Source organism: Siniperca chuatsi, linkage group LG9, assembly GCF_020085105.1.
Source record: "Siniperca chuatsi isolate FFG_IHB_CAS linkage group LG9, ASM2008510v1, whole genome shotgun sequence".
Taxonomy (NCBI): domain Eukaryota; kingdom Metazoa; phylum Chordata; class Actinopteri; order Centrarchiformes; family Sinipercidae; genus Siniperca; species Siniperca chuatsi.
This window is the reverse complement of record NC_058050.1, coordinates 22,850,593-22,994,771: the sequence shown is the minus strand read 5'-3', so window position 1 is coordinate 22,994,771 and position 144,179 is coordinate 22,850,593. Positions and strand designations below refer to the sequence as shown.

Genomic DNA, 144,179 nt, shown 5'->3' with positions numbered 1-144,179 from the left:
CAACAATACCCCATAAAAATATCAATATCAGCAGCAACATGTACTGTATCAGAAGTATACTCATTAGGCAGCAGATTGTTATTATTGGATTATTATTAATGATTACTGTGTACGCAGCATTTTATTGTTGGAGCTGGCTGAGGTGAAGCTAATTTTAACTAATTTATATACTGCTGTGTAGCTTAATCTATAATGATGCATCATATTTTATAAGCTGATAATATGTTTTGTACAGTATGTAATATCATGATTTTCAAAGTAACTAGTGAATATAGCTGTCACATAAAAATAGTGGAGTAAAAAGTACAATATTTCTCTCTGAAATGGAGTGGAGCAGAAAAGTAAAAGTATAAAGTCGCTTAAAATCGAAATACTCATGCAAAGAACAAGCACCTCAAAATTGGACTTACAGTAGGTACAATTAAATGGCTATTATATCAGCCTGGTGCATTTAGGCTAAGCTAATTTTGATAAAATCCAAGCTTATTGTCTTGATAAATGATGTCAAGTTCTTGAAAAACAATTGTACAAAGCTAAATTTGTAGTAGTTTATTGTTTTCCTCTTTAATTGCATTAAAAAAACAAGATTAAAACATGTATCACACAGTCCCTGTGGGGGAAGAAGTACTGAGATTTTTTAATTTACTTGTAAAAGTAAGAACCATCTTTGCTTGGGACCCCTTACCTAATACACAGCAACTTCTAACTGTGACCCCTTGTCACAGGCTGCATGTGTTGTTGGCATGGGTTGTGAGCAGTTTAATCAAATTGTAAAGTTTTAGAGGCCTGAAGAAGTAAAAAGTCCACTGCCTTATTTTAATAATACTCCATTACAAGTAAAAGTTCTGCATTCATAATTTTACTTAAATAGAAATACAATGGTATTATCAGGCAGCGTGTTATCTTCTTTCAGAGTTACATTATTTGATTATTATTATTGATCCATTAATGTGTAACCAGCATTTTAGTGTTGTTGCAACTTTACACAGTGTTGAGTAGTTTGATCTATGACAATAAATCATATGTTATACAATGATTGTGTGTTTTGTGTCTAAAATATCAATCTGAATAGTAACTAGTAACAATAGTTATCAAATAAATGTGCTGGAGTTGCACTGGCATTCTACTTTGAATCAAACATGCCTTTACTGTATATTCAATTTTCACTTGACAATGATACAATATGTCAATATGTCAGTTTCAGGAAAAAAAGGCCTGTAAAATTATTTCAAGCCTGGGGAGAAAAACAATTCACATGCTCTCCCTCTACAATAAAATAGCATTTGGGGGGTTTAATAATTCAACATACTAAGTTGCAAACTCACAAAAATCCATGCTCCCACAGCCTCTCATGTTGCCACGGGGCCAGAGAGTGCATTGTGCAGGGAATTGTCAACATTCCCATGATGAGCCTGCAGGCCCTGTGGTCCAACGAGGTGTCGAGATGAGGACCAAAATTGATTGTAAATGCTGAATTATTCAACCGAGCCCTCCGCCATTTGAGTGAGTTTCTTCGGTTACGTTGAGAAGAGCTTTCATAGCAAAACAGGAGAAGATTATCTTCCACAGGCCCCCGTGGAGGCCCTCATTAACGAGACAAAGCATCTACAGCCTAGACACACAGATACAGGCACAGTGACATAAATTTACATACACACACACACACATGCAGACATGCATGCCAAAAGTGCTGCTGACATTGATATCTTATAGCTGTACACATACACTGGCCAACTTCCAAAGCATACAGACCCACTGCACAGGATTTTAAATAAAGGGGAAAAAAATAAATGAGCGTGAAACTGCTAAATTATCCAATTTTTGAGTTGTTTTTGAGCATTACAAGTCTCTCAACACTAATCCCTTGAAATACACAAAAAGCTCATCAAAGTGTTGCTACTCTGATATGCTCCATTCATTCAAGTGTAACTGAGAAGCTCTTCGCTCACTTGAACAGCAGATAATTTTTCAAAGAACAATAAAGACAAAAAAAAAGCGAGCAAGAGATGCCAGCTAATCCTTGGCCTTAAGCTGTGAAAATATCCTCGAAAAATTTCCTTGTAATGTCTGTATTTACATTTACATTTACAAGATTCCCAGAGCGCTCTCTGCATCTTTATTAATAAATACATAAAAAGAGACATCATGAACACAACCAGTCAGTTCAAGGGCAACACTTGTTCTTCTTATTTAAATATCATTTCAATCTGGCCTCAATCACAGCATGTGCTTCATTACAACTAAAATGAGCAGGAGCTCAATAAAAGTAATTAAATATAAATGCTTCTGCTTTACAGTGTTGTGGACCTGTTAATACAATTCAGCCTGACTCCAATTACAGAAAATCCCAATGACCTCATGGCCCATAATAAATGAATCTGATCACATTAAACAGGGACAGGGAACGAGTGAGGCAATCAGGAGGGCTGTAATGTACTCAGCATGAACAAAATGAGAGGGATGCCAGAGATATGACTGCAGGAAACTCTAGCTTGGCGTTGCAGGCCCTTTGGCCTGTGCTATCATTAAATGACTCGCTGAAATTTTAATTCTCTGATCACATTAAGTGCTTCGGGAACACAACAAACTCTGCGGCGCAGATCTTGGCGGTGTCATCTCTTCGTGAAGAGGGATATAAAGGGCCTTAGGTATAAGGATGCTCGTTCTTTTTTCAGTGCTGGTGTCTTATAAAGGCTTATATTACACCTTTGCATAAGATGACGGGTGTGTGTGACAGCTCGTTTCACCACCCAGCATCCTCACTGTCCCGCACATCTCTTAGCAGCATGAAATCAAACAGGTGATAGCTCACCACAGCGAAATGCACACGCGAGTGTATCACTGTACTTCTCAGGACCATCATTACATTTGTCCTCTAACCTGAGCCCTGAATCAAACCCTCAAAACTACATGCGTTAAAGCTCATCCTAAATCTTAATAAAACTCTTAAATTAATACCAACCCCAAGCCTTGGGTAAGTCTTTAACCCTGTTCTGACCTAAAGGCTGTTCCTACAGCATGGACAATGATCAAGGTGCCTTTTTTGTTGTTGAATTTGAGGTCTATTTTAGCAGTTCTTTAGACAGGCCTGGCAGGTTTAGACACTTGTCACTAAAATGAATCAACCACCCAACCTTAGACCTGCACCATGCACACCAGAGACAGAGATGATTTTCTCACTTTTCTTTTCACATATTAGGTAAGGTGATCAATAGACAGACTTCCCAAATATATAAAAATCCTTTAAAGCTGCACTAATAACCATTTTTTAACAAGGGATTAATTGAAAGAGTTCACTCTTTGTGAGGAATTTACAGACTATTATCACCCCACTCTGCAGTTCCCCTAAGCTCCATGAAGGGTTTTAACATCTTTCAGCTTATTGTTTTGGTCTCTTTGTACTGTTTTGGTTAACTCTCACTGCTCTCATAGCATTGTTTTTGCCCACAGCAGGCAGATACGCTACCTGCCCTGCATTAAATGGCAGACAGATAAAGTTAGTGACTAGCTGGTGAAAATAGCGGGGTATTTAGCAGCTAAAGAGACAGATATTTCGTGAGGTGGTGGAGACAAATACAGAGCTAGAAGGAGAGTGACACCGGGTGGCCAGAAAAACAACTCTAAATGAATTCTAATATTGTGCAATGTCTGCTGGATGTGAAATAGGTAACTTTTTGCTAACACATCAATCAGGTCTGACTGCTTTAATTCGTCAAATAAATTTAATAATATTAATCCTTAGTGTAGATTTAAAACGACTTGTAAGTCCAAAGGTAAAATAGCTCCCTGAAAGAATTAGAAACATTGAAATATCACACACACACACACACACACACACACACACACACACACACACACATGGCTCAAAAGAAGTGAAGATATAATTATATAATTAAGCAACAATAACTTGCAAAATAACATGAATCACATTTAGAGGCAGCCATAGAGACATTTTAGGAGCATATCCAGTATCTTTCCTTAACATGTTTGTGACAAAGTGATTATTGCGCTTCTTAAACTGATCAAACAGCATATTTCGAACAAGAAATCAAACACCTCTTCTTATTCACACTCTAATTTGCAATACATGGGATTACTAGTCCAGGTCATGCAGATACTCAGCCCTTTTAACATCCACTCTGACCTCATCAGTAATTACATATCATTCATTATGGAAATTGGTTTTCTGTATGTTTGACAGGGTCAATTTTCTGTCAATATTTTTGACGTTTTATCAGTCAAGGTCTTGCTGTAGTTCTCTGTGTGCATATCATGAAAGGAAGCTGAATTCACTGCAACAAACTAGTTTAATAAAAAGGGAAGGTAAACTCCTCATTTTCCCCATATTCTGCTGACAACAAATATACTTGGCAACGACTGCCAAATCAAACATAAACAAAGGAGAGACCTCTTTACCCTCTGGCAACCCGATGAAAGCGAGACCCACTGAGGTCTGAAGTTTTGGATACATCTTATGTAGGAAGAGTTTTTTCCCGGCCTAATTGATACTAGTTTTATCCTGTTTCAACCCTCTGGGAAGCCAAAGGTGATGTTTTCATAAGAGGATCATGTAAATAAAGGCTACACAAGGAGAGGACCCCTACTAGCAGAGCATCATGGGAAGGGGCTACAGACAGAGCCCACACAAGACGTTGATCATGACACCAAAAGGTTAGACATGCTTGTGCTAGATTTCCCTTTGACTACATTTTGATTAGAAAAAATATGCTTTGGAAATGGGCACTGCTGGTTCTTTAAAATAATAACAGTGTTGTGGCTTTTGAGGGAAATGAAATGAGTGAAATGATCTGGAACACAGATTATGTGTTACGGACATCATGAATTATGTAAAATAATTCTATAAAAGAGATGATGTGATGGGTATGTTGTGGGAGGCATTATTATTGCAAGATGTTGTAATTGCTGAACATAATATTGAATACAGTACAGTGCACTAACCAGGCTGATGCTTTGGTGCACAAGGTCTACATGTGCACATTTTGTTTCCTTTTTCAAGATTTATGTCATTATTATGTATATTAATCTTATAGTAGACATTAAGGACTTAAGCAGAAATAGACAGGGATATCATATGATATATTTTATATATAATATTTGGTTATGTTGATTACATTTATTACATACATTGAAATAAACTGATTTGATGCATCAAAAAGAACATTACACGCTGCTGTTTAACAAGCCCTGATCAGACAGGCCGCATTTTTTGCAGTGAGAGGTGTCTCTTTCCAGTTGTTTTCTATGGGCAGTAAGCGTTTTGCATGCTGCGCCCTGGGCACCTCGCGTTTCAGACGCTCTGAACGCCTCGAGTTGAAAAAACTTGCGCCTGCGTTTTTCCCCATTGTCCAATCGGATGACAATAGTGGAAGACAAACTAGTGGTGGTTGTTGCTGGATACCCGCAGCTACATGATTTTACCAACCGTAGTTACCATGATTTGAACAGAAAACAGCAGCCTGGAGGCAAATTAGTGCAGTACTTGAGATTCCGGGTTAGGTGTTTTCATTAATTTAAACTGTAGGCTACTAATAGTTAACTGCTAGCATACAGTTCATGGTTTGTGTTAAGCTAACATTAGCTCACTTTCACCATCATTATCATTGTAACATTTAGCTAGTTACAAAGTAAAAAGTATCACATCTACACAAATTATTAGATAAACAGTAGGCTACGCTTTCCCCTATGTCCATACTCACACCTGGGTGTGGAGGTGTGGACTTTGACTTGAAATTCTTTTTATATAAAATATAGCGCTGACGTTAAAACAAACATAACCTAATGCAAACAACTGCTCAGCCGCTCGGCAGGACCAACAGACTCCCTGTAGTTAGTGGTCATTTTTGTGATGCTGATCAGATTGTCAAACTGAACCAGGCTCATCCTAAAATGAGCCTTGAACCGACCATCATCCAGGCGAAGCTCCTGGACCAGTTCGTGGTATTGTAACTCGCCTTGATTTCTCCTCTTTCTGAAGGTCTCATGTACCTGGATCTCTGTGTTCCTGTGTCCTTCAGCATGCTAACATGGTCACAAAGACAATGCTAACATCCTTATGTTTAGCAGATAATCTTTACAGTCACCATCTTAGTTTAGCATGTTAGCATGTTAAAATTAGCTAATTAGCAATAAACACAAACAATTTGGGTGAATGGATAACCACAGTTATTATAATTCATCCTGAGGATGACATGAATGTGTGTATTAATGTATCATGACAAACAGTTGTCAAGACATTTCACTAAAAATAACACACGTCAATCACATGGTGGGACTAGAGGAAAAGTCAGGGGATCCCTAAAGTCAGTAGGCTTCATCCTCTGGGGACAAGGTCCCAAATCAACACCCGCCAAGTGTCAAATGTGGGTAGATTTTCCGTTTGGTGAGTAAATCTCTGAAGGCTAGCCGCCACACTGGCGGGTAAATGTTTGTACCAAAATAGTCATGTAATAAAAAAACTACGCTGAGAGTCTCAACCGCATTTTGATGTCATTTACCGGCACATTGCTTCTGTCCTCGGCTGTCTGTCGAAGTTTGACACACGCACATATATGTTTTACACACGTCTAAACAGTGCCGTGAAACTGACCGTCTCGAGCACTCCTAGTTTTGTGGAAATGTTTAGCATACGGGACATCAGATACTCTGCTAAACTATCACTTGCCACCGGTCTGCTGTTGCAACCCGGTATCACGCCAAAACATGTAATACACAGTGTCAAGTTTTCAACACATTCTCATTCTGTGGTCAAGTTAGCAATAATAAATATGCAAAGTCCAGTTAGACTTTCAAAATAATACTTGCTGAGATACATTTCAGGTGACGTTCGCATTTTTGTTGGGTTTAGGCACCAAAACTACTTAGGTTTAGGAAAAGATCATGGTTTCGGTTAGAATAAATACTTCCTTAAAACAATCAAGGTTGACTATTGGTTTCACACGGAAAGGAACCCGGTCTCCTGTGTGAAAGTTCTATGTTTGACCCATTACTTTTATGTTTGATCCTTAAGTACATTCAACAACAAATACTTACTTCTTGAGTTGTTTTCAGGCTTGAAATGATTAACTGTTGATCATTATATTAAAATAATTTCGCTTCATATTTTGCTCTGGCCTCTTCTTTAAGTTCGTATTCAACATAATACCTTATCATCTCAATGAAAAGTACTGAAACAAATGCATAAGTGTCACAAAAAGGCAATTTATTATTTTGACCAGTAAAAAATATGCTTGGCCGGTGAGTCAAAAAGTTACTTTCGGACCATGGGGGACCATGAATGTCTATACAAAAATCATGTTAATCCTTGCAAAAGTTAAGTGTGGACCAAAGTGGTGGACCGACTGAGAGACCGTCATTGCCATCGATAGAATTACGCTCTTGTGAGTAATAAATGCATTTTCCAAGATTTGGCTAATAAATCTTACAGTAACTGTGTGGCTAAATCTTACAGTAACTGTGTGGCTAAAAATATTTTCAAAGTTACAAAACATCTTTCAAAGTTTTTTGTTATTTGTACCCATAGCTGGGGACAGATACTTTTTGACACAGGTCTTTTGGTTGTTTTTGTAAAAGGTGACAGAAATCTGAAGCTAAAGCTTGCAGTGCTTTTGACCTCTCAGTGGTATTATCTGATTACACTGCTGGCAGCCAAACAATACTACACCACAGAGGAGCCAGAACAGAAGCTAGACATACTGTACACACATTCACTGAGCTCAGCTGGTGAATCGTGAAATGCAGCATGTGCAGTGGAACACACCAACTGAAAAAGCATCCAGTGTGGAAATAGGTATGAAATACAGACTCAAGAAAAAGACAAACTACTGTATACATGTACAAGGCTGCAAATGGAAATAATACATTAATTATTATTTAATTAAGTATTATTATTTATTATTTTTTTATGATGCAGAATTGGTGAACTAGAAATAATGAACTATGTAACAAGGAAAATCCACCAGAGAAGCTAATTTGAATAAAGCAAATAAATTCATCATTTAAATCAGGATATCATTAGGGACGATACAAAATTATTAGTGGAGGAGGGGTGGAAGAGGGAGGGTTTTCTAATCAGCATTTTTGCTGACGGAAGGATAATCGAACTTTTTTGGGAAAGCAGGGGAGCGTCTTTTCTTTTCTTTCCCCCATATTCATACATTAATGAGATTTATTATATAAAACTATATCAAAATAGTTACATCAAAAGTTGGCTTTCATGTGTGCCATGATATAGCTGCATACAGTTTGGAACGTTGCTAAAATGATCGGTTCTGCTTGTGCATTTTCAGTCTATGGGCAATTTGAACAGACTTTATTGTCCGTTCTTCCACAGTTTACAAAACTGCAACCAAGATACGCCAAGCTTTCTTCATTTAGTTCACTTTATACTTAAAACCAAATTCTCTAATGCGTAAAACAAGAGCTTACTGGTAGTGTAGCAGCTCTTGCTTCAAACATAGAGTGTAACTGGAATATTTGGTAAATGTCATGTTTGTTTGCCATAAATTTGGCAACTGGTAATTCCATTTCTAATGTGTATATTGGTTGTGCACATTGTGAAAATTCTATTAAGTTCTATTAGGATATTAAATGTTTAAATCGGGGTACATTATCTTAAATTCTTTACACTTTTCTTCCTTTAGTTATTTTTTGTAAAGGTTCGACACCCCTCCTCACCCCAATAATTTTCATACAGTCCCTTATTTTGCTTGTTCGCTATTAAACTAATGGCCTTAGAATCCATTCATTAACTTAATGGTGCGCTACACAGATGTAAGATATATGAGAATATTTTAAGCAAACAGAACTGAAATCTTAAAATATAATTATTTGTGTCTTATGGTTGTTTTTTGCATTATGTAGATCATTTACTGAAGGTTTAACCACAGTGTAATTTGTCACTACATCACCTGTCATAACTGTAATAAAGAAATGGCTTGCCACAATTTAAAAAAAAAAAGCGTTTTCTGCCTCTTGTGTTTCGAGAATGAGCTAATTGTCACAAAGCTGGCAGCTGAATAGAGCCAGTGAGTTTAATCTGACCACAATGACATGTTTGATTGGTCAGAGCTGGGGAGGGTGGGTCTGGGCGGTTGGTGTAAGGGGAGGGTAGCCCTCTCCTGTGGCAGTGGAGAACAAACATAAATCTTCTTCAACAATCTATTTTCCATCATACTTATTCACAGGGGACATCTCAAAGTGGTCTTTACCCTTTCTGTCAATGGCTGCCCTCATCCATCAATTTCATAGAGAATTATACCCCAGATCGATGTAGTTCACGACCGCTGAGCATTTGTCGGGGGGGGGGATGCGTGCGTCGCTGCTTCTCAGAGGTCTGATAGCTACTTTTGGTTGGCCACCCGCTCATGCCCTGATAATTCACACCATGTAGTTGAAAACAAAACAGTTTTTTTCCTCACCGTTAAGCTTCTTTTTTTTTCTTGCAGTTGAAAATGAGAAGCACTTAAAAGAAGTCAAGCAAACACAGAAAGACTCACAAATAAATGGAAATGATTGAATGAATGAATGAATGGAGTCAATCTCACTTTTAAAAAAAAATTAGATTAAACACTTTGGTTAGCATTATTCCACTTTGAGCAAATTAAAACACTATGGGATCACTGAAATTATGCATGCTCACTACAGCCCATACACCAGCAGGCAGAGGCCGCATCAAACAAGGCTTTTAGTTTGGCAAATGACATATTTGTTCTTAACATGAAACAAAAGATCAGAAAAAAACATACACGTCCAAGTCCTTGAGTGCATAGCGTAACTCTACACAGCCTCTTAAACTTGAGTCATGTCCTTGTTATCTGCTGTTGTCAAAAGCAATTATTCTAAGAAAGAAGTTCAATTTAAGGAGAAGGACACACTAATAATGGGTGTGAGGGACAAGGCCCCATCTAGCCATTATGGAATATGTAGCAATACCATTACACACCCTCTGACAAAGATATTCAGGCTGGATAATGGAGCTATGAAGAGCTGCAGCACAATGCATAATTGCTCCTTCTGAAACATTGATGAATTAAATTAAGGGGTGGTGGGATCAAATTCATAAATCAAATTACAGTACCTTTGCTTCTGCATGCTTAAACAGTCGAGAACTCTTTGGAAGTCGCTTTTAAATTGCAGGGGGGCTAAAGTAAATTAAGTAAGCATAATTATGTGTATCTTCTCACTCCAGCATCGTCTTCAATTAATTTTTTACAAAGGCGACCATTAGCTACAAACTAATACCAGTTAAGCCTCAACAAAACTGAATTATTAAATCTGTCAGCCAATATCCCATTACAGCCTACTTATGAATAGTTGATTTTATTTTGTATAATTGACAAGGCTTATCGTACAGTGAGGTTTTCCATGGCAGCTTGGGTTTTGAGATGCAGCGATATGTATAGACCTGAAGTACAAAAGGCCGGCCATCGTCAGGTTCATTTAATGCGGTTGGATGGTTTCCTTACAGGTGGGATCTTGTGACCTGTCATAACCGTCTTAAGGAGTGGTGGAATATCAGGCAGCATGAGGGTATAGCATGTTTATATGCCTGCTGACAAAAGGTTTAATGCATCATTATCTACATACAGGAAATGGAAAAGTTAAGACACTGCATGTGTGAAGCAGAGCTTGAATGTTAAACATATTTCAGTCTTTTCGGCAGACAACATCTATAAAGTAAACTATAAAAAATGAAACAAATAAGTACGCACAAATATGTAGTCCTATTTTTCTTCCTTACATCCCTCTCTAATATGCAAATCCCTCTCCTACACACACTCACTCACACATACACATGCTTAAGACATTAAGTCCTCACCCACTCTGCTTGTGAGGGATATTGGCATGTACACGAGATTGATGAAAATTACTTCCAGAGCATTTATTTCTTCTAATACCACTGAAAGAAGAGTGTGCACTCAGGAGATATTTGATCTGAATTAGGGAAACTGATGAAGCAATTGATTAATTGGAATTTAAGCCATCAGTCACCGGAGCCATCAGCAGCATCATTTACATTCCAAACAATCAGCTGATGGCCCAATAGGACACTGAGTATTAATACGCAGGAGTCAATGCGATACTGCCACGTCGCCACCAACCCTTATTGACAAGCACAATGACACTTTTAATCCCCACTTGATCAAATTGCATATATTTTGGGATTTCCACACCAATTCAATATATCTTATGAATTTTTAATCTGGTAGGAGAAGCAGGGGGTTTTAAGCGATTTATCTTTTTCTTTCTTAATGTGAAACACAATGAGGACAGGAGGGGAAGACAGGAGCCAGTATTAATTATTATCCTCTATCTCTTGTTTTGTTGTTGCCAGATATATTGTGACATGAATTGTTTTTATACGTATGTTCTATACCACACATACCACACCTTGCAGTTCTAAATGCCCCACAGACCTGCCAGATGAACTCCATCATCGACATCACCCATCATGTTCCAAATGTGTTCATGTTATTTGACATTATTATTTATATAAAGCAATAATGTTTTCATACAACTAATGTTTAGGTGTGTTGGTCAGTGCATTTGTACTACAACTACCACTCAGAGTGGCAGAAGCTGGACATTTCAACCATGTATCCATTACTTTAAGCTAACTATTGCAACTGCTTAATACTTTTATCTAACTATTTAAACCATTTATCGGCTACATTTAGCTATTTCAAAAATGTATTAATTTTAACTGACTGTTTCAACTTCTGCGCTTGCTAACTTTCACGCACTCTCAGTCGCAACACGTAGTGTTCAGGTTATATCATTTTTGTCAAATAAATTGAACTACTCTACAATCTTTCCACATTCCGTCAACTGCTGAAGTAGTTACCCCATGGGGTATGAGTACCCCTGGTAGGGGGTATGAATGCATACAGCACACCTTACACAAAAGAAAAATAAGGAATTGTAGCTTACTTTGGAAGATGTAAAATCTACTTTGGCTCACAATTCTGGTGATCACAGTTTTGTGTTGGCACTGCCCTATGATGTCATGAGCAAGATACCTTTCCCAGCAAGCATTTGATGCATTGGCAGTGACATACAGGTGGTGGTTAATTTTAACATCCACCCTAACAAGCTCAACATGTTCCCAATATAACATTATGATACTGTAAATACACATAAACAGCTTAGGAAACTGATACTTCCCAGGGTGGGCTTGCAAAAAAAATATCTGACAATAAAACAACAAACTCATATACCAGGAAATTCTTTGCATAAAAATAGAGACTCTATAAAGGAAACAAGCAAAAAAAGAAAAAGAAAAAAAAAACGGCACCAAAAAACGTCAAGATCTACTATGAGTCAGACTATGAGCCACGATGCTGCGACTCATAAAAAGTCATGCATAACCTTTAGCTTAGTTTCTACAGACTACAAATAGTTTTTGTTCGCATGCTCTGGCACAAATTCACAGACGCAAACATGAATTACATGCCGGGCTATATGATTCACAGAAGGCACTGATTGTTCTTTCAAAGTGCCCATTACAGAGGCCTATCATTGCAACATCAAGCCCTCCTTCCCATTGACAGTGCTGACGTTTTCCCACTTGGCTTGAGCCCCCTACTGACAGCAACGCCGGCAATGCTCCCTCCCTCTCTCTCTCGTTGCTGCAGCTCTCACAATGTTAGATTTTGCTGAAGAAGTTAGTCATTAGTTGAAACAGCAGAGTGTTGTAATGAAATCTGCCGGCCACATCAATAGTGTTTACTGTTGCCAGTTTGCTTTGCTCCATGCTTTTTTAAATTTATTTGTTTGGTGTGCAGCAGTACGGCATCACTGTAATGATGTTTGCCCCGGCTTGACGTGTGAGCCTGCACGTGAATCACATATGTGTAACATTTAATAAGCTGCTTATCATCTACCCTGTAGGTTAATCATTTATCAACACCTCTTCAGATCACACTGATGGATTATTCTCAATAAAAGCACCTTCCTCTACTTGGTTAGCCACATGGCTGGCTGACTGGGAGAAGTGCTCTGCTCTGACTGGGTTCTTTTACCTAAACATAAAGCTCTAATTAAGAAGCCAAGGCGCTAAGTTACAGAGAAACAGCCAGCGGGAACCACAGGAGACAGGCTGCACTGCTACAGCAGCGGCAGCAGCAGGCCCACTCACTGCGATCGTTTCTTCAGATGAGTGTCAAAACACCCCCGGTCTGCCTCCCATCAAGTCCTCAGCGCAGAAATAGGAAGTAAGCCTCTGAAAGGAAAGATTAAAGTTTTCTGGAAGTACTGTTGGCAGTTGCACATGCCCTTAAGATAAACTTTATCCGGCCGCATGTGCAAAACTTTGCTGGAGCCATTTGTCATCTTCAAAAGTAATACATTTCCAAGTGGCTTGGATTTTAGACAAGAACATGAGACTGGCCACCGCAGTGTGGTCTCTTAGTGGTCCACTGTTTTGATATAGAGGGAGAAATCTAATTCATACCAACCTTGTGAAAAAAAAATTGCCAGCATGCATTTGCTATGTGTTCCTTTATTTAACAAAGAATTCCCTCTTGTCAATTGCACTATTAGCTATTTTACCTATAGCTCAAAAGCTCTCAGTCGGCCCTATGCAGGAACTCCTACTTTTTTCTACGAGGCTTGTTAAATTGTTAAATTCACCAAACTCTCTTAACAGCAAAATCTTTACTTATTTCAACCTGTACTTGAGTAGGTGTGTGAAATTTGATCACTAGCATAACTGATACCTCCAAATTGCAATATAATGCTATCTGTTCCGTTCCACTTGTGGGCAAGTTTCATTAGTTCTGCTGTTGGAAATCAGCAGATGAAAATATAACAAACTTAGCAGTGCCAGTAGTCGTTTTAGGGGACTTGAAACAATTAGAAAATATTTATAAATATAAGCTGCCAATGGCATGTCATCAGAGCAGTGCTGTATTGTGAGAGAAATTAAAAGGTTTGACATCAGAGATGGATACAGATATTATACAGTGGCTGACGTTATACTGTCGTGTATATGCGTAGTTTCAATATATGTTTCTAAATGAGAAGTCACAATAAATTGCTATTCATACCCACTTAACCCTCCCCAGCACACACACACACACACAGACAGACGCACAACATACACATTCAAATACACACCCCACCAATTCAGGCCCTTGTGCCAGCTAGCCATCTGGTCAGAACATGATCATCATATGCAATCTGCCCACCCAGGCTGGCACTGATTCATCAGACCAACACTCCAATTACCCTCATCATGCCAACAGTACGGCAGAAAACCAAACAGCACACATACACCACAATGGGTCCCACCTGTGCTGGGATGGAGTGATTGCCAGATAGACTTCTAAAGAGAGGTCAGTGTGTCATAGAAATTGAAATACTCAGCTCTACAATTAGATGCATTTACAAACACAGGACAAGACTCGATTAGCCTTTATATTGTGAAGAGGAAAACTCAGATTATATGTTGCAAGGTTGGACTCATCTCACTCCAAATCATCTGTCTACATCATCACAATGGATTAGGGCTATATGGTTGTGACCTTTGAATGATCAATAAGCAAACATGGTCAATGCCCACCCATGATGCATATGTGGTTGCTGATGCAAACATAAATGAAATGAAAGAACATTCATTTAAATCCATCCACGTTTCTGATGAAGATTTTGGGGAAGTTTGGTGTGAAATTAAGAACAGAAGTTTCTAAATGATGGATTTTAACTCACCAATGAAGCCTGACTGCTACTTCTGTGGCCCCTATCAGCTGATAAGCCCACTGGCTCAACATTGATCTATCTCTCAGCCCATCTCCCTTTTCTTAATTTTTATTTTTCCATTCCTAACCCATGCTAATTCATCCCCTCTGCTGTATGATCCATGGACCAGAGGCCTCTGCAGCGCAGAGTGCCAGAAAGGGTCACTGTTAATTATATCCATTTAATACCCACTCATGTCTGCAGCGACGTCTTCCTCCTGGGGTCACGCAGACTTCGCCCTGCACTTTATCCAATAATCTCACAGAATATAGGCTTGGATATTCCAAAAGATCAATGTCATTAACAAGGAGGCACAGAATGCATTTGATTATGGATGTAATTAGTACAGGCTTGAGGGGACTTGCTTCTACACAAAGAGGCAAAATCCATTTAGTATCAAAATTGCCTTAAAAATGGACACCACTTTGAGATCATTTTTGCAACTGATGACCACCATAATGCAATTAGTATCACTAACGACAGGGAATTAGGGCTCATATACATAATACGTATGTCTAACTTTGACAGATAGAAAAGAGCATTAAGTGTGGCTGAAAGCAAGTTATGTTCGAAGTTGTGGTGAGAGGGTTCACTATACTGTCACCAATGTTGGATTGGGTGCTCGTCTTTTCTATGCCAATTCACCTGTGGAAAAAAATCAGTCCTATTGGGCAAGTGTCTCTGAGGACCTGTGGAAGGTGACACTGTGGATGTTGCATTAAGAGAATAATTCTGTCACAGGGCCAGGGAATATCAGGCTGGGATCACTTTACAGGCCAGCTGAACTGAACATCTAGCCATCTCTCCAATGAGAGGCCAGGCTCATTAAAACTCTGTCCCCTGCTGACTTTATCTCTGCGTCATCAGATCGCTCTTCCCTCCTCAATTTCTTTCTTTCTTTTTTTTTTTTTTGTCTCCAGCATGGACTCAGTCAACGTTTTGACATCACAGACACACCTAGAGGCGTTGCTGTCTATCAGCAATGCACTAGTGTCAAGCAACTAGGTCAGCCATCTCCAGTGAACAATAACTTAGTGGTAATATACGATTTAGAAACCTCCAACTTCAGGTTGAATTGCCCATCATGCACCAGCGAGCCTTTAAAATACCTGCTGTAGACATCAAGTCAAAGATTTAAGTTACTTTCAGTCACAATAAGCTCTGCCGTTTTCTGCTAATGTAGGTAGAGCAGCAACACATACCTCTTTACTGAGAACAATCTTGGCCTCCAGTGGAAACCTGTTGCGAGGGATGTGAAAGGGAACAGACAAAATGACAGGACTGAGGAGAGTTTCTGTGGCTTGTATTGGATTGCATTGCCCTGAAACTCAAGCCTGTGTGGTAACAGGGTACAGCCACTTAAGATGGCAAGATAGCCACGATGATGGACAGTTTAATTTTTTATATAATATCAACGGGTTATACTTTGCAGCAGGGAGAGAGTGAAGACAGAGTTTAAGTTTCCAAGTGTAAAACATTCTGTAAAATTGTTTAATGGAAAATAATAGGTTGATATTAGATTTTTTCCTACTTTAATTAAATGCCAGGGGCCAAGGTAACTAACAATCACTGGCACACATAGTTCAAATGTCTGATCTCAAATACATTTATAGGCACCAACAACTGATAACATGTAGCCTGTACACTGGCTGTGTACTTTGCATGTTAACAAAACCTCCCATACTTCATCAAACATCTCATGATACTCAATTATAGGTCTGTATACGTCTTGTAGATTAGAGGACCTTAGAAAAAGATGGGAAAAAGGAGGGGGAAGCCTGCTGCATAACGTCTAGCTGATTTTACTTTATAGTAGACTACTAAACCGCCATAAATGCACACATGCTAAAATCCTTCTCTGTTTTCCATCAAGCTGCTGTGTAGTGGCTATGTTAAATGTAGGTGGTAAGCTCATATATCTAATTATACAATAGCCAAACATTTTTTGTTAATGAAATGGAAGGAGTGTAATTGAAAACTTCAGCATAATTATTGCTTGGTGAGTGGCTGGCTTCGGAAAATTGCACATGTAGGAAGAGGTCTCAGCAGGGGTACCCATGACTTATGAATCAAGCCATTTCAAAAATCCTTACAGAGCGGCACGTGTGCACTCACATGCACACGCCCTCACACATTATTATCATTATTATCACTGTAAAACAGGCAGCCAAAAACAGCAACATTACTTACGAGCAAGGAGATTATACAAAATTCATGCTTTCCCTCCTGGATAAACTGTTAGTGTGCCTCACTTACTTAAAAAAGGCAAAACACATTCTTGTGATTGCATTTAAACTCTTGCTTGAAGCTCAACCTAGTACTTTTTTTTTCTATATGCAGAGTATGTAATGGGTTTAAAAAGGTAAGGATATGGATAACTTGGGACATCACCTCATAGGTCCTTGCGTAGAGAAACCAGAGTAGCCAAGACATAAAGTCAGGTCAGAATGGCTTGGCAGCCACGCTAACAATGTTTGTCACAACTGCCCTCTTTCCATCCCAAGCTCAAATGAGAGAAGTCAGAGAAATATGGGATTACCATGAGTTATTTATGACGCTGAAACCCAAGAGCCCTCTTTATGAAATCATCTCTGTTGATTGGGTGTTCTTTGTCGTGCAGGATCTGATATGATTTCAAATGGTTTAACATCAAAGTCGCTTGTGTAAAGTATGAGTAGTTTTGCACACATTCAATCAAAATACTGATCTTTATCAGCATCATGCTGATTGACATGAGCGGACTGTTGTGAAACAGATACTGCGGCTGTCATAGTCATTATGGATTTTTCTTTTTAAAGATACAGTTGGGGGGGGCATGTGGCCTTTACACTGAAATGTTCTGCAGCCAGCAGAAGTGCAGTGGATTCAGAAACCTGGCTCAAATTGACTTGGGGGGAAAGAACAACCTTTTGAACTGTTACATCTAATTCTTCTTTGAAAATAATCTGAAATCAAAGTGTAAGTGATAAAACCAGATTTACTGATAAAAAGTGTATTTACAGTATATTTGCCTATATTTACACCAGGTGACAGGAGTAAAACATATGCTAACCTTCATAGCTTTGTAGCAATACAGTGGCAGTCTTGTTGTAGCAGTACTCAATAACCAGGTTTGAAAACCTACAGTAGGCAGAGAACTATACAAGGATACAATCAATGGCAGTCCATAGTTAATGAACTTTCTGACCTTTAAGAAAATGTACACTGCTTAACCAGATTCTGTGTATTTAATAATTTAGTTAGAGAGTAAGAGAGCTTAATAGAGGAGCATCTCTCACCCAGTATAGTCAGGAATATCATTTTGTCCACAGACAACAGTTGACATAATATTGCTGTGGCCAACAGAAGAAAAAACTCATTATGGAGACATCCATTTCTGTGGGTTTTAATAAAAAAAGACAGAATGAATCTTAGCCACTGGACTAATGGTAAAATCTATGTGGAAAACTAAACTCCCAAATGAGGATCCTGGACTTTTGAAGTCATTAGTGTGGAGATTGCGGTCAGTAAAGTAAATTTACATGTGTGGACATTATGGCATTAAAGAAAGTATGTGGAAGTAGTCGAGGCAGAGAGTGGAGAGGAGATACTACAGTAGCTTGATCTGCCATTGAGATCTTCTGAATGGTAGATCATAGGTGCATTATTGATGAGTCTCAGTTTGAGTTTCAGCTCCACAGGAAATGATAAGGTGTAATGCAATGGTCTACTGTGATCATGGACAGCCTTGTCCTACATACTGTATTGCAGGCTGCTAAGGTGGCAAGCTGCTGCCACACCATATATCTTTTTCATTAGATGGCTGGTTATATTGTCCCTAATAGCCACAGTCATTTCCAGGTCCTCAACCTGTAGCTTGTGGGTCTTTCACGCAGAGAAAGTAGAAGATAAGTTATTTCCCAGTAGACTTAACTGACTAATCTGGAATATATGAAATGCCATTTTAAATCACTACATTGCTGCATTTGGCCCATTGGTCCTCCAGGACCCATTGTCCAGTATATGAGCATTGGTACTAATATCTTTTCTGCACCTCTGGAAGACAGCTCTGTCCCACGTGCATGTTAACTCTTTAGTATTCAGCATGTTTTTAGCAATTATAGTTAGGGTAATAAAATGATAAATTATGGTATTTTAAAAACATTACCCCTGCCAAGTTTCTGTAACCTCTTAATCGTTGGTGCTCTCTAGTCTAACTCTTTAAAGTAGATATAAAGTAACAGATAACATTTATTTTCCACTGTGTTTGTCATCATATATTCTTCATCGGCTTGTTCCAGGCATTCGATTGTGCTTATAATTTTAATAACTCATTTACATCAAATGGAAAGATGTCTTTGTATAATTTAATACATTTCTCATTGTAATTTAGCATGAATTACTTTTTCATGTTTAAGAACTTCCTCGACTAAAATTTCAAATATAGTTCTGCATGGTAGAACAGTGCTTGACTTTTAGTTTTGCTTGCTGGCGATTTGATTTTATAATTCCCATCACTACGAAAATTTATTTTTGAAGTGACTACTACAAAAACAGTTGCACCTTTACATCACTGGTTAGTCTTCACAGTGCTGAACTGTTAGTTGCTTGCAAGTACTTGGCATGCTGCATGCTAAAGTATTAGCATGGACACACATAAGGTTTCTGAGACAATCTCTCACAAACTACCAACTAACCAACTGACTTCAGCTGTTTAAGTGAAAAGCTTTAAATGCACAGTATATATGAAATGAAGAGAATGAGTATTGCCAAAGAGGAAGGAGATCTGCCTCCTTACCCTACTTGATCGTTATTGCACAGTGCTTACGGTGTTTTCTGGGCCAGCACATGTAATCAATACCTCCAGGCAATTTTAAGCGTGATCAGTTTGGATGGATTATTGCTTGGCAGGAAGGCTTTTACATTGATCCTCTCATCATGTCAATCACTGACAGTGACAACTCTGAACTCTTCAAATTCCATACATCAGCAACTACTGTTCAGAATCTGGCTGCGTCAAAAACAGTATGAGTCAAGGGGGTGTTGTTTGACCTGCTGAGGCTGGGCTTCATATATTTTAATGTACGTGCATTTCCAGGCCCAGTGCAATTTCAGTGCTCTGCATCATTCATTCTTCTGTATAGTTCTCTATCGCTTTTAGCAGCCACAACAAGGGCCAATAGAATTTGATTTTCCAAAAAGAAAAAGTACACAACACTGTACACTTACCAAAAGGGTATTGTGATCACTTATATAAGGGTGGATATAACAAACTGTATTTTCTCTTGTAACTGTAATAACAATACATAGTCAATCCTACAGTTACCTGTATCAAAAGCGTAAAAAAGAGAACATTTACTATCTGTAAAGTCAATATGTGGTGATGGGATCTCTAAAAATTTGAAACCTGAGCAGCATTAAGTTGAGTTGTTAAAATAATAACAGCTGCGCTAAGCTACAAATGGCATTGGCTTTTGATTTCAGTAGGAACAGAAGAAGAGCCCACTCTCCCATATTTGTCAGTTGCTACTGCTGGAGTAGTTTTGCAAGCCTTGTCTTTATTCGTTCCTGCAGCTACTAGTGAGGCTGAAATCTCATCTAATGAAGAGCAGATAGCAGAGACTGGTTCAAATCAGTGTTGGGAAACTTGTGCTGGCTGGTGAAACACAGAGTGAGTTGTAATATCCTCAATTTCTCACAGCTGGAGCAGGCTAGAAGCATGTAACTGATAGTGTCCACATGCATATTTTACACTACAGCCCAGGTGTAAAGTTCCAGCACTTGCAAGGATCTGAACAGATTTGACAAAGTTAGACTGTAGGACACGTAGGAAATTAACATATATACACTGAGATTACAAACAGTTTATGGCCACAAAATGCCTGATGTGGCAGTCTGCAAAATGTTTTTGCCACTGGCATGTTCACATGATCTGGAAGATACCATATTTACCAGTTCTTTGCTTTATTCCAGAGGACCCCTGCGCTGCACCCTGACACACAGAGAATATGTATGGCAAGGGCTTCATTACCACTTACAATAAACGTTTTCTCCACCAACACTTTCTACTTTTCCTTTCTACATTTTCAATGTGATTGGTTGGACTGAGGAAATTGCCAGAAAAAAGCAGTTCATGTCAGTTGGTGCTTTTCTAAAATGTGAACTTTTTTCAACTGTTGAAATTGATCCACTCTGCCAAAAAACAGTGCTTTTTTTTTTTGCGAGAGCGACCTTGAGTTGTGCACCTTGAAGTCACTTTCCATTTCTCTTATATGGAAAAAGTTACTGGAAATTTTGAACAAACCACCACACACATGCGAACACAGCCTAAATGTGGTATGCTCAAGACACACTGTATAGAAGGGTAGAAAAAAAGTTAAAAGAGTGGCTTGCGATGCACATAACAACACTGCAATTACTGGCAACTCTATAGGCCCATACACCAATAACAGTTAAACCAGCCAATTAAAGCTGAAATAAGTCAATATTTATCATTGCATAACTCAATTGCAAAACTCCATTTTCTCATAATGGCCTCTGATAATGAGGAAGCTCTCCATGGTCATGTGACTGAAGTGGAGCCTAATCATTGGACTGTTACAGTAAGTCATGACAGTTTATTGGCATGGAATTCCATAATGGCACAGATCAATAGCAACCCAGGAGGCTTTCCTCTCAGCTGGATTTGACACATTTGAATAAGTGGGGAGCAGGCTTATGTTGTGAGGAGTCAATCCCTCAGCGAACAACGGCATGTTAACCAGAGTGATATTCTTCTGCTGAGGAAAAGTCCCAAGACAAAACAAACTGCAACAGCAGGTACGAAACCTAATAAGAACATTCAAAACTTTCCTGCTTCAGGACAGGGGTGATCATCAAAAGCCATGAAAACAGTTTGAACAAATGATGCCCATACGTTCTGAGAATAAAAGATACAATCAGGCTGGTGCCCTTCTCACCCCTCCTCCTCCTGTGAGATCGCTGTGTTGGGAATAGAATAATATAAGGCTTGAGGGAGCAGGTTGTGAGATAAAAGGCCAAATCACAATGATGATCTCTATCGATCGGCAACCTTGGGCACACAGAGGAGGTCCGGCATTTGTCACGTCGAAGCTGAACCCAATAGCTGAGCCACGCCGCTCTCTGATGAATTGGCCCTGTTCGCCAAGTTTGTTTAATTGATGACGTGTTCCCTTTCAGGTGGGCCACCACTATGTTCCACGCATTCATTGATTTTCTAAAAAACTCCAACCCTTCCCTGAGCTTCTTTTTCCCACATTATTTAAGCACCTAACCACAAAATATAAACCCACCCCCACCTTGACTACACCTCGACAACATGGCAAGAGGAGTGTCCTTCAACCTGCTTCTGACCAGCCAGTTAGACTTTCAGAGATGGATATACAGTGCCTCTTTGTTAGTATAGAGGTCTACAAGGCGTATCAACTTAAAAGTATTATGAGAAGTAAGAAAGTCAAGGGGGTTTTCTCTACTCACATTCCTCAAAGAAGAGATGGAGCAGTAAGCACACACACAAAGGCGCACAAAACAGTTTCATTTTCATCTCAGATGTGCATGAATGTCAAAACTGTCATGGCACTAATGCCAATTAGAACTCTGGTTTTGTGACTTAAATTAATACTGATGTTTTCCCCTAACTTTCTAAATCCTTCTCACTCTCTTAGCACTCTGTGGTGAGTGGCATTAAATGTAGGTTAGAATAACCACTGACTACTGTTGGATGCATGCAGTAGAGTGCATTAAAAAGAATTTCGATGTGAACTAGTAACCACAGGCATCTTCTTTGATGAGCAATGCCGAACTGTTGATCCCTCACTGTACCGACCTGTTAATGTTTCAAAATGCTCACCAGGCTAAAGTGCACCACGCTTCAGCAACTCTCAACAATCCATACAGGAAAGAATTTGAATTTGTAAACCACACAATCCTATTCCAGGGGATCTGGAGTGCGTAACTTTGTCATCTTGAGAGCCTGCATGAAAACTAACACTTGCTGGAGCAGCCAAGCAACCAGTCAAGCGCTAGGTAGGCAGCTTTTGGCCATCAAAGGGAAATTCCAGCCTAATGGGGTTTCAGAGTTTCCAGTGTATCCCTCTACCATCCACAGAGAACACTGATTACCTGAGGAGTAGTATCACACACACACACTCTCTCTCTCTCACACACACACACACACACACCTTTCACACTCTCTTAACTTTGGAGTTTGTACTTCAGGTGGATGCACATGCTTTAGACAGGCAAGTGTGGGAGTGAATTTGACAGTGGAATGAGCATGAGGCTGAGTTTGCAGCATCATTATGGGACTTTGATTTTAAACAAATATAAAGGATAGCAAGCGAAGCACCCCGGCAAGCTATGGATTGACTCAAGAGCTGAGACATGGAAGTGAAAAACAAGAGAGGCAGCACCAACAAAGGCAGAGAAATTGTGCAAAAAGGCACACTTTTGGATTTAAAGCACCTATCTCAGATCCCAGAGCCTTGAGAATGGGATTGGATTACTGTCGGTTAGATTTACTCCTGTGGCTCTTCACCACTACATCATCGTAGGGCCCCCTGCTTCTGGATCAATGGGGATATTTACTGCGCCTGTTTCAGGGAGACTTTCACAGTAGGCAGGGCATTAAACAAACAGCCGACAGCCCTGTCCCAATGATGGCCTGTCTGTTCACACTGTGCCATGCCCAAATGTTACACATATTCACTTCAAACAGCTAGCAGACAAACACGATAGCGAAGTGCAGATAATACGAAAAAGGCCAAGCAATTTGCTCTGTGTGCTGAACAAAGAGGAAAGCTGCCACATTTCAAGAAAAGAAAAAAATATCCAAGAGAAATGGAAAGGCATGTTATGTTTACTTTTAGATAATTTGCCTTGTAACCCACTCTAAAATGATACTTGTTAAAATCCTCTTAAATGGACACACCTCAAATAAGTCCTTGTCTGGGTTCCCCTAGTTGCTCATAAACATTCTGTTTTTAACAGTAAAATGAAATTGCACTTCATATGTTAGACATTCCATTGTAATGTATTGCTTAATGGAAAAAACAAATCTGGGTAACATGCTGAAGTCTTGTTATGGAAATAACAATCCAACAATGTCATATTTATAACCTCATTTAACCCCATGTTGAGCTGGAAAGGCATCATAATTGAAATCACTTGAGGCAAAACAGCCCTTCTTCACAGAGTATTTCTATGAACAGCAACAGCCTATTGAATTATATTATGAATCTGAGTAGAATCGCCATTTAGAGTGTCAAACAACAGTCTTTACATGCATGTATACTGGCTGTCTGCAAAATCCTTTGCTAAATGCGAGCGCATGGGTCGAAGAACGAGTGGAATGTATTTAGTTTCCACTCAAATATGAGCAAAATAAGTGCCTTTATACAGAAAAACAGCCAGTATGAAATTTCTTCATTACTTGACAATTCCACTGACTAAGCCTGCGTGATCAGCTGACAGTGCAATGTCAAACAATGGGCTTACAAACAGCAGCACACACTACCGAATCAGCCCGAAGAGCTCCCGAGGGCAGACTTAACTTCGATTCATCAACATGAAAAGTAATATGTGTGTGAGAGTCAAGAGAAAAATAACACAAAAATAAACATTTATGGATCAGCGGTGAAAGCTGAACTTTGACGGACCAATCAGCTGCAGTGGATAATGTGTCGGTTGGCCTACTGGCTTTGCAATAGGAGTCATGCTGTACATTGTTGCCCTGATAACGTATCTTTCTCCAAATACTGTATGTATTATTACATTTTTGCTGCTTTAAAGTTTCCAGAGTGGCTGTAGCTCGAACAAATAAGCTGCTCAGAAACACCTGGTAGAAACCATGCAGGCATTAATTTAAATTGAAGGATGGGTGAATACCAAGTACATTTTGAAATCAGATCTACAGACTTGCTGTTTTGGAGTAGCTTTAACTATTTTATTTTTGCCTCCAAGAATGATTTATTGCCATGTTCTACAGACTGACATGAAAATGAGTTTAACATCATGGTAATCTTACTTTATATAGTGAGGAATTCAGGATCAAGGCTGTAGTCAAGTGAATCACATCTGCCAGTCCATTTGCCACAGATAAGCATTGAAAAACTCTTTTGTTCTCAGTGATTAAAGTTAGCATTAACTTTCATCTTGCACCTGATGTGGCTGCACATTGTTCACAGGAGGATTTTTTTTCTCCATCTCTAAGAATATTTGGTGTAATTCTGTTTTGTCTTTTTTTATGATCGAGAAAGTGAGAACACTGGTATTTGTGTGGGAGTGTGAGAGTGTGTATGTGTTTGCACACATGCGGACCATGTGTCAAGTGTACCTCACCAGGAGGGTGGAATGCTGGGAGGTGGCCACCGTCAGTTTACCATTCACACACGCACACACGCACATATGGTGATTTCACTGAATCCCACACAGCATACGCCACTACCCAGACACAGCACTGTCTGGCACACAAACGCAGATTGTCTCACATATTAACATGTGATTTCTTACTATTCTATTACACAACAACCATGGCAAGTTTAAAGTTATTATGGTTTTCTCATGTTTCATCATGAAATTTACAACACAGCTCAGTGGAACATTAATTCTTGCCATGTAGTCATTCGTTATTTGTAGTATTATGATGTGAAAATCATGATCGAGATTATGATTCTCCATACACCAAATATACAAAATACAAGGAAGTAAATTTTAGTTTTTATGACTGTTATAGATTTAATAAACACAATCCATTAGGGATAATAGATCTGACCTGGAATAACCTCATCAGTGTATTTCAGGAAAACAATTATTTTTCATAATACTGGATTTTGTACATTCATTACAAAATGGTTAGAAATCTTGCAGTACTTTTGTATATGTTTAATTACATGTACAGTGGATTTCCAGGATGTAAGGGGGATGATTTTTTTTTTACTAATGTATAGACTATCCAGGAGAACACACACACACACACACACACACACACACACACACACATAGAGTAATAACCCCAAAGTAAATACGAGTTATACAACAATAATTTTTTTACCCAAATTTTAAAAAAAACCCAATTTAAAGTAACAACAATAAAAAAGATTTAAGGAAGGCAGAAAATAAAATGATTTGTGATGGGTCTTTTTAAGGGGAAAGTTTTTCCCAAGCCACCAAAAAATCTTGAAACTGTGTTTAAAAAAACAATGTGTCCAAAAAGAGAAAATTTCTTTATAAAATAAGCGGGCCATAATCAATTAAAATAGGAATGATTTTTAAATGATTTACATGAAAACACGATTTAACCCCCCCCCACCCGGACCTTTTCTTCCGCTTTAATCTTTTCAGCTCTAAAACATTGAATAATAGTATGAAGAAATGAAAATAAAAGATTTAGAGAAATTTAAATAACAATAATAATAATAAAGGTAATAACGAGATCTTGTCATTGAGTTTATCATATGTGTCTGTCTATTTCAATTATAATTAATGGAAATAAAAGGGTGACATAAAAAGAGAAGACATGATGCAGATAAGGAAACCATTCAAACACACCTGTTCTCTTTTTTTATTTAAGAAGGTTTTGATTGAGTGATGAGTTTGCACTCTGACAAGTAGCACAGATGCAACAACAGAGAACCGACTCTGCAAATTGTAGAGGTGGTACGCTGAAAACAATGAAAACAGCATGTGATAGATAGCTCAGTCAAAAGGTTAACGGTAACTCACAGACAAAACGTCTTGTTTTTAAAAAGTGCATTCACAAACATGACAAATACTCTCAACTCATGATGTCTATTTTTATGTGATATAAAATATGCATACCTGTTTTAGATTTGTCGGTATCTCTATACATAGATATTTCTTCAAAAGGATCACTTTTTTTTTCTTTTTACAAAGGTTAAAAGCAGGGTTGTGGTCATAGCAGCTTCGGATATCTCTTGCCTCTTTACCGCGTAACGTGATACACATAGTCTCAACAGATATCCAAATAAAACCTACCATTTTCTCTGTTGTTCAACTCAATCGACATATTGTATTTATTGAAAGAGATATTCATCAGTGAAGCCTGCAGTTTAGAAAAAAAACGGATCAATAAAATGCTTGGGCCATTAAATATATTTTTGTATACCCGCTTTTTTGTCAATATCATAAATACTAAAGACACAGGACAATATTATAAGACAATGCTGGGAGACTAAATGTAAAGATTAAAATAGTTCAAACATTATTTTTTTCAAGTTTTCTAGTTCATGAGAAAAAAAATATCAGGCGAGCACAGAAACACTATACTTCAGTCTTTTCTTCAGTCTATCCATGGCCCTTTCATATTTAAAAGAGCAATCATAAACAAGGTTGCCAGACAAAAGTCTTTAAACAAATCACTTTTCTTTTCTGTTTTAGTCTTGTCCAGATACAATGCTTGCCCATCATAAATGAGGCAGGATCCTGGTTTTCAAAGGAATTCATAAAAGCAGTAAAACATACTGATAAAAACCAATAAGTACCATGCAAATCTTGCAAGACAACATATTCTCAAACAAGAGACAAAGTATTCTTCGTATCAGCGAAATATCAAGTGAGGAGGGAATGGGTGAATGGCAAAGACCTCTAATCAATACTAAATACTATATTTCCAAAACCAAACTAAAAATATTGAATCTGTACATAATATAGTACGCATGGGTTCAGACTGGATCAGCAGTTTCTTTCCTTCTTGTTAGACTCTTAGTCTTTGCCAAATGCCTACCTTGGAATAATTCAGAAAAGTCTTTTAATTGATCCCAATCTCTTTGTTCTCCTCCATAAATCTGGAGAAGGGGCGGCTGGCCCCGACATCCAGACCAGCCTTCTCCATAGCCATCATTGGAGGGCTGCTGCCGGTGTGAACACGGTCCATTCCTCCCGGCATGGCACCCAATGAAGTGATTCCTGCACCACCAAGGCTGACGGGCAGCTGGGTGATGCCTCCGTTCTGGATCACAGAGATCTCATTGTTCTTCATGGCCAGCCCGTTCGTGATGGCGGCTGCGTACTGGTTCCAGAAGCCTGGGTCAACGTTCATGGCCCGAGCTGCCAGATCTTTCTGGAACATCTCACTGAACTTCATGGCATCCCCGCCCAGCAGGGCCATGGGATTCTCCACAGACAGTCGCCGACCCCTTCGGGCTGGAGCATTGTTCCACATGTGTGTTCCCATGTGAACCTAAAATTAGCAACAAAATAAAACATCATGAGTGTGTCATCGTAAGTCACAAATCCTACATCCAAGGCAAATACTACATACAAACAAACATTTTATGGATGGATGGAAGGGAAAACATTTCAAATGTAGAAACAAACAAGCATACATTTTTGTGGTACATAACAAATTTATAATAGAGCGCTTTTGGAAACAGTTGGAAATTGATATAAAATGCACAGTTATCACAAAACTATTAAGGTAGCAGCTACATTTCAGCCTCTGCTGAGATGTTTAAATCTATGACTATGATTTCAAATGTATGCTGGTGGTAAGAATCTAAAATTTCTGCTTTATCTGCATTGATGCTGTATTAAACTGGTTCATACCTTCAGATTGCCCTTTGTGGTGAAAGCCCTTCCACAAATAGAGCAGGCGAAAGGTTTTTCCCCAGTGTGTGTGCGCTCATGGATTTGCAGAGCACTGGCTGAGGAAAAATTCTTCCCACACGAGTGGCAGTTGTGCTGCTTAGGAGTGCGTCTTGGAGGCGGGGGAGCCAACATGGGGTTGATGCTGGGGCTTATGTTCGTCTGGGGCGCTGCAGCAGGAACCTGGATGCCCATATGATGGTGAGAGTTGTCACTCAGGGACACTGACTTGCCATGTCCATTCATTTCCATTTTGATCATATTTGATGCAGTGCTGGCCAAATTAGGAGTGCTCAGCCCTAAAAAAGAAAAGGTCAAATTAATATTAGAATGCTGAAACATTAAAACTTGAAATTACAAATTACATGTCCCTGCTGAGGCCCTACTGCATTAATTTGTTCTAAGACTTGTTCATTTATTAATTCAGAAAATGTGTGATACATATATTTTCAACTATATTTGCTCTGTCTCTGACTATCTTATCATAGCATATTTTCCTCATATATATCAATATATATCATTGTATTGAGTAGATATTGTCATTATGAGTACATTACTTTTAGTAATAACTGCACATTAAATCTATATAGATATTTAATTCACTTTACATAATGCATGCAGTTTCAGTTGATTTTGCACATACACACCTCGATCTCTGTTAAGAAACAGCATGTTGAAGTGGCTCTCCTCCTTGATAAAGTGCCTGCCAGGTTGACTGGCAGTCAGGTCAAGGGCCCCGGTGCCTTCAGTTGCAGAAAGCGGAGATGGGGTCTCTGATTTTTCCGACTTCACTGTTGCCAAGCCAGCTGTATTGTTCTCCTGGCCCTCCTCTGCTGTCATGGCACTGCTGTTGTTATTATTGTTCAGTGTAGCTGGGGACTTGGATCGCTGGCTCTCAGAATGACTGTGAGCTGGGGACAAATGCTGCATAGAGCCAGAAGACTCAGATAAAGCAGGGCTCCCCAAGCTTTGACCTTCAACATCCCCCACTGCAGACAGGGAATCAGTGGCAAAGTAATCAGTCTCTCCTCCAAAGCTGCTGCCATTCTGCATAAGCTTTTGACCAAATGAACGGGTCATGTTGGCAGTTGAGTCGATCATCTTCATCTGGTTCTCCATTGCAGCAATGCTGGAGATGATGGAAGTTGGTGGGGAGCTCCCAGGTGAATAAGGTTTAGATGGGTCCACTTCTCCCTCTTTTAAGTCAGCTTCATCTTCCATAGCCTGCTCCATTTCATCCAGAAGGTCATCATCATAATTACTCATCGCATCTAAGCTCTTCTCATCAAAGGAGAGGTCAGTGTCCATCTCCTGCAGGCTTTCAGGGACTGGGGTGTTGGGGATCTGCCCTCCCATGTGCATACGGATGTGCTGCTGCAGCACAACGGCATTGGTGAACTTCTTCTGACATATAGGGCAGGAGTGCTGAACCCGAAGTGGGGGTTTGGATCTATGGACACCAAAGTGTGTTTTCAGGTTTCCCTTGGTGGTGAATGCCCGCCCACATATCTTGCATTTGAAAGGCCTCTCGCCAGTGTGGATACGGTAGTGCATCTTGAGAGCACTCTGGCAGCTCAGAACCCGATGACAGATGACACACTGGTTTGGGTCAGCCATCTTCTTGTCAATATTCTCGACAAGCTGCTGCAACTTTGATGTCTCTGAGGTTTGCATAGAGTCTAGGAGGCCTCCAAAAGGAAACTTGGCCTTAAATTGGTCTGAGAGCATGGGAAGGACAGGATGGGAGACAGGGTTAGAAACAGAGTTGGGGCTAGTAATGGGTTCAGTGACCTGGCCACTGCTGGACGATGTGGTGGAGGTGAGGGTAGTGGAAAGGACCACTTGAGTTACTGTAGTTGTGGTGGTGGTGTTCTCTCCTGGCCTAGTAGAGCAGCTTGGGGGCAGGAGAACACCTTCAGGTTTCAAGAGAGGAGGTGCATCACTCCCTAGGATGGGTTTTGGGGAGGGTGAAGTAGTGGTCATGCCAGAGTCAGTTACGATATTAGGGGACAAAGACGCACACTCGCTCGATGGTGGAGATGGCCTCTGAGGGGACCTGTTGAGCGGAGTAAGGCTTGGAGACTCACCAAAACCTCCCATCATACCCGGCAGCGTGGGAGGCAGCTGGAGCCCAACTGAGGTGGGAACTGTGGGGAGGACAGGTTTGCTGTCTAGCCATGTGGTTACAGGTTTTTCAGGGGGCAAAGACATTCCATATGGGATGCCTGAACTTGTGGGCACGTTGTCCAGGTACTCTGGCACAGGGTAGGGATTCATCTGAATGTGTGGGTATTTCTCTTTGTGCCTCTGGAAGTGGACTTTCAGATTTCCCTTGGTGGAGAAACGGTTGCCACATATGTTGCATTTGTAGGGCCTCTCTCCAGTGTGGGAACGCAGGTGGATCTGTAGGGCACTGTCACTGCCAAACACCTTGGCACAGAACCGACACTTATGCTTGAAGAAGGGGTCCTCAGAGCTGGGCTTAGTGTCAAACACAGACACATTTGGGGGCTTCCCCTTGCGGTGCTTCATCAGAGCAGAGAGGGGGTCGAGCGCATTGGCTGTGGCTGCTATGCTGGCCAGCGGGTTGGGGAAGATAACGCTGCTGGACGAGCTGTGAGGTATCAGCGGTAGACTGGAGGCAGAGCTCAGGAGGCTGCTGTGGCTGAGTGATGGAGGGGTGGTGGAGTTCCTGGGAAGAGCTGAGCTGCTGCTGATGCCACCTCCTCCTGTTAAGCTACTACTAGTGCTAATGTTGTTGTTTGTGACTGAGGATGAGCAGGAGGGAAGTAGAGATGACAATCCAGTACCACTGTGTGGGGTAAACACCGAGTTATTTGAGGATGTGTTGGGGATTGAAGAGTTAGACTGCTGACTGCCACTTTGTGGTGTTTGAGAGAGGGGCCCTTCTATTGCTGAGGTCAGGGGTGAAGGGCCTTGACCACTGAGAGTGGCCGGCAACCTAACAGGCAGCTGATGGACAGGGGGAGTGATGAAATTGTGTAGTTGAAGCTGACTTGCTACAGGGGGGACACAGGAGGATACAGGCCCCTGGTTTCCAGCAGTATTGCTGTGATGGTGGTTGAGAGCAGGCTGTGAGGCAGACTGTCTGTTCATCAGAGCAACCTGACTGCGTATTTGTTCTATGAGCTGCAGCTGGTGTATCTGCTGCTGCTGGAGGGCCATCAGCTGGTCCAGGATCATGGGAATAGCCATGGTGGAAACACCACTGCCCGCTGCTGCCCTTACACTCTGTGAAAACTGGGCAACCGCAACTCGGGTGCCATGTAGCGTCTCCAAGGTAACATTGGTGCTTGGCATGGTGTAGCTTGTAACAGTAGATGGGACGACATCATTTAGCTGAGGTAGGGAGCCGTCTGGCTCAGGGGATGTCACATCTCTCTCTTCAGAATCCATATTTTTTTCAGGAGAAAACTCTAGCTCCATCTGCTCATCCTCCTTTTCTAGGACATTGACCCCATTTAAGGTTGCTGTCTCTGGGATGTCATCCCCCTCACCAGCAGGACTGTGGTTGCCCTCCCTGGGGTCCTCACTGTCAGCCTGCTCGCTAGGACAGCTGGGTACAGGGGAGGGCTCTGTAGGGTACTCTTGGGAGGGGTTAGGTGTCTCCTCATTGTCATTCACTATGAGCACCAGGGGGTTTTTGGTGCAGTTCTTTAAATGTTCACAGAAGTCTGACCACTTGAAGAACTCAGCGCAACACTTCTCACATACATGCGTCTCCTCACTGCCGCTGCGGCTCTCATTCCCGCTGTCTGCATCATCCAGCACTTCACCACGGGCTAAAGGGAGAGGAGGGGGTCAGGGGAGTGGAGGGGGTAGGAAAGGAGAGAGGAGGGAGCAAAAAAAGAAGAATTAATGAATAAATAATCAATAAAGAATCCACACATATTTTGCAGTGCAGTGCTGCACAGATTTAACCTTTGATTTTTTTCTCTCTTTTAACATAACCAAAATCAATATTCTTTTTTATTTTTTTTACTCTGAACAAATTGCCCTAGTTCACCAATTCTCAAGACCCAGGTTTGTGCATTCACACCCTCTCCATAGAGCCAGCTAATAATTTTCTTTGTGCAATCCATCAAATTATGAGGGCCTATCAATTGTGGATACTGCCGCTTAATGAAATTCCATAGAACCTATTGATTTCCAATATTTCATACAATTCACAGCTACCTCATCTGTTGGGTACAAATCAGGACTTTGATGGCCCCATTAGGATTCCCCTCTGCTATCAAGCCCAGTCATTTCCACCAGAATTTCAAATGCCTGGGCCTTTTCATTTAGCATTGCAAAGGTAATACTTTAGCCCTTAATCTAAGCAAGGGGCTCTACACTGGAATACTCTTTTGTTATGACGTCAGGAAAATTGTGTTGCCAAAAGTAAGTGCAGAGATTTGTTGAATCTATAGCTCATATACGTTTCCTGCACTATTCACTGTTAAATTGGACAATTTAAAATGTGTGCAACCAAAATATGCATAATATACAAAATATACATATCTATAATTTAAAATTGCCAACTTTGAAATGTTTTTTGAAATGTTTTGAAATACAAAACATTCTCTTTCATTTAAGAAATTCCCAGTGCTACTTTCTCTCTCTCCCTCTCCCATGCTCTCTGAAATAAGATTCAACAAATTACATGCTAGTGCCATGGCAGCAAAGTCTCTGATTAGTTACACATGTTTAATCACAGTTGTAGGAAGCCACTTCCTTTTCCACATGCAACCATCAAGAGTCAAACAAGCCGGCGCAAACGCTAAACATGGACTTAATTCACACCTGATCAAAACCATGTAAAAATGGCCTCCCTTGTATGTTTATTTTTTGTGTTCAAGCGTAGTTATACTTTATGTGTGTGTGTGCATTGTTCGTGGTCGTATACACATTTCCCTTTCATTACGAATAGGATGTATGCTCAATCAGCGCCACAGCATCCTGCACATACTTTATTTCAGAGTCCCCTGTTCAGTTTACACTCAAAGACCCAGCATATATCTGGTAATATAACTATTTATCCACAAATTAAACAATTTAATGTACACTTTACACTATAAAAATGTTAGGACAATTTCATAGGCATTATTGCAAATAAAGGTGATTTATTACATGAAAAGATGGTCACTCTAAAAAAGCTTCTATAAAACAAGGTTAAGTCGATAGTTCTTAGGTGAATTAATAATTCTTTAAAAAAGGGGGCTCATAGCTACTTGAAGAGCAAAAAAATGGGTTTAGAATTATTTGTACAGTATGTATGTGATTGTATATCTACACACACACACACACACACACACACACACAAACATTGCTGAATAAAGCAAGTAATTGATTACATTTATGCAAATTTGCTTCCACTAATCATAGGAGTGCAACTCACCCAATAGACTTAACCAGCTTCAGCTATGAATATGAAGAAGAGATAAAGAGATGTCGACAGCGACATTACCTCTAAAAACTATACTGCACATGTTTACTCAACATTAAAGGTCTTACTATGCTTTGTAAGTGAGTAATCATGAGATTCATACAGTGCTTGCGTTCATTTCTAAGGTTAAAATGGAGCGAGCCATGGTGAAGCAGACATGAAGCATTTGTGCCAATTACAGTGACTCATTAGTTAAGAAATTCATCACTCCTCCTGTAATTTCTTGCCAAAGGGAGCATGAGCTATCAAGGTCTGGTGTCTGTAGCTTAATTAATTATCAACAGAAAAGCTTTGGACAGGCTCCGTGTTCTCATCTCTCTCTGGTGGCAGGACTGACAAAACAAGATATTATTTTATTTGATCATGTATGTTGCTAGGTTAAATCAGGGAGGGAAAGAAAATACAAAATCCTGCACATTTTCATTTTTGGTTGTTGATTATTTCTACTTTACAATATCACTGTCACCTCCCTTCTTGATTTTCCAGTGAAAAGTCAGTAAACTCAGTATAAAAAATTCCATTAAAACTAAAAAATAATGGATGATTTTCTTAATTTCTTTTATATACGATCACTAAAACGGCTCAAATTCTAAACAAAAATCAGCACGTGAAAAGGAGCAAGTGACTGGAAACGTCAGTGACACGTGACAGCAGGCTAAAAATCTCCTTAGCCCAGCAGCGGACTGCAGAACTAATTTCCATAATTGAGGGTTGAAAGGTCAACGCAAATGAGTAGGCATTGTGTTGAGCTGATTAGTTATTAGAATGGTATTACTGTCAATCTCTTTTATTCATTCATGCAATTACAAGTGGGGGCCTTTGTATACCTGTGACCTCACACACACTGACACTTTTTTTCAAACACATAAGCAGACAGACAAAGAATACACACAAATGATGTGTATATATATATATATATATATATATAGAGAGAGAGAGAGAGATAAACACCTAAAAAAATGCTACGTATGCATACATACACATGCTTTGCTGCCACTGGAGAATACCTAACTAGAGTGTGTATAAGTGTGCTTGCACAGGCCTACTCAAATTACCCTGTGAAGAGCTATATTTTTCTGAACTAAAAATAAAGAATTTGTTATTTTTTGCATTTTGTTAATTTAATTTTGAAATTCCTGTTTTTCTTTGAAAATGTCCTTCCCACTTTTCAGTTTTGCTGCAACATTCATTGAAAGCACGATGAAAGGAATAATGTGTAGAATTTTTCATAATTCAGTTTTACACCCTTAATAGCTTAAAACACTTCAAAAATGCGCACACTGGCACTTTAAAAAAGATTTAAGGAAGCATTCAATGATTATTCAGATGTGGAATTTTGCTGTGGTTTCTGACAGTTTGAACATCGCTATAATTACACAATATTATAATACAGGCCACACCGGTGTGCCACTTGATTATTTTTATGCTTTTATTGAAAATATTTTAACATTGCACATGCTCATGATCTTAAAGTAATTCCATTTGCATTCACAATCACCCTGAAACAGTGGGGTGCCAGCATGTTGTGCAGCTGTGTGAAAGCGACATTTTGTGGTTGTTATGTGTTTGCAAGACAGTGAAAAAGTGTGTGTGTGTGTGTGTGTGTGTGTGTGTGTGTGAGGGTGGGGGTGAGGGGTGGTGGGGGGGGGGGGGGTATTGATTTTCCTATAGCATGAGAAAGGAAAGGATGAAAAAAAATCCAATCTGTTTTCATTCCTTTAAGAGTCTTCATTTACTCAGATGCAAATATTAAGCTGAACGCAGTCAATAGGGGGATTGTAGACATTGAATCTGTGTGTCCGCTATCTTGCTCAGCAATCTTTGGCATGCTAATTGAAACCGCTAATCTGACATATTATATCAGATGAGGTATTCATGCTTTCCACTGATTCTGTGAAAGCCACAGAGCCGAGCATTGAGCAATTACAAATTCTTCCATTCTTAACAATTTCCAGATTCACTTAATGAATACACACAGAGACAATGGCACCGGTAATTTACTCTATGTTAAGGTAAAGTCATTGGTATCTCATCTAAAAAGGGGTCATTTTAAAGTGCATTGTATTCTACATTTAAACATACATTTTCATTTTAAAGCCTCTTTATCAAATTGTGATTTTTTTTTATTTCATTTACATTATTACAGATAGTAAGAACACTAATCTACAAAAAGTGCCTGCACTTGCAGCCTTACTAGATTGAAAATGCATTCTTCTCAAACATCTGAGGATAGCTTAAGGCCCTTACAGAGAGATGCATCACTGTAGGTCTTGCCCAAGTTAGGAAGGGAGGGCAAAAAAAGAGGCCTGCTGGATTCAACAATGTTGGAATTCTTGTGCCAATTAAATGTTTCCATTGTATTCTTTGATACCAAATCCACCACTCTATCCTCTAAGAAATTAATTATTTATTTATTGGATTTTAAAATTATTTTATATTTAAGTTGATTTGACTGACAGCTATTTTGACTGATATTTTGACTGTATTATGTGCATGTTGCTGCATTTTAATTTGGTAATTTAACCGTCTGCACAAGATCATTCAGGACACGCACAAAGTGAAATCTGATTTTACTTTGATTATACACTTTTGTGAAGTGTTAATTCCCGATTTCTTAAATTCTGTTTGTCACATTGTTTAAAGCATTGCATTAATTACACAAATTTGATCTATCATTATTTTTTTTAAAACCAACAGATCCCTCAAAAGATTCCATTTTTCTGCTATTGCACCATTCCTGGACATTAATGTGGTTGTGGCCATAAACACATAAAGCATCCCCTCGAATGATCTCATGCATCCTCGAACCTGCAGAGGCTCGAGCGTCCTCAGCACAGCTCTGTGTGTGTGTGTGTCAACGGCCTGGTCAGCCCTATTGCAGAGTGGTACAGTCATATCTGCACTAACAGAGAGGCCTTTGTCATTGCCTGCAGATGTGGAGCAGCCAAAACATTAACGATTTGTTTGTGTAAGCATTTGCAATACAGTATTCAATGACGGCACTCTGTCCAGATGACTGTGTCGCCCATCAAGATGCCTCTCTGTCTCTGGGTGTGGATTTACAAAAGAACTGGAGATGATGAGGACGCTTTAGGATCTAATGGACGCTCATCCTCAGCAGGCCAGAAACATATTGAATAGATTCTGTCTATTTACATGAAGATCTTTGCTTCAGCTCCTTTTAAATTTAGGTGCTTCAATACTAATTTTCAAATAGGAAAACTATTTCTCTTTGTACACATAAAAAGCAAGGCACCATCATTAACAAACCGAAACATCTCAGCTGTCAAACTGTTCGTCCATGACTCTACTTTCTGAACAAATCGGTGCTAAAATCACCTAAACAAACACAAACAAATGTATGTAAAGAAAAACCTCTAATGTCAAAAAATGACCTTTTCAGTTTATGGCTTGTTAGTTTTCTCTTAAATCCCCCAAAATCTGCTGTTTGGTCTGATGTTAAATAGTCCTACTCTCTCCTGTCTAGTCCTTCCTCTTAATCAGGATCTTACTTGTTCATGTGTGTTTTCAGTGCTGAGTAGTAATTAAGACACAGAGTGCCTTCTTGAAGACATCTTTGGCACAACTATGTGGGTGGTCCAGAGGCCTGCACCCAATGGTGAGAGGGGAATAAAACAAAAGCAAAACAAAGCCCCACTGCAGGGGAACCATGTTGTCACTGTCAGACGGGATTTCCTCACTATATTATATTTTTGCATCTCAAAACTGTGTACATTCCTGCCTCAAACATTATGCAGTAGAGAACGGAAAGGGTTCTGCTGAAACATGGTGACTGTGTTTGAGAATTCACTAAAGATTTTAACATTGAATAAATGTGAATCTGTCTGTGATTTTTACAACCAGTAATGTTGGGAAATTTTACTTTTCTTGGTTGAAACTGATCCTGCCCATCTCCGTCCATAGCTGGGGAAATTTACCTTTGAAAATTCCTCTAAATGGGAGAAAGCACAAGTGTGTTCATATGCAATATGCACCACCGCCTCCCACATATTCCACGCGCACACCTTCAAAGACACTGGATGCAGAGGAAGCGGTGGCGAGACGTAAAACCTGTCGCTGTTCACACTTTCTAGGACACGAGTAAGCTGTGCTGCCAAGGTCAATGGCACACATGTTCTAATTATACAAGGAGCTTGACATCTAGCGGCAGGACCTGGCTAGACAAAGGTTAAGTCAGCAAGCTTTATAAAAGCACTCCCAAGCAGACACCCCTCCCCTCCTCTCCCCATCCTAACACATGCACACCACCCCCCATGCCCCCTGGGGGGCAAGTGTCCGGAAGGCCTGAGGGGGAAATGATATGCCAGACAAGGGCTAGTTGGCACTTGATTTTAGTTTTTCATCTTTTCAGGGATGCAGCACATTAAAGAGGTCCTCACTGAGCTGCAGTGGACAGCAGAGTGTAAGAGAAATTCACACAAAAACAGTTCTGATCAAACTGAAGATGTGGAAAAAAATGAACACACACAGTGAAGTTTATACCCAAGCTCCTTAATCCTGTGGTTATTTTCTTGTTTGATGGCTATTGTCATGAAATGCGCTACAGACAGAGTGTGTCCTTGAGCACAATTTGAACGCCACTTGAATGCTTGACTTTCTCTTTACCACTAGCTCAACATGTATGGATTTTAAGTCTAAATCAAGAGGCGACTGACAGTTGGAACTTTTGAATTCCTTCGACATTATATGCAATGATTTGTCAAGGCCAGCGATCAATAATGTCGTCACAAGCTGCACCACGGCAAGAGGCAGCGGAGAATCTGATCATGCTGCAATGATACACTGACAGTCTGACATTTGTAGCTCGTCTGTAAGTATAGCTTTGGATGAGACATGGTATTATTAGGTTTATTTAAGTGTGTATGGGCTCACTGTGCTCTGCCAAAGGCTTGGGATTGTTTCACTGCGACGTCTGTCCTGAAAACAAGCGAGCCAGTATAGTGCTCCAATGAGGACAGGCAAGAACATTCCACGGTCACTTCCAGTCCTAAGCACAATAGTATAGATACTATAGGTTACCCTTAGTCTCTGTGTGTGTATTTTTATTTTGAAGCTACACATCCATTTAAGAAGGTGTGTGTTAAAAAGGAGAACCGAATACAGGAAAAGGGTGTATGGATTTCTTTTCTAATTCTACACTTATTTCCTCTCTTGGTGGATCCATCTTTTAGACCGTTTCCTGTTTTACAAATTGCAATGATCATTTTTAAATGAAACCCTACTTGCGTGTAAATCATCCAAATGTTACGACAGGAAAAGGAAGTTCACTTTTCGTTCCATGATCCTACAGGAGAGCAACCTGTTTCGTATCTCTGACCAAAATCTGTGAAGGGTCATCTCAACATTAAAACAGAAACATTGTTTGTGTTAAAATGTGAGTTGCCCTGAAATTACAAAAATCCACAGCGTAAACGGGACAAAAAGAGCCAAGAGTCATCAGCGTGATTCCCCCCTCACACCAACATTTCCCCATGCAAAGAGAGCTGCTCCCCAGAGATTACATCACGCATTTCTATTGTAAAGAAGCCCTGCAAAGTGTGTGTGTGTGTGTGTGTGTGTGTGTGTGTGTGTGTGTGTGTGTGTGTGTGACTGGGTGTGTGTGTTGGCCAACATGAGCCTAGACAGTGAGGTAAAAATAATAGCAGTGATTTGCTGGGAGCACCCAGCTTTATGGATACCCAAAAAGAAATACAGCAAAAACCAAGAAAAGGGGTGATTTTTAACGGTAAAAAACTGCATTGTTATTGGTAAAGAGTGTTTGTTCAAGTTATATAAAATTACTAAATTAATTGATCTCATTCCTCATGGGTGAAGTATGATTTTCTTCGACATTAATTGCAACAGTCATTATAAAAACAGCAATTAAAATACTACAATTTAAAAGACTTAAAATGTAAAACAATCATGTGCAATAGGAATTTTGTACTCTCATGTACGAAGAAGAATATCCCTACAGTTGTCATGGTGTTCCTATAATTCCTACAGTGTTACGCCTTGCTTTAGATGTGACTTTAGCTTTATAATGATCGTATAACAGAAGGAAACATGAATGAGCCTCTTTTTTCCCACATGGCGAGGACGCGCTCTGTCAACCGATCTTGTCGACATTGTGAGCAAAAGGGAACAAATCAAGTGTGCTAAATTTATGTGAGGGGGGTAAACAAAAACATTTCCATAACAAAACAAGGCTTCGACCTGCAACAGAATCCGCATTTTGCTCCTCGGTGAGCCAGACAGGCGCTGAGGGACAAAAGACACTAATGCAAAATAAAAAATGAAATTTAACGTTTTTTAAATCTTTTTTATAATGAAAAATATACATCAGTTGCACGATTTACTTCTACTATAATTAAGAATTGCAGCTCTAAGAGAGAATGTCAAATATTTTTCAACTTCTCAAATGGTGTGTGTATGCACGTTTGTGCATGTAGCATATTTGAGTGTGCGCGCATGCACGTACAAAATCAACTGTGTAAGATTTCAAAGACGCATTTAAGAAAACAGCTCCGATATTTGACATGTGGGAAATTATTAAATCAACTCTATTTTGAAACAGGTCTCGCAAAAAGGCCTCCAGCACATAATATAAATGGTTTAAGTGTAAGCTGTTGTAAATGAATATATGCATTTACATTCATCTTAAAAGTCGTCAGCTAACAGCCGATAACGTGGTGCATCCTGGGTGAGATGCAGGTTAAACTGATGTTTGGGAATAAAACAAACACACAACTTCTTCAACGAGAATCGAAGCCTACACTTCCCTGTCGATTGCGGAGAGGCTTTTGACTTAATAGCTGTAACATAATGGATTTATTACAAATTATTAAGAAAGTGATCTTATCGGAAACCCCACGATAATCCAAACATTTAAGGTCAAACTTAAAGAAACGAGTTAAAACAGAGTGAAGTGAAGAAACGACAATAGTGTAGAGCAGAGCTGTGGAGGGGAAGTAAGTTGTCTGTTTGAAAGAAGACCTGGATAAGGGACCTCAGCGGATGAAATCCACTCACCGTGCTCGGAAACCACCCCGGCTAGTGCGGGATCCTCGTCCGACTTGAGGTGCTGCGGCTTGGCTTGCTTGCGTCGGGACATGCTGCTGGCGTCAGTGCTGGCGATGCTTCTGCTTTTGCGCTCCGAGATGTCTCTGCGTTTTGCAGATACATCAGCGAAGAGCGAATGAATCGACACACAAAAAGTTCGCAAATAGTCTGGTAGTGGAGAGGGGAGAAGAAAAAAAAATCTGAAATTAGCCGGTGCTGCTGCCGCTGCTGTTGCTGGGCGTTGGATTGCGCATGTCGGTATAATAATTATGATAGTGAATAATGCCTCGCGATTAATGGCACCGTGTGAAGGTGGGGAGGATTGGCTGGAGTCCAGCGGACGCGCATTGGATATGGTAATGAGGGACGGACTAAGCAATTAGCCGCTTCACTCTCAGACTTTATCCGTCTCTTTTCTCTTTACTATCCAACCTCCCCCAACAACACAACACAACACACCAAATCTCTTGTTATGCCCAGCTCACGGGGGAGTCTTCAACAGGGAACGTCGGGCTCTTTCCCCCCCTCCTTCAACGAAGCGCACTGGCTCACAAGTGCTGAGGAATCACCGCCGCGTTTCTTCTCCAAGTATCTCTCATCTTCATCACTCTGACCTTTATGATCCCACTTTTACCTCAGAACTTCAGAAAGCGTCTTTTCATAAAGTCTATCTCGAGAGCTTGGCTCAGTGCTCGCACTTTCTCTCTCTCGGTAACTTTTTTTTTGTGTGTGCCGAGGCTGAACACAGGACTCAAATGAAGCGATGTTTACAGTCTCTGAGATGTTTCAGGACTTCATAGTTTTCTCTTGTTGGACATCTTTCCTGTAAAGTAGCTGCTGGTTGACTTGGTACATGGACATCGATAACCGGAAAGCGGACAGGACTAAAGTTCCTGATAAAAGCAATAAATTGTTACCGGGGTTTGTTTTTTTTTCTAATGGCGCAGCTCCGCTCTCCAAACTTTGACGCGCGTCATCCGAGAAAGCGGTGCCACGATAAGCAACAGTCCTCCTCTCAGTTACACCACCAATGTCAATGTGATCAAAAACTCATTTGTCCCACAAAAGACGAGTCGCTTCAATGTTTCTGATCGCGATGAAGTTCCCTCTCGCCTTAAGCTCCCGGTTGCGCCTTCGCCTCGGTGCGCTCTCCAAAAGTGGCTTTTCTGGATATTTGGTGGACAAACACCGCTTGTTTTCAAAATGAAAGCGTCAGTCAGTGTCTTCCCTTTGGTCGGCTTGCGGGCTCATATCAAAGCCAACTTTGAAGTTATCTTCTGGCAGCCCACTAGCGCTCTCGGTCTCTCGGTGTTGGGCATGGCTCCGTATGTGTGGGGGACTGCGCTGTGTGTGAGAGTTAACCCCAAAGCAGAGGTTCAGCCCATTGCTTTCAGCCACCACTAGGATGTACCACCACGTTACTGTTCAATGGATAGTCCTCAGACTCCAGTGTGAACACCCAGATTTGACCTCCCATCATATAATATCTCACAGCTCTTACCAGCAGCCGCCTGTAAGGGATAGCCTGTCATATTCACTTCGCAGAGTATTATTTTCTTATGAGAGCGGCGATTTTGTGATTCCACGGTAGGCTTTCCATCACAACTTCCTACCTATATGTTGCCTGATTTCTAGTTTATAAACATTTTAAGCACGGTGGCAACCACTGGAAATGTAGTTTGTCTTATGCTGACAGTAATCATATCCTAGTGATTCACTGTAAGAAAAAAAGATTATTTTATAGCGTCCTGTAAGACTGTATGGACTATTTAAAGCATAATATAAGCAGATTATGATATACATTTTATTGCTTCGTAAGATCGTTTTTTTCCTCTCTCTTCTCACACATGCTTAAAATTAAAAGAGGTTTTAAGAGAAACGATGTTGTGCATTAATGCCAGCTCATTGTGGCACTGAATAAACACATTAACCCTTTACTTTGCTCATTTCTATTTGCATTAAAATCTCTGGAAGCATGGGGTCACATTAATGGGAAAAGGATTGAAAGGATTAAGATGTGCGAGGCCGGCATGTAAATAAGCGGAGAGAAACGTGCATCATTTTTATTCATTAACATGATTTATGAACAACGTTAAGTTATTCTATCCACTTATTTTTTCGTATTACAAACTTCAAAATTTGGCACAAGATATGTCTATTTAAATTAAACACTTGTGTGCTTTAATATTATAAGTTATTAAAAATAATTCTGAAAATAGTATGCAGTGGTTATCGTATTTTTTGTTGTTGTTCCAACACATAAAACGTGAATTTCTAAAGAAATTAGAAACCATTTTACTGTAACGATGGAACCTGAGCTTTTTTTTTCAGTGTGTTGGGGGCTCAGTTAGAGCTTCCCCCTCCCCCTCCATCTCCCTCGTGTCTGTTTGAGTTGTCTATTCCCCTGTGTCCACCTCATATGAGAGACAAATCTGTTGACAAGGTCGTCCTGTGAACAAACTTTCTTTTTTTCTTCTTCCTCTCCTTCTACTTCCATCATCCCCTTAGAAGTTATGTCCAAAAGGCTGTTATTATCTGGTATTAATAGATGCAGCCCCAGGAAGACAAAATCAGCTATTGATAATTGCAAGGAGTATACGGCAGCTACTGTATCGATCGGCGTGTCCTCCACTCCCCTGGTACTGAGAGATAAGGAGACACACTCTTTAGAGCAATATAATTTCTTTTGACCTATCTGCTTGCTACAGACTTATGATGAATAGCCAGAGTGGCTGAAGTCCTTTATCACCAAAGTTACCCCTTGATATAATATTGATTCTTTATAACTAGCTCGCCACACAAAAATCAAACTGTCCACTTGGCCATCATCATCATCAATATCATCACAAAGGCGGAGGAATGAAGATCCCTGCCCTGCGCCTCTAAAGGCGAGCCTTTACAATCTATTCTGTAGGCCTAATCTTTATTTTGCTGATGATGAAAGGAGAAGGGGAAACGAGGCAAGGTGCCATTTAATCCGGTATGGACTACACACACCGACACACACACACACACATACAGAGAGAGGGAGGGAAGGAGGGAGAAAGATCCAGTGGGATCTTGCCACTGGATCCCACAGCTTGGACTTGTGGGAAAATAATTAATTAATATCGAAATTTATGATTGACAGAAAGGGTTCCTGTCTGATTTTAGGCTCCACATAAACTGCAATCCTGCCTCCATGCCAGTCACATACTTTTCCATAACTGATGACAGTGCAGGATTGAGTGAAAAAAAGGTCTACCCCCCCATGGAACTATTCAATTGACTATGAATGTGGAAAAGCTAGTTGCCATATAACACCAAAAAAATAGCTCTTTAATTGACTGGGGTGGGGTGGGGGTGTTGGAGGCGGAGGAGAAACGTGTAATCACCCAAACAACCATTTTTACCCAGTGCACCCCCTCTGGCTCTGTGTCGCAAGGTAAGAAAAAGGCTAGCCTACTCGGCTTCTATACTGGCCCTCTCTGCATCATAAACTGCATCGGCTGACTTCTGGAAGAACTCCTCTCCTTTTCTCTCTCACTCTGCAGTCTGCAGGTTATCTGTCTTTCACTGCGGATACCGCGGAGGGAGGCCGGACCGTGAGGGAGACAGTAAGAGGTAGGCGAAATGGCGCTCGCAGTTTAAATGTATTCTTTTTTTTTGTGCGTCATTCTACAATCAGAGGAGTGTGTCAGCCTTAAAGTTATCCATTCGATATCTTTAAATAGGAGGATCTGAGAACATGACACGTTATAGCCTACGTTGTTTAGATTGTAAAGCATGTGATTAGACCGCTGAAGTAGTGAAGTCTGAAAAACAGCGTCCCTTGCGTCAGTGTCCAATCAGACGTCTTTGCGCCGCAGCAACTAGTGCCAAGACGCATTTACACACCCCGCAGGCTACTGTAGCAGCATATGGCAGCCTATGGCATACTGCTGAGGCTTCTATCTGCACCAATCAGAGACGAGATGTAACTTTTTGCTGCTATTGGATGATCGTAATAACTGTATCCCTGAAGACAAGAAACTACAATATTCCTGCTAGATTGCAACTCATTACTGGGTTATAGATACCTTAGTAGTACTTACTGGCATTCCTTTATCTCTTGTGACTTTATAATACTCACATACTGTGTCTGTGGTAATCAATATGACATTTAGGGAAGTTGATATTTTCTATGGTTTCACTGTAAAATTCCATTACTTCAATTGTGATTAATAGGCCAAATTAATTGGCTTTTAGTGACTTCTATTTCTTAAGCATCACCTTAATAGTTATACAATATTCCTATAGAGACTTACATTGTGTCAGTGGTACTTGTTAGTGAGTTTGAGATGATCACATCTATTTTATTCTGTGCTAATTTATCATTGTAATATTCTTATAATTATTTATTATACTCTTTTATTGAACTTTATGCTGTTTAGTATTCTTTTAAAATGTTATATTGAATATGATGGCTTGTGTTAGTTGTTAGGGTTGTTAGGGTGTCAGGTAATTTCAGGGTGTTGGTAAGATTCTGTATTCTTATACCTACTTTGGGGTTTAAGCTTATTATAAGAAAGCATAATTTAAAATAGGATCACTTGTGTTGGTTTTATAAAGATTTTGGTGGCATGGGTTACTTCTTAGTGTTGGGTCTTTTCAGTAAAGTGTTGGTAAAACTATTCAGGAGGGAGCCACTCTAAGTGTGTGTCGTATTATTAGACACTGAGTAAAACTATAGCAGCTGGTTGTCTGAATGGCATGATATAAGAGTGTTTTTTCTTTCGTGACATGTTTTCTAGCTTTGCTCTGCAATACGCATCCATTAGTTGGATATGTAAAACACACACACACACACACACACACACACAATTTGATACATAATTGTGGACATCATGCATACTAAGTGGCAAGTGGCTGTGATCCTGCACTGAAAGTGGAGTGTTTTACTCTCACATTAGAGAGTCAGAGATTAGGAGGCATTTAAATCCGTGTGAACGGTGACCTCTTTTTACATCAGACATCCATGAACTCAGCCATAAATTTTCAGTTATCATATCATGACCTGCTTATCTTGCTTCAAATGAGGCAAGCTGAGATAAAATGTGACAGGCAGCTCGTACCTGAGATGAGTAAAATCTGATCTGACTTGTCCAATCAGGACAAATTGAAATTAATTGAATCAACCCATTTCTTCTGCTACTGTAATTAAATTAGTAGCTGGGGTGTAAATGGACATCGACTTGGCACTCAAGAGGAGATGACAAAATGCTCATTGCTGCCACCAAAGGACTATGTGTCAAATTCAGTGTGAAAGGCAGCGCACCGAATGCTGGCTGACACATTGACAAGGCTGGTGCTTCACTAGAAGAGTCTACAAACAAAACACCCTCCGATTATCTGCCAGACTGGAACACTGCCTCATATGGAGGGAAATATGTGGAGATCTGCCTACATGTGATTAAAGCAAACCTGATATTCAGTAAGTGTGGAAATAAGCATATTTACAGTGCATGACAATTTAGACTACAATTATTGCTTCTATGGTCCAGAATACTGTTTGTCCTGGGACCCTAAAACTCTGAAGTGTATTCCAAAATACTGAAATTGTTGTAGCGTTAGCAGTGCTTAAAAAAAGAAAGACCCTCTTAATCTATGGCAGAGAAACTCTTGGACTCATGAATGTAATAATTAATGAATCAAAAGAAATTTTAAACAATTGAAGGCAAATCAAATAAAATTCTGTCGCAGTCAGAAGTGAATAACACTGCTGGCTGATATCTGATATTTAATAAAACCCTCACACTTGCAGACCAATATGTTGGCCTAGGCCTCCTAGATATAGATATATGTAAGCACATTATTACATGTTGATGTTTGAATTGGAGGCCCTGTATCAAATATCTCACATATCAACTTGGCCCACACAGGTAAGGGAAGAGGTTTTACTGCTCCAAGGCCTTGGTCATCTGTGGCTCTAATGCCATTTCCAAGAACAATGAGCAGAAAAGGGCTAAAGTCGCACAGATGACACTTAATCTCATTGGAATTCCGTGTCAGGTTTGACCTTGGAAAGATATTAGCCACTCCCAAGTGACTGTGGGTGTGTGTATGAGGGGGGTTGGTGGTGCCTATGTGTCTCTGTCTGCAGTTATGTGATTGCAAGTGTGTATGTGTGTGTGTGTATCTGTGTGTGTGTTTCATGAAATGAAAACACAGGTGAAAGGTTGATAACTTTACCGTTGGACATATGATGATCCCTTCTGTGTCAGTGTAACTGTGGGTCAGAGAACCGTCCCTGTATTTGCATGGAAGTGTAGCACTCCTTGTGTTCCTAGGATGGGGGGGGGGCACTATGCATGTGCCTGAAAGCAGCCAGCAGCCAGACCAGTGGGCTGCAGGGATCTGTGGCCCAGTGATATGTGTGCCACATTGTCTGTTCAATAGAGGCCTTTGAATTTTTAAACAGCATCAGTTACTTCATACTGTCATTGTTTTGGCACCATTTGCCTTGCTTAATCCTGGTAAGTGCATATCTACACTGTCTTACTGACAATGTGGAGGTGTGTGTGTGTATGTTTACGTGTGTGTGTCAAGAGAGGGGGCATAGATAGATTGCATATGTTGCACCATGATTCAAAGCTAATGAAAGTTAGCATACTTATAAATGAGTACAGTAAGTAGCTACTGTTGTATGTCCTTTGTAGTGATTGGATATAAATGTGAGAGTGTGTGCAAGCAGGGGGCATAAGTACATATCTGTGTGAGCATGTGAGTGTGTTTGATGCCATCTAAAATGAGAGAAAAGACAGAAAACAAAAGATTATTTAAAGCCAGTCAAGTTTAAACAAATGCAGCATCTTGCTAAGGTCAGAAATGTGTGTTTCTACATTTGCTCTTAAAACGTCCGCTTCCTTACAGTCAACACTATCTTCTATAGCATCAGTCTGATCCCACTACAAAGATGCAACAATATGCTTAATAATGCTTGAATTTACTGTTTTTGACTCAATAAGCAAAACAAGATGGAAGAAAATGTGCTGTAATGTTTGAGTGAGAAAATAAACTAGCATAATAATAGCACATGAAATGTAATAATATAATAATAAATGCTAAGATCTGAAAGAATGCTAAGAAAGATAAAGCACAGATTTTAAAACAAACACAAAAATTCATGGACCACAGGACAATTTTGCAGATTCCTATAGATACCTGCATATAATATGACTCAAAAACACAGAAAAGACCAAATATAATTTTGTGTGCTTGTGTGTGAAGAATTGCCAGGATAAAGAGAAGGTATTGTCAATATTGCTTATATAAGTGGCAACGCTTTTTTAGATGAAGAAACAAAGATCTTGATTGCTGTGGGGGAGCGTTAGCTTCACCTATACACAGATTTTACATTTCTCCATTTACAGTACTGGATGCACCGGCATGTCTACAGCCTTTCTCTTTCTCTCTTTGTCTCCGTCTCCAGGGAGAAATATTTGCACAGTGAACCCTTCTCTGTATAGTTTCTATGCTCTTCCCCTTTTGTCCCTCCACTGACTTATTTATGGTAACCCGTTAATGAGCTGTACGGTCTTTAGTAGTGAGAGACAGCATGTGTAAACATTTAGATTTTTTCCCTCAAGTACACGGTGAGATCCACCAACTTAAAAGGCACAAAGTGAAATGAAATCACGGAGCAACCTAACACCTGATCCAATACAAGGTTACCCATGCAGTGTTTTGTGTTTTGCCGTGTTAATGCCCTATGTTGCTATCAGTCTGGCGTGTATTTTGGATGACTGCCAGCCAGTGGAGGAAGAGCACCTATTTTGTGGAGAGGTAATTGCTACACAGTAGCCTCTGATTGCCAGGATCTTTCACTGGGAACAGCCCCGGCTCCCTTTTCACTTGCACCGACAGCCTGATTACAAATCATCTTATTGATTTGATGAGTGCAAGATGTTTGCTAATAACTGTTCTCATACCATCTGTTAATCTTTGTTGTGATTAAAGAGGTAATCCCAATACCCATTATTCCCAATGACAAGAGCAGGGATCGTTCTCTTACACAAGCTTTAGCCCCTCACAGGCCACGCAGGGCTGAAAGGGGGGTGGCGGAGGGGGTGGGAGGCTCGAGGGGGGTGCACTACCAAGGATATCAGTGATCTCCGAATGCAATTGAGAAATCTGCTCCACATAACAAACGTGTTACAAAAAAAAGAATTACACCCCTCGCTAAAAATCCATTACCCCGTATAATCACGCAAAATGATTTTTCTTAAATATGATAATAAATCACAGGCTGGATCAATAGCCTGCGGACCAACTGCTATGCCCTGATAACGTATCAATCAATATTTAGTATTTAGATTTTAATTAATACCTCGGTGGGGCTCGGAGCCTGTTAACACTGAGAGAAATATAATACGTGATAAAAATGGGCTAAAGTAAAGAAACTGATAAAAGCAAATGCAGTCCTGTTAGCATTCCACAGTTGTTCCTCATATCTGTCATTGATCAGTCAATTGCTTGTTGTGATTAAGGAGCCTTCAAAATCAAGCGTGGTGTGTGTGTGTGTGTGTGTGTGTGTGCATATTTTTGTGTGTGCACAATGCATAGGGGAGGTGTGGATGTGTGTGTTTACATGGCAACGTACTCATTGATCATGCATTGTAGGGATGAGCTAAGCTTCACAAGCACCTGCTGCAAACCGTGCGTACAGAAGATCACAGACTAACATCATGTGTTGGATTACAAGTAAGAAATATTGTAGCAAACAAATTTTATATTGATCTTAAAGAGCCTTTTGGAATACGTTTGTAAAAATTTCTTAGGTTTATTTCACAGTGTAACACTATATACTGTGTAGGCTCTTTCTCTTACTCCGAAATAATCCTAATCTTCATACTCCTGCATGGTTACTGGTTTCTTGCATACACTGTTGCTTGGCTTCAGGGGCTTTATGGCTGATTCTCTGAACTACTCTGCAGCATACAGTAAATACTGCAATTAATTTGCTGTTGCGCAACTCTGACAGAAACAATTAGGCAAATAGTTTAAGAGTTTAAATCATTGCATCTCGAATATGCATGCAATGGCCCCTCTGTAATCTTTTCTTAAGGTTTTAAGTGTTAAACACTGGACTGCCAACTGTTTTTAAATTGGATTGACTCTTGTGGCATTTGTAATTGGAATCCTTTTGCTTTATAAAGAGATTAAAATAGATAAATATAGAAACAGACAGGCAAAGTTTGACCATCAGGATCTGCATGGCTAACAAGATTAATACGACACATAGATAAACAGGATTCTGTGTTAATCCTCCTTTGAACTAGTGCATTTGACTTGTAATCTGTTGACTTGCATCTTTCCACGGTTCCTGCCCTGCTTAAATAAACAAAGACATTCATAAAAATTCAAAAAATATTGTGTTTTTGTATATATATTCAATACCAGAGACAAACATAATACATAAAATATATGAATAATACGTAGTAGGACACATCAGTCACACCAGTTCCAGTCAAAAGTATTATCACCATATTAGTGTGCAAGGTATGTTAAACCATAAGTAATCATAGTGATAGTAAGTATACATGAAGTGAAGTGGATTATCAGTACTTCTTTCCCTTTTCCATTATTTTTACATCTAAGGAAACCTTGTCCTGTACTATCGTGTATGTTTTCTACATTAGTATTATGTTGCACCATACACACTATTTGAAGAGGAGAATAAAGGGACTGTGCAGGCTTCTGGCTGAAGGCCATGGTGGGTCCCTGGAAAGTCAAGCTGGGATGTGAGCTTACAGGACATGTGCGTGTTGCTCAGGGTTACGGCTGGATTTAAGTGTCCCAAGGCTGTCTGCTGTCTAACCTGGGTCAACAGGATATAAGGCCACAAGTGCTGGCCCGAGTGGCTTTGTTTCTTTTGAGCTTATTATCCTCGACACACACATCCACTGCCACATTGGCATGTACAGGAAGACACACACATAAACATACAGTGGAGGTCAGCTGAGGCAGCTTGGGTGTCAGTTGGGGGTGGTATGGGCATTTGCCACAATTTAGCCTCAGTGAATCTTTATGATGACCTATATCTAAAACGTTATCACATTATACAAATAAAAATAAATTTTTTTAGTGATTAGTCAGTGTTTTAGATGTAGGTGATACTCACAGCCACAAACAATACAGGGCAATGCAGATGAAATTATAAATTAAGTTAAAGATGTCAGTAAATTGCAGTGGAAATCCTCTGAAATCCCTAAACTAGCATTATAATCTTGATATAAAAGGAAGACGGTAATAAGTACAGTACAGCACAGCCATCAAATTGCAGTTATCAGTGCTCAGTTTAGCTCTGTGGTAAAGCTCACACACCATGAGACTGGACTGGATTGGCCAATCCCTATTAATCCCTTCTTACTGTTAGGTGGACAAGGTGCCAAGGAGGCCCTGTGCAGGGCTGGCATGGGGTGTGTGTTAGCAGAGTGAGTCAGCTGCTGTCGGTATTACTGTAATTGAATTAGTGTATGTGTGGTCGGAAGCGCCTTTAACAGAAGGTAGGTGAAGAAGAAGCAGAATTACTTTATCAAAACCTTTCGGGAAATTAAATTTTTTTGCTCCAATTATTTTTTTTTGGGGGGGGGGGGGGTTATAGTGATCGAGCAGTAAGGGGTTCAATGCCTTGCTAAAGGGCACCTCAGCAGTGCCCATGAGGTGAACTGGCACCTCTCCAGCTATCATTCCACACTCCACACTTTGTGCTACATGCTGGATTTGAACCTGCCACCGAGCCAAGTCCCTACCGACTGAGCTACTGCTGCCCCCACAAGGCATGTGGGCATGAAGGCATGTGTTGCAGTGACTTGTCTTCTGGGTAGCATATATAAGCATTCTAACATTCATAAATTACTGACTGTATATCATTAAATTACAACATTTATTTTGAGATATTATCAGCATTGTTAACATAAACAAATGAGGATTTCCACTGCACATTGTGTGCTACAGCGTAAGATTTTGATGTAAAATCAGCTGTATTGTTCTAAGGGAGCTGTTCTGGCCATGGTATATGGTAAAAGGAGCAAAAGGTAGATTTATTTATTTATTTTTTATTCCTTTCTGTGACGAGGAGTGTATAAAGGCAGCAACATACTTATTTTCATGAGAAGCAACAGGATTTATGGTCTTAATTTTGAGGACCAGTAGCATTAGCAATACCTCTAGTGGGAAAGTGAGGCTACCAATTGTCTTGGCTACCAGGGTGTAATTTGCCTCCATTATTTATACTTGAAGCTGCACTAATTAACATTTTCGTATTAACAATGGAAAAATGACTGTATAATGTGAAAGGAGTCGCTCGTAGTGACGAACCTACAGAGAATTATCAAATGACTCCTGCAGTTCTTCACAGCTGTACAGAGCTTTAGCTTGTTTTAGTTTTAGCTTCTTTCAGCTTATTGTTTTGGTTTTCTGGCCTGAAACTTTACTGTTACTGAGTCTCACTTCTCTCATCAGCCTCATTCCCAGCAGCAGCAGGTAGTTGATTTCAGTGAAAAGACTAGGATGAACCCACAAGCATTAAGCAGCTAAAGAGGCATTTTTCCCTCAGCAGTTGGTGGAGACCAAAGCAGAGCTAAGAGGAGAGTGAACAATGTATTTACATGCGCTAGGCTGACAAAAACACAATCCCAAAAGAATGCTAATGTTGCTCTGAACATGTAGTTGACCAGTTTAGGGTGGAAAGGAGGAGGAGGTGGAAAATTGTTGTCAAAGTCCCTACTTGCTGTTTCCTACTTGCTTCATGAATTTTAACTATGAAAACTAGAAAACAATTTAACCATTATATTGTTACATTAATTTATAATGTTACATTTTTACATGAATATTATACATTTGAAAAATAAAAACAAGAAAAAAGCATTGCATGGAAAAACAGTGGAATTGAAAGATTGAAACAAAGTTGAAGGGGAAAATGAAGTTGGTGGGTGGAGGGGGATGACGGACAGTTGTGGAGACAGGGTTGTTAGTTTATGTAGGCTGTGGGCTGAGTCGACTGGAAAATTTTGATCACTTTAATTTACTATATCCAGCGTTGCTTCTCTTCCCGTCCAGCACTTTTATCAAGTCCTGTGAGCCCGTATTGATTTTTTTATTTTCTGCCCAGGATAAGAAGACAGAGAGTTAGGGAGCTCTGGTGAATGGAGAACTTTCCTCAGATTGCTGCTATTCTCCAGCTTATTGCATCCTGTCGTTTGTAGTTTCAGATGATGTCCAGTACGCCACGGCTGCTCCAGCCAATAAACAAGGTGACTAACAATGGAAGAGGGCCGGGAATGAAGAGAGGGAGACAGGCTAACCACCACACCACACAGATAGAAACAAGGGGGGAGAGGACATTTTATAGCTAGAACTTGCCTTTGTTTTATGGCTACGTTGACACTCTTTTGAAAAAGTATGTGCTTTACTGTGTGTTTACAGCAGTTTTTACTTGTCTGTATTTAATAAATATATCCTTTCAAATTGTTCTAAGAATATCAGAGATGTATTGAGGGATGAAGCCCACTAAATGTAATTTTTTAATTTGTTTAATAAAGTTGATGTCAGTTTAATCAGGAAAGGATCCTCTGTGGGAAATTATGATGCGCACTAATGCTTTTCTGAAAATATATTAGATTTTTGTTTGTGTTCCTGATGATTTGGAGGTATTACTGTAATCTGTAAACTTTTATTTTACACAAAATCCAATAGGACTTTGGTATTTTATCTCCCTTTTCTCTGGCTTTCAATTTGAAATCATGATGTCGTTTAAGATCAAAATAAGCAGGTATTTGTCCGTGAACAATGCAACAGAGTATAATGTATTATTTGCTTTTATCCTGTCCCACAATATGCTTTCATAGAGTTACCATGTTAGAATTTAAATAGTCATTCTGGGACTGAAGGCAAGAATACTATTTAACATTTTTGTATATTGCTGTCACTGGTGTGTCTCCCTGAGCAAAATTAATTATCACCTTTGCCCCAAAGAAAATGCAATTAAAAAGTAGAGGTAATGGTTTTTTCTCCAAAAGGAAACGGGACGATAGTTTTGTCCCCAATTCATTGCTTTTTGATAATGTGTGTATCAGACAAATTGTTGTACTCTTCCATAAAATCTTTTTTTTTCCTTCATTTTTTGGTCTTTTTTTCTTGTGGCTGTGTATTTGCATTTTCGAATGTTGGGCTAAGAGGATGAGTATGTGTGTATGAGAGAGGGAGGGGGTGGGGTGTGTGTGTGTGTGTGTGTGTGTGTGTGTGTGTGTGTGTGTGTGTGTGGGATTAGTGACAGTCTGATAAAAGATGTCTCCAAAACCCTAATTAAAATTGAATACCCCTGCAAATGCAAAGCAACATGCAATCTCCAGGTATTTCATTAAGAGCAACTATCTCAGTGCGAGGCTGTTTTTTATGTCTTTCTTCATTGCGCACAAATAGCTATCCTCCTTTCGTTTTATTTTTCACACTTCCACATCTGCCTCTGTCTTTGCCAAACCTCACGTTTGTTCTTCTCTCCCTCCCTTGATGTCAGACACAATGACAAAATAAAATCAAACTGAGTAACCCGTGTGTCCCTTTATTCTCCAAAACACTTCCAAGGTTCAGCTCATTAAACTGCTGAAAAAAATAAGGGCTTCTAATGCAACAGTGAGCACAGCGTTGCATTTTTATAACACAAACATGCTCAACAAATAAGAACAAACTTTTTTTTAACAAATGCTGAAACTGGTAATAGTTTAATATAGGTTGTGTTATTCTTTCCAATTAAAATGATCTCCATGACTTATTTTGTTGCAGAAATCTGTGGATAGTTTCATGTCTGCATTGACAATTACATAGAGTCAATTCATCAATAAAATTACACTCAATTGATAATAAAGTAGTGCTTAAAACAGTTTAAATAAGATCAAAACTCTCTTGTGATTTTTATTTATAATGAATATTTTGCTATTTTTGCTCATGTATTCCTATCCGATCTTTTCTTATCATAACTGGTGGTTATTCTAGACAACTCCTCTTGCTTCGTGTCATTCCTCATGCCGGATCTTGAACTAAAAGTGTTCAGAGTTTCTAATGCCGCCCGTCATCTTCTTGTTACATCATGACAAACGGGGCTCATCCTCTGTCCTTGGTCTCCAAATATCTCCTGCAGTTTTGTGAGTAAAACGAGAAGAGTGATTGCACTGTATAGCGGAAAACCTTGTTTGAGATCTGACCTGTGTTGTGGCTGCAGTAGCACTTTCACTTCCTACTGTCTGGACTCAGACTGCCGGCCATGTGATCTCACTTTAGAGGAATACACACACACACACACACACACACACACACACACACTTGTCAGTGTCATCAGCCAGTTAAGATGAATCAGTTCAGACTCTTGCATTAGTCTGGACACATATTTCTGTAACTGTACTGTATCCAAACTGTACTGTATGAAATCATGTGAAAGAAAAAGGTTGAATTCCTGCACACAGTCACCACTAGGTTTATTACAGATACAGTGTTTTGGTCATGGACCCTTGTCAGGTATCAAATTCACAATATGAAACAACAATATCTTTACTTTAGAGTCACAGGCTGCAACAACCAATCAAAAGGAGAGCCAAATCTCAAACATCTATAAGAATTAACGAATTGGTAATTGATAAAAATATATGTCAAAATCCACAGAATACAAATGAAAATAAAACAACAAAATTAGCTTTTTTAAAATAAAAGATTAGATGGGCAATGAAAATATGCATCGTTGTTCAAATGGGGATAGAAGAAAATATTAGCTCAAAAATTGTAAAAGCAGAACAGTTGTTGGCAGCATTAGTGCAAAAAAAAAAGAAAAGACAAAAGAAATGGCAGTATAAATATTGGCTGAACCTTGCTCACAGCTCAGTTTACATGGCTGCCTGCAGAAAATACAGAGGAAATTGCTCCAGTTTAAGCTTCCGTTTAGTCATAAGAATAGGGTCAGTTTGGTATGCTGCCATAGTCATGCCCCTGAGTCATTTTACTGTATGTATTTTTTGTCATCCATTCCCGAAACACGAGTTGAATCATACAGCAAATAAATAATCCCCAGCGCACAGAGTTTAAGGTGGTGAGCAATACACATGCGAGACATGTGTATTGCTTTCTTTTAACCACACAGAGGTGCCTTTTTTAACCTCCTCACTTTCCATCTAGACAGTAGTTAACTTTGCGGATGATATCTTGTCATGTTAACTATTGATTCCTGTCATCATTAGAGTGTGTAATAACGAGGACCTTGGTTTGACAATTTTGTTATATCTGCGAGGAGTGACAGGTCCATGTGTTAAAGACATGTTTACTTCATTCTGGGATCAATAAATGCTGTGAGCCAGCATGAGAAAGCATAGGCCCTTACCAGTGTTATTGATGCACAATGTATCACATTATGAAATATACGTAGGAGGAAGCTGCCCACAAGATTAAGGAGTCCTCATAGATCAATGAAGAGCATAACCATTAATATAGTGCTGCTACTTCCCTCCCCTGGACACCCCAGGTTATTTTTGCTCTCAGGCTGAACACTGATGCACATAGACGTGCTTTCGCGTGAACTGGGAGAATTAGATTTGCCTGTTGGTGTTACAATCCAATATCTATCACTGAAAGGATTCTTTTCACTCCTATAGCCAAAGGTCTCTTATTTTAGGCTCGGGCAGAGGCTGCCATGGCATTTCTTTTGAGATTTTAAACTTATTAACTTGTTAGAAAATCTACTTTTCATTTATGGTGGTAGCAGTGTGTGTGTGTGTGTGTGTGTGTGTGTGTGTGTGTGTGTGTGTGTGTGTCTGTGTGTGTGTGTGTGTGTGTGTGTGTGTGTGTGTGTGTGTGTGTGTGTGTGTGTGTGTGTGTGACAGCAATCTTGACCTTGAGACTGAGAGTGAGTGACTGCTTCATGTTGTCAGGAAATGTTCCTTCTTACAGTGATTTCCCTGTTTAATCCCATGCTGAAGTGTAGCTGTCTTCATTCAGCGCCTTATATTAACCCTTGTTTCATTTTGCTCAAACTGCAGAGACCCAAAAGAGATGACAGACCTGTTTTTTCACCCTTCCTGTATTTCCAACTTAAATTTGCTCTTTTTCTCTTCATGACATTTATTCAACTGGTTGTCATTTTGACCACATCCAGTTGACCTCATATATAAACTGAACTCATAAAACAATTTTCCCACGATGTACGTCAGGCCTATATGAGCTTCTCATCTGAATATATCCCCTCTGTGGAGGACAACAGAGGCGTGTTGTCATCCAGCTGACCTTTGAAGTGGCCAGATGAAGGGCAGGGATGGAGGAGGAGGGGTGAAGGGTGGAAGAGAAACTTGGGCCAAGGTCAAGAAACTAATTTGTTTCCTGCGTCCCCTGCCGTCCCTGAGAGGCAGACCACACACTGCCCAAACAAGAGGGGCTTTAATGTGGTTAAGGGTGCATAGCATGAGGTTGAGCTCATCAGCTACTGGGTCATATATCACGTAGGAAGCAAAAACCTGTGTTATTGTTTCTGACGATCTTCTTGTAGTGAATATTAAGAAAACAAATCTAGTGTAACACATTTATGCAAAAAGAACATTATTATATTAGAGCTATTTAAACACTTTTCAAGGAAAACAGAGACACATTGAAAGCTGCACTATAGTTTATTTTGTTGTTTATATTATGTCATATATTATGTTGTCATATATTTTAAGAAATGAACTACGGCATATTAATATGACAACTTGCACCAATGTTGAAAACATGTTTAAATATACAGTAGTGGAAAAAGTATTCAGATCCTTTACACAGGTTAAAAGCAACATTATTACAATATAAAAAAACTCCATTACAAGTACTGCATGCAGAATTGCAAACCTGAAAACAATGGGTTTAAATATTAAGTAATTCTATATAAAGTTATATATTCATGACTAAATAAGCAACAATCAAAGAAACAAATTCAAAAAAACATCTTTAAGTATTAATTATTAAGATCAGATTTGATTGACTCCTCACCTACAAACCTCTTTATGGTCTGGCACCATCGTATCTTAAGGATCTCATAATACCTTATTACCCCACTAGAACACTGCGCTCCCAGGATGCAGGGTTACTTGTGTTTCCTAGAGTCTCCAAAAGTAGAATGGGAGCCAGAGCCTTTGGTTATCAAGCTCCTCTCCTGTGGAATTAGGTCCCCGTTTGGGTTTGGGAGGCAGACACCATCTCCACTTTTATAAGTAGACTTAAGACTTTCCTCTTTGATAAAGCTAATAGTTAGGGCTGGCTCAGGTGAGCCCTGAACCATCCCTTAGTTATGCTTCTATAGGCATGGCTGGGAGACTTCCCATGATGCACCTCTTTTCTCTCTCCCTCCATCTGTATGCATTTTTATCCCATTACTGCATGTTACTAACTCGACATCTTCTCTCTCCCATAGTTCTGCGCCTTCTCGTCTCTCTCCTCTCTCCTTCTGTAGCTTTCAGCAGGTATTTCTGCCTCCGGAGCTGCAGAGTCTGGATTTGTGGTTGCGGGCCACTTCCTCCACCCGTGTTCCTGCTCGACAACTGCTACTACAGTTGTTGTTATTGGGTCTTTTACTATTACTGACATTATCTTTCCTATAGCTGTCATTCCTATTATTTTAAATTTATTAATATTAATACTACAAATACTATTCTACTATCTATTTTTTAAATAAATTAAAAAAATAATAATAATAATTCAGTATTTGCATTGTGACCCCCCAAACCTCTCTCTCCTTTAAGAAGATTTGTTGGGTCTCTGTAAATAATATTATAAAGAGTACGGTCTAGACCTGCTCTATAGGAAAAGTGCAATGAGATAACTTCTGTTATGAATTGGCGCTTTATAAATAAAATTTAATTGAAGTGAATTGAATTGATTGGCAGCGACCAACCAACCCACAAACTGTCAACAGATTCTTATTCAAATGTTGCTAAACCCTGATTGGTTCACAGAAGTACATGACATCACCTTTTTCCAACAGAGCCCTGCACACTTCAGAGCAGTGAGAAGAGAGAAAGAAAAACCAAGAAATACAGAAATCTTTATATAAATATAATTGGCAGAAAACAGAATTCTCATGTAGTATCCAATCACTCATAGTAAGAAGCTGATTGAGAAAATTGTTTTTTAGGGTCTTTAAGTACACACAGAAGTAATATCTGCAAAATGCGCTTAAGATATTAAAAGCAAAAGTACTCATCATGCAAGACGGCCCCTGTCATTGTCTTAGATCAATGTACATTATAATAGTGGATTTATTACTGATGCATTAATATAAAAGCAGAATTTCAATGTTGTTGCCAGAGAGAGAGAGAGAGCAGAGAATTGTGGGTAGTCATATATTAACAGGCATATTCTATGTATTAATGGGTAATATCTTATTATATAGACATACTTTGTGTGTGTGTATGTACACATTTAAACTTTTCCTTTAAAACTTTCAGTTCAAACTGTTTAGAAAACAGTTTTAGAAGTAATATTATTACTAACATCAACATTATTATTATTATTAGTAGTAGTGTAACATTATATACCCTTGTGCCATCTTCGTGATTTTTAGTTCATATTAAAGTTGGCCACCTCTTGCCGTCCATCAAACACTTACTGGATTATATGACATGAAACACTGTTTTGGCAGAGCGGCGCCTTTTAACAGTCAAAGTCAAAGAGGAAATGAATGTATTTGCCACCTCAAGGGCACACATGGTACCTCTGTCGAACCTGTAAAGCAGTGGTTAATCACTGTCTGCATGAAGCTGTAACCTTCAGTGGGGAAAAGCATCAGCCATGGAGAGAAAGAGTTTAAATTACCAAGCTCTCAGGTTTGACAAAGGCCAGACCCTGTAATCCGTGGTGCATACGTGTGTATATATTTAGGGAATAAACCTTTATTTATTTATTCAATAGTACTTTAACATTGACAAATGTAAGATTGTATAATATTTGGGTTGTTATTTGGCTTTAAAACAGTGTACATATAATCAGATAAGTTTGCCAAGTTTGTGATAGATGGATATATAGATTAATGGACTCAAAGTTACCAAAGAGATCAGTTTTTTTTCTTTTTAATTAGCACCTGTGAGCTGTTTCCCATTAACACTGTGCACATTAAAAATCCCTCTGCTTTTTCTAATTAAGTAAAGTGGAAACAGATTAGATGGCTTCTTTGAACAAAGGTCAGTGATTGCACTTTGTCTCGCTCCTTTGTTTGTTTGTTTGTTTGGCCGGCACCAGGAGAGAGCCTGCCACTTCTTCCCCGAATGTCACTTCACAGTCACTGTTTGTTTTACGGAACAGCCTTTTCTTACCCTTCGTCTTCATCTCCTCTCAATCGTTTTTGTATTTTTTTTAAAGAATGTGATCAATAGATAAAGACGTGCCTCTCACTACTGTCAGCGTTGTCAGTATTTTTTATTTCTTTTGCTTTTTATAAAAGCAAAAATATATTCTGCTCCACAGGTGGGGAACAGGGAAAGAGAGGCTGATGTGATATAGATTTTCTACTTATATGATTATAAAGCATGTGGAATGTCAGATTAAAGCTGGACTGATGAAAGATAGGCATCACTCAGCGATGTCTCTGGAGAGGCTGCAAGGCATGACATGGTTGTCAAGAAGGAGGAATATGGTGACTCATCCCTCCCTAATCTCCCTTTCCTGGCCAATTGATTGGGCTTTCATATCCATTAGCCTGGCTTTCATAGCTGCTGTAATGAATGGCCAGACTACAGACATACTTCGAGACCAAACTTGTCTCTTAGACAGAAAAAAAAAAAAAAAAACCCCACAGCAGAACAGCTGTGATTCACACAGGTATCCTGAACGTCTCAAAGTGGAGTCCTCCAAGGACCTCCAAGGCAACATGAAGAATAGTTTAATGACATTGTAATTTAATTCACTACAAATTCGTCCACTATTTCTGAACATACAGTATAGGGACTTACACAAAACCTTGGAGATCTGTGTCTATTTTGGGTCTATAAAATGACATTTTTTGAGATTCCTAAAAAAAGGCTTTTATTCTGTTAATTTGCTTTGTTAAATATGGTTTGACGGAAATATAATTGCTGCCTGGATTATGTTTTTGTTCATTGTGTAATTTGTGATGTACAAGGATGTGGTGGGTGGATGCTGGGCGTGCAAGGCGCAGGACCTTGGGCTTCACATCCCCAGTCCTACATGTGGTTAGGTTTAGGCAACAAAAGCACTTTGGTTAGTGAGAAATAGGGGTTTTGGTCAAATGTTAATAAAGTAAACACGTCATGTTTGTCATGTACTTCAAGTCACTTCTGACCTTTTTAATATTTAACCAAGTGATTTTTCCCTAACCTTAACCATGTGCCATCAGTGCCTAAACATAAGAAAAAGGGAAAAAACTGTTAATCATGTTTCAGTTGCTATGAGCAGATATCATATAACAAAAGTAGGATAAAAAATGAAATACGTTGTCAATGAACATACTTCAACACTTAGTAGATACGTTCATTAAAAATGTTTCGTACTTATGTTGATAAAAAACTTAATTCAGGCAAAACTTATTTGCTGTTGCAAATTAGAATATATATATAACATTAGGAGACCGGATTGTCAAGATTCCCTGTCCTACATGTAAAGTACCAGAATTTGACCTTTTTTGACATTTTGTTGTTAAAAGTGTCTTGATGTGTATTGATTCATTTTGTTTTTGTTCAACTCTTAACTGTGGCATTCGGGGGAAAAAAAATGTCGAGATATATTTTTCTACATATCTTTAACTATTTTTTTGTTCACTTTCAAATGAGTATCCTGACATTATTTGAAGTTGCGCTCACAATTTAGCTGAAAGTGTCTTAATTCTGATTTTTTAATAAAACATCTCTAATGTTGTCAGTGTGAACAGCAAGTGGCTGCATTGTTGCAGTGGCACAGAACTGGATCCTGGAGCATGTGACTACAGTACGTGTGTTGAACACCAATTAGCTTTCTTTTTGTGTGTGTGTTGCATGTAATCATTCACGCAAAAAAATTGTTAAAATTTGGCATCATTAGTGTAAACCGGGAAGAAGTTGCTTCATTATTATTTCCTCACTTCAGTTAGACCTTGATGCCATTATACCAGAAATGTGATGAAAACAAGTAGGAGAGGCAAAACAATTATTTTGGCCTGTTTGTTCCTACCTTTTTAACACATCATGAATTGATATTGGTATTAGATACAGTGCGAACAATCACTCCTAAAAACCAAATATGAGTAGCAATTCTTACTCAACGCAACTCTCATTTCAGGATGTAAACATCCTCACTAACTCAGACATTTTCTGAACAGTAAGCAATCAACTTTTAGTTACCCCACTGAAGATTTTTGTCAGTGATTCATCTCAGTGGGATTCTTATTGGTACATTGTGGTATGATTATCACCAACACATTCTTTCAGGCTGAATTTCCTCCACAACACCTCTGTAAAAAAAAAAAAAAAAAAAAAAATCTGAGTTACGCATGAGAAGAAGCTGACAAAGGGAGCCAGACGGGAAGGAGAGAACGACAGAATTTAATAAAGTTCAACAAGGCAGAAAGGATTGCACAAGCAGTGAATAGCGATTCTGCTTTTTTCTCCTTTACAACTTCTGCCTACTTAAACACTTTTACACCCCCTCCTTTTATCGCGTCTGCATTCACTGAGAGAGGAATAGCTGGACACAGAGGGAGACGCTCATTCTGTTTTTATTTGAATGTTGACCAAGGATGGCCACCATCTGTGCAAACTGTCCAACTCTATGACTCTCCTGCATCTCCGGCCATAAATATCAGACGGAGCTTCACTTCTCAGATAATTCACACATCACAGTTTATCATCTCTGCTCTGTTTTGCCACTGTTTAGGCTTTTATCGCTATTCCCTTAAGTTGACGCAAACAGAAGTAGTATGTCATTTTCAGCAAACAGTGATTTCTGTCTAATGTCACCCTCCTGTCCCATTTGCAGTGGCATCTGGTGCTTTTCTTTTTCATATTCCTCGTCATAAATAAAACCTCTTCAGTCTTGCCAGAAACCCAGCCTACACTTATCTCTTGCAGGGTACTTTTTTTCCCGGTCACTGAAAAGCCTTCCACTAAGCTCAAACACACAAGGGGAGTGGTGAAAATGGGGTAGATGACATTGTTTCAGTGATATGGATGTACGGCTTAAAGACAAAAGTGTTGGTTGAATGTTGTCATGTCAATAAGCCATCAGTCGCGCTGCTAACAATAAGTTAATGATTCCCCAGCAGTAATACATTTATGAATAGAGAAGTGTCTTCTTCAGCCCAGCGGGTGTGCCCATTAAAACAGAGCATGAACAAAATAATTGTGATTTGCAGATAAAATCCACTTTAGAATGGGATTCCGACTGAGGAATTGTTGAAAGAGCTGTAATTTTCCACTAAAACGTGACACACACTCACAGGAGCCCTGCTAATCAACTTGAGTGTGTGTGTGAGAGAGAGAGAGAGAGAGAGAGAGTGTGTGTTTGTTTTGAAGTCTGCATCTTTGTACTATATACAAATTAAATGATAGCAAATGCATTTTGTGAGGTATATTTTCTCTCTATAAAGCTACATTCTGTTACTTTTTTAACAATAAATGTCTTTTTCACAATACTGATTCCACATATATTAAGTATGAATACTTTTGCTGTTCTAAATATTGATAAGAAAGACTATTTTGTTTGTTTGTCTAAAGTAACAACAGCAATTTGTATGAAGTAAATGTAAAAATGTATAGGTCTCAGTCTGGATTTACTGTCTTCTTTACTGCAGTATTTTGGTCCAGGAGGTACACCAATGTCCAATATAGTATTTATACCTTTCAAATACCTTTTTAACAATAAAATAAAATTAAGTGTATCCAAAGAACTTTCCTTGTAAATGTCTAACAGTTTGGGAAAAGGCTTCCTTTTGCATTCAGTAGATCAGTGGTTGACCAAATCAGAGATCAATCAAGGAGATCATTATTGCTTATCATATCATTACACTTTGACTGAACTGGTCACAAGTCATAAACATGCACTCTGTGAAAAGGAGTCACAAGTAGACATTTCTTTGTATTGCAAAAGGTTGCACAAGCAAAAAAGGTAGGAAGCCACTGCCGTACATTACTGGTATAGTAGTTCCAGACACATTTCGAGAATCCACACTGTAAGTCTGTTTCTATCCAACTATTTCTATGCACATTTTCAATTAGTTTATAAAAAGACCTGGATGGGAAAAATCAGAAAAAAGTCCCTTGGCTGAGGTTAATATATATTGATAAAAACAAAATGTGACAAAGCACAATGGAAACAGACTTAGTAAATAAATCATGTCCTACAGCAAGCAGAAATGCCATATTTCCATCATGTTTTCTACATTGTTTTTCACCGTTTGAGGTTTGACTGCAGGCGCTCTTTCAATCACATTGTCTCGTTGGACCCTTTTCTTCTGCAATAATTAGCGCCACCTACTGTTTATCTTGAAGTGCTTAACTCCTAATTAATGCATAACGGTTGTGGATGGAAATGTGCATTAATTTGCATTTTCTTTTGCTGATTTTCTGGAAATTTGGTTAAAACTACATTTGGATGGAAACATGACTACTGTAACCCTTTTCCTGTGAGAGGGCTGTTGCATCATGGACATGCCGATTGCTGTCATGTACATCTTTTGTTGCTGGTCCGCTTCCCGGCGTTGTTTATCCTCTTTGCCGTTTTGAGTGCATGCAGTCTAGACAAGAATGAAATTCCGATTCGGAAATGCGAGATGTCTTTTGACAAAACTGCAAGAATCGTCTGAAGCGTTAGATCTAACTAGCTTACTGTAAATCCACTGAGATGAACTGAGATGATCTGGTTGAAAACTATCTTAAACTAAACCTTCTCTGGAAGGCTTTTGAGGTACCTTCAGAAGTGATGACTATGCATTTCTAACATACAAATGTGAATTAGTACTACAATACATTTGCCTTTACACCATGTTGACATTTGGAGCCGGCAACAAAATTACCTGACATATCTCATTGCAGTGCTTATGGTATAATGATAATATACAATCATTTTAGGGATCTTATCTTGTTGCGACTTTTTATCAACAAGTTGTTAATGGATACCTCTGATTATCAATTAGCTAATAAGCCAAACTGACCTAATCCAGAAAGAAGGCTGGTGTGATTGAAAGATGTCAATTTGCCAGCACTAAGTAAGCAACTGAGTCTTCCAAATGGGTAGATAACCATTCTGTGGTGCTTTGGCCAAGTAATACAATGTCTAGACACCAACTAACATGAATTTCCCTGAAGAATTAGTGTCATCAGTGTGAGAGCCCTGCCCTGTACTCTGGGGTGCCGTTTGAAATACTGTCTTTTAAATCAATGCTCACCTCGCCACTCTTCCTTTAATTGAACTTTGTGGCCTCCTGTCAAGACCTTTTGTCTAAGAAAACAGCCAAGTCCTTAGCTGTAACAGAGGTAAATCAAACTTTTAAAACTACTTTCCTGTCTGTTTAATTTTGACTGGTTATGTTGGCATCTACAAAATTTGACTTGGCTGAAAGAACATTTTTTCACTGAGGAATGCATGCTCTTCCTTTGTAGCTTCCCTGCCTAATTTATTATTAGCAAAGAAACTGGTAGATTTAGCACTTTAATAATTAAGTTTTAAGACTAATCTTCATTTTGATTGTGTTTTGCCCAAACTACCGTATTATGTTGGTATAGCACAAAAAAACAGCATTTACATCCACCCATGACTGTGTTGACTAATTACTTGAGGAGAATGTTGAAAGGGATCAAAGTGAACACCAGCTCCCAAAATAAGGAAAAGGTAGTTGCCACATGTAGCAGCAAAGACATATAAGGTGATTTAGAAATGGTACTTTTTATTAACTCCCCCCCCCCTTCACTTTCAAGAATTGGCACTTTAGAGAGAAGTCCATGCAAAACGTCTCCATCTATCATGCTGGCTGGGTTTCCACAGCAGTGTTATTGACGTAGTAAATTAAAGGAGGCACACATCAGGTGGCTGACGGGTTGGAGGCATCAACAGCAAACTTATAATCACAGCTCTGTCACAGTGCGTGAGTTTCTCTCTTTTTTTACGTTCATACTTCTCATTTACTTCTGCCTCTACACTCTGTAATTCCCTTCTCCATTCTATTTTATGTACATCTAAAAAAAAATAGGGCCTACTTTATTGGGTGTATATGTCCTCCTATTTACCTGAAAGCATGCATTTCTTGGGCATAAATATTCAGTTTTATTGGGTACACAAACGGGAAAATACTACTGCTCTAAATTTTCTGAATTCATCATTTAATTTATTTATTTATGCTTTTATTTTGGTATTTTGGTATTTTTAAGGAAGCATATTACCAATATACACTATGTACTATTGATTTTTATTGGTATGCTTTTTTTCTCCAAGTTGTTCCTTACTAATTGTTTCACTGAGCTCCATGGAAAAATTAGGTAACAAACTAGGGAAATTCTGCCCCTATGCATGTCAATGGTTGACCTTTCTGTGTCTTAGCATTTCCCTGCAGTGAAAAGCCTCTTAGTCTTTCCACTTTTATAAATTTCCCCCTAAAATCTCAGCTCAGGAATGCCATGTGAAGATGTCTGTTTTAGCCCTGTCTGTTTCTGTATGCGATTATTAAGAGGAATTACCGGTGTCAAATCCAATACTGCTGTCTTTCTCCTACAAGAGATTATGATTTATATGTCGTGACTGCCGTATCACACAAGGCCCTTCATTTCGATTATGCTCTGAAACATTTTCAAAAACTTTCTGAAGAGTATCTAAGGACAGAGAGAAGAGTGTGGTCTGCGTATGACAGAGAAGTTAATGGACATGAAAAGTGGAATCATTGTAAAAATGTTTGCTGTTTATTATATTATCATGTTATGCAACAGCGTTTGGCCTAAGCAGAATATTGTTTTGTTTCCTGCTTGAAACAAGAGTGGAGACTGAAAACTCTTCAAGACTTGTTTGAACTAAAGAGATGCATCAGTGAGAGACTTGGAAAAATGCTACTTTTATGTCAGCGCCTGGATCCTCTAAATGGCATGGCAAACTGCCCTGGTTACCATGGCTATGAGAGGGTTTGAGAGCACATTAATCATGAGGATTTAGGTTTCTTTCTCTTTTATTTTTCCAAAAAGACACAGAATCTCTCAGACGTCCTTTATGAAGCTGATTTATGATGTTCAATATCTGTGTGTGTTGATCATGGGAAATGACTGAATGAAAGGTAACAGTTTATGAGCGAGCGAAGATAGCAGCGTCTAGTCTCTGTCAGCGGACTGTTTTTGTTGTTGAATGTGTTTTTAGTAGAAAATAGCAAAGTTAGCATTGTAAAGAAGGATTTGATCTAATGATTTAATGATGCCAAACCTCACAGCATTTGGATTATTATACATTGGCAGAATTCTGCCTAAAGTTTTTCATATTAAAGGTTTATCCTGTGATGAGTGGATATTAATGTGTGAAAACGGGCTACGGAGCTGCAGGTTTTATAGCTTAATGAAGATTAAATGTCTTGGAAAAGCTTTGGCATCAAAAGGTGTATTAATTTGCTACAATGGCCACATTTGGCACTCAACCAGCCCCTTGTTAATTGTGCAATCTGGAACTAGTAGATGGTGTCTGATGTGGCTCTACCTAGACTGCCTTGAACAAATGGAGCCAACACATTTTACCTATGACAGACAGGCAGCTGATAAAAATGAGATCATGCATAAAGAAGTATCACTCTTGTTGTTGTGCTACTTTTCAGCTGTGATTTTTCCCCTCTTCGTCTTTGGTCAGAGACAGCAGATTGATGATGGTGTGACAGAGTGACATTGCATTCTGGGAACCTAGGACTATGGCCATAAATCCATGGTGATTCAGCTTTACAAAGGCCTACTGTCTAGCCATCAGAGGGTAGGAGGTTGTTACTGCATCACCCTAGTGAGCTGCTAGGGTACAACCATTATGCTTTCTTGAGGGGAAAAAGGAGAAAATTAAGACACCAGGGGAAATAGTCAGGATGGTAATGATGGTAATGAATTATGAAAAACTAATAGAATGAAAAAGAAAAACTTCTTTGGTGAGTGGAAATTTCCCACGCTCTTTAGACATTAAAGTACTATGATTCTTTTCAAGCAGATCTGTCAAATCAGAGACTCGGCTGTATCAGAAAGCAAATAAAACACATAAACAAATAAACACCCAAGTTTCTTATTGACTTTGGAGAACCAGCTGTGTTTTCTCCGCACCCTCCCTCGATTCTGGTGAGAGAGAATGTGTGTGTGTGTGTGTGTGTGTGTGTGTGTGTGTGTGTGTGTGTGTGTGTGTGTGTGTGTGTGCTACTTCTGTCTGATGTGTGTATGAGCAGAATAGAACTCTTGAGTATAAGTGTGTGTTTTTGTTCAAACTGCATGTGTTTGTGTGTGCATTTGTGTATGTGTACAATGCATGGCTGCAGCTATGTAATTTGATTGGTTAAAAACAAGTTCCAAACTTATTGATAATTCCCTTAAACCTGCAGTGCAGAACTTTTCTCACCCCCTTCTGGCAGTGAGAGTAATTACACAAACACTGTTGACGCATGTTCAGAAATAGTTCCAAAAATACAGAGAAATTTCCACAGTTCCAAGACAATAATCCATTATTTAGGCAGAGTAAATGTAATAGCTACATAGCCTACTCCAGATATTTTATAACCTGTCCAAGAGCAGTAATGTAACATCTGTGTCTGCCCTCAGTCCCTTCTCTTCTCTCAGCGCTCTCCAGTGAGGAAAAGCTACACCAATGGTTATCTGTGTTTGTCTTCTCCGTCAATCCCTTTCTTTTTTTGACTGTAATCCTTCCTCTGAATGTAGAGTTTCTTTTTAATCTGGAGCATCAGAAACTTTTCTTGGACGCTTCTTAGGTTTTTCTGTCCCGAAAGGCTCTGCCATACTCCTAGTTGCTGTAGCCTCCTCTGTCGCTACAGTTGCTCCCCCCTTCAGCTCTGGCAAACCAATCATTGCTGGTTGATGTATAACGCTTCACTACCGTTGCGCCAGCGTGGGAATGTCGCCACAGACACCTTAATCAGGATTGTGTGAATTTGATTGGCTTGAATTAGTCATTTCAGAATCAGAATCATCTGCATTGGCCATGTATGTTAACACATACAAGGAAATGCAGTTGTCGATAGCTTTTAATATAGGCCTACTTACACACAGGGATGATACAGATGTCGACATACTGCTACACAAAGTTGCGTCCAGTTACCCAACGTTATAGTTCCCTCAAACAATGTAACGTTATGACGAAGATCGTTTAAAAGTGGGCCAGGGTCTGACATAAACGAAGACTGGTACAAGTTTATGCAGGGCAACTTGATTGTGGCGGACTGGTTTAAACAATTTAAACATATAGCTATAATATACAGACAAATGATGTATTTAGAGGTTAGATTATGTACTGTGTGTACAGGATTGTGGTATATGTAGTGTGAGAGTGCGTGGCAGTGCAAATAATTATGGAATAAATGGATAATAACTTACTCTCTTTTCAGAAGTGGGTTAATGTGCATATACTGAGAGTGTATGTACAGTATATACAGGTTGCTAAGACTTGCGTGTGACAATGAAAGAATGTTATGTAAAATGTTAATATTAAATTGTAATATAAAAGTTGTTTTAAGAGTTGTTCTTAGCCCTAACATGTCTGATTTAACTGTTGTTAAATGTTAAATGTCAGTGATGGCATGGAGATAATTTTGGTTTAATTTTCCCCAATACAGTGAAGGTAAATGGAATTATATTCATGCTGCTCACAGCATTGAAAACTTTCAACATTACAACATGTAAAATATTCAAGAGTAACAAAGTAACAAAGTAGTTCCAATGAAAACTGTTGACCCCATGTTGGATTATTCAGGGTAACAAGGACACAATTTAGGGAATGTAGGTGTTATTTTTTATGTAATTTTTCAATACTTTGAGCACCACAGATGCTTCACCTCCACTGTATTTGGGGAAATAAACTCTGAAACAGTCTACATGGCTACATACCACAAGAGGTAAGTGAGAAATTATGTTTGTGTGTATGTGTGTGTGTGTAATTTGGGTAAACCAGCCATTTAAAACATACAAATGAAAATGACATAGTACTGTAAAAGCAATAAATTCCACTTATGCTGATAGCTAACCAACATTTTCCCCTTCATGAATAAATGGGCACAATCATTGAGTGGAAAATATTTTATTTCTGCATTTGATCACCACAAAAGACTCTTGGTGATTTTGGCTCAGTAATGGGTGTCATACCTCAACTACCAGCGTTCCCAAAGCCTCTCCTTCTTCCCTCCCCAAGCGAACTAGAGCTGAAAGCAGCTCTACAGTATGTCCTCCTCCTGTGTGATCAGGAGCACTTGTCATCTCCCTGGTGGCAGCTTAGATTCTCCAATTTTTAGGTTAATTAATCAAAAATGATTTCTTTTCTCATTAGCCATGCAGTTGGTTTGCAATCTGCAAAATCGATGTTTTACAGATGTTTCCCTGGGTTTTGTTTTTCGAGACGGCGCTGATTTTTATTGGGTATAGATTTAAGAGGGTGCTGAGGGATTGTGAGTTAACTCAGCCACACACAATCACACACACACAGCCACAGACACACTAAATGCATATTATACATAGTCACATGTTCATATAAACACCATAATACAGTACATAATAGACACAAACACCCACACTTGGCTCCTTCTAACTTACTTTCAGTACCTGTAATCTTAGTGAGAATGCTGTGTTGAATGTAATCTGTTCATCTAACTGATATGGACAGCAGTCCTGCTCCCTTTCTCCATTTTGATTCGCCTATATCGAGTCGATCGTTGCCAAACCCAGGGGGTTGAGCCACACACACACTCTCTCTGGGTAGCACTCTTTAATCACGTAACAGCTTCTGGTTCTAGTTCCTGTTGGTTGTAAACAAATGTAATGTTGCATTTCCTGCAGTCTAGACATAACAAACCTGGCAGAACCAGAGAGGGTAGCGATTGTGGTTGCTAAGGAGTGGCTGGCACAAGTTGGCAACAAACCAGAGTCTGAGGTATAGAGGAAGGAACATTCAAACAGATACAGCTGAGGCGTTGGGCTTCTTCTTTAGTCTTATTTTGAGCTTTGCATCATTGATGAGGGTCACAAATCTTAGGTAAAAGTTAGGGAAGTGGGTTGTTTTGTTGAAAATAAGTATTTACATGTCTTGTTGTGTTAAAGATGCATTTGTGCCTTTCCTTTATTAAACAAGTGTTTAAAATTGTTGAAACATTTAGCTTTTTAGCATTGTTCCCATTTCAAATGTCCTCTCTGATGAATTCCTTCAGGTAAACTTTTTGGAATCTGGAATGTGCCTTAATGCCATCTGCTGCACAGTTGTTCTGCTCTGTGTAGTATATGGTTGTGTGTTTGTGCCTGCATTTGTATTTGTGTACACTAGTCCCCACCCACCGTTCCACTCAACTACACAGGAAAAAGAAGATGAAGCAGAGGAGCAAAGGAGCCCAAACAGAAATTATTATTGATTTAATCACATAATCAGCCGCAAACACTTCAGGCCAAGATAGCAAATCCATAATAGCCTCCCAACATAACCACCCTTACAAATTTACCACCAAAGCCCTCTGCGCACACACTGCAAACACAGGAACCAGGGGTCACCTTCAATCGCTGGCAACATATTGACGTTCCTAATGCTTCTATATGTTTTTGAGTTAAGCGTTATCAATCACTGATAAGGGCCTGATGTTTCTAAAACATAACTCCTATGGCAGAGGGATTACAGCATCACTTTTCTTGTCATAATCTAAGCATATCTTTTCAGACAAAGGGAGAGGATGGTAAAATCAATGTTGTCAGAGGCAGACATTTCCCACTGTGGCTGCTCCAGTCTGTCTTTAGATGAGATAGAGTAACACTCTTCTAACCTCTGAGACATCAAGATTTGTCTTAGTGAAAGTGCTCCTGTTGCTGTTTCAAGGAAAATAATTTTAATTGTAATGTTAATCTATAATTTTTTTCATTCTCTTAAAACTTCACACTTACCATAGCTCTAAACTTTAAAACAATTTTGCCCTTATGTTTGCCAACATTATACTCCAACAATGAAGCATGTAATTATTTCAATAAAGCACAATAATAAATTGGGTCTTGTTGAATGAATGAATTTCATCACTGAAGTCAAAGTCGCAAGCAGAAAAACAAAAGCCATTGTGTCTTTTTTTGTTTTGCTAAATTGGGCATTACACAAAAACTTTTTTTTTAAATAAAAGTCTTTATTGAATCAATAAAGACACACAATGAATGATAATTTGACATCAATAGGCTGAACTCTGTTTTCATGAAGATAAAACACTTCAAAATAATCCCTCTTTTTCACTTTTATTTCCAAAAAGTCAATTCAAGCGTGAGTGTGAGTTTTGTTACCTTGAGAACAGCTGCAAGGCCTCCTTACCTGCAAATGTGAGACTGGAATCACTCCTTGAATCTTGTGTAGCAGTCTAACATACTCCTCATGTGTGGCAATTTTCTACTAGCTTTGAATGCATTGTGTCGATAGTTTTATTTCTAATTATTGTCTTCATTTTTTCAGCCATTCAATGTATTTACATTCTGTAATTACCTCTCTATATATTAGGTTTTATTGTTAGTGGCGGAGTCCACCATTCCCTGGAATCAAATTGCCTACCTATGCATGAGGAAGTCACAGGAAACAATGCAGTGTGTAGACCAGTGTTTTGAATTTTATCTTATTGATATCAGCGTTACTGTTTACTGTTCACTTACAGCTTCATGGTTAGCGTCTGTTTATGAATGACCCGCTCCTGTTCAGTAGTAAAACACAATACATTTTCTATTGTTGTATAGTAAAATTAGAAGTAGAAGGAAAATTAAACATAATGGCATTTTTTAAATATTTTTGTAAATATTATGTATCTGTAGTCAAGAAGGAAACTGCATCATATCAGGAGTAAACAACACTAACTGGCTGATATCTGATACAGATAAAGCCCAATGTCAACCTCAAATATTTGCCTAACTCTACTGTTCAGTACAAGAAGAAAGATGATTTGTCTAATTTTGTGTGGCTATAGAACGCTGAATTGGATTCAGATTTTAACACTCTCTTAACATCCATCTTTACAGCGATCTATCCATTCAGTTGCCTATCCTTGTCCATCTAGCCCGGGGCTATGGAAGCCTAATTGTTTACCAAAGGGTTGCGGCTCATTTGCTCCTGGAGATTGGGCCTAATTAACACTAACTTGTCTGAACACCGAGGAGCGCTGTCCACTCCACTTTAATCTAATCTGTACTCTTTCAAAAAATAATGAGATCATTTACACCTCATTAACGAGCAATGTAATGTCTGGGAATTAATCATAATGATTGCTTATCATTTCACTTTGCAATATTATCTCCTCTAATGAAACTGTTCACACAACTGCCAAGAGGGCCTTAATTGGTCGTGTGAAATCACAGAGCACCCGGCAGCTTGCCGCGACGTGTGTGAAGTTCTAATTTGCATGGGGGGTTGGGGTGGGGTGGGGGACAAGGGGATGGCATCACTTAGGAACACACAGGCAAATACATACACATACACATAGTAAGGTGCATAGAAATGTAGTGGGATGATTTGAGGAAATGCTGTATTACTGTACTGTACTATACAGACAGAAATATACACATTGGAGTTCCCCAACAGCCCTCGGGGATCAAGCTTATTGAATTGTATTACTTTTTACAAAAACAACTTCAGACTATAGCTATTTAGGACATTTTAGGACAAGTCTTTTTTAAACATTAAGTTTGAAACTAAATGTATGCTCCTGATGTCTGCGTTCCTCTCTTTGGCAAAAGATCCATGCCAGTGGTGGATGTGATTATCCAAGTGACGTGGCATCCAGACTGATCCCAGCTTTGTGCCACCACCATGAAGCCAAGGCATGAAAAACATTCATCCGATATTCCAGTTTTTGCATTGTAACCTCTTATAGCCTACTGTATATCCACCCAGCTGGTCATCCCGCCTCCTGGAGGGAGGCTAAACAGCTCTAATAACAGTTAAAATATACCCTCTTTTCCCAGTGTGTGGACCACCTAAAGAGGCCATGCTTGACTGGAAGAAGGAGAGCACTGAGGCTGCTCTGTGCCCTGGCTCCCCAGGCTTAGGAGGGCTTAGGTGCGGATGTCATTTGCTCTTTCTCCCTGGTCAGAGTGGCTAGCTGCTAATTGTGGCCCCTGGTCTGTGAGTTGAGCTTGTGTAGCTGAGGAGAAAAGGCTTGCCCAAATTGAAATCTGAGTAGCGTGTCTGAGAGTCAGGGTGACTTCCACTCCATCATGGATGCAGTTTTAAGACACAGTCATAATTCCTTCTGGGCTAATTTCATCATCCAAAGGAACATTATTTTGTCTGTTCGCTGTACCAAACTCCATCATCCTTTCCTCTTATTTTAATTCCATTTCGCTGTTCATTGGCTCATCCTTGCAGGTAACCAAGACCACAGTTGGCAAGTCCAAGTACAAGAGTGAAACTTAAAGTCAAGGCCAAGACCAAAGAAAGAGTCTTATTCAAAGTCAAAATGGGCAATTCAGAGTGTATTCTCCATATCTGCTCTGTATTTCAGTCTTGAGTCCTTGGAGCATGAGTCCAACCCCTAGCCCTAACCCTGTGGATCCAACCTCTAACCTTTACCTTAACCCTGATCAAATCATAGAACTTTGAGGTCATTATAGAATAATTTGTAATGCTGAGGGTAACATAAACCCAATTGGACCAGGTAGATATTTAGCTGACTTCGTCAGGATCCAAAAGTGGCTGAGACCAAGGCAAGTCTGAGTCCAAATACACAGGAGACCAAGACAAGGTGTCAGAAAAGTGGTCCATAGATTAGTCTCAAATACCATAGCTCTGCCTCTTAGTATACTCCTCTCCCACTATCAATCCTCTCCATCATTTTCCCTTCCTGTTGCTCTGTATAACGCTAACTGTCAGCTCCTCTCCAGCTTATTAAAGGAGTCAAAAGCCTGCGCTGCCATAACCACGTGCTGATATGATTTATTCTCTCCCCCGAGGACGCTTCTAATGAACAGAGACGTATGCTCAGAAGCCCTGTACATGTAACCTCTGTGTGCTCAGAGGACGGCCGTGCTGTAATATGATAAGTGCCTTGTCGATAGGCTGTATGATATGCTAATCATACTAAAACACGGTGCCTCAGGCTCGCCCCTTGTTTATTTATGAAGGTTTGACCTGAGGGAGAGCAGTAATCGGCTTTTCTCTGAACTCTCTAACCCTGGGAGCCAAGGGAACCGCCAATCACACACATCTGAGTCCTATAATTCCCCCACCTCTATCCCTCTGTTCCCCCTCAACCCGAGCTCAAATGGCAGATTTATGCAAACACCACTGTGTGTGCATTTTCCTGCCCGCATTTGTCCGGGGAACATGTCAAGCGCTCAAATCATTAAACTAATTATTAATTGGGACTGAAGTAAACAAGTTGTCAGCAGCCTGCTGACTTGACTGTATTCTCAGCTCAGCAAATATAACACATTGACCTGATGTAGTGCACATGTTACAAACCTATCATTTGGACATCAAAATGTATGAAAGCAGCCTCACACATATTTTGTGTAAAAAGTTGCATTAGAATATAATATAGAATATAAATAGGATTTATGGTGCAAAACTCTTGATGAGTGATGATAAGGGGGCATACAGTAACAGTCACGAGTGTGAGTTTTTCCAAACATTCCTGTATACTCCGGGTATTTGGAGACCAGTCACTTAAGTAATACAATTGAGGTGCAAATTAAAATAGCATTGCTTGTGAACTTTTCTGAATATAGTATTAACCCCAAACACATTTTTGCCATTTATTTGTTTGTTTATTCAATCACTTTTCATTGCGGAAAAATTTGCAAAACTTGTTAATATCTTTCAATGTGGCCTATGATATTTAATGTAATACATACATATTATAGTGGGTTACACATGGGCTAGTGTAACTGCTCAATGACAGGTACTTACCAAACACACAGTGCAGCACAGTACTCTAGAAATCATACTGTCTTGTGATCATTGAAAAATGGCTGTCTGCATTGCATGTAGTGGTCCACTGTCCACTGTACTAATCATTCTGATTCCAAATTATCTGATTGAACTTAACTGAAAAAAATATGAATTAGACAGGGCATAATATGGTCCCAGATCTCTAAAGACACAAAAGTATGAGTTTAAGGGTTAAACCTAAAACGTAAATGTTCACATCCAGTCAATGTCTACCATCTCAAACAGGGCAAAGGCAAGTCAGTGTCCCTTAGCTTCAGTGTTTCTTGCCTTTGACTTTGACTGTTTGTGTCTGGCTATAGATTGGCTTGTCATGAGTACAGCTCTCCAGCCACTGCAAACATATGGTAGTGCAAATATTTTGAGGAAGAAAAGAGGCTGGTTTGAATGACTAGTAGATCTATAGTGTAGAATGTATATCACTCATATATATATATATGGGCGAGTATTTTTAACTGTAAAATCACAATTTTGCTAAATTTCATCCTATAGTAGCTTATATTTTTTCTTTTTTCATAGTAGTACCCAATTTTTTTTCATACAGTCTGAGTCTTCAAGTATTAAAAAAAGTGCAAATGTGTCTCAGGGTGGGGCGTATATCAGAGCTCAGGCCTTGCATCTGTGAGCTAGGAAACAAAGGTTTGTTTGTGTGCCTCAATCACTCTTGCTCATGAAAGCAGACACTTACTTGAAAAAAAAGTCCTTCTCTTTTTTTTTCAGGGAAACACTCTAAACCAACATCCTGGGTATAAATTTGCAAAATGCAATACAGGCCTGATTGTGTGTTGAGTGGATGTGGGGTGCATACGAATAGACCCCCCTCTCTCCTCCTCCAAATAGTACTACTCATTCCCTCCACCTCCCCCGACCCCTCTCTTTTCTCATGCCGCCAAGTAAGTAATGTAAAAAAAAAAAAAGCCTCTTTAGTTTTATTGTTTTTCTGTTACAGTAGTGAATTCTGTGCTCTTGCTTTCATTTTAACCTGACAGTGTAAACTAAGTGCAGCTGATCTGGCACAAAAATAATTTAAGAGAATGATGAGATGATTTTTCCTCCATTCATGTGTTTTCAGGTTTAAGTGCTTTCTCAGCAAAACTGTAATGCTGAATATATGCTGAGGATGCACCAAATCTGAAAATCTGCATAAATACTTTAAAAATAAAAGTAATTCTTTGCTGCAACCTGGAATGTAATTTTTATTTCAAGACTTACACATCTTAATAATATCAGTTTAAAAGTTTTATGCTGTTTTAAAACAATTTCGGATCTTTCACTGATCATACAAATTGCATTTGTCTGACTCAAAACTCCAAAGTTGGTTGGTAGTTAGTTGTCTTCTTCATGTCGCTTCTTTGGCATTTGTAAGACAGGAGCATGAAGTTACATGTGCATTGCAATCTACAGTATCAGAGTGAAGGCTGAGGCAGTGAGAGTCTGAATGGGAAGGCTGGGAACAAGTGAAGCCTTGGCACCAGGTCAGCTCAAAGCCCTCTCACAGGCCAGTCCTCAGCACCAGGTGTTCCCTGCATTCAAATGATACTCTTATTCATAGACTTCCCCAACTGGAGTATTAAAACTCAAAATTTGCAACTGAATGCTGATATAATCCTGCAAATATATGTCTCCATTAAAAAGTAGCCCATTTAAAGGAACAAGGCAGTCTTTGTGTGAGGCTTTATGTATATTTATCAAGGCGCTAAAAGGGAACCAGGGGTGGGGGTTAAGGAGAAGGGGGCGGAGGGTAGTAGGGCAGACTTTCCAACTGTTTACATGTTAATTTCCAACTTAACAGCCCTTGTCCTGGAACTATTTATACACCAAATGCAAATCATTTTTTTCTCCTTTTGTTTCTTGACTGTTCATGGAAAAATGCAAATGAATGTATGTACGGAAAGTTTTGTGACAAAATTATACAGCTGGATTTGAGTGACAGGTTGCATTTTGTTGATATGATGCAGTCTGTCTCACTAAGGGCAACAGAATGCAATCCTCTGGTTTGACTACAACAGGTGTCAATTACAGTAATGACCTCTAAATAGCGGGGGTGAGGGGGTGGGGGGTTAAGTTCCATAAATATTTCTCACAGGAAGAGATAGAGGAGATTGAAGTGATCTTATTGGTTGAGTTAAAACTCAGAAGGAGGAGCTAAAGCACCACTTTTTTTTTTTGGCCAGTTATTAGACTGGAAAACTAAACTGCAGGTACTTCAACAAACACTTAAGGAGTCCCAACCAAGTTGCCATTGGGTGTTATTGGCACCACTGGCAAGTTTCCTTTATGGTCGACCATTTAGCCAATTCAGAATGTTGAATCGCATATGGGTCATTAACAGAGAAAGCTAACTGTAGGCGAGCTATGTGGTTGTTCTGCCAAGGCAATCAGTCATTTCACCACATGGGCTGACAATGTCACTTTTAAAAAAAAGCAAAACTTAAAAGTTGCAACTTTTTATCAGACATATCCTAATGTTTTATTTCAAGCATGTAAAATGGCAGTTTACACAGATTCACAGTGGAAAATTGTTGGCTAGTTGGTTGGCTTTCTGCACTGTTTTTTGAAGTATGACTACTGACTACTGTTATTGTTTGTGGTGTGCTCAAGTCCAATGTATAACCAAAGATGTTAGGTGATTCAAAGTAGGTTGCACTGTATTTTACGGTACACTAATAAGACGTAATAAACCATACTTTGTATGAAATTAAACAAAAACTAACACAGTGTAAACAAACACAGTTATATCCTAATTAGACACCATAATACCTAAATGATGCTGTAATTAGAAACCAAATATAACGCCGCTGTTGAGAATCTGGTAGGGCAGAGATAAAGATATTTATTAATATTAATAATATTGTGAATATCACAAAAATATTAATGAAGATTAATAATTACGGGGAACCACCCTGGGATCAGGGACTCAAAAATGGGTTTGTCCACATAGAAATGCCAATATTTTAAAACTATTTTACATTAATAAGGTGGACAGTGAAGGCTGAATCCAAGCACTGACTGTTACAACCAGCTGATATGGTTGGCGGGGAGTGAGATGGCGGACGTGACCACTTGGGTGGCTTGTCACGCAATGATCCAAAATGGCGGACAGGGCTGCGAAACTTAAACAAAGGGGCAAGAACCAAAATGAAGGACGCCCTCTACTTGTCCTCGCCAAGATGCCGTGGAGCACAACTGAGTTAAGCTACCGCGCTACTCAGATCTGGTTTGAGATGGCTGTGTGTGTGGATGTGCGTAAGGCGTGTAGGTGTGTGTTTAGGTTAGTAAAAGGAGAGAGAGAGGAAAAGGCACATAAAGCAAGGTACGTAAGATCCTAAATGCTGCGGCAAGACACAATAATTGTCCCTTTATAACACAGGAACCCAGCAGCAATGATTTTTTCCCCTTTCCCCATTGCATGATGCATCACTTTACTTGAAAGGACAAAAAAAGAGTCTGTAAATGTAAGATAATGATAAAGTAATGAGGGACTACTTAGTAACTACTCAGTATGATGCACCACTTTACTTTAGGGGACACAAAAACAGTAACTATTGTTGAAGTAATTATTAATGAATGAGTCGTTACTAGTTTTGTGCCATTCACCGGCACAAAACTAGTAACTAGTTAATCAGGAATGAGTCATGAAGAAAGTGGTCAGTATGATTGATTCACAGATCACAGATTTATAAAGTAATCATTACCTGATGATTTATTAATATAGTATATTCCAGTCAGTTCTCTAGTAAATCATCATTATCAACTAAATAGACTCCATTCGGAGTTATTCAGTTTGTTCCTGATTCGTTCCTCACTCATTCCTTAGTAACTATTCACTATTTTGTGTACCATATTGTAAATTGCTACCCATTTTTCTTCTAATGATCAACAAATGACCCTGTAAGAAAGTGAAACTATGTTAAATAGTTCTGAGCTCTCCGTGTTTTGTATGACTATTACACTATGAAGGCTATGCCTGATATAATATGGCATTACATTCATCTAATTGATATGGCATTGTATTGGATTTGTAATTAGACTATGATCTTGTTAAATGGTGTCTAATAGTGTATTAGGATCTCCTGTTTTTCTAATTAGAGTATAATTTGGTATAATAGTCTGAATATAATATATATTGGGTCTGGTTCAGCATTATATGCAGTTTCTAATTACAGAATAATTGAGGTGTATGGTGTCTAATTGGGGTATAACTGTGTTTGTTTACTGTCTAATAAAGAACAGATTTCTAATTTTATTCAAAGTATGGCTTATTACGTCTTATTAGTGTACCGTAAAATAAAGTGTGACCGTAAAGTGTTTAGAGTAACTAGTAAGGTGGTGCTAACCCTAATGGGCATCAAGGCTGGCAATACTGCTGAATATCCCAACAAATCCCGCTCATATTGGATGATTCTGCACCTCATGATTTATGTCCAATGGCAATGAAGTAGTATGGCCTTTAAGTAGAGATGTGGAAAGTACACTTGTGAGAGTCAAGGAGTTTGTGTCCCATCAGAGACCTACAATTAAAGACCGCCTTTTTATTGACCATAGCCACAATCTTTCTGTAACCTTAACTACATTGCAGTTACCACGGATAGATATTGTATAAACAAGAATTTTAAAATACAGTGACACTGGATGTAAAAAAAAATAGGGTGGGGCAACATGTTCACGAACAATGGAGATAGAAGTGGCAGCAGTATCATTTATTCATAACGTAGGTCTTAGCTAAGCTGACCAAAGTCATGCTATTTACTAAAAAATGCATGCAATTGTGCAACAATTGTATAGATAGATAGATAGATAGATAGATAGATAGATAGATAGATAGATAGATAGATAGATAGATAGATAGATAGATAGATAGATAGATAGATAGATAGATAGATAGATAGATAGATAGATAGATAGATAGATAGATAGATAGATAGATAGATAGATAGATAGATATTGTAGCATTAGAGAAACATTTGTAAAACTCCAATAAGTGCTTTCATAGTTAAAACAACTTAAGAGCACAAACAGTGAGGCTATTTTGCTTGTTGCGTTGTTGATAGTGAGTGCTTTCTAAGTTTTATTAAATAGATTTAATGTTGTATCAAATACAGTAATCATCAAAGCCATTTTGAATTTGATATTGGGAGACAAAAGAATGAGAGAGAAAGAGTAAGAGAGAGAGAAAGTGAGAGAAGTTGATATGAAATGTGGTCAGCTAAAATGACATGGCAACTGGTGAAGAGTCCACAGAGAAGGAATGTGTCTAATGAAATGTTACAATCCCCCCCTCTCTCCGTGGATGAATGGGTGAGAATGTTTTATGGTTGGAGTGCCACAGTTTGTCTGCAGCTTTATTTAGAAGAGTTTTGGATGGCTTCTGGCTCATTATGTTTAGGTTTTGCTGATTGTTTTTTGAGAATGATTTGATTGAATCTTAAATGTCATCACTTTAGCACTATCCTTCAAGGGCTTTTTATGCCAGTGTCAGTACGTGATAAAACATCTCTTCAGCAGGAGTGCATATTTTTGGCATTCCTCCTTTTTTTGAAATGCAGGAAAAGGCAAGGTCTCTTGGAGTGAATAGGACACCAATTAATTATACAATCATTGTCAGAGTCACAAACCTTGTGGTGTGAGTTAAATGTAAACCAGAGTGCAATACTCTTATGGTAAAGCAATTTGTACTGGGGGTAAAAACACTCAGTGTTGATTAAGAGTAGTCTGAGTGTTTCTTTGACACTGCCATTTAGATTCAAATAGTAAAAAGTGTGGTAAGACTTTACAATACAGTACACAAAACTGTTAGTACTTACAAAGGAACGAGTGAGGAACCATTCAGGAATAACCTGATTATTAGTAAATCGTTAAGAACTAGTTCCAGAATATCTCCAATATCCCTGAAGTAATGAAGGACTACTCATCACTTCACTTGGTGGTGCACAAAAAGAGTAACTAATGATTAAGTAATGAGTAATTAAGTCATTACTAGTTTTTTGACACTTATGAAGAAAATGGTCAGTATGTCGATTCACAGATATTTATGAATTCCTCATTATCTAATGATTCATTAATATAGTATCTCCCTGTTTGTTCTCTAGTAACTCACCTTTCAGTAACTACCTATTATCAATGCATTAATAAACAGGTCGTTCCTGATTCATTCCTCACTCATTCCTTAGAAACTACTCATAATTTTTTTGTACCAGATTGCAGAGGTGGAAGAAGTACTCAGATCCTGTACTTAAGTAAAAGTAGCAATACCAAAGAGTACAAATACTCTGTTACACGTAAAAGTCATTAAATTTTTAAATTTTAATGCATTAAATGCATTAAAATGTTTTTTTTTTTGTTATATGCTATATTTATGAAAACATAAATATTACATTCCATTTCTGCCAATAGCTCCTTCTAAATATAACACACTGGACCTTTAAAGTACTAAAAGTAAAAGTACACATTATGCAGAATGGCCAGTTTCAGAATAATGTATATTATATTATTGGATTATAATAATTGATGCATTAATCTGTTAAAGGTGGAGCTAATTTGAACTACTTTACATACTTTATCTGCTGTGTAACTTGTGAAAAAGTTGCATTCCTCAAGTAGTGTATATTTGATTTGAAGTTAGTTAGCACATGAATGCCTGAAATAATAAACTTGAAAGTGTGCATATCTGATTAAAATGCACCGTTGATGGTGACTGGTTTTGTTGGTCTCTCCACACAAAACATGCATAAATCAGTCATCACTGCTGCCTCTTTCTTTCTGTCTGATTATGATGCTAATATCATCACTCTAAACAAAGAAACAATCGAAATGAGAGACATAACGCTCTCATTTACAAAAGCGGGAAAGCATATGCAGGCTGCAAATCTGTGGGGCAGAGGGTGATGCCTACAGAGAGGTTGCATCGGCCTGCTAACACGATCACCTGAATTATGCACAGTCCATTGTGTTCAATATCATAAATTGATGCGTGAACAGCCCTCCTCCCCCCCAACATGGGCTGAAATTATTATTTATGTGGCTACAGAGCTACAGAGAGACAATTAGTCATATTCCTATGCTGAAATTAATTGAGAGAGATGCGGGAGATAAAGAGAGAGAACAAAGACAGCTTTTTGTCACTTCTTTCCATCTGACAGGGATAATTAGATATATGAAATTGAAATTCCTCACCGGGGGGTCCTGTTGACAACACTATTTTCTGTTTCGTTCCTCTCCCCTTTTTCTTTTGTGTTCCTCTTTATGCTAATTTGGACCCAGTGTTTTTCCCTGACCGATAAAAGCAGCATCCTCCCCAGCCTTCTGATTCCATTCACTGCACAGCAAAGAGCAGCCCATCAGCCTATTCAAGCCTCCCTTACCTGTGACACAAGAATTTAATGAGGGAATTAAATATTTCTCATTGTAAGCTGTAGAATTGAGCTTTTTTATATCCACATGTTTATGCCCTTCAATACGGAGCCCCAAAGTGTCCAATATTAAATTAATAAATTCAAATAAATAATCACATGGATAAATATAGTAGAATATATAAATTAGCTCAGTTCATGTTTATTGGAGTTTATTTATATTTCATTACAGAAATTTGATGCCATTAGTCAAAAGTCTGTTTAATTTTATTTATTTTTTCCCAGTGACGCTTTTATTTTATGTGACATTTAATTTCATAATATCATACTCATGGCTTTGGAGTTGCCAGCAATGTCCGCCACCTTCACCTTTCAGCCAATCACCTGCCATCTGTTGTCAAGCAGGCTCAACAACTGCCAGCTAGCTAACTTGCTAGCTCCTGTTGGTTAGAGAAACTGTGTGTTTTTGCTCTTAAGAGTCTGTCTTTCTCTGAGAAACATCTTTGAAATCAACACACCGCTGAAGAAACTCTACATTAACCATTTAACTGCTGCAGTTAACACTGGCTGTTTACTTGATGCTGAGTAATAACTCAAGCTCACAAACAAGCTTAGCTAGTTAATTGCCAAGGTAGGTAGCATTTTCTCTTGCCAATGGGAGCTAGAGGAATAAAATAATGAAATGAGTTTTTGTAATTTCTTAAATTATTTCACATTTCCTTCATATATATTACACTTTTAATTAACATGATTATTTGTTTCATAATGTCTTAATTAATTTATTCAATACTGGACAATTTGGGATTCCATACTTATTGTGCATTTACAGCAATTCAGTCATTTGTCATTTGTGACTGCTTTGTGTCATGTGAACCACCCTCGCAGTATCAGAGAGGAACATCTGATAAAAGAACGTTGTGGTTTGAGTGGAATTATGGGTTATGTCACCTTTCACCACAAAACTAGAAGTGGCCCCTCATAGTTTTCCTCTTACAGTACATGAGAAACAACTGCTGTCATGTTTCTCACAAGTGAGAAAAACAAAGTGGCATTACATGGCATCAACAGAGCCATATAAATGTATTTAGTTCATATTATGACTAGATAGTCGAGTACCTGAGACTGTGGAGAGAACTAGAAAAGATAAAAACTGCAGTATTTTTTTCATGAATGTTTTAAAGTGGGTAGGCTTTTATACTACACTTTCATTAACGTACATGTCTATAGTGAAAGAGAAAATGGTATGGATTATTTCTGTCATGGATTATTTCTGGATTATGGATTATAGATTATTTCTATTTAAATTTTTAAAGGTACAATGTGTAATTCCTGGCAACATGCTCCAAACAAATAGGGGGCAGCATTTCACCTTGTGCAAGAATTGTATGATTTACTTATTGCAGCAATTACACTGTTCAATATTGTGTACGGTTAGACGTGGGTAATAAATCTTGCAATGTCCGAACTTTCCGAACTTCCAAACTTGCCTCATCTCCTAACAATAATGACAAGTAATTATAATATGGTGAACCAATCGACATTTTTTCAGTTGGTCTACTACTGTGTCCATACAATCTCAATTTACAGTCATCAGTTAATATAAAAAAACAACTACTTACTAACAGCAGGGCAAGAATACGCAAAATTTGACCAAACTGCTGAACCTTTAAACAAAGAAATCTGAAATGCCATTTTCTGAAAATCATTTAATGAGCAGAGATGGTTATATCACCATATCTGTAATACTTTTGCATTGCTTTGCCTTTGTTAATTAATTATTTTTGGGGTAAAAAAAAAATTGAATCATCCCATTTCCAAAATGTCTTTTTTTAATTAATTGGCTTTATTTTTCCAAATGAAATCAGAGTAATTTTTTCTTCTGATTGACTGACAGCTTTTTGTCTTCCTGTTAGACCCCAAATATCCATGTCTAAAACAATCTCGGGTCAAGTTATTGGCCTGAGATTAGGGATTGTCCAAGACTGGAAAAACAAAAACAAGAGAAAAAGGGGAAAAGGTGAAGATGGTGCATGTTTGCTAGGTGGAGAAGGAAGGCAGGACGGAGATATGAATTGAACCGGAAAGAGCCTTGTGTCTAATGCTTGCCACATTTGCTCTTGAATGAAGGTCTAATTACCCATTGGTATTTGGTGCCAGTGTTCCCAGGTCCCAGCAGCCCCTAGGCCCGTGCAGGCACTGAGCGTCCAAAGCCAGCTGCCTCCCAAACACTTGCAGGTATACAGGCTGGGCTAATAGTCCTACCACAAGGGAGCCAGATGAAAGAGCAGGAAACTGCTGCCAGAAGCCCTGAAAGGATTTATGTAAAGACAGGAGAGACATGTAGGGATGTAGTGGTGGCCAAACCCACCTAAACCAAAGTTACCTACCTGTTTATGTGCTGAATGTACCACATTTAAACCCAAATGAGATAAATCTTTATGACCTGAATCCCAGGTATAAATTACATATAATAGTATCAAGATGATGGAAGTTAGAGGTCTGTTAAGGTAAATATATGTGAATGCTATTAGGAAGTGCATAAATTTGCTTATATATCTATGTAAATATATTTGCTTAATGTAAATATAAATATATTCTACATATGTGACAGAGAGAGAAAAGGTTGCAGGCTGGAGTTTAAGTACCCTAGTATGGGTTGAGCAACAAAAACAGTAGATCCAACATTTCCCACAATGCAATCTCCCAATGAAGTCTTTCTTTAGACACCCCATCGCTACTAAATGCCTGCTTCTTTCAACCCCCAGATCTCCAGTTTGTCTTTCTGTCCAAAATTTTAATTCTCAAGCCTATGTCGATATAACCCTGATGACATCATCGGCAGTTTTCAAACTTTGGAAAGCCCCTCCAGAACCAAAGAAGACGTTGTACAGCTGTTTTTACAAGCTGAGTAAAACTACTCATGACAAGTAAAATTAACTTTAGGTATAAAATCAGTGGAGTGCCCCTTTAAAATGACAACGTTCAATTGTGTTTGTGTGCAGTCATAGTCATTGTAATCTGCTCTGTCAGATGACTGAGTGGCTAAAATACAAATTCACTCTACGTGTTTGTATGTGTTTGTGTGCGTAGTTTAGTGAGGGTTCACCTCACTGTTATTTCTAAATATAAACACACTAGCCATCTATACTGCTGCCAGGTCAGCAGCAAGTAGAGGGAAAGTGAGTAATCGTCTATCTATGTGGGAAGTGATTTCCACGAAAGAGCCTGGCAGGGTGGGACGGGAACATCGCCAATCGTGACGACTCCAGATCCATCCTGAGGAACAGGAATTCCCACAAGCTGGATAAACATGCAGTTTGGTGGGGGAATGGGGTGCTCTCTCTCTCATCTTTGAACATGGACAGGATTTGGTCATATCTTACCATAGAAATGCACTATTCTTCAGAGTTAATAGGTGTGGGTGCATGTTGCAGGCTTGATGTAGCTATAGTATTGCTTCCTCCACCAGCATGTAATTGTAATTTCAAAATTAAAATTGTTACCTCTTCGACATCACTGAGGTTTTACTTCTCATGCTTTCTGTCAAATTGTAGGTGAACACTTGCTGCTACAAGTTTTGATGATTCCTCATTTTGACAGCCTATTTTAATCTAACTATACTGCATGTATTCACAGTTCAGGCTAATGAGTGTTATCTCTTGGATAGCAAGAGAACTATAGAGAGGACTGGAAGATGGAGGAATCAGTGAGGGCAGAGGATGGGTGAGGACAGACATTTTACGGCCTCCAGTATTACTTCAGCTTGTTATTTTAGACAGCATGTGTCACTATTTGATGGCTCAGGAAGGACAGAAATAATACAGCAGTGGCTATGAGAGGACAATGTGTAACTGTGGTCGTCCAGAGAATGCAAACTGTGTTTATCCTAATGGATTCAGACAGAAACACTGATGGACATGGGGCTAACCTGAACAACCACACATTTTTGTGTGTTTTTGTTTCTCTCCAGGGTGTAAGTCTTTGTGTGTGGCTAAATGGCTCAGACTATGTATTTCTTTCAGCATTAGAATATCTAGTGTGTGTACTTTTGTGCATATCTATCAGCGAGTGTACTTCTTTAAACTTCACATATACACCGCGGCATTTGTGTTTTCACATGTAATTACTGTGAATCAACTCTTTGTGCGGGGTACAAGTCATAAAACAAGAGAGAAAGAACATCGTTATGCTAGTGGGGCACCTCACTAAAACGCTCCACTGACAGAAAATGAAAAGCTGTAATTCCTCCTGTGAAGTGAAGTCTGACTTGTCGGAGTAAAGCACTTCCTATCCTTTTGTTTGGATCTCAAAGGGAATTATAGGGGAGAGAGTTAGATATGGCTGTTAATAAGACCACCGAGCCCTGACCAGATGAACGTCTAAGAGACTCAGACCATGACAGTTGTATTAAACTAATAAAACCAGATTACTTTAACCTGGATATTCATATTTTGGACCTACAGAGAACATGACAAATGCTTTTATATTGTGTTACATCATAGATGCATAACCTTTGTTTCATTAGCAACTGTATGTTTGGTTCAACTGTTGAGCAAATGAAAGGAAACAGGTAGTTTGAATGATATTTTATTTTTCTGCTCACAAAATAGCACAAATCTACATGATACTTGATAACAAGAGTTAGTCTCGTCCCATCAGGATGCACCCCTCCCTACTCCTAGAGTGTTGGGGTTGAGGCTAGGTGAGGGGTGTGGGGGGTTCATGGAGATCAATGGGCTAATAAAACAAATCAATGGAATGAAACCACAGAAAAAAGTGAAGTCATTAATTTGCAGAGACAGGATGATCCCACCAACCACATGCATTGATTAGAAATGAGGTCTGTGGAGAACCTTCAGGGGGTATCATATTAGTGGAGGGAAACAATGGCCAGGGTGGGGGGAGGTTGCTTTCCTCTGAGGGTTTGCTGCTGTACTGATGCAGAAGAATAGGTTAACCAGTGGATCAATGGCCTCTTCAGCATATTTCTGAGAAGACAGCAGCTCTGTGTTTGCTCTCTAATGCACTGTCAACACAATATCTGCAGGTGTGATGGTTTCTCTCTGCTTATGAACGCAGTCCCATTGATTTTTACCCCTTTTTTTTAAAACTAAGTGTACTCAAGCATGATTATGATATTGAATACATCATAGAGTACAAAGAGGTCTGCAAATAAGGTCAGAGGTGAGGGCTAATGTTCCATTTTTATCAATATAATTATTGTTAATCATGATTTGTAATCAATAATATTGGGCTGAGTTATATACACTGAGGCCTATTACAAAGTGGGTGCGCGGTGAAGGCATAATGTGCAGTTTGGAAAATGACTGCTTTATTATGGAAGGTGGAAACACACACAAGCACAGACTTCATGCCAGACCTCTGTTTGAACCAAGCTGTGTGTGTATCCCTAGAAAGGTCCTCACCTCACCTCTATGTGGTGAACCGGCTGTAATAAATGTACAGTACAATCTGTTTACAAGAGTTGAACAAGTTTAACTTTGTTCAGCCTCATCACCAGCCTTGTTAATTTTGATCCCAAAGGCTAAAAATCCGCAAAGTTCTCCACTGGTCAGGGTTCATCCGATCTGCAGACACAGCATAGCTTTTCTGCAGCCATTTTGGGGGCAGAGAGAGAAAGAGAAGAAAAGCAGGTGATGTGAGATTGACGACTTAAATACTACATCAATCAATGCTGCAGCCAATGTGTTGTTTGGTGATTGGTGGAGAATTCAGGCAATCCATCTTTCCCACTGCCAACTGGCATTCAAGATTCTCCTCAGGTTCTCCATGTAATGCCTTTATTTCTTTATTTCCAGGGTTAATCTGTGCTGCAGATATTTGTGTGTGTGTATGTGTGTGTTGGGGTGGGAGGTCCACTCTAACCCTTCACCTGTTATTAGAGTCTGTTAGACACATATGCTGCAGCAGAATGTGCACACAAGCAGACACACAAGTCAATTCACTATCAGTCCTCCCACACAAAATAAATCATACCACAGAAATCTGAAGGCATTATAATTACTTTAATTATATGTAAATTAGATTATAACCCAGAATAATGGCAGTTTATGTCAGCCATCGCACTTTTACCTTGTGTGTTGCCTAGTTGGTTTTGGTGGATTGTTTTACACCAGAGGCCCAAAACCTAAAGCATAAAAGCTACTTTGATGCAAAAACAGTCTGTTTCACTGTCAGTATAGAGGACCTTTATTGAGCCAAATGGAGAGAGAGATGAACATGACTAAACCGTTGTTTTCAAGCTGGGTCTTAGTGGATTTGAGCATAGAAGCCGACATAACAAACAAATTAAAATTTTACAGCACCAAAACACTTTACAGCACAAATCACAAAGAAGGAGACGTCCTTCAAGCACAAAACTGGAGCAAAACTGGAGCAAAACTGGAGCAACATTTTCTCATGGAAGGTGGTGGAGGAGGTGATAAACATGTTTATCTTCTTCTGTTGAGCCAACCAGGGAGGGTCTGTCACTGCTCTGCTCTCCACCATAATCTATTTGTTTACGATAATGGTCCCAACATATCACACTTAAAGGATGAGTCTGGCATTATTCTATATTTTTCTTATTGTCAACAAAATCCTTGAAAAGACCAAAACCAAAAATGTGTTAGTTCCTGTAACACTCAGCCCCAAGCCTGCTGGTTCCTAGGTAAATCTTTTAAAAGAGGTCTCAAATATATAGTTTATAGTTTTATTTATTTTTTTGTTTTTTATTGTTGTGGTTGTTTTTTTAAAAGGCTACATTATTTCCTAAAACAGCTGGGCAATGAAGATTTTCGCAAATGTTACTCAAACAGGAGTAAATAGTGATAATATTAATAATGTTAATATAAATATAATAATATTTTCAGCCGTGCATTAATACACATTTTCTGGTATTTACAGTAGCAGGGTGTTGTATGTGGGACTGACTCAAAATAAACTACAGTGCGTTTGTTCATGGTAATTAAGGAACATGTAAGCCAGTGCAACGGTGTGGCACACTGATATGTTTTTGGACAATAGTGGAGCTCTGTGGCACAGAGGAATGTCAAGCCTTCGCTACACAGACAATATCTGTTAGTAGGACCATTCATAGTTAGTTTGTGTCTTATCATGGTATTTGTCAGCAATAAGAAAAGTAAGAATTGTGTTTGCCTTATCATTTAATTTCACCATTTGCTGTATTGATGTTTACTCTGGAAAGAACCTTGTGTACATTTCTCCCGTTGCAGAAATGCAACATACACATTCTACATTTCAACACTACAAACACTGCACACATGCCATCCTCTGTGCAGCACTGTTTTTGGATTGGTTCAAATGAAGTCCCTTTGGTGTTGCTTCAGATGAGATTAGAGTTGCAATGATAAAACATATTAATTGATTTGGGACTTTTACAGACAGTTTTGGCCAGTTGGTGTTGTTCAGCATTTCACTTTCAAGTCACTCTGACTTTACACTACAAATTTTTTTTCTGGCATAATTATATTAAAATATATCAGAAATATGCGCAAAATATCCTATATATAAGTCCTACATGTGTCAAATCATATCAGTCAATATGAAAATATGCATTATTAATTGTCAATTATTCCACATAAACTAGGTGCATCATGCAGTGTTACTGCAAACCTTACAATTTCTCTCCACCCTCACCCTTTTCCTCATCTCACTGTCTCCACCTTCATGTGGTTATAGTAATGCTGAAGCCCCTGGGTTTTGCTTAATTAAAATACATCCTTTTTGTGTTCCCCTTGGAGTCCAGTGATAGAATAACTATGCAATGGGGTTAGCTGTATTTAGCTCCTTGAGGAGTTAGCCAATGTTGTGTCAGGCAGTCACTCACAGCTAAAACAACAAAACCCTGCAAAGAAGGAAAGAGAGAGAGAGAGAGAGAGAGAGAGAGAGAGAGAGAGAGAGAGAGAGAGAGAGAGAGAAAGAGAGAGCCACATAGGAGGGGGAAAAAGGTTGGGGGGGGCGCATATCGTGTAAACCCTTAGCTTTTCACACTGAGCAGCGTTTTCATGCTAAGCTCCAAGCTTGAACTGAAATCCTCTCACTTATCCTCAAATCCAAGATGAAATACTGTCAGATGTACTGTGATCTAGGGAATTTGGTGGAAGACTGACAGGCAGGGCAGAGAGACGTATGAGTGACTGATACTTAGAGGCACGAGGGTGTGTTCTTGTGCATGTGGAGGAGGAGCAGGGAGAGAGTGGAAGATACTGTTAGGGGAGGAGAGTAAATACAATGATCTGTCAGAGGCAGAGTGAGTGACTCATGTCGGTTTGATGCCTGGTAACCAAGGACACAGTGGAGAATAAACCACATATATTACTGTACTGTCCTTGATTTCACACATTGTAATTTGCACATTTTCAAACTGATATAAATCTACTACAAGAATTGTATGTTTTGTGTATTTTAAAAGTAGATCAAACAATTTCCTCTTTTAAAATCACCTCTGTATTTGATTCAGAGAAATTGTACTGTCCATGGCAACAATTTGCATACTAGTACGTGCCAGTTTGGGAGCTTTGTATGTTCTGTAGTCAGATGTTTTATGTGGGGTATTGGGGGTGATATTTGGAGGGTGTGTATATCCCTCATCTCTGAATAGCTCTAAGGCACAGGCAGGAAATGGAGTCCTGGCATTTTGTTTTGCATCAGTGCTCCTCTTTATTAGAGAGGAACAGAATCGGCATAGAATAATAATTGGAAAATTGTAAGCTTGCTTTCATTATAATTAGCGAGATCACAGGATGCAATAATCCAATTATTTTACTTAAAAGCAAGTTTCCTCATCCCTCTGCAATGTGTTGCAGGATGTGTAACCTCATCCCACATGGACATACCAGTGAAATGGCAAACTCTGTCTCTCCCACTTCATCCCCCTCTTACATGTAAACACCAGCATGCTTGAGTGTGCTCAGACAGCTGAACATACACTGACATATGAACACCATTTAGGGCCACCAGACACGCACTTAAACACACATGCGCATGCGCCTCAACAACATACAAATAATTGAGTAAGATTTGCTGGTACATTAAGTTTAATGTGTTTGACATTCGGCAGGAGGAAATGGTAGGCATGAAGTGGAGTAGCAGCGCCACGTCTTTCTTCCATCAGGGCACTGCAGGGCTTCATTTTACAACCCCGACGCAAACCGAGGCCCGTCAAAGCTAATTAGCGCTGTTGCAAATGGATGCAGGTCATGGCTCTCAGCGGATTGGTCCACAGAGGGGTCACCAAAGGTCAAACCTCCAGTATGGAATGATATAAACAATCATCTATAGACCACAAACCAATCAATCCCTTTTAACACTATCCACTTCCTGGTTGGCTGCTCTCAGAGGTCAGGGGTCAATGTACAAAAAGACAACTGAGACAGTGGGTTTGGGAGTGGGAAGCACACACTACTGATTATCTATTCATTTATGTTTTAGCAATCAATATACCAGCAAAATACCAAAGGTATTCTTTTCATTGCTTGTTTGTACATTCACATTGCAATTGAATTCTATACCAAATAACAATAAATGAGAAGAAAAACGGAATTAGCTGTAAAGGTTTTCTAGTTGTGCAGTTAAAATCATACATCAGCGTGTGTTTTCCTGCACACTGAGTAAAGCCACTTCAACATCAACATGAAGTTCTGCAATTAGCTGAGCAGAGAGCAAGGACAGAAAGACTAAAAGAAAGGGGGAGAGGAAGGGGGGAGAAAGATGGAAACCAACGCTTGAGGAATTGAATTACCGGAGCCTTTTCTCATTATCATTTAGCCGTCTTTTATGGCCCACCAGTAAGAGATGATGTTCCCATGACCCCGAACAATATACAGACATATTATTCAATCCTGCCTCAATGAAATTCCTGCAAATAAAACCTTTGTGCTGGGCAACAGCTAATTATTTGACAGATTGGCCCCCTTCTGGCTCAGGTTACAGTGTGGAGTGGCCATGTTTTAGTTCCCCCACCCACACCACCAGCACTCACCCTCTCTCCCCCAGCCCCAGTGTAAAGAGGGGCCACTTTAAGAAAATCCCAGAGGGCCTCATTCTTTTCAGGAGATTATATATTTCAGCAGCCACCCCACCCCCCAACCATCTATCCATCCAAAATCAGGGGAGCGTGGTGTGTGTATGTGTGTGTACAGGGGGGTCTGTGTGTCAGTGACAGCAGTCATTTCATAGTTTAAAGGGTGTTCTCAAGCAGAAATATTTAATCTTCCCACGAAAATAAAGTTTGATGGTGGAAGACTGGTACAGAGAGACAGAAGGATCTAAAAAACAAACCATGTCCAATATGTGTTGTCTTACTCTGTATTTATACTACTTTGAAGAACTACTGTACATATGTATGTAGTGTATTTTTTCGTGATACCAAATTAGAGAGTGGGGAACATTAACGGATTAAAGTTTTGGGTGGGCATGCCTTTGGCTTTGATTCAGTCCACTAATAACAAGAGTTTGTCATTAGTGTTCGGACATGGACCACCAAGATAAATGCCAACACATGTTTAAAATATCTGGAGAGTAATGGTGTTTCCTTCAGCCCTTTCCCTCCCCATAAAGATCCATTGTTGACTGGACTATGCAGACATTTTGAACTATCAGCACAGGTTTAATTTATTGCTTATTTTGCACCCATGCAGATGGTATAATTCAAGGAGCATGCGTTAAAGGTTAAAACTAAACAATGAATTGAAATAATTTAAGGGAACTCCACTGGGGAACAATGAAATTTAAGTAGTTTCTGAGTGAACTAAAAACTATAGAAATTGTATATAGAATGATTTATATGAAAATATAAAAAACTATGATAATAAATTATGTTTGTTTTTTACATATACAATTTACAGAGAGAATTGACTGCAGGACCCACTCTCTATGAAATGTGGTATATTTTCTCTGTTCTTAGTCACTAATATTGTCCTGATGAAAATATTAAAACATAATATGTAAAGTTACTGATAATTATTATAATCCTGGCACAGAGTGCTTGTAAAACCACAACACTTTTGCCTTCAACCCAGGAGAACTAAAACAGGGAACTGTTGGTTCTGTTTGAGGCATTTCTGCTGCAATGCTGTCAGAGATTGCCATAGCTGAATATTACTAAATAAGGAATTGATATCGCATAATGAAACAAGTGAAAATGGAAGTTGGATTTTGATTTACAGCAAAGGAAATGTGTGCCATGCACGGCATATCATATCACTAGTGAGAAACAGTAGCTGTTTTGTTTCCTAACAGAAAGTCTGCAGTAGATAGTTAGTGGCATGTTGAAAACCTCAGTGTATATCAAAATTGAAACAATTGTCTTATTTTAGCATCAATACAAAGACTGTCTGATGGTCTGCAGGTTTTGAAAATTCTACCACCAATTAAACACTAGTTTGGACAAACTCGATCACCACGGAGCAGAGAACTAGTTAGGTTTTCCCCGAAAAAGTTCCCCACCGTCACATTCTCATTCTCCACCCCCTGGGTGTCTGGAGCCGTCAAATGCTTGCTGGGCTCCGGTTGCATGTCTGGGATGTTCAACTACTGTGTTCACCTGGCATGAACCCAAGCGAGCGGAGCCTGGAGTATTCATTGCTCAACCTGGGTGAAGGTCATAGAATCCAGCCCTTCCCTGCTCCACTCCCCAATGAGCAAACATATGGTCATGGAGCACCTTGAACATATTCGGGTGACCAGAACTACTTGGCCTGATCTGCCACAGCAAAAGAGACACAGGCGCTGAAGGAGGTTTAGGCTCACCTTGCTAAAGCAGAACAAGGATAAGGAGGGTGTACGAGGCTGCCAACCACAGTGATCATCATTCACTAGTTGCTCGCACACAGGAAAACCCATGTGAAGTCTCCCAGCTAGACTGTAGCTGTGAAAAGCTACAGACCTTCTAGCTTGCCTCTTCTCTTGTTTCTGTTGATATAAATGTGTGTAATCATAAGGTACAATATCATCACCCCGTTGTTCAAACAGCCAAGCCTCGTCTAATCGCTTCCACGTTTCCTCATTAGTGGGTGACCTAAAGGCATGTAGGAAAAAAAGACGAGCGAGAGAGACAAAAAAAAAAAAAATCGGTGGATAATGGATGCTTGCTGTTTTGAGACAGTAAAAATAAACAGGTCTGCGGCTTTGATAATGAATATGCTGTAAACATCAGCCCAGAGTGTGAGTTTATCACAAAAGTCCAGCTAATAACCCGACTTGTGTCTGTACATGTGTGCATTCTCATATACAGTATGTGTATGAGCATGCCTGCATTTTTGTCATTGCATGTGCATGTATTTGTCTTTGGGCTGGCTGAGGGTGGAGGGCGGTGGGGGGTGCTGAAGATGATGACTCGCTGTTAAGACTTTGTGAATGGGATGTGAGAGTGTCTCTGGTGTCTGAGTGTCTGGCCCAGGTGGCAACTGGAAGGCCGACTTCATTAGCCTTAAAGAGGAAACAAAGGAAGATGCATCGTAAAAAAGTGCCATCCCTCATCTGCAAGGCCACCGCCTGACACATTAGGAATCTGTATGCTCAATTAACCACTGGCAGGCTCATTTTTCCTCTCTCTCACTCTCTCGCTCGATCTTGATCAAACAGAGCAATCACACTGGATTGAAGCAAGACTTAATACACGGCATGTTTATGAAGTTAGAGCATTTTTGGTTGTGTTTGATTTGCAGTAAGTGGGCATACAAACTTGAGCAACTTCCAGTAAGTGTGAAAATGTATCTTTTTTTTGCAGAAGATTTAACAATCTGTCACTTCCTGATTAAACAAAGCAAAGCTTGCTGATTGCACTGAAAATGCTTTCAAAACCTTTCTCTATAAATTCCACAACTGTCTCCATTTTTCGTTACAGGAGGAAGAGGAAAATCAGAAGCCCAGGAGGACAGGAAATCGCATGCCAGAAACACATTACTCCTGAAGTCCAATTTGCGTGAGTTCTATTATTAGAACTTCTGTTTGACCAGGTAATTTACACAGAATTTTTATATTACAAAGTACAAACATGGCAGATTCACACGAGTGTTACTGACAGTTTCCTTGTTTATTATAAATCATATTTCTGGCTCATTTAGGGTATTTATAAGATTGCCTTATGTTAACACGTAATGCCTACTGCAAAATATCAAAACTCATAAAACATTATAGATATATGTGGTGAAGTATAAATGACATACAGTAACTATCATGTATCAGGCAAGTTCCAAACATATATATCAATAATAAGATATGTATATCAATCATTTGTATCAATAATTCTTAAACAAGTACTCCACCGATTTAGCATTGCAGTCGTTTAACATGGTCGAGCTTACGATGGACAGTTCAAAAAAAGTATCAAAATGCAGCAGAACCAAAGTCAGGTGTGTTATGCTAATTGCGGCTAATGTAGCCTCGAGCCGCTCGCCTCAAGCAGAGATGAGGAGTGGGCAGCGGAGGAGACACAAAAGGCTTTATACAACTTTTTTTACACATGCTGTAGTACTCCCCAAGACTTTGATGTATGAAATCGAGTTCCTCTTTAGTGAATTCTGATATAATGCATAACTAAGCATGTGTGTCATATATATGAAGGTGTTGTAAAACCTCATCTTTATATGGACGATCTTGACCCCAGTCTTTCCCTTTCATTGGTGCAAACACACACGTGAACATGCACACAAGCACACACACAAAAATATAACACACACCTTTCAGCAACATTTCGTCTCTAGAACTGGGTGGCAACCTGAGGATCCTTATCTTCCCATGAACCTCCTGAAAAATGACAAAATGCAATAAGGACCTGGTTGAGGTGGGGTTTTGGTTGGTGTAGGGGGGGGTCACTGTGATACGCATCAGCCTTTGATTAATGAGGTGAGCTGGGCGCTCTTTAAAATCACAGGGGTCACGGCTTAGGAGGCCTTCATACAACACTTCGCCACACTTCACAGGGCCAACTTCTTTTTATTATCGGACCCGCCCCTTTTTCTCTCTCTCTTTCTCTCTTCCATCCCCCTTCTCTCTCTACCCCTCCATGCCTCTCTTTTGAGGTCTATCAAATAGATGAAAAATGGCGTGCAGCTGGCCGAGTACTTCCTTCCCCTTGTCGGGGTCAACAGTTCACCATGCTGATAGAGACCCTCACACCTCCATTAATAAGAGCTCTCCTGACTCACACAGGTCGCTTTGCTGCATCGCTGGACGGCCATCACTCCTCCCTTTGTCTGGATTTCCTATCATTACATGCCTCCATCGCTGCATAAGTCATTCATTATTTTGGTGATGGTTAAACATTGAATCTATGACCTATGTAATTTTCATCTTGAAATTAGAAAATATCACTCCAAAGATGTTTAAGATGCAATTTTTAAATTGCATGTTGTTAAATTGTTTACTATGTTTCATGTTGAAGTCATGTTGAAGCAACCCCCTTTCTCTCTGTTAAACCCTTGGTCAATATGGCTATATTCCCTATGGGAAAAGCCTTAAAGAATTTTACAAATCAACCCACTTTAACCCCAGTTTAAGCTAGGACAATATCCAAAAACCCAACATTTTGAACATGCTCATGACTTTTGAATAAAATTAACACATGTGAACATTACTCATTAGTGCATATGCCTTTGTATTGGGCTTTTGGGGGTTTCATAAGGGGATATTTTGAGTGTTTTGGGCTGTCATCATCAGTTGCTTACTTGCTTGCTTGGGTCAAACCACTTAAGTCAGTTTGGGTTTAAAAAATAACAGCCTCCAGTGGCCTCTAATGGGACTTGAAGACTTTTGGTCTTTTGAAGAAAATAAAAAGACTAAAATAAAAAAAAATGTTTCAAATGACAAATAATATGAGACAACTATATCGCATTAATCCTACCCTATAATAAACTTTTTGATGTGTGCTTTATTGACAGCAGAGGCCAGGCTGGTCAGATTTAGAGCGCCCTCAAAAAGAGGTGCTAATCATAATGCTGAGCTAGCCTTGTTGAGCTGCTAATTACATCCATTATGAAGATGCAGAGTGCCTGATCAGAGGTGCTTCAGTGTATATGTGTGTGTCTTTGTGTCTGTGTGTGTGTATATACACGTGTGTGTACTGGTCTGTGCCGATTAAGAGGAGGATTAGCCGTCCATCCTGAGGAGGGAGGAAACCAGGGGGTACAAGGAGAGAGGGGGGCTGGGGGGGTCCCCTCCTGGAGACGAGCCCTGACCTTCTCATTTCATCCTCATTAGTATCTCATGTCAACAGAGCAGCCACTCCTTAATCATCTGCTATCATCCCAGGCCTGCACACACACACACACACACACACAAATACAGACACAGATAAACACAAACTTGCACTCGGGCTACTTTTACAGACAGGCGCAGACACGTTCTGTATATTCATCAATGAAAGAAAAAATATATACATTTACTGTATATGTATATCATAACGATTTTACATGAAGAGTAAGTGATGAACCATTAATATAAATTTTCTTCAAAATCAGCCCAATTATCCTGCAGTTAAAGTGTTTATAATTTAATTTGTGTTACCAGAATAATTCAACTGATTTATCTTTTTTATTAATTTCCATACACCAGATAGCAAATCCAATAACGTATTTGTTGGAGCTGGCTTATGGGATCCTGTGGTGGACAGCAGCACAGCGGCGTGGCAGAGGGTGGGCTCGTCTGTCTGTGTCGGCCTCGATGCCACGGAGGCCCCAGCAGGGTCGGGGGGAGCGGGGGCTCAGGGTGCCAGCACAAATGAGCTCCATTCATTTCCCCACTTCGGCATATGGTGGACCATTGTCCTCGGCCACAGAAGCAGAAGTGATGCAATTTGTTGGCATGTCCTGTCATTTCACAAACTGCCCATCCCACTGAGGCCCTGGCCAGCAGAAGACAAACAAGGGCAGCTTGTTGTTTCACCCGATCCACACCATAACATGAACTGGTAGCAACAGATCACACACCCCCATACATTATAAAGGCATATGTAAACATTTGCACAAATATGTTGATGAACAGAAGAAGAAAGTCAGATACAACAGGATCAATCAGAATAAATCTTCCAGAAGATTATAATATTCATTATCTGTGTCAATCCCTGTTGTTTTTCAGGGTATAACAAAAGCTTATCCTTATTTACAGAATAAGATTTAGTCTGATCTTGGCATTAAGATATGATAGCCTCCTTAATTGCTTCATGGTGTACAAAAACATCAGCAAATCAGTGGCAAAACAACACATAAAAAAACAACAAAATACTGCACTTAAAAATGAAATCAAAACCAACGTAGAAAGAATAAACAATGAAACCTCAGATTTATGAGTGAGAGTGAACTGGGCAGCTCACCCCTGGCCTGTTCCTGGTTTCACTATGCCAAGCATGAAGCTACTGTCTGACAGGAGAGGGGAAGGAGTCTTGTTTAACTTCCTGAAAAAGCAAACTTTTGACATGAGGTGCACAATATAACCAATGCAGCAGCAGAAAGAAAGAAGTGTCTAGACATGACTGCATTTAGGTCAGACGGAGGAAAACATATGATCACACAGTCATGCACAAAACGATGGTAGTATATGGTGTTGACAGGCGTTTGTATCGCCAGGTCAAATGTCACTGAACCCAATCCACGCTAACATTTGTGAGTGAGTGTGTGTGTGTGTGTGCACACTGCATTCTCGCTTCACGGTGTGGTTTCACTCAGTACTGGCCTTGTCAGTTGGAGGTTTGGTTTTCCATTGTCCGCACAGCGTGCAACCACACCCTGCCTGCTCTCGCGTGCACGCTCTCTCGGCGTGTGACGGGAACGTGGGCTTTCCACTGAGCTCCCGAGAAGAATTCAACAGAGGGGAGCACCTTCAGACAGAAGTCAACTTCACTTCAGCCACTCTGAAGATTGATGACGTTGCTCCTCGTTTCAGTGGGTGTAAGAAACAAGTGGCCCACAGAGACTCATTACACCTCAGCAAGATTTGGAGAATGGAGTGACACTGCTCCTGATTACCAGATTCATCATTTGTATTGGTCTGGGTTGCTCTTTCACAAATGTCAGCTGGAGAACTATACCAAAATTAGTGATGTGGTTTCATGTCCTATACTGTAAAAAAGCTGAGGAAAGAAAGATTCTGGAAAAACGACATAATGCACTTTTGTTTATTTGACAAACATAAGAGATGCAAAAACAGTCTGATAATCCATCTTCCCCACACAAACATTTAACCAGGCTAGCTGTCGTCCATCCAATACCCCAACCCAATCATATCCCTGACCTCAATCCTGGCAACACTTTTCTCCACTCACCTCCCCCCTTGTTCTTCCAGCCACCATGTTGCAGTAACCGAGATCCCTCTCCGGCCCTGTCCTTAACCCCATTTGTACTCTCCACCCCTGCCTACCCCCCAACCTGTCAGGGACCAGCTTCCCATGTCCATCACTGGGTGATGGATGGGGTGGAAGGTCGTCACCCCACTCTCCAGAGTTCACTGATCCCATCAGCCATGCAGACACCTCCAAATCATAACGGGGGACGTAACTGAAATTATACATTTAGGGAGAGCAACCTGGAACAGTTATCTGCTGCTTTGCAAAATTTGCTTTTAGAGAGATGTGTCATTCACAGTAAGTCATATTTCTGAATTCCATTGGCTGTCATGCATTTCTGATGCTATTTAAGTGTTTATATCATGTTTAAAAGAGTACTCTAAGGATTTAGCATTGCACTCCTATAACACTGTCGGAATCACGCCTGACAATATTTTTTTAAAAAGGATGAAAATCAATGCAGCAGAACCAGAGATATTGTCTTTTTTATTCTATGTATTATTCTTCTTTGCCAAAACCTGGCACCTGCATTACCCACAATGCAACTCGGCTGCCGATAGTTCAGGTGTGTTATGCTAGTAGCAGCTAATGTAGCCTCAGGCCACTAGCCTCTAGCAGAGATGAGGAGTGGGCTATAGAGGTCTGGTAAGCTTACCTCTTTTTAACTCCACACCCCCAGATTCTTTTCATTTTCAAACTTGAAGTCTTCAACCCCAACCAACGCTGACTCAAGAGACATCACTCAGCTACAAAAGACTTGATACAACTTTTTTCACATATGCAGTAATACTCTCCAACACCTTTAAACAGACTCATGATGTGAGCAGAACCATCTGCAGCTCAATGCGACAAAGTCTAAGGAGCTGGTTGTAGATCTACAAAGGGCCAAGGCATCAGTTTCCATCCAGGGGGTCAGTGTGGACATTGTAGAGGATTACAAGTACCTGGGAGTACACATGGACAATAAACTGGACTAGGCTAAGAACACTCAAGCTCTTTACAGGAAGGGCCAGAGCCGCCTCTATTTTCTGAGGAGGCTGAGGTCCTTCAACATCTGCCGGACAACGCTGAGGATGTTTTATGAGTCCGTGGTAGCCAGTGCTATCCTGTATGCTGTTGCATGCTGGGGCAGCAGGTTGAGGGTAGCGGATGCTAACAGACTCAACAAACTGATCCGTAAGGCCAGTGACATTGTGGGGGTGGAGCTGGACTCTCTGTCAGTGGTGTCAGAGAGGAGGATGCTGGCCGAACTACATGCCATCTTGGACAGTGTCTCCCACCCACTCCATGACGTGCTGGTCAAAAAAAGGAGTACCTTCAGCGAAAGACTCATACCCCAAAATGCACCACAGAGTGGCACAGGAAGTCATTCCTGCCTGTGGCCATTAAACTCTTTAACTCCTCCCTCTAAGTGTCAGTCTATATGACCTTAAGTCACTAAACTGGACATTGGATCATTAACATCATGGCGATACTTGAAATAATTGTGCCATATTCTCTGTTTAATACTCCTGTGCAATATACTCTGCCTTCAGTTTAAAATTCCCTATTTATTGATATTTATTCATACTTCTATTACTGCTGTGCAATATTCACCATCTCATAATCATCTTAATAAGCTACACTTAACTTAACTTGACAATATTCATTATTACACTATTACTTATTACTTATATTATTACAGTGTATTATTATACTGTACATACTTATTAACCTATCAACCTCTAACTTCAATATGACAGAATATTTCGATGTATTGCAGATGAAGAATCTTGCATATTTATTTCTTGCAACAAATAACAATGTAACTTAGGCAGTGACCAGCAGAAGTCATACTAAATGAAGCTCCCCGTTTGGGAGCCGAAAGAGACGACTCTGAGAAAGGAACGGAGCCTTAAGATCCAGCTGCCTTCAAAGAGCCGTAATTCCCATCACTCGTTTCGAAGTACATACAAAATCTTATCTGTTATATTTTTGCCACGGAGGTTCCATGGTGGAAGATTCAAACTCTTGGTACAGATTCTGCAGAGAGTATACAAAGTGGCAATGAAACAGGCTACACAAGTAAATGATTGTTTGTTGAAGTGTGAAGAATTATTGCATTTTCCTAACAACAAGCCTCCTTTTAAATAGATATCCGACACTCAGTAGAAAAATAGAAATGATTTGCCAAAAGTGATTTCCTGTAAAACGCAATGAAATTTGATTGCACCCTGGCATAAACTAGTGAAGTGTCTCACCCCTGACTGACCTTAAATTGCCTCTTGATGCCTATGGCGCTGTAGGAAAAACAGTAGTACTATTGGCTCATTTCACATATGTCCTAGTAAACAAAGCTACTGGATATGGTTGGTGTTTCAATTGCTGAGGAAACCAGAGATTGCAAACTCAGATCCTGGATAAGTCTGTCCCTAGTTTTCCAGCAAGAGAACACATGGCAGCCAAAGGAGGATGGGATTTCTCTCACGCATATCATTCAGTCAGAGCGAGATTGACATACTATAAATACACAAGAAAAATAAACAATGCACAATAGTGTCAAGGCTTGCCAGTGACAGGGGTATAGATCAATGTTATTTCCCGCTTTTGCAAAAATACCTAATTCCCCTTATTTAATCAAGCGTCTCCTTAGCTTGGGCCCCTCCAGCTGATTTATGACACCCGCTGCCTTTATGAGTACCTGTTTCATTTTCTTGTCTCTGCTCTGACATCTAAAGTGATAGGAATTTTATGCTTTTGATAACAATATGAGTTTGGCCCAGAATTCATGGCCCTGTCAGCGGGCAATAAATAACAGCAGAGCAACAAAAACATTCACAAGCTTCCACGACAAAGCACCCACTCAATGGGATTTAGCTTGGGATGGAAGCAGAGAGGATGGAGCTATGAATAAAAAAAAGAGAGAAAGGGCAGTACAGGAGGGGACGTCTATCGGAGGAACGCAGGATCATAGTGAAAGGTCATGTCAGTGAGAGTGGAAGTACAAAATGTTTTCTGGTGTTGTCTCATCAGGATTCATAATTGGTGTGCTGTCATATGAGCATTTTGATAATGTCACATGAACATAAATGCCATGCTGTGACACACTGTTCTTCGGCTAATATAAGTATGTACAGCAGGGGAGCTCAACCATTTTGATGTCACATACCCTCAAGTAAAAAATTGGAGAGAGGGAGTCACAATGCAACAAATACCACCTAGAATTTTTAAAATAGTAGAGCAATTGTCGGGTAATTGTTGAGCAAGAACACGGGGGCAGCAAGTGGCCCACAACCACAGATCCAGTCGCTGCAGCTCTGGAGGCAGAAATACCTGCTGAAAGTGACAGAAGGAGAGAGGAGAGAAACGAGAAGGCGCAGAACTACAGGAGAGAGATGTCGAGTTAGTAACATGCAGTAATGGGATAAAAATGCACACAGATGGAGAGGAAGAGAAGGAGAGAGGAAAGAGGTGCATCATGGGAAGTCTCCCGGCAGTCTAGGCCTATAGAAGCATAACTAAGGGATGGTTCAGGGCTCACCTGAGCCAGCCCTAACTATAAGCTTTATCAAAGAGGAAAGTCTTAAGCCTACTCTTAAATGTGGAGATGGTGTCTGCCTCTCGAACCCAAACTGGGACCTGATTCCACAGGAGAGGAGTTTGATAACTGAAGGCACTGGATCCCATTCTACTTTTGGAGACTCTAGGAACCACAAGTAACCCTGCATCCTGGAGGCGCAGTGTTCTAGTCAGGTAAGAAGGTATTATGAGATCTTTAAGATACGATGGTGCCTGACCAATAAGAGCTCTGTAGGTGAGGAGAAGGATTTTAAATTCTATTCTGGATTTTACAGGGAGCCAGTGCAGAGAAGCTGATTGGAGAAATATGATCTCTTTTCCTTGATCTTGTCAGTACATGTGCAGCAGCATTCTGGATCAACTGGAGAGTCTTAAGGAACTTATTCGGGCAACCTGATAATAAGGAATTGCAATAGTCCAACCTAGACGTAACAAATGCATGCACTAGTTTTTCGGCATCATTTTGAGACAGGATGTGCCTAATTTTTGCAATGTTGCGTGGTTAGGTGAAAGAAGGCAGTCCTTAAAGTTTGTTTCATGTGGGAGTTAAAGGAGAAATCCTGATCAAAGATAACTCCGAGGTTCCTTACGGTGGTGCTGGAGGCCAGGGCCATGCCATCAAGAGCAACTATATCTTTAGATAATGTGTCTCAGAGGTGTTTGGGGCCAAGTACAATAACTTCAGTTTTGTCTGAGTTTAACATTAGAAAACTGCAGGTCATCCAGGTATGGATGTTCTTAAGGCATGCTTGAAGTTTAGCTAACTGGTTAGTTTCATCTGGCTTGATTGATAGATATAATTGGGTATCATCTGCATAACAATGAAAGTTTATGGAGTGTTACCTAATAATATTGCCTAGAGGAAGCATATATAAGGTGAATAGAATCGGTCCAAACACAGAACCTTGTGGAACTCCATGACTAACTTGGGCGTGCATGGAGGACTCACCGTTAACATGTACAAACTGAGATCAATCTGATAGATATGATTCAAACCAGCTTAGTGCGGCTTCTTTAATGCCAATTACATGTTCCAGTCTTTGTAATAGGATGTGATGATCAATGGTGTCGAACGCAGCACTAAGATCTAACAAGACAAATACAGAGACAAGTCCATTGTCTGATGTATTTAAAAGGTCCTTTGTAATTTTCACCAGTGCTGTCTCTGTGCTATGATGCACTCTAAATCCTGACTGAAAATCCTCTAATAAACTATTGTTATTTTGAAAGTCACACAACTGATTGGCGACTACTTTCTCAAGGATCTTAGAGAGAAAGGGAAGGTTAGATATAGGTCTATAGTTGGCTAAAACCCCTGGATCAAGAATGGGCTTTTTAAGAAGCAGTTTAATTACAGCTACTTTAAAAGATTGTGGTACATAACCTGTTAATAAAGACAGACTGATCATATCGAGTAAAGAAGTGCTAAGGGTAAAACGTCTTTAAGCAGCCTAGTTGGAAAGGGGTCTAAGAGAGGTTGATGGCTTAGATGAATTAATTGTCGAAGTTAGTTGAAGAAGGTCGATAGGAGCAAAGGAGTCAAAATATATATCAGGTTTTACAGTTGTTTCTAAGGTTTCTGTGTTTGAAGATAAGTCGGTACTGGTTGAAGGCAAGACTTGATTAATTTTTTCTCTAATAGTTCAAATTCAGTTACTACTGAGGGCTATAGGAATACATGGTTCAATAGAGCTATGACTCTGTCAGCCTGGCTACAGTGCTGAAAAGAAACCTGGGGTTGTTTTTATTTTCTTCTATTAATGATGAGTAGTAAGCTGCTCTGGCATTACGGAGGGCTTTCCTATATGTTTTAAGACTATCTTGCCAGACTAAACGAGATTCTTCCAGGTTGTTTGAACGCCATTTCTTTTCAAGTTTTCGCCATTCTCTTGTGGGATTCAAATTGCCTACTTACGCACAAGGGATTCACAGGAACCAATTCATGCATGTAATCCAGCGTTACTGTTTGAAATTTTATCTCACTGATATCAGCCTCACTTCTTACTACTGTAAGAACGGAGCTCAAATTTCTTCATCCATCTATTGGTTTTCTCCCACAAAACCAGCTCTCTGCCCTCAGTTCTCTTCCTTCTCCCCCTCCTCACTCCTCTGGACCCATGAGCTGTAGCCTCTTTCTAATCTGTCGCTGGCTGTAAAAAACAAGCGTGAGAAAGTAATACACCGAAACTTCTCATATGCATATGAAAAATTATCTCCTGAATGGAGCTCAGAGAGGTTAGTTAGATTCATATTGATACTTAATACATTCCATTGACAAATTAGCCGTTTCTGCATTGTTGCCAAAAACCTGCTGGTTACCTAGGCAATGACATTAAACCATGAGTGAAAACGGCTCTTTACGTGTGATACAGTCAAAGATGACGCACTGTACCCGCCGACTATAACTAAGGAATAGGAAGTTAAATGTCAAGCATTTCAAAAGTAAGCTGCTGTAAACTGTGGTTATGGAGACTATAACGAATCATTGCCCAACCCCAAAGGTCTCTTTGTTCCAACCCCTCCTGGTCCTCACTAAGTGACTATTATGGGTCTGAATGAAAGGAAGGACAGAGAGATGGTTTTTGTGTATCCCTACTTGAGCCCTGTCTGTGTTTGGCACAGGGGCCTCGAAAAAGCGCAAAGAGAAGAAGGCAGGGTCACGACAAGTATTCGGTGGTAAAGGGGTGTGAACTGGCACAGACTCTTGGCATGGGCACAATGCATGGTGAGATGGCAGCGCCCAGGAGCCTCCTGACAGAGACAGAAGCTGTTTGGGGCCGAACCAGTGTCTCAGTGGGGCCACGGAGTAAGACAGGAGGTAGACCAGATCAGAAGCAGAGGGGAAAATTGAGACAGATTTTCTTGCAGGTTTTGAGATAATAGAAGGAAAATGATCTATTTGTTGGAGCATTTTTGGGAGAATCATGTGGGGGAGGGCCTCAGATGGGTTGCGGTGGAGGTTCAGAGATAACAGAGTAGCAGGATTTGAATTACAAAGGCAAACGAGTTGCCATATGTAAACCTGAAAACCATGACAGACAGAAATTTTTACTATCTGCAACTCTTACCATATCATCCACTATGTGAAGAGGGTGATTATGTCCTGGAGATTTACACTGAGACCTTAGGATAAGCTCAGTTATTTTTAGCCACTTTAGCGAGGGGCTCTAAGGGATAGTAATATCAGTCAGACAGTTGGTCTGTCGGTCAGTCCATCACTTTGGTCAAAACTGAGATATCTCAGCAGCTATATAATGGATTGCCATTAAATTTCAAACATATATTCACGGTTTCAAGGGGACAAATCCTTCTGACTTTGGTAGTCCCCTGTGTTTTCTTCCTTGGCTCCAAAAACAATGTGGTGATATAGTTATGTAAATCTGTGTGTCATCTGCATAATTATGGTAATATATTTTGTTTAATCTGAGCAAGTGATAGCATGTAGATGTTAAACAGACAAGGCCCCAGAATGGAGCCTTGGGGAACTCCACATTTAATTTTTGTTCCCTCAGATATGTAATTACCTATAGACACAATGTCCCTGTCCTTTAAGTAAAATTCAAACCAGTTTAATACTGTGCCAGAAAGTCCCACCCAGTTTTCCAGTCAGTCTAGTAATGAGATCACATCACTGAGATCCAATAATACCAAGCTGAAATTCTGCCACTGTCTGTGTTGAAGTGGATGTCATTGAAGACTTTAACAAGAGCAGTCTCAATGCTGTGGTGTGGTCGAAAACCTGACTGGAAAGCATCAAAACAGTTGTTTAGTGCCAAGAAGTTGTTCAGCTGTTGAAAAACACCTTTTTCAATGGTTTGACATGGGCCTATAATTGTTCATTAGTGACGCGTCTAGACTGTTCTTTTTAAGAGTGGCTTGATGCAGTTTTCAGGGCCTGTGGGAAGACACCTGAGAGAAAAGACATGTTGACAATTTGTAGATTTTCTGAGGCTAAGCAATTAGAAACATTTTTGAAAAAGCCTGTTGCCAGAATATCAAGGCAGCAGGAAGAGGATTTCAGATGTTGTATAATGTCCTCCAAGTTTATATGGTTAATAGGATCAAATTGTGTCATGCTATTGAAACTGATTTGGACACAGGTACAACACATTTCCTGTACTTGACATGGAGGCACGGACTGCCTGTCTATTTTTCTGAATTTTGTCAGTGAAGAAGGAGGCAAATTCATTGCAGGCCCTGGTAGATAGAAGTTCAGAGGCTACTGACACAGGAGGGTTTACTAGCCTGTCGACAGTAGCAAACAAGGCACGTGCATTATTATTGTTTTTGGCAATGATGTCAGAAAAGAAGGACCGCCTTGCATTTCTCACTTCTAAACTATACATACAGTACACAGTGTAGTACATTAAAGGTGCAGACCTTTAACACAGAAACACATTTACACACATCCTAATCAACAAGCTCCACTTTAAATGATTCAGAGACACGACTCGGGCCTATCCATATTCTCTGGTGAGAGAAGCCAGGATATATTTGGAACATCACACTTTTAAGAGCGTGAGCTTCAACTCCCCTGGGTCATTTTCTGCTCTGGTCTTAATTGAGAGTGTTCTGGAAAAATCATTACTATATTAATGATTTAACACAAAGTAACTACCTGCTTTTTTCCAGGAGGAAAGGGAGATTTGCTTCGAATCAATATCCATGCACGCTCATTATAAGGGGGGTAAAGTTATAGTAATTAGGCAGACACCAATAACTTTTTAATGATCTTTGTTTTTAATTGCATATTATCGGGTTGCACAGTCTGTGTGTTTATACCCAAATATAAGATAATGGTGAGGGGAGAAGTAGATTAAAGAGAAGAGGCACCTGCAAGGTTTTTTACCTCCGTAACAACAACAGCACTGACAGTCTACAGCGTGCATGGAGGAGGAAAGGATGAATGTGAGCATCTTTTCTGTTCTTTTGTGCATTTTCTATCAGTTTCACAGTAATGTGCCTAATGTGTGTGTTGTGAAATAACACTTCCCTTCCTGCTGTCTATTAGGGTGAGGAAGTGAAAGGACTGCCGCAAAAAATGTTGTGAGGAAGTTTCAGAGAAACATTAATATGCCAATTGAATCATGGGATATAACGATCACCTACTCCCTTTCTATAAAAGGGAGTAGGTAAACTACAGGTAAAGTGAAAATCATCAATGTTACACAATCTCTGTTTATTTAACCTCTCTCAACTGATTGTAGGTAGCCTAGTGTGCCAGGGTTGATTAGAAAGGTACCGTTTGGCCAGTACACAAAAAAGCAATACAAATATGAATGAAAATGAGGATAAAATACAACAGCAATGGGTAACCATCTGTTAGCTCTTAAAGGGGAAGTGGTATACTCAAAGCAGTGGAGGGGTGAGTATCTCAGAGAGAATATGGAGGGTGGGAGGGAGCGGAATAAATGTGGTGATAGAAAGAGCCCAGGAATGCCAGGCTGGCAATCCAGGACTGCTCTGAATAAGTGAGCCAGCCAAGAGGTTTTTTTTCCTTCTAATTCTGCCTGATGCCTTCCTTTACCCCCACCTCACTTGCCCTCCTCCCTCCCTTCCTCCCTCAGCCTGTTCGGTCTGGCCCTCTCCCCGAAACTCCACGGCAGATTGTCGATTCAATGACTCCCCTGTCAGGTGATTATCTAGGAGCTTTAATGTAATCTTCCACTCACACGTACCATATTTCAATTACGACTGCCATTGTGAAACAAGCTGCATATTCAATTCACCAATCACCCTGCCGCTGCCTCAACAATGTCAACTGTAAAAGAACGCCAGCTGAAGGCAATTATGCATGTTTTCAGAGCCAATTATGATCGCTCTCACGGCGACGGTTATGCCACGAGCAAGGGAGTGTTTGGAAATTTTTAATTTAATGACAATATGCTCATGGTAGGATTCAGCGTGCTGCCCCCACTCCCAGGCCTGCCATCTCAGCATCCACAGAGGGAACCATTAAGGCAGATAGGAGAAGATTATGGCCTCTCTCAAGGGCCATACTGGGAGCACAGGGAGGGTCTCAGTAGTGCAGGGTATGGCATCCACTCATCCTCTCTGCAGGATCACAGCTGGCAGGGCTGAGTCCAAGCTAGAGAGGCAGGCTGGTTTGGAGTTTGGACTATGCCTGCAGAGGGAGCATAAACTCATACATTGCCACAGCAGGCCACAGACTGAGAGATGCTGTAGAGAGAGATCAAAGTCCACTCTGCGGGGCTTCCTTCCTCAATATTTCTGAGATGCAGGCTCGACATCATTGGGTCTGAAAGCTTTCGGAAAATGGTCTTAAGCTTGATTTGACTGTCTTGGTTTCAAACTGTGAAAACCAGTTCATTCTTACAACAGTTTTCTTATAGATTAATTTGTCAATTATTTGTTTTTTTTAATTAACCATTTGGTCCGTGAAATGTCAGGAAAAAACGAAAAATGCCAATCGCAAGTTGCCAGAGCCCAAGGTGACATCTTTAAATCGCTTGTTTTGTCCAACAAATCATTCATAATTCAAAAATATTCAATTTCAAATGATAAAAGCAGAAAACTCTTACATATGAAAAGCTGGAAATAGCAAGGTTTTGTCACTTTCACTTGATAAATGAGTTCAAATGACTTTCTTAAATTTGTCGTAGATACATTTTCTGTCGATCAATAAATCACTTAACTGGTCGTTTTAGTACTAATTTATTATTTGTAGAAAAAGGTAAACTCACCTTAGAACAGTATTTTAAGAGGAGAAATCAAGAGTTAATGCTTATCTGCCTCCATAATTACCTGATTATTACAAACCAGAGGTTATAGATTACAGAGATTTTTATCTACCATCACAGCACTAAAGTAGAGGTTCTAGGGATAGGGAATGTATCGTCCATAGTTTGGGGCATTTTTAGATTTAAAAGCTCCACCGTTCAAATAACAGAATGCAGGTTTGATCTGAGGCTCCCTCCCTCTCCCACTGGGATGTTTGTATAAAACCCAGTCAGTTCTCAGGGGTAGAGGTTGACAGGAGAAGACATCGCCCCAGTCCCTGGTAGATTGGCGAACACAACACATATATTAATGCATTAAATGTGTTGACTGTGTTCAGCCCTGGGATGTAGGAGGGAGAGAGAGAGAGAAAGGTTAGGGGGAAGAAAAAAAAGCTGTTGTAATGTATGGTGTTGTCTTGTATAGCGTGTCTGGCAGCGGGGGAGGTGGGGTTGGAGGAGTGTCGGCCAGATTATAAGGCCTGTGGTGAGAGATGAGGGATGGCCGACTTGTAAACAAGTGACAAGCGTCCTGGATGACAATTCCTAATCCATCATAGTGCTGTCAGCGGTGACCGGTGAGGTGACGGACAGGACCCAGGAGAGGGGACAGCTGCCGCACGTCAATCCACATCATAATTTGAAATGCTTTTCCACATGAGCTGAAACAGAGGGAAAAGGAAAGAGGAAAGAACTCATACATCCCACTATCTGCTACCTTCTCCTCAATCTGCCTCCATCTCCCTCACTTCCTCCTTCTCACTTTTTCCTCTTCTCTCTTTCTTCCTTGCTGTTGAGGACAGAGGTGATGTAGTGTCCTTTTCCCTTTCAAATGGTGAACAAAAAAATCGTGGCATCCTTTAACTACAATCAGATAAAGAAAAATAGCAGCAAATCTAGCTATAAATGTATGCAAGACACTTTGAAAATGTAATCACCAAAACCACCTATGGATGTGTTCAGACATATTTGTCCATATTTGTCTATATTTACCAGTGTTGTGGGGAAACACTTTAAAGAGTTAGTTGCTTGACAAATGTAAGTTAATGAAATAACTTGTTGAAGTAAGTTTGATTTTTACTACCTCAGAAACATCATCACCATATTTACTTATCCCTTCCCTTTGCCACAAACAGGGCTTGCACATTTGATGAAGGAACAGAAATTATCTTAAAGCATTGTTAGTACACCAAATAAAAAAATAAAAATTTTGTGTAATTGAATAAATATAAATTGCTTTTTAGTTGAAACAGGGTTCTCTGCGCATCTTCCAGCAGTATGCAGCTGAATCAGAAGCTTCTCAGTTCGAGGATAGCAAACGTCCAAGGGGAAAAAAGGGGACTGGAGCAAATGGATTGATTTGCAGCCTGTAATCCTTTAATAGAGCAAACAGACTTTCATTTCCACACTGCTGTGTCTTCATCAGAGTCAAAAAAGAAATAAATACATTGCTTTTGTAAGCCAAAAGTCATTAACAGACAGAGAAATATAAAGTATGTCATCATATATGGTGACATTACTTAAGTTTGTCAATTAGACCACAGAGAGGTTGACCTCCTTATGAACAAACTTTTATAAAACTCCAATAACAGAAATCTTGATAGAAATATTTGGGATTCAGGAGGGTAATGCTGCACAAACAGTACTGTCAACACCACTCACAGATATAGAGCTTATGAAAATCCATTGCGTTTAACCATGTTTTACAACCGTGATCCCTGTGACACCAAACAGAAATAATGCATCATTTTCCGTAGGGGACTTCTAAAACATGTCATCAGTTAAAAATCGTGTTTATACACAATTCTCATAAAATTAGGAAAGGTTATGAAGTAGCAAGGTGATTAAACAATGTTAAGTATGTTGTTTCTGAGCTGTTAAAGAGGGCCCAGGGTCTCCACAACCCCAAACACAACATTAGGGTTAAAACATGTAAGTCTGTGAAAATAAATTGTTGTTGTAAATCGTCATAAACAGTAATGTACAGATTAAATCACGAAACACACATCAAAGATGTTTCAGGAAAATTGATGAAAACGTATCATTTAAAATGGATGTGTCCTAAATCTTACAAGTGAAAGTTACAAAAATTTGATTCTACTGGATATGGATTTTAAGGTCATGTGTAAACACAATCTAAACTCAATCCAGATATGAGATGCTTGTTAACACCAGGTGTAAAGAGGCCCTATGAGTATTAATCTTCCTCTTGGCTGTCAGCGGGCTGATTTAGTCTCCCATGTTGGGTCAAGGCCCTCATTCTTTTCTTAAAGACCTCGCTTCCCTGCCAAACCGGGATTTCCGATTGAGGGGCCTCAATAACAACTTTGATGTGGACAGCGTCCTAGAGGGTGAAGCGAAAGGCAAGGGGGAGGAGGGCCGCACAATGGCCTGACCTTCCTACTGCATCTGCACAGATCACACTCTAAATGGTCACATTGATGCTGCTGCTTAGCTCTTTGCTGTGTGTCCTGATGGAGCCAACACTGGGGACTGGGACGCAGCAAAACCTGGGCACCTGCCAGACAGACAGGAACAAATTGATTGAGATCAAGCCAGCTCTTATTGCATTTAACCTGCCGCTCTTACCAGTTAGTTCTGCTTAAAGCAATGCATAAGTAAACTGGAAAGGAAGTGTAAATAGAGGTGCTGTTAAAACAAGCTCCCCAATAAAAATATTTACTTTTCATAATTTCTTTGTGTCATTATTGATGTTTGTTTCTATTTACTATTGTTCACTGACTATATACACTTATGTTTTTACTCCATTTTGTTAATTTCTACATCCTGTAATTCTCCGTCATTGAAAATGTTGGCCTTAAGTCTTTTTGGCTCTGTTTGAAGAGACACTTGTGAATAAATACTCAGTCAGAAGAGACTGCTTGCATTGTGCCAGTGGCATTGATGAAGATGAAATTAAAAATCCCTCCAAACCATGTTTTCTTTTACTTGAACTTAATGAAAACAACTCATGAAGACAAGTATTTTCTATGCAAGTATTTGGAGCCAACAGTGTGCCTTATGAGTGAAGAGAAAGGTTTATTTTCCATCTGGGAGCCACAAATTGGGCTGTGTAGGTGATGTCATTCAAATTCACTAAAATATCTGAAAACATTTATCCTGTCAGGTGTAATATTATAATATACTACCTATTATAATGTTACAGATGAAAAAATGTGTGTGTTTGAATCCTTATATGCAAGTGAAGTTTTGATTAGCGGCACTTACAAGTTTAACCTGCCACCTTCTGGTCATTCCTTTTCATTTTACATCAGTGTCTATACTGATTTTTCTCTGAGGGAACCACACTTTTTAAGCTTCAACACAAACACACGCACAAACGTACACGTTTCCCCCCTCATAGATGGTTTTCTCTGTCTTGGTCATACACTTAAGGTCACCACAAGACAAGAGTGGGAAGAATCAGGGAGCAAAAGGCAAAATGGTTTGTGTCGATTTAAGCAAGAGGGTAATAAGAAAAGGGGGAAAAATCAATAACAACATAAAACTGACTTAGTGCGTGTCATAAAACATAAGTAAGTGCTCTGAGATGGAGAAAACTGGAGTCTCAATTTAATCTGCGCAAAAGCTGCACTGTACAGATGAAGTGATGTGAAGAGAGAGAGATAGACAGAGGAAACAGAGAGTGGGTGGGAGGTAAACAAGGAGGAGGGAGGACAGAGTAGCCCACAAGACAGAGAGAGAAAGATACAATAAAATCTAAAGGACAGACACTTAATTGTCATATTAAAGACTCTCTCCAGTGCTCGGCAGAGTGGAAGGTTAGCTCCCATTCATCATCTGACTAACAGCTACTTGAATGGAATCACAATTAAAATCTGCTCAATATTGTCCCAGGGACGTTTTGCGAGCATTAATTTTTTCCCATTGATTCTCTACCCCCCATAAATCAGAAATGTTGCAGCGCATGTAATGGTTTATGGAGAAAGGATTATGGTGTTATGAAGCTAATGTAGCAGAACAGTCTCATTTAAACACAGCCTCCTTGGCCGTCTTACAGAGGACAAAGTTATTACACTATTACACAGCCTATCACAAACACAACACTCCGACACTGTTTAAAAGCTGCACGTAATTGGACAATACTGTAGATTTACAACATGTATGATCATAATAGCAATGTGTTAAAGGATTGTGTTTATTATAAGCACTTAAAGCATAGGTGGTACTGCAGGGGAAGCACATTATCTATCTATATATATATATATATATATATATATATATATATATATATAGAGAGAGAGAGAGAGAGAGAGAGAGAGAGAGAGAGAGAGAGAGAGTGGTATCTATTCACATAGTTTTGGTTTTACTGCCCAGGTTTTGAGATCAGGATATCAAATTTCAGATATTATATCTGAAAAAAAGAAAAATGTGCATGACTAGACCACCAGACTACCACTAGCATCACTTATCACTAGTGGTAATCGTAGAAATATGATTTGTTTGTAATTTGGGTGAACTAACCCTTTAAACTCCATTTACACACACTTATAACTGTGAACTAGGTTCTACTTAATTTCAAGCTGATATCTTTTTGACAAAATAAAGTATTAAAGTATACATCTTAGTAAGTTGTGTCTGACTGAGTTTAGGGGAAGGTTTTTAACATCACTACACACCCATATTCATCTGTATTTTCACTAAGGTTGCCTAATTAAACCTTTCTCTGGACTGCATGCGTGTGTACAGACTAAGGTTAATTGACATCTTCCTCACCCTTATGTTGGTTTTGTTGCACCTGTTAGGGCGGGACATCATACATCATTATCATTCTTTTAGTGCCAAGGCTGTGTCTGAAATCACTCCCTCATTCACCCACTCACTACTCCCTGTATAATGCGCATGTCAGTAGTTTACTCTGACACCAGTGAAAAGCCACAGAAAGAATTGCATTTAACATATTAGCTTATTTAATTGTATTCATTGTTTATTATAAGTTAAATATTTATCTGTTAATCTGCTGAGCGCTTGTTGGTTTTTATTCGAGTGTTTGCGAATGTGCCTATATTATTTAACTTAATGTTGATATAATATAATATATTAAAAAAAAATTATAATATGAAATCTAAAATTCTTAAACCCATCCTGTGAAAAGACCAAAACCAACAATGCGTTAATCTGTCTCCCAATAATTTCCCTACCCTGTCTCAGTAATTTCCTAAAACAGCTGTAGTTTTTATAATAGTATATTATAGTATATACTTTTGTAGGGGACTAATTTCAGCTGCAGATTAATAAATTCTAGTTATGGCACTTTTAAAGATAAGAATCCCTGGGTGTGACGTTGTGAAGCCAAGTAGGATTTGTGAATTCAACAGGAAGGGCAATTGTCAGTGTGCTCCCACAGCTGAGGGACACATCGCTTTTCTGATGACTGGAGCCCCAGCAGCTCAGTGATCCCCGCGAACCAGCTCTGACTATCATAGCTCAATCTGAGAGGGGGAAAAGGAGGCCCAGTGCCCAAGCATCAAATCATCATCACATAAAATGGTCCTGACACCAGCTAAAAAGGGAGATGGATCATGTGGCTTTGTGGTGCAGGAGAAGTTTGTCCCTTGATAGAGCCCTTAACTCAAAGCTGGTACACTCCCCTCCTGCTCCCATCACCACCAGACATTACTATATAGCACACACATACACACACACACACACCGCCTGCTTCCCAACAGAGGTAATTCTCTCTCTTCAGGGTCAACAGCTTAACAAGGCCAAATCATAGCAAGCACCTCTTGGCTCAAGCATCCCACTTGGACTTGTGTGTGAGTGTGTGTGTTTGTGTCTGCCTTTGTGCATGGATGGGATAACTGTAGTGTAACTTTGTACCATAACAATAGAAAAGATATAACACATGCAGCAGGTCATCTACCTCCTCTGGTATTTCAATATGAAGATGAAAAGCAGTAAGTCTTTTTGACAGCCCTCGGCTTTCAGTGAGTACATGTTACAATGATGAATGTAAAGAGAAATGTCCATAAGTGCCATGGCCGGCAGTGTTTCCCATACAAGGCCTTAACAGAGCCTGGCGACATGGCGAGGGCACTGTATGCACAGACGTAAATGACAGATTTACAATGTGCATAAAACCACTCTATAGAGAGAAGCACATTCCCTGTGTCTCCAACTCTTAAGAAAACAGCATTAGGAAGCTTCTGGTGTTATTAGCATGGGCAGGCTGGAATTAGTTTCTCAAATAGTGATCCACTACATTACCTGATATAACCAAATTACATATTACATAGTGCTTTTACTGAGCAAATTTATATTTTTTTGATGATGATGATGTTAGTCAAAGTCAAAGTCAGAATTCAATAGGTACAATTTGTGATTTTATACTATTTTCGACTTTTTTTAACACTACATTTCAATAAAAAAAAATGTTCACTACATTTCTTATAAAGAAAATAATCTTATAAAATATGATAGACTGTTTCAGATTGAACCACCCAACAGTCTGTAAAATATTGCATCTCAGCCATTTGCAACATTAAAATGCTGCTTACACATTAATGCAGCAGTAATAATAATCCATTATTGTAATATACAATAACATAACACTAACAGGTGCCATTCGGCTACATAATGAGTACTACTACATTTGATACTTTAAGCACATTTTGTTGATTTTGCTAATACTTCTTTACTTTTACTTAAGCAACATTTTAGACGTGTTTAATGTTTATTTTTACATGGACAAGTAAAAGGCTATATGGACCAATGCAACATATCACAGCATTTACAGCCTTATGTTGTCCCTTGATGGGCCTTTAAAATACACAAAACTTAACAAGACAATACATAAAAACAGCACAAAACACAAACAATAATTTGTGGTATTGCTACTTTGAATACTTCTTCCACCAAATAAATCTAAGGAAAATTTCTACACAGGGCTAACCATCTCACCCTTATGAGCTTCAGCTTATGAGGTGACTCAAAACAAGATATAGTTACAGATATAGTTTGAATAATATTTCTTATTACCACAATGGACAAAAAAAAATAGTGCATGGTTGTATTTGAGACAGTATCCACGAAATAATGAAACATTAACACAAGGAACCTTAAGGAACACTCATACAAAAACCTGCACCAAAAACAGTTTGAAAATATATGCTTAGCACCAAGTCACATTTATTACCACAAATATTCTCTAATTACCTGTGCGCCCCCCTCTAGCATTCACACACTGCCGGCAACAACTGGCATACTCCTGATGATCCGTACGATATCATTTTGGAGTATGTCCTGCCATTCATCACCTAAGGCATTGGTAAGGCTCTGAACATTATCTGGAGCATGATCTCTGCCTCTAACAAGCCTGGATAGTATGTCCCAGACATGCGCGATTGGGTTTAGGTCAGGAGACCTGGCCGGCCAGTCCATCACAGAGATACCTCTGTCCTCAAGGAAGGTCATGGACACCTGAGCTGTGTGGGGACGGGCATTATCTTGCATTAAAATGAAGTCACCAACAGCGCCTGCAAACAGTCTGACAATAGGCTGTTATACCACCTCTGCGAGACACGCATAGGTCTGTACGACCACCCAAACACACTGGCCCAAACCATGACGGAACCTTCACCTTACCCATCACCTTCAACAATGTTGCAGTCAGCATACCGCTCTCTCTGGCGTCTCCAAACTTGAACACGTCTATCATTAGTTGAAACAGTAAACCTGCTCTCGTCTCTGAAGAGTACCAGCCTCCAGTGACGAAGTTGCCCATTCTGGTGTTCACGTGCAAGGTTCAGTCGTGCTGTTTGGTGTTCTACGGTGAGAATAGGGCCTGTGACCTGTGTCATCTGGCTTTCATACCATCATCATGGAGTCGATTCCTAACAGTCTGGTTGGATAAGTGACCTCAGGTAGCATCGTGGAAGTCAGTTTCCAAGGATTGAGCTGTACTCCTGCGATTTTGGATGAGACGAGGTGACGAGATAACGTTCTTGTCTAGATGTTGCAATACGCAAACGACCTTGACCTTGTCTCCTGCAGTACTGCAGTCTCCTGGTAACGTCTCCATAGTCGGTTGACCACGCTTAGAGACACATCAAACTGCAGAGCTACAACTCGAACCCCTTCACCATCTACCAGCATTTGAACTGCATTGGCAACCTCAGTCTGACACCACCAACGACCACCAGGAGACATCCAGCAATCACAATCCATACAGAAAACATCAATATGTCTATAGAATAGATAATTAGCTAATGAAAGTAACACAAATTACATTCCTTATATAGGGGTACGTTCACACAGCCACTCCTATAGGCATTGTCTTCATGCTTCAGACCATTCAAACATGAACTCTTCTGTAGCTAAACTAATCCCATAATCACACAAACAGTACACAAAATCTAACTTTTATGGTGTGCCATATTAAAAATGTGTTCTACATCTGAAGAAGCCCCACCTACAAGAAACGTGTGGGCTACACATTTATCTAATTAGCAAAGGATTAAAGTGCCCAATCTAAATAATTACAGTACTAATGTCACACTTTAAAGGATGTTAGTGCATAACTGTTACACATAGAACACTGTCAAATGAAAGCAATGAGACCTCTATGCCGTATCTGAAGTCTTGTTTCTCAAATTGAAACCACATTTGCTTCCTCTTGCAGAGCTTTACTGCTCACTTTTTCTTTGGTTTGTTGGAAAAAGGAACATGTTTGATGCAATTTTTCACTTTCAATATGTCTCTGTCACTTATTCCACAAGCTGTAATTACAAGAATCTCAAAGCTTGGAGTGTTGCTCTGGAGGTAAAATGCTCTGCTCTTGTTCTGCACCGTAAAGAAATTCAGCCAAGTCCAAACCAAATCCAAATGGCCTCGTATGAAATTCAGTATAGAGGCTATTATGTTGTACAAAACGACAGTTACTATATACCATGGTTTGTTTAGCGCAGTACTCATTTAATGTTGGTAAAAAGCCACGTGTAACACCCTCAATAGAACCCCAAATAGATACATCTGTTGTTACCTTCACTTTTTTACTGAGTGCTTCCAGCACTAAGGAATAATGAGGAGGCTGCAGAAACCTCAGGGGTAATGTAGGAAGCCTGCGTTGTACAACAGATAAACAAATCATTTTCTGCAATGTGTATGTTATCTAAATAATGATATCACCATGAATAATGTTATTTGAACGACAATAAATGGCCACTTGATAAGAAGACCGGGGATTTACAGTGTCTGTGGGGACAAACATGATAGTGGTGAAATAAATGTAGTCCAAAGGACGATGTTGTAATTCAATCTTTAGCTAAGATCTTAACGTTACAGCCGGGGCCTCCACAGTCAGCTGCAGACTGCCATAGAGCGGCACATCTCCCAGATAAATTCTCATGACAGTGCGAAATGCTCCCATAACCAGTGACACTGGATGATTTCCCGCCTCTGACAAGCCCCAGTATTGAGTATGATAACACTTACTTTGTCTTCATCCTTGGCTGGAGTATAATATCAATCCGTTTGATGATCCAGCAAACCGAGTCGAGCACTTGTGTATCAATCTTCATACATTGCTGCGTAGTGTCTAACAAAGAGCCCAGAATGGGATCATTCAATCACTCCTGGGCTGTGCTGTGTTCAGTACACTTGGTCTTCTCTACAGCTCAAGTGTTTCACTCCCTGTCAGCATCTCTCCTATTTTTCATCCCCGTCTTTCCCCTGTCTCTTTCTTTTACTTGTGGGGGATAAAGACACAAATTACAGATGATCATAGAACTGCGTGCTCATCATAACTAAACGTCACATGGTCAGATAGAATCTGGAAAACGTACAGTCGGTGCATTTCTGCCTACTCTCATCTTCCTCATTACCTAACTTTACTTTTACCACTCATAAATCGCCACCGCTTTACCTTTTAATATAATTGTATATAATATATTTTTATAACCAAACTGTGACCAACACCGTACAACCTTAACCCTAACCCTTGCCAAACAATAATGCAATAGTTTGACATTTTGGGAAATACACTTATTTGCCAACTCGCCAAGAGTTACATGAAAAGATTGATACCACTTTCATGTCTGTACGTTAAATATGAAGCTAACGCCAGCAGGCGCGATTTGTCTTTTACACTCCTGTTTTTCTACGGATTAAACAAAAGATATAATGTGTTAATTAGTGAGCTTTAGAGGTGCTGGTAGGCAGATTTTGTTACTTTCGGACAGAGCCAGGCTAGTTGTTTCCCCCCTGTTTCCAGCCTTGGTGTTAAGCTAAGCTTACCGGCTGCTGTCGGTTGCTTCATATTTACCTTACAGATATGACAGGGGTATCAATCTTCTCATCAACATTTTGGCAAACAAGATAAAACGTGTGTTTCCCAAAATGTCAAATTATTCCAGTAAAGGATCTGCAAACTGTAATAATACAGTGACACTCACTAGGGTTAGCATTTATTAGACTATTAGTTTGGTGTTATTGGGCTTTGTGCCATCAGCTACAGTCATGTCATCCACCAGCAACTTACTTAACTGTGTTCTATGACATTGTATATAAGCAATATCTAAGGCATATTCACATTATTACAGAAAAACAGCTTTTGCACTCATCCCCACCATTATTGTGTACTGTATATGGTGTGTTGCGACCAACAGGGATCAACAGGGATGTTTGCGGTGGGCTGAAAGTTTAAATTTCAAGCTCCAATCACTGTTGGCCACTGCTTGAACTGAAAGATGGACAAAAACTAATTACTTTTGTCTCTGAATTTTAGAACTGAACAATAACAAATTGGTCTTAACAAATTGGCCTCATATCGAGACCAGACAAAAAATATATTCGCTTGGTAAAATATCAGCATGCAGATGCACAAGCTCTCTGAAACATAACAATCTACTGCTAGCAACATTGATGTAAATGGGGTGGACAAAAAAGGAAACATCTGTCAGTATCACACAATTCAATTCAACAGCATCACAAACCACAGCCTCCAAAATGATCATACAGTTGACTCAACGCTTTTTAAAACAGTTTCAGCAAACAATATGACCTTCGTGAAGGTGGGATTTATTGTAGGACTGAGCAGGATTTGTATTAGACTGTATTAGTTTTATCTAATACACATACACATACACTGAGTGTGTACATACTGTATATATACATGCATACATATATATATATATATGTATATGTACATATATATGTGTGAATATTACCATAATATTGCCAACCAAGCGTGTATGTATGAGAGTAGTGGAATGAAGGAGAGACAATATGCAGGTTAAATTTTCAAGGTGCAACCAGAATAGAGAGGCTATATGGAGACAAACCTCGGACAATTCCAAAACACCAGTGATGTAAAATGTCAATTTCAAAGCGAAAATGCCAACAAAAGAATCTGCCAACACTAAAGTGACCGCCATGTACGTCATCCCTAGCGGAAACAAGAATCCAAACTGAAGTATGCGAGATTAGCTGCTGACAGATACATACACGCACACACGACCCAAACGGCACAAACGTTCTGCATAGCACTGCCAGCATAGATTTAACTGTGCCGAAAAATTTATAGACTTATGATACTGTCATTTTGAGCAGTGAAACATTTACCTGACGTTATATGTGTACATAATAATACAAGTTACCAACTGTAGCATACTGACTATTTCTGTGTATTTACGCTGACCATCTCCATTACATGTGGCTCTGCAGCAGGGTTTACTGCACTGTGAAGACAACTATGAGGCTGTGCTCTCCGAGTGAAATATAGCTCAATCAATAGACACTCAGCAATCAACTTTTACTTGTCAGTTTTGATATATCCGATCATAGCTTTGGGTTGTTTTGCAATGTCTAATGTTCTGTGAAGATGGACCTTTCATATTCTTTATTGTTTCTCTCTTTTTTTGCCCCCATCGACAAAAAAATGTGTTCACACTTTTGTGAAATAAAACCTCAGAGGGAGAGAAGGGGGGGAAATGAGGGGGGGATGGACAATGAAATTTAACCCGTTTAAAACTGTATCATTTTCAGACCATACCTCAGGGCGCTGGGTCTTTATCGGCAGGACTGGGGAAGCAGAGATCACCGGACTGGTAATTGTTTCCTCTAAATCTGCTGAGCTCTGAGGAACACCAAGTGCAGTTTTTCATCAGACAGAGAATGAGAGGGTAAAAGGACAATACTAAGAAAAGCAAAAATGCTTTAGTCCATCATGTTGGTTTTTATCACTTCATCTAACAAGTGAGTAAGGCCACTAGCCTTCCACACAACATAATTATAAACACAGCTTTTGCCACTGCTATGTTCACTGGAGAAAGGTTGATGTTGGTTTCTGCTGCTGCTGAGCAGCATACAACATTTTCTTTAAACATGGCTACCAGAAAGAAAAGAGGGGTGGGGGAATACACAATAAATTGCATACATATTTTAAATTTGATAGAAACAGAAGGAGAATTGAGGTGTTTTGAAAAGCACCTTAGCGCTAACTTGATTTGACATTTTCCTATTGAGTCAAAGCTCAGCAATAGGCCTGATATCTCATTTAGCTGGAAAGTGATGTGCTCTCCTCGCAGCCACAAAAAGACATCAGAAAGGCAAAGTACTGCCACTCTCTACTCGGACCAATTTGTCTCCATCACTCCATTCATATAAACACTGAATGATTTAGCTAAAATTGTGCAGAGAATCTTATGGGGATTTTTTTCCCCCACTTTATTTTCATTATTCTTCCGAGTATGTTAGAGGTTTCGATTCTATGTGTGCGTTTGGCTTTGAAAGTCTCAGATTTAGTGCTGTGGTATTGGCTCATTTTTCATATCCATTGTTGGCTTGTCAGGGTGTCATAGCTGTTCCACAGAGCTGTTAGATCAGTCCAAATGTATAAATCATCCAGGATCTGACACACTCATTTAATTTGGGGGGCCCTGGTGCAGCAGCGGGCCTATTAATGAAAAATCCCTGCCCTGTTTGCTGAGTGGGAACATTCAGCCTTTTTTATTTTATCTTTTATTAACATTGATATTCTGTATGATTTCCCTCAGTAGCCTGTTGGCTGCCAACCTGGCACATTGTCATTTATCATCATGTTATGTTTGTCAATCTGTTGAATTATTTCATTCAAAAGTCCTTATGAAAATCACTTTGCATATTAAGAAAAAGGGGCAAACTCTGAGGGCGCTAGGTGGGCCAAACCTCTCACATTCCTCAGTGCAGCGGTGGTTCCAACCCCGGAGCCTGTGTTATTGTTTTCCATCTGTGAAATAAAGTAACAGGTACTTAATGTACCAAAAACAATTTGTACAGCAGTTCTTTTTCCCCATTGAAGGCAAGCATGGCTCGCTGAGGGCTCCCCTTATCTCAGCGAGGCTAATCCATTTTCACACTGCGCTCCGGCGCTCTCATTTTACAGCTGAGGAGCTCTCCGGCTCCACGCTGGGCCTGAAATGGGACCCCAGTCACTGTGGCCCCTTGGAGTTTGCGTAGGTAAGTGTGCAGAACAAATGCTGAAAAGTCTTTAAAAAGTTAAAGGGACTAGTTTGGCTTTTTTTTTCTCTCTCTCTCTCTCACTGGGTCCCACCTGATCACCTACATTTTTCCTGCATTTCACAGTGTGAGCTGCTGTGCTTGAGCGCTGTCACAGGAGAGTGTTGGAAATTGGAGGAGCATGCAGAAAGTCAAAAGATGGTGTATATCTGTGAGTTATTATGTACTGGTGTGCACTGATGAACTGTTTGTTTCTTGTTTGTTTTTTGTGAATGTATGTGAATTCACAGGCGTTACTATGATCTATTAAAGTGTATGTCACAGCATAAAACTTTGTCAAGTCGATGCACTTGTGCAGACTGATATAAAGCCACTGTTTATAAAGAATTTATTAATACCACATGTGTAAACTGCAGTATGAGCTACGTAAATGGGAGTAGTGGGACTGAGTGGGATTAATTGTGGTTTAAAATGATTACCATAAAACTTGATGGACCAGTGTTGCACATCAAAAAAAGCCATGATTAGGGTGTAAACAATCAGAGAAATAAATGACTCCTAAAATTACTTAATTATGATATGCTTTTTGGATCTTTTTTTCATACAAAAGATCAATTTTGCATTACTAGCATGTAATTTGTTATGGAGGTATAAGCAACATGTAAAACTTTCTATTTTAAATTAGAAAGACCAAGCAATTCCCAACATGAAAAATAGACATTTGTTTCCCTCAGAGTCAAAGAATGTGCATCACACCAGACTGTGGCACAACAAAAAGCTGGCAGGTCTGTTGCTTGATAATGATATTGGGGTCCCCCAGCTTCCACATGAATTACTATCTAATGGGGGCCCTTCTGGTGGTCTGGTATCATGGGTGCTTGATTCAAGTGCAGGTTGGAAGCCCTTCCTGGGGCATCTTTGTTTGAGACAGTCAGCCAAGACTAACTGGGATCATCCTGGTTCAAATGTGTGCAAGGAAAAAGTCCAGGAGAAAGGGATAATTCTCCTTTCAACACTGGTTTAACTGGGCTTGCTAAAAATTTACATTTTTGACAGTATTGGATACAATAAAAAATCCAATTGTCTATTAGTTTGAGATAAAATTTTAAAATACAGTTTTTAAAGCTAAAAATTCAACTTCACATTTCTGAGAATGCAGGTGTGGAGGGGTACAGGAAATGTAACAAAAACATTATCTTTTATTTGCATAACTGAATGTAACAACAAAAATGACCAAACATTATATATATATATATATATATATATATATATATATATATATATATATATATATATATTATATTACCAAATATTTTGAAACTCACAAGTGTGACTCCACGTCACACCACCATGTCTGTGTGTATTTGGTTGTTGCTGTTATTTCTTTGTAGATTCTGACAACAATCCCGACACCTGCTCACATATCACCGAAAAACTGTTTTGATTTACTTGCGAGCCGTGCTCCTGCCCCTTTGCTTTCCCATCATGCCAAGTCATTTAAGGCATCTGTGGCCTCTCTGGCCCAGCCTCTGCAGCCCCATCAACCCCCTGCCGCGGACCATAACAGCGCATGCCCACTTGGCTGGACCAGCCGGGAGGGCAGCCGGGCCAGGACTCACAGGACTTCCAAGCATCCAGAGCAGCTGGAAGTCCCATCTTCCCATCCTGCTTCTCAGCAAAACAATCAAAACTCAGAAAATCTATAATAAATCAGTCTCAGGCTCTATCTGGGAAAAGAAAAAGGGGGCACAGTCAAGTAAAAGCTGAAAACTGAAAACAATGAATTTTCTTTAGCAGTTTGAAGAAAGCAGATTAGACAAACTGCTTTGAGGTTGCAAGGTTGCTAGCTTGGAGAATGTAGGTGGGTGAAATGAATGAGTAAAGCCCTTTCATCAGCAACTACTGTAATGGTTCCTTTTCCTACAAACAACACTAAATAATAATGGTTTAAAAAGAGCATGATAAATTATGGACCTCTTAATATCTGTCGTTCACCATGCCTCAGTCCTACAATTTATATAAAGGCAAAGCAGAGGTAATGTGATTACCTCTGGGGTTTTACATTTGCAATTGTGCATAAGTGAATGCACAAGTCTGCTGATGTGATTCACAGTTCAAACTTACTTAGCCTCATTGAGTTAACCCCTCTAACCTAAACAACTGTAATGGAGAGCATGAAAAATCCCCCTCTCTTTCTCGCTCTCTTCTCGCACCCCCCCCAAGCACACACACACACACACACACATACACACTCTTTAGTGTGACCACAAAGCTAATGCAGTTGACTCAGAAGGTCATCTGAAGTTCACTGTAAGGTTAGAGATAAAGAAAAACATATTCTCTTTCTGTGTTTGCTGTCGTCTGCTGGGGATGAAATGGGAAGAAAAAAAGGTGGGGGGGGCAAAGAAAAGATGTCAACATCTTAGCTTGAGTATTAATTTGTTCAATTTGTCCTCATGGTTTTATTTTAAGACAATGCATAGATCATCCAGATGCCTCAATTTGTGCTGTATGACTCCTATAAATCAAATCAAATTACAAGATTAAGATACAAGAGAAGAAAGTCCTCCCCACAGTGGTGTCTATTTTGGTGGGCTCACCACTGGGCCCAGTTGTTTACATTAAGATGAGCTGGATTCTTTCTCTCTCACTCACTTGGAGTGATTTGAAGTTTGCTCTCTCATCCATGTAACTAATGCTGAGCCAGGCCAAGCTAGACTGCATCTGAATGGGCATCGGAGCTGCTAGAGGAAGAGATTCATAATCACCGGCAAGATGACAGGTGGATCAAATTTCTAAACTTTTTGTGTGAGCGTTGACAGGCTATCAGTCAGCAGGCAAAGATGGTGTTTTCTTAACCCTGGTGTTGCATTAAGTTGACATCCTGCTGTGGCGGAACTAGGTGACATATTGATGTGGAGGACATATAACAGGCGGGAAGCTTTAAGACTTAAGGGCTTGGCGGAAAAAAAAATTACAAGCAAGAGGGGTTTGGGGGTTTTATGGGTAACAGTCAAACAAAGCGACCATCTTTATGGTCTGTCTGTGAATATGTCTGCTTCGCCTCTGCAGCAACAATGCTGGAGAAGTTTGATGCATTAGAATAAAGGTGCAACAAAACAAAAGAAAGGATTAAAAGTACCCGCAAAGTGAAATCGATGATGTTACTATTAATTATGATGATATCAAAGGATATTTCCCATAAACAAAAACCACCACTTTTATCGATTAATACACAGTAAACAACAAATGGACACCCTACAGCAATTTTTCAATTTAGAACTTGAATGGTGATGGCCCCTGTAAGCCGAGAGAGTATATTGGTGAGGCGGACAGAAACCCATGCATCAAATCAAAGTGGAGAGTGTTACCATAAGCATGAAGACAAACTACTCTCACGTTTCTAAGTACAGAAGTCTATGTTCAGTTACTTTGTCACAAATCACTGCAAGGCTTCCCTCCCAATCCGTCATTTCAGGATTACCGGGAGTTTGCGTGGCGCTGCCATTGGCACACAAGCCTGTCACCTGCTCAGTGGGGGCAATAATTGGTATGAAATAGCGTTATGGGCAGCTGAAAGGTAAATGCTCTGATTGAGAGGGAATACACTCCGAGGATTCCTGTTTTACACTGTGCCAGGATTCTCGGTTCTCCTTAACCCCCACCCCCCGCCCCCACCCCCCAACGCCACCACTCTTTTTTTCTTTTTAGTGCTATGGATTTGTTGTCATGGAAGCCTGACAATCTTGCTGACATATCTGTCAGAAAATGATTTTTTTTCAGCCGGCCCTTGATTGACTCCATTTGTGGGGTGTAACTCTATCAGAAAACGCCAGTCTCCTGCTCATTCAGTCATCCTTTCTCTGACTAGCGGAGTGGAGAGTCAGACAGAGAGAAGAGATAGAGATGGGAAAGGAGTGATGGAAAAAAGAAACCAAAGCTCTCTTAAAATATCAGGTATACATTTTAGGATTTAGGTTTTATATTTTAACTCTTGCCATGTTTCCTTTTTGGAATTTATGTTATTCCTAGAGTATATTCTGCACTTACAGGAGAACAGATGAGATTGAAGATGGGGAGCCAGGGCAGAGAGTGAGCGGTCACGCTACATGACAACGCACTGCACGCCTGTATACAACAAACAGGCGTAGAAATCTGTACTAGACCGGGATGTGCATTACAAATCACAATCTACACGACATGCATCTGACAGTGAACAAGAAGAATTTGTTTTGCTCTAACACTTGAGACGAAGATGGGAAGGAGATGGAAGCAGGAGGAAAGAGGAAGAGTGTCACTTGTATGTAGTGAAACAAAAATCTGAGAGGTAAAATGGCATCTCTTGTAATACAGAGAATTTTGAATTTTAAATGCATGCACAAAACATTACAAAGTTAAAAAAAATATATATATCTATATATCTATAGATATATAGATATATATATATAAACAAACGCCACATTCTCAATTTGTCAAACTGACAAATTGCATTGTGGGAGGTAAAAAAAAAAAAAACATGCCTCTCCATCAGATCACCCAGTTGTTATTTGTGCCTTAATGGAGCAGCTGGTATTAGTCTCTCAAAAGGCAGAAGCAGTGGCCGTGATGCTCCAAGCCTCACATATTCTCATGGCTTATCAGTCGGAAAGCCAGAGGAGCTGTCCAGTCTCATTCTCTCATTGGAGAGCACATGTCAGGACCTATTTGCCACTGGTTACTTTGAGAGTGACATCAGTGATGACCTCTTGACCCCGGCTGACGGAGAAATGCTTCTGCAATAGTTTTCCATTACAGAGGCGAGAGAGCACGGACACCAGATGGATATGTTGAAATGGGAAAATAGGAAAACTGGAAAAGGCATTTAGACCTGTATTTGACCTATCATGTTTCAGTTTTCTGCGGGAGGCTCTTATGAAATGAGTATTTGACCCATAAACAAAGCCTTTGTCATCTCTCTCCTGTGTTTTTCATGACCGTCTACCAAAGGCTATTACAGAGGACAAAACGGGGATCATTACATCAACACGCATAGCTTCTATTAATTTTGCTTGGTTTTGTCCTCCCTTTTTTTTGATGACATGTACCCGCTTGTCAGTCTGGCTATGCGTGAATCAGCCTCGAATGTATCTGTAGAGTTTCGAATTAGGGGACAAATTGTTGTGACAGAGCTTTCGACATGCCTCTCAACAGGTTGGATACCAGCGTTTCATATAGATCAGACCTGATCTAAGTCAACAGCAATGTTTTTTCATCCAAGAGCACTCTGCTTGAGATTGCCATTGCAGTTCTCCAACACAATAAATAATATGAGGATACCATCTGAATCCCAAATTTCATCATTTGAAATCGATGTACTGTACTGTTTCTGCAATGCAGCTTTGGAACCTAGTATCTGGTATTATATTAAAAGAGCACAAATTCTTAAAATGGAAATGTGTGCTTTGTGAACAGAAAGTAAAAGCAACATGATTTCTCATCATGTATTAACTGAAATAGGGCAGAGTAGAAACAGGTATTAGTCTGTCATTGAACTAGCATGCTGGATGATATATGTATATGTCATGTACAGTAACAAAAATATGTTATATGCATACACATTTTTACCATTTTTTATCATTTCCAATGAATTCACTACATGTTAATATTTATTTTATTAATCTGTGACAAAAACCTTACAAATGTTTCCCTTGCCAAACTCTTAAAGCAATAGTTTGACATTTTGGGAAACACATTTATTTGCTTTCTTGCTGAGAGTTAGATGAGAAGATTTATACCTCATGTCTCTATGCTAAACGTAAATCTACTGCCACCAGCCAATTAGCAATTCTTAGCTTATCATAAAGATTGGAAAATGGGGAAAGCTTGGCTTGGTCCAAAGGTAAAGAAATCCACTTAGCACCTAGTTACTGCACCCAGATAAGAAAACTATAAAACCACAACTTGTGGTTTTTCCACTTAAGTTTCTGTACGCATTCAACAAACAAGATACAACATGGCAATTGGCGTTGCTGGTAGGTGAGCTGTTTTCCCCATTTCCAGTCCTGATGCTAAGCTAAGCTAATCAGCAGCTAGCTTTTGCTTTAAATATAATGGACAGATATGAGAGCGGTATCAATCTTCTTAACTAACTCTCAACACGGAAGCTAATACAGAATAGTTCGAGAATAGTTCGACATTTCCTAAATTGTCAAACTATTCTCTAAACTCAAGAATGGCGGCTGTAAGCGGGTTGTTCACTAATCACAGGGTTGGTGGTTCAGTCCCCAGCTCCTCCTGTCCACATGTCGAAGTGTCCTTGGTTGCCATCGGTGTGTGAGTGTGCGTGTGTGAATGTGTGAATGAGAGGCAAATTGTAAAGCAGTATATAAATGCAGCCATTTTAACAGTAACCCCACAGTTCTTTAATTGCTGAAAATTAACTCTTAGGTAACCTTTTTTCATGACAATCAAGAGGATACATGGTGTCCAAATTGTGGTATTTCACAAAACCAAAATTGTGTTGAAGAAATGTAACATTGACATAATTCATATAAATAAGCAGCAGTATAATCTGTGTTCATGCTCATTTAACAAACATGTTGTGTTTGTGCTGCACTTTCACTTTTCAGTGATATGCTACCTGCCAGTGCTGATTATGTACTGTACAGATTGCATGGCACACCAGCTCATCCATCAGATTCCCATTTGTGACTTTGCAATATAGTCTTTGACACTAAATCTATTATATGAATGTCATTAATAGCATCTGCGCTGCTCCATCAAAGTGTGATTGACAAATGACCTGCTGTAAACCATGAACAAGAAAGCAAACTGTGTGGGAAGATGTCCATTTAGAGAGCTGATTTATGTAATATGACAGGGATGCTTTGATGGGGGTATTTCTGTCTTATCACCCATTAATGCTTCCCTACAGCTCATAAAGACACATGTCACCATGTGAAAGCTTTGCAGGTCAGTCTGAAGAGATGGCAAACGTGCTAGCTAGTCAGCTACCACTGCTGGCCTTTGCCTTTGTGATAAATTGCATTTATGAAAGCTGCAATTACCTGATTACCTCACCACTCTGGCTCCCACTCACTAGCAGGATTCATCACGGCCCTATAATTTCATTCAAATTACCCATGAACCTTAGTCCGTAGTGTCAACAGTAAATGCCATTGTGACCCTATTGAGTGTAAGTAATGTCCTCTGCGGTCAGCACAGTAGTAAGTGAAATAATAAGCTGTTTCTTAAAATGAACATCAGAGGTGAGAAGACAGATAGATATGAGAGGTATGAACATGCTAAGAAGTGACATCCCAATCACTCAGGACCCAGCAGAGGATATGAAAGGTGTAGTTTAGATGCTGGTGTATGCTGGGATTGGCATGTAGCAGCTGACATTATGACATAGCCCCCTGGACCATCTTCACCATGAGCCCCACTGGATGCTAGCAGTAGATTATTATTTTCTGTTCCTCCCTTTCCCCAGACAAACTGACCTCCCCAGACCTCCCAATATACAAGCTCCTGTTTAGTCAGACCAGCTACACCCTGAGGATTCACAAAACAAACTAACCGCTGGGCTGGTATGGGCCCTCCTATGGTCCACCATCTCTTGCTCAACATGGTGGCGGTTCTTCTGATTCTGCTTTCACACTATGAAATTCGATATAGCGCTAAACTCTTACATTGCACATCAAAGGTGATCAAGTTACAACAAGTACGTTTTCCATCTCCAGGAGGTGCCTCTCGAATGTTGGAGCGAGCATGAAGTTGATTTCCTCACACATTCATAAATTCATTAGTCTAAACTTTTCAGTGTATCAGTTACATTAAGCCTCATTAACTTCTTTTTTCCTGCTTTATATTAGCTAATTAGCTCAGGGGTGGCCACAAATTAATTACCATCTTCTACAGCCTCATGCAATTGCATTGTGTTTATTTAGTCTCTCCTATTAACTTTTAATCTTTTCCTACTCGTAAAAACAGGCAATTAACATTTTTTGATAAACAAAAATGATGCTAGCTCAGGGATAATCAGCAGCTCTGCATGTCGTCCTTACAAAATTACCCTGTCAGCTAATTTGACCCTCGAACCATCCTCAGTCCAGACTGGCTTGTGTGTAGTTGAAGAACAGCATGTGACAATGGTGTGAACTTTGTTTCCTTTTTGCTCTTTTCTTTTCTCCAACACTCTTTCCTTGCACATCATGTAGTTTCATGTGCAGCTGTCACATGATAGATGCCATTCACTACATTTTAGAAAATGTCAAATCTGATTTCTTCCTTTGCTATGGGTGAGTGTGGCAATCCAGTAATATGACGGCAGAGCATTCAGCGCAGAGATGCTGCCGAAGTCTTAAATTTTCCTCAGTGTATTTCAATAAACCAACACAATGGCTGCTTCATTAGCCCATTGATTCATTAATGCAGCCATCATTCTTCCTCATATTCACAGAGCACAAACACCGATGATACAAAGGGTAACAGTAATGATAACTCCATCCACGGTCGAATTCCTGTTAAGGCACCAGGCGGCTATCCGCTTTGATAAAGAGGCCCATTTATACGCTGTCTCCTAGAACAGTCATCCTTCTCCATATTCTGTGTATTGACCTGGGTTGTTCCTTTTATTACAAGCAGGTTTTTTATTGAAGGATGATTGCATTGAATGATGTCAAGCGAGGGGAGAAAAGATCGACCAGAATAATGACGTTCCGGGGAGGGAGAAAGCGATGGGGGTGGGCGGAGGGGTCGATGGCTGCACTTGTCCTGTCTTTCTGTGCGGCCTCACAAATTGAGTCGCATCCTTGCTCATCCATTATTTAAGGCAGATCGGACTCTCTTGGCAACTATGGATTTGATAATCATTCCCATGTCCATATTAAATATGTGACATAAATATCACAGTAGGGGCTTGTCAATAAGAGAGCAGCAGTGTGGAACTGGGGCGTAAAAGAGAAACTAATATATGGATATGAGGCAGAGAGGAGATGAGAAGCTTGTACGGATGTTTTCCTGCTTCTGAGACTATAGGAACTGTTAAAGATATTGGAATTGTACCACATAACTACAAGTCTCCCTGCACCTGAATAAACAGGGAATGCTCCTGAACACCTGCGTGAGGTTTTTCTAAACACATTGAAATAAGCTTTGAAGCATTACTGCAAAAAAAAAATTTATATTTCCAGTCCTGAGTCCTGACTTTGTATCCGTCAGTGTAATGTCTTTTTTGCAAGCTATCAGGGTGGCTCTAGGGATGGCAATGTCTTCAGTTTATGACCAAATACCTGCAAAACTAATGACATTTCCATCAGTCCAAGCTGCACATTGTATTTCTAATAAGCAAATGTTATCATGCTAATAAGCGAAACTAAGATGGCCACCATACAAACATTACCTGCTAAACATCAGCATGTAAACATTTTTATTGTGATTTTAGCTGGCACTGCTGAGCCTAAGCACAGCCTCACAGAGACGTTAGCATGGCTGTAGACTCTAAGTTTCCTTTCATTTTCTATTGATAAGGGTTTTTTCCTGTAGTGGAAGTGTTGCTTGCTTTTTAAAATAGCTAAGCCAGTATCCATAGTTTCAAATTTCTAACTAACCATAAGGCTTAATTCTGTTTTTGTTTTGTTTTTTGCCACAAGAGCACATGGTTTCTCATTTGCAACCTTCTCTCATAGCTCTTGCCTGTCTTTAATGTTATTTAAGGATTGCCTAAATCATCAGAACATGTTTGTTGTTAGTAAAAAACCAGAATGTGCAATCGAGTGATATCTATGGGCAACGAGAGCAACAAAACTGACAATTATTCATACGAAAATTTGTATCTGTGTGGGCAAAGAAGCACTGTGCGAGGGGAAAAAGAGGGTGTCGGGTTGTAAGTCACCACATAAATAAGGTGGAGAGAGGGCTGATAACAAGAACCAGCATCTGCCAGGCAGGCAGGCAGTATGTCTCCTTTCTCCACGGTGGACTCTTCGTCTCCTGTGATTTTCTCCAGCTGCTGGCCATGAATACTGGCCTATGCAATCTAGATTAAAGCACAACATATGTTTCTCTGCAGGCTAGACTATATATCATCCCCTGATAACCAATGACAAACGCTCCTACATATTGTCCCAGACCAAAGACAAGAGTATGGAAAAATTATGTTTGGATGTGAGCTGTTAAAGAAGTGAAATATCTGTTACTCAGCAACTCGACTGACTGACCTAACTGTCTTGTTCATTTGTGTTGATATCATATACTCTCTGAAGTACGTCATTTTATTTTTTATCTTATCATATTGTAATTTTGCATGTTTGTGTCATGTACACATTTAACCAGTCAGTATGAGGTTATTCAGGCTGCTCCCACAAAATGGAAGTATCCAACCCATTCTATAACTTTTCTTCAACAACAGCAGACAAGAACTTAACTTTCTATGGCTTCATGAGAAGACTGTGCACAACTCTGCTTTTCCTGCTCCCACTCGGTCACCATGGTTGACCCACACCGGCAGTGGTTTATGTGTCTTGGCACTAAGCATGTTGCATGTAACAAGTGTCCTAGGTTTGTTGGTTGGGCTTTTTTTCAGTCATCTCTTCAAATGTTGCTTTGCCATGATGACAGTGAGGGTGAAGGGAAGTCTCAGCTCTTCTGAGGCCTTGCTCCTTTGTGCTTACATTAGACCTCTTGAGGATGACAGTGATTCAGTGCTGCTCAGTGAACAGGATGCGCTGCCTTTTCCGCCAGGGTGGTCTTGTGTCTCGTTTTCTCGCCTTCACACGGAGGGGCACTTACCCATTGTCATGTTAAAGGAGCTGAATTCCTGTTTTGGTATTTTCCCAGGTGTAGCAAACATTACTGACTGGACACAACTGGTGTTTAACATTTACAAAAGTTCATATCATATCTGTCTCTACCCTTGTGTTTAGTAGCTCAGATTGGCTGATTGGCAAGACTGGCTTACGTGATGTGGCTTGCTCTTCCTGCAACCCCTCCCACCAACAGGAACTGAGGGTGAGCCCAGGCTGAAACTCATGGTATGATATCAGGCCCTCCTTCAACTCCAGTCTAGGGCAGCATACAACATGAGAGTGACTGATGATGCTAACTCACAGCTAAGTTTGGCCATGTTCTTTTTTTCCCCATGGGCTTCAATGACAGCAAGGACTGCTTGGACAGTAGGCCTGCTTGGTCTTCCCAGGTGGGAGAATGCTGTCCACTGTCCACAGTCATTCCTCTAATGCCGCTGTATAGTATGTGGACATGTTTGAAGACAGCACATTTATCATGGCTACATTCCATTTAGGTACCTTGATAATGTGGACAGTGCCTTTTCAATTATTTTTAGGCTTTTTTGGGGGGGAATTGCATACAACAAAGACACTAGCCAGACTCTAACAGATAATGCATCATTGGTTCATTAAAGACATGAGTCAAGAATTTGACTTTTACATTGATATTCACATCTATATTTGTTAGCTAACACGTTTAACCATGGATGTCTATTGTTGGCACAAAGTTAAGCTGAGGCCAACAAACCCAATGCTGTGCCATGTAAACACATTAAGGTAGGTGGGTCCTCTAATGAATAATCTATATTAATTGGCAAGCATTTCTTTTCCCACCTGTTTTGCACAAAGTCCTGACTTAATGTTCTGCGATTGGCTAGCTTGTTATTTTAACGCGTCCTTGTGATTGGATGCTAGCTCCACCAGTTTTTCTGTCGAATGTCTGGTAACACTAGTAACACTACTGACGTTGATAATAATGTAATAATAAGACAAATATAAATATATTTTAAAACTGTATATCTACAGAGTGGATGCAACTCAATTTAACTCGTTGTTAAACTTGTTCATAACGTTTGCGTCTCAGAAAATAATGTTTTCATAACCATAAATTTATTCAATAAACACAACACACTCTATCTTGAACCATGTGTTGCCATCAAGAAAAACAAAGGGTTAAAGAAGTGTATAAGATAACAAAATAGGCAAATGATTTAAAATTAAAGCATTTCGTTTAAAATAACACTTGTTATTTTATCTAGGGAAAAGGCTATGCTTATTACCTGAACGTATGGCCCTCTCAAGTATTAGTGTCAGTGTGGTAAATTAACTGATCAGATCTTTCCTATTTCATAATAAAGACCAGCTAAATTAATGCAGTGAGTCACAGGCAAGGGAGCACATAGGATCTCTATCATCCAGCATCCAACAGCTAGCATCCAATGACAAGGACATGTCGTAGTAACAAGTAGCCAATCGCAGCACAGGACGCAAAACGAGTGTGGGGAAAAATAACGCAGCAAGCATATTGAACAGGTGTTTTGGCCCTGCAATGCAGGTCTGTGTTTATTTTAGTTAAAATTATGTCATTTTGTAAAGTCTACACTAATGCAATGGACAGTAAATCTGGAAACAAAACACTTAACACATATCTAAGTATATTTACATACCCTTGCAGTGGGCATGTAGATTTCACTCTTTTCTTTATTGGACTGTTTTATAGTATGTAAGATAAAAGTGCATTCATCAAAGATTTTTCCCTGCCAATACACATTAGAGAGATATCTTAGTCTTGTTAATTCATAAAGCACACATCTGGGCACACAACAATTGCTTGAGTTAAGATGGTGAACTCCAGCGTGACATGCTACAGATGGCGTGTGTTTCATCTGTTTTGTATTCAATCATGACAGGAGAGAGGGTTTATCTTTATATCATGACGATTTATGTCATGTGTCTTTGTAAGACAGAACAGAAGGAAAGTTCGCCCCTAAACCTTTCAGCAATTTTGTTATATTTTATTACATGCCTGATCATCTAATTTCAAGATTATGCACTTGATTGAAGTAATTTGTCCTGACTTTCACTCATTCCTCATATCCTGCTCTGCTGTCATATCAGCTCTGTCAGCTCATTATTTGCTTATTTACAGGCACTTTTATCTGAAGGAGAAAAACATGGATGTTTTCAAAGTGCCATGGAAACACTGAGCAATGTTATGGGATGAATATCATGCCATATCTTGAAACTGAAAAAAAAAAAGCTTTGAAAGGTTGACATCTAATAAAAAGGGATTTGGAAGATTGAAACTAAGTTTTGAAGGCTTGCATAATGTTTTCATAGACTGAAAAAAATTCAAATCTCTGCAAACATTATTTTGTATTTGAGTTTTCCTTCACAACTGCAGCGCTCTTTTTACAGTGTTTGTCTATGGAGTTAGATCAGTCTCACGAATAATGAATGCACACAGAAGGATTCACAAATGTATTTCGGGATTTATATATAAATGGCTCTCAAAAATATTTAACGTTGTATATAAATGTAAAACAAATCCACAAGTAAAAACATAAGGTTCACAAATGCATTTCTGATGAACACAGATATGTTTTGCCATGGCTCGATTCACAAATGCATGTTTTTCAACAGGGAATTATCTGTAGCCAATCAGATGGCTCCTTCCGCTTCAGCCAATCATGTAAGCGTAGATTTGAGGGTATCATGCAATGTGATCACATAAGGTAAGTAATAATTTATTTCACACTAGCGTTAGCTAACAAGTTAGCTATATAATTCATATGGACAACCTAGGATCATCCATTAGCTAGCTAACTTAGCAAGCAACTCAAACATATTTAATCATGCATGACAGGAGAGTTATTACTTGTGGAGAGCAGCTACCAGACTCCATGTTGAGGTTGACCAGTGGGTAGATGTAACGCCATAGATATATACAGTAGATGAGATGTGAGATGTGTCTGTGCTGCTGCTAGCTTGCAGCAGGTTCTGACCCATTCAAATAGCAGAAAATGTCAGACTTGTGAGCTGCTTTTGGATGTTCTAACAAAGGAAATGCCAAAACTAAGAAACAGGGAATAACATTTCACAGATGAGAAGTTATTTTGGAATATTGTGTATAGTGCATATGTCTATGGATGTAACGCTACATGATCACATTAAATGACACCCTCAAACTTGAATTGTACAGCATTGAGTTTGTCACTGTACATATCTTCAGTGTGTTATAAATAAAGTTGCTTTAAATTGCATAAAATTGGCTGAAGCGGAAGGAGCCATCTGAGTGACTACAGATAATTTCATTGAGTCACGGCAGGGGAGTCTCAAAAAACCCACACACAAATGCAATGTGAAGTTCATAAATGACAAGCAGTTTGTAAATGCAGGTTCAGCAGTTTGTTTATAAATGGAACAACATTCAAATGTGTAAACCACGTAATGGTAATGGTGTGCAGAAAGTAGCTTGGAAAATAACGATATGGTGCACTGAATTTGATGAATTTACTGTTTGTCAGACCACAAATGAGACAAGAATTAGGTTGGAAAAATGATAGCCGCCACCAGAGCAGAGTGTTTCTGGGGCCGTGCCTCACTGATTACTGTACAAAAACACAACTTTATTCACTGATTTTGGTTAAACTAGATAGTCATATTTTATGGAGAAATATTTTCTGGTTTTCCCTCTGATGTCCTCCAGCTGCTTTGCCTCAACTCTCGGTGATTTATGGAGTTTCCTGATGGACAGATAGCTTTACTTGTTGCTAAAGTAACCACTAACTGCTGCTAATTTTAGCTTCCATTAGCTAGTTAGCTCAGTTAGCTGTGCAGCTAGCGGTCCTATTAGCTGACTCTGCCCGGACTGGGACTGCTCGTGTCAGTCATCGGCTGAGCAGTCTGTGAATCCCACCTAACCAAGTAAATATGACATGTGATTGAACTGTACTTCAGCAGAGAGCAATAGGTTGAGAGAATGTGCCCCTGCCCACGGGATCCTGGCTTTTTTTTTTCAGACCGTCTGTTTTGGAGTTTCGGAGTTTCAGACTAGAGCTGCGATACAGTGATGCCAGAAATCACGTGACTCGAAAGCTCATGGCCAGATGCCTGAAAAGTGGATGTTGTAAACTCAGCTCTGAAAGAACAGTCTGCAATGTGAGTGCAAATGTACAACCGCAAAAGTTTCAAAATAAAGAATCGCCCTTTCAAAACTCAAGTTTCAACGTTTCAAAACTTTTGTCCCAGCATATGCACACTAGTTGTCAGATCACCATTTACAAGGTTTCAAACCTGGAAAACAAACTAATACACCAGCGAGAACAGTGACAAATTTGAAACTCTGAAAATGTGTTGGAGAAACACTGTAAAAAAAGAGTGCTGCAGTTGTGAAGAAGGAAAATTCAAATACAAAATGTTTGCAGATATTTGAAAATAATGTCAGCCTATTAGCACTAACCACAACCAATGATCAAGCTTAACAGGTTTAGACTGCCGGTGAAATTTTCACGAGAAACAAATACAAGATTCTCTCCGATAAGCCACATCCTTCGCTTTAATGAGAGCACCCACCGTCATTGTTGCATCAGAATAGAGGTAAGTATCGGTGGAGCAGGGAAAACAAATTCAATAATAATTAACTTGGGTCATCTACTCATCTGCTATGGCTCATAAAGCTTAGAGAAAATTTCTCCCAGAACTTTTGCAAAGCCTTTAAGTCTCCTGCATGCCTGCAAGAGATGCTTGACACAAGCCAAACTCATCTCCTTGTTTCAGCCCATCACCCACTTCGCCCATGCCAAAATCCCTGATACATCACGTTTAACTCTTGTGAATGCATACATGGGGCTGTTGAGAATTGAACCCTAATGTGTTTGGGCTCCTGGATACACCAGGCCCTCATGAACAGCTGCAAAAACATACTTATCACCTTTATACTTTATGACTTTGTCTTCATTTTATGAGAATTGCCTATGAATATGATTTTGAACTGATGACTGATGTTTCAGAAGTCTGTTACAGAAAATGATCCAGTCTCAGAGACTCAAGCTTTAAAACATGGTTAAATACAATAGATTTTCATATGCTCAATACTGCACATGTATTTGTCTGTGAATGACTTCTAAGCAAACAAACTTGTCTGGTGTAATAACAATGCTGTATGGTCATTCCAGTATTTTACTATCATTAAATGTAAAAGTCCAGTTTGTAGCAAAGGGAAGGGGTAACGCTTCAATACTTTTCTACATGTTGGGTTTTAGTAAGGTCATGAGAAAAAGGGGGGTATTTTAAGGAAAATTATTATTTTATTATTTTTTTACACAGTGAGGAAGTAAAGCTAATCTCAGCAAAACTCAAGTGTTAAAGTAGTATAGGTTTCTGTAGTGCTCATTCACAAAACAAAAATTTCATTTGGAAGTCTGCATTAAGAAAGAATGTGTATGGTCCTGCAAGCTCTGTAGTAGATTGGTTTATGACATTTACATAACAGAACGTTTTACTGTTTTGCTGTGATGATAAAATGTAAATCTGTGTATATAACATAGAAAATGTCACAAAAGAGAGGGGTGAAGAGAGTTAAGTGTTACCCTCTGATCACTCTAGCTACATTTGGCACAAAACTACTTTCTCTTTATATTTCTCCTACTATCTTTTACACTCACCCAGACAAAGTGTGGCCCTTCAGTGTGCCGGCTTTGTTGTTGTGTCGTATGAGCTGCTCTCTATGCTGGCTGTCAGCTGGCTGTGGAGCTAATATCAGGCCTGCCTCTCTGGCTGGCAGACCCAATCAGACTCTGGAAGCAGGGCTGATTGGACTGACATACTCCATCAAACCCAGCATCAAACCGCCTCTGACCATACACTGGGGTCTGACTGCTTCGGACATCGCAGAGTAGGCCGGTGCAGGCTTTTTTAAACAATCCTAATATAGATCACAGAGGTTTCTTTCTCACTGCCTCTTCCTGTAGAATTTCAGCAGTTTTAGATGCATTTTCAGAAGAAGTCTGAAAATGTTTATTTGTTTATCCTCGCAGGGAAGTATTTTCACTTATTTTTGTTGCAGAGCAATTATTATGAAGATTTGATTTCTGTTTTCAGTCAACAGAAGGTACTAAACATTTAACCAGTCATTTTAGCTTCAGTTTTTTTTTTTAATAGCAGATAATTATTTTGCATCTATTTACCTATTTGCCTCAAATGTACACAAGCAGTATTGTTTTCCCTTTTCTATTTTTATGTAATATTTCAATGTCTTGAGTGAAGTAATTGAGTTTCAAGGGATCTAGTCAGATCTTTCAGACGTTTGTACCATGTAGTATTTAATATCAAAGCATGTGGCATCAAGACATGCTTTGAACTGCTTTTAATCCGAGCATCTCAACTAACCACACTTCCCAAATAAAACTGTTACTAGTTTGACATAATTAAGTATTTCATATAATTGGGTTGACTTTAATCATCTTTAATCACCCAAATATATTCTAAAATTGAAATGTTTATGAGAACATGGGATTTTTGTGGGAATGATCACAACCCTGAAAGCCATGGACAAACATGTTGAACCTTCTAATTATGTAGTATAGTTAAGGAAGTACACTCAGCATATGTGTGTGCGTGTTTCATGCATTTCCGCCTGGCGGGGAGGATAAAATGTTGTGAAAATTTGTCAAACTGTGCATGAGGAGCTTTACAATGTCAACAACATTGTGTCTTTGGAAAAAACTAAAAAGGCAGAGGAGGCCTTGCTGCTTTTTTTTCCAAATTCCAAATAAGAGTTGATTGCTTTTCAGAAATAGAGGCAAAAATACAATTTTAGTGCTTAAAGCTGCCCATTACAGACACCTTAATGGAGCATTTGTAAATGATTTAATTGACTGCTTCCACTGACGAGCTGTGGAGCCAATCATACACTGTCCTCTCCAAGGCTGAAGAGGTATGCCAATCATGGCGCCATTGTTTCCGAAATGACAACAATATGGATTGAAATGCATGAGTGCTGCTTAGACAACATTTACCTCTCAACGCTACATCCGTTATGCAGCAATTTAAAACCCAGGGGGTCCGACTCGGAAACTGTAGAGAGAAACGTTGGGCCTGCTTTCCAGAGCTGAATCCTCTGCTCCCAAAGACGCATCAGGCTGTCCTCTCCCACCACAGGGGGTGATGTCAGCACCACTAACCCCCCACAACATGACACCCACAGACACATATAATTAGTCTTTATCACAACAATAAGGGTGACAGTCAATGCAAGTGTGTTCACTGACTGACATTGTCCAGTGGAGCAGAGGCAGATTTTTATAATTGTAGTATTTATAAGGCCAACAACAATAGTAAAAGTGCAACATGATACATTTCCATAAAACAAGTGTAAAGCACTCTACAAAGGGAAATAGAAAGATATAAAACTGGTAACAGGTAAGGCAGAAAATATAGAAGCAAGAAAAGTAAACTATAAAAAGGCACAAAAACATCATTACATGAATGCAAGTCTGTAAAAAGTACTTTTAAAGAAGTTATTTAAAAGATGAGAACCTGATTGCAAAGAAGCAATTATGTCTTGTTTTAAATTCTTCCCATATAAAAGGTGTCATGATGACCTGCTGTATTGCTTTTTGTCTTTTCACTCCAACAACGTGTGAAAATGAAAGGGCCGAGGACACAATTATGTTTTCATTCCTCCTAGTGGCAATGTTCAATGAATCCACTGAAGGCAGGTCTGACATTACAGGTATTACATTTATTCATTATCATTTTAATATAGCCACAGTGCACAATCAGCTGCAATACAGCGAGACAGAGCTGAGAAAACAAATTAGCGGAAAGCCTAAGGATTATTTTTTTACCCTCTATTCTGCATCCTCGTGGCATATGGCTACCTATTTGCAACAAGAGTTCATTTGCAGATATATAAAGAAATCAGCGCAGGGACAAATAAAATTATGTAATAAAACTCAACCAAGAAGAAATATTGCCAGTGAAACATATGGCACTGTCAAAAATTATCACTTGAGACGCTAAACACAAAATACTGGCGAGTACAATTTCAACACGTTCCACCCTAAATGAATTAATTCACTTCATTATAGAGTAGAAAGGTAGGAGTTATAATCGCCTCAATTAGAGCAAAGCCATAAAGCGAAGATAATGTATATGTAATTTCTTTTAATTTAGCTACCATCTGTTTGTTGCAATTGAACGCACTGTAATATTTAGCTTTTCATTAGTTTGTTTTTCTCTCTTTGAGACAGATCAGTGTATGAGCATAAGACTGTTTGAGTTCAATAAAGTCAGGATGACTGATTTCATTTGATAATGGAGTTTGTTTGTTTGTGCATTATTCATAATGAAACCTTCCTTATTCTAAAAAGAATAATCCTATCACACATTTGAAGGTAATTGATGTACTTCTGCAACTCATTGATGCCCAATAAAGGTATATAAAGGAAAGACACAGTTACTGTATGCAGCAGAATATATACCACGGAGTTACAGACCTCCTTTCATCTGGTTCGACTACTAAAACTCTCTCAATAGTTCTCCAGAAGCCTCTCAACCATATGTCTCCTCATCTGTTTATCTTGGCAAACACTTGGCTCGTAGATGAGGGGCGAATGGAGGAGAGTAAGAGTAAGAGTTGAGTCGACTCCTTTCCCTGATGGCCTCGCAGGCCCCGCTGCCTGGCTCGGCTGCTTCACACAGAGTGAGCGCTCTCCCCAGCCTGCCATATGGGAGCCATAGCGCTTTTCTTTATCATCTCTTCTTTTATGCCTACTGGTTGTGTGGCTGCCTTTGTTGTTCAGAAATAATCAAATGTTGATAGCATAGTTCAAATGGACCATTAAGTATGTGAGAATGCTCTATGGAGATGGAGCAGATAAGAGACCAGGAGCCAGGCAGTCTGCCACGTTCAATAGCCAGCCTAGTGGTGGTGCTAATTTGATTATAATATAGTCATCTCCGAAGATTAGAGCTATTCAATTAAATATTCTAATTAACCTGAAGTATTAGGCAAATGAT

The 144,179-nt window shown here is 39.5% G+C and overlaps 1 protein-coding gene and 2 long non-coding RNA genes across 5 annotated transcripts; 2 read left to right on the top strand and 1 right to left on the bottom strand.

The window, feature by feature from the left end:
* Positions 1-26,303: 26,303 nt before the first annotated feature.
* Positions 26,304-42,992, bottom strand: sall3a (spalt-like transcription factor 3a). The gene is made up of 4 exons (XM_044208204.1): positions 40,841-42,992; positions 29,007-32,162; positions 28,321-28,658; positions 26,304-27,955 (listed from the first exon to the last, which is right to left on the bottom strand). Exons 1-4 carry the CDS (start codon positions 40,920-40,922, stop codon positions 27,524-27,526), a joined length of 4,008 nt encoding a protein of 1,335 aa, XP_044064139.1. The 5' UTR covers positions 40,923-42,992; the 3' UTR covers positions 26,304-27,523.
* A 1,220-nt stretch (positions 42,993-44,212) lies between these two features.
* LOC122881696 lies at positions 44,213-124,824 on the top strand. 3 transcript variants are annotated; one of them, XR_006379206.1, is made up of 5 exons: positions 44,213-44,294; positions 44,404-44,473; positions 96,203-96,314; positions 122,938-124,389; positions 124,516-124,824. It is a non-coding gene; the product is annotated as an uncharacterized LOC122881696 (long non-coding RNA). The 3 variants fall into 3 exon arrangements; XR_006379205.1 differs by having other exon boundaries at positions 122,938-124,824; XR_006379204.1 differs by lacking the exons at positions 122,938-124,389; positions 124,516-124,824 and adding an exon at positions 97,510-98,409.
* LOC122881697 lies at positions 47,055-54,010 on the top strand. Its single transcript, XR_006379207.1, has 2 exons — positions 47,055-47,364; positions 53,098-54,010. It is a non-coding gene; the product is annotated as an uncharacterized LOC122881697 (long non-coding RNA).
* Positions 124,825-144,179: the final 19,355 nt, after the last annotated feature.

What these genes read in the sequence shown, in the direction of transcription:
- sall3a (XM_044208204.1), bottom strand. Translation starts at nt 40,922, where the DNA reads ATGTCCCGACGCAAGCAAGCCAAGCCGCAGCACCTCAAGTCGGACGAG. An exon ending in CGGGGTGGTTTCCGAGCACG is followed by an intron (nt 32,163 to 40,840) that starts GTGAGTGGATTT and finishes CTCTCCCTTTAG; the next exon opens with CCCGTGGTGAAGTGCTGGAT. An exon ending in CCACAAAGGGCAATCTGAAG is followed by an intron (nt 27,956 to 28,320) that starts GTATGAACCAGT and finishes TGCTAATTTTAG; the next exon opens with GTTCACATGGGAACACACAT.